The sequence below is a fragment of the Trachypithecus francoisi genome, unplaced genomic scaffold (assembly GCF_009764315.1).
Source record: "Trachypithecus francoisi isolate TF-2019V2 unplaced genomic scaffold, Tfra_2.0 Lachesis_group5, whole genome shotgun sequence".
In the NCBI taxonomy this organism is placed as follows: Eukaryota; Metazoa; Chordata; class Mammalia; order Primates; family Cercopithecidae; genus Trachypithecus; species Trachypithecus francoisi.
Genome location: NW_022681470.1, coordinates 122,461,396 through 122,605,574, shown reverse-complemented (window position 1 = coordinate 122,605,574; position 144,179 = coordinate 122,461,396). Strand labels below are relative to the sequence as shown.

The 144,179-nt window shown below is 37.8% G+C and overlaps 1 protein-coding gene across 1 annotated transcript; it reads right to left on the bottom strand.

Annotated features, from left to right (window-relative positions):
- Positions 1-22,929: 22,929 nt before the first annotated feature.
- On the bottom strand, positions 22,930-141,690 carry PLPPR5 (phospholipid phosphatase related 5). Its single transcript, XM_033198064.1, has 6 exons — positions 141,233-141,690; positions 92,690-92,822; positions 88,929-89,179; positions 55,354-55,530; positions 47,739-47,873; positions 22,930-25,763 (listed from the first exon to the last, which is right to left on the bottom strand). Exons 1-6 carry the CDS (start codon positions 141,467-141,469, stop codon positions 25,731-25,733), a joined length of 966 nt encoding a protein of 321 aa, XP_033053955.1. The 5' UTR covers positions 141,470-141,690; the 3' UTR covers positions 22,930-25,730.
- Positions 141,691-144,179: the final 2,489 nt, after the last annotated feature.

Here is a 144,179-nt window from a genome sequence, read left to right as displayed (position 1 = left end):
AGCAAGAGGCTCTGGGCCCAGCCCATGCAACCATTTTTTTCTCCTAGGCCTCCAGGCCTGTGATGGGAGGGGCTGCCATACAGACCTCTGACATGCATGGGGACATTTGCCCCATTGTCTTGTTGATTAACATTTGGTTCCTCTTTACTTATGCAAGTTTCTGCAGCCTGCTTAATTTCTCCTTAGAATTTTTTTTTTTTAATTTCCTATCAGATTGTCAGCCTGTAAATTTTCTGAACTTTTATGCTCTGTTTCTCTTTTAAAACTGAATGCTTTTAACAGCACCCAAGTCACATCTTGAATGTTTTGCTGCTTAGAAATTTCTTCTGCCAGATACCCTAAGTAATCTCCCTCAAGTTCAAAGTTCAACAAATCTGTAGGGCAGGGACAAAATTCTGCTAATCCCTTTGCTAAAACATAGCAAGAGTCACCTTTACTTCAGTTCCCGACAAGTTTCTCATCTCCATCTGAGACCACATCAGCCTGGATTTCATTGTCCATATCATTATCAACATTTTGGTCAAAGCCATTGAACAAATCTCTAGGAAGTTCCAATCTTTCCCACATTTTCCTGTCTTCTTCTGAGGCCTCCAAACTGTTCCAACCTCTGCCTGTTTGTCAGTTCCAAAGTCACTTCCATATTTTTAGATACCTTTACAGCAGTGCCCTACTCTACTCTATTAGTCTGTTTTCATGCTGCTGATAAAGACATACCTGAGACTGGGTAATTTATAAAGAAAAAAAGGTTTAATGGACTCATAGTTCCATGTGACTGGGGAGACCTCACAATCATGGTGGAAGGCAAAAGGCACATTTTACATGGCAGCAAACAGGACAGAATGAGAGCCAAGCAAAAGGGGAAGCCCTTGATAAAATCATCAGATCTTATGATACTTATTCACTACCATGAGAACAGTATGGAGAAAACTGCCCCATGATTTAATTATGTCCCACTGGGTCCCTCCCACAGCATGTAGGAATTATGGGACCTACAATTCAAGATGAGATTTGGGTGGGGACACAGCCAAACCATATAATATAATTTTTATCCTTAATTTTTTTATGCCATGAATCACATACATTGATTTGCATATATCAAACCATATATTTATAGTATTCAATATATTACATGAGATAGTCACTATTATAAAATAAGCTTTGTGTTAGATGATTTTGCTTAACCAGAGGCTAATGTTCTGAACTCATTTAGGGTAGGCTAGGCCAAGCTATAATGTTGGGTGGATTGAGTGTACTAAAGTGCATTTTTGATTTACAATATTTTTAACTTACTATGAGTTTATTGAGATGTAACCCCATCATAAATTGAGGAACATCTGCATATGTGTTCCAAATATTTTCTTGCAGGCTCTGGATTTCCTCTTCATTTTTTTAATGGTATATTTCAAAGAAGAAATTGAGGCCAAGGCAGGTAATTTGACTTGCTTAAAATTTCCCAGTTAGAAATATCAGATGTGGAATTTGAACTCAATTATTTTTGTTTTCCAAATCCTACCTCTTAGTCCTTATGCTTTATTACTAAAGAATCATGAAATTATTTATTTATGCTAAAATATTTTAATAAATGCCTCTTATTTTGTAGTTTCAGCACTTGAGCGGTGGTTCTATATAAACAAACAACACATGATCCCCATCTACTTTAAGATCCCAAGCAAATATAAGGAAAAATAAAAAATCTAAAAAGGTATGTTGAATGCTATCATAAAGGTAAATAGCACAGGTAAGGAAAACTATTACTATCTGGGATTGTTGAGGAACTGGTCAAATAGAATTGCCATTTGGTCAGTGTTCAAAAGATACAATGGGTATGAATAGCTGAAAAGAATAGTGTAAACATGGTAAAGCCAGAGAGGTGTGAAAGCAAGTGGTCTCTGCAGAATTGGGACTAAATATTAGGTTGCTTGAGAAAGTGGCAAAAAGCACCATTTTAAATATATATTTTGTTCTGATAATATCACATGCTTTGATGCATAGACATTAACCTACTATGAACATTATCTGATTATGATAGAAGCATAGATTTTAAATAGTTATTTGGGCATAAGTTTCAATGACTGGCAAAATGAGAATGAGACTTGTGGTCAGGAAGCAATTGAAAGCTTATTGTAATACAAGAAGAGAAATTAAACTGACAGGAATTGTTCAGGGGAAGAGGAAGGGCTGAATTTTAATGAATAATCAATAGTTCAGTTATGGAGTATGTATCATCCTCTTCAAGTACAATTAATTGGCCAAATTAAACATAGTTTATTAGATTACTAGCTAGCTATGAAAAACCCCGAAGGAAAAGAGTACCCAACACTCCACATATTAGGTAATTGGGAATCATTATTATTTTATAACATGGCTGGGCTATAACATTGGCTCAAATGCCAACAAGCTGAAAAGAAGGAAAGAAGGTCTGTAATAAGGAACAAACACAGAAAACCCATATATGTATATAAAATGAATGTATGACCCAGACAAAAGGCAAGGTCATTCTAATATTCTACAATATTGCCAATATACTGTCTTAGGCATTTACATGAGCTGGGCAAAACTGCTGTAATCACTATTAAACGAGGGTGCCGCATGATACGTTCCTTGCCCCACACAAGTCCACATTAGTCCAGTAGACTAATGTGTCCTAACACAGTCAGTCAAAGGTCTTAGAGAGCCAAAGGCTGCATATGTCCTGAGAAAAGTAACCAGAGTATCATTATTTTAGAATTGAAAAACAAATGATAGCATGTTGCATTGGATACACAGACCTAACTTGTGTATCCTCAAGTGGTTTATAAAAAATCAATCCAACTAAAGATTATAAATTTTCTCGTAAAATTCAGATTTCTGGATTCTCTTGAAATATTAGATGATCCAGTGGTGAAGGGTCTTAATTCTGGTATCACAACAACTGACATGAGCTACACATAGCAATCTTCACCCATCTGTCTGGGCACATACCCCTCATTCATACAATGAAAAACATATTTACAAAAAGACCAAGGTATCACTCATTCTTATCTTCCTGGTCTTCTAAGCATTTGCTTTCACGGTCTCTGATTTAAGGTGCAAGTGAAATCTCAAGTGCCAGAGTATTTCATAGCTGGATCCAATAGAGAAGAAACAATAGGACTCCTAAAGGATGAGTAAAGAAGTTGGAATTACTTATTTTGAAAGATATAATGAGAAGTTTTGAGAAATATCATCAGCATGAAGGCTGACACCTGGAAAAGAAGATCTCAATTGCATTAAATTAAGTAGGATTTCTGATGAGGTCCTACCTAAGGCAAAATTACCAAGTGGCCAAATTTTACTTAGTGTCTAAAAAACCACTTTTCCCTTTGCCCCTTTCTTTCTCTTCAACATTAAGTTATAGCCTCACATTTTCTGGTCTTTATGTAAAATGTGCATATATTTGTATATAATGTATATATTATACATATACATTTACAAAATATCTTCCAAAATATTCTCAGTAGCTAAGAAGAATGGGTTTCTATAATTATCTCTGGTTTTAATTATGGGGTACTGTCAAAGGCTTGGGTTTTAGATTCTTTTATTCTTTCAACAAATATGTATTTAGTTCCTAAGAATCTAGTCATGGTCAAGGTTCTTTATTTCTTGAAGCTTAAATTCTAGTAAGGGAATATATGTAATAAATAATAATGAGACAAGTAAATATTTCTGCATATTGATAAGAGTTATGAAGAATAAATGAGTTGTTGGGTTGGAGAGTGGCCAATGGCTATAAACAATGGCCACTTTCTGTGTAGCAAATTTCCCAATGGAGATACTGTAGTTGGTTTTAAAAATTACTTAAAACACAGTGCCACCCAGCCACTTAGCTAGGAAGTTGCTATTTGACTATTTCATATTCACTATATGTAAGGGTCATCCCAGCAGTTGTAAATCTGCCAAGCGTTGCTATACAAAGATTTCTAGGATTCAGCATATTTAATTACCTAATTGGAAGCACTCCTTGCATCTAATGGGCATTTTTTTCTTGATACTTTTTTCCCCACTTATCAAAGAAGCCAGCACTTTCTTAAATGTCTAAGGTTTGCTAAGGCCAAAAGGTTATTTTCGAAGCAATGAGTCTATAAATTGCTAAGTTTTGTGGTGGAGGAAATAGAAAAAGTATATTTTGGAAGGGAATGAAGTATGGTAATCACTCTAGGCAGGCTTAATTATGGAGAAACTAAAAGGTGGGCATGTGGGAGGAGACCTGAAACTTAATTTAGTCTCTTCCATAATTTTGTCTAAGTTCAGCTCTGTCAATATGCTTAGGATATCCTAACTTTGATGCGCTCTATCTCTAGGATTAATTTTTCCCTTCCAGAGAAGACATAATGTCATTAGAGTAAATCATGACTTCTCATATAATTGCTCATCTGCTGATAAGGAAGATAGGTCCACCTGATTCCAGTCATGAGCAGATCGTGCCTTCCCTATTCACCGAGTTGCTGAGCGAAGCCTGATTCTGAAGCTGCATTCAGGTGTTATCAGTGCCTTCTGTTCTTGTAATGTCTCAAGAAAGATTACAATAGAAATCAAGACAGATCACTAGACATAGCAGCAAAGAGAAAGAGAAAGCATTATTTTAGCTTGTGCACAAGGTAGTCAGCACCACAAAAGGAAAAGGGCAGCCTGCTCCCCAAGGGTAGTATGTGGATTTCTTTTATGTGGACTTTCTATAGGGAAGGATTTCATCAGGGCATGTATAGGAGGGTTTTTTCTAGCACTTGTGCAATGACTCTACATGTTTCTTCATACACCACTTGTAATATTACAATTTTAAATCTCCACCGCTGGGTGTGTGACTTTTAGTATTAAAATGAGGGGGAGGGGCAATTATAAGTTAAAGTTTAAGTCTACCTGCACCTGTGGAGCCGCAGGGAGGTCCTTCGCCCCTAAAGCAGGAACTTCTGGTTAGTAGCTTTTGGGGTTTTTTGTTGCTGATTGGCTGGAAGTTAGGTAAGCTACAGTTTGAGTAAAGCGTTTTTGATCTTTTTCTCTAAACTACATCAAAACAGGAAATGAGCCAGTCTGCCTGTCTGGCCGACTCAGTGAGAATGGATTCAGTCATAGATTAGCAATGTCTGCCATAAAAACAGAAATAAAAGCAAACCTATGAGGGCTTGGGACATAGAGTTGTGGCAAAATGAACTAAGAATGATTTATCAAAATGCTACCCTTTGGAGCTTCTTGACTTATAGATAAGCAGGAATAGTAGGCTAAGCATGTTCCCAGACCAGTTTCCCAGGATACTTGGTAGATCTTGGAATAGGCTTTTCATGTAGAAAAGCAAATAGGACTGAGAGGTGGCTGCCCTGGGATGGGAGGGGCCCTGTCCTCAAATTTATCTCACTCCAAACTTGTCAAAAGTCAAAAATCCATTCTTGAAAGAACAAGTTTTCAGGGTGTGTAGAGGGTTAATTAACTCATCCATTGTTTTCAGTGTAGGCAGATGGAAATCACACAAATAGAATCCTATTTAGGCTGTGCTAGAAACGAATTGCAGTCTGGCAGCACGTCCTGTACCTTTAAGAGACATGAGCCTTGTTTCCCTTTATTATTTTTAATTTTTCATCAACGATCTCAACATGTCTAGTTTTTGTTTTTTGTTTGTTTGGTTTTTTTTTTTGAGACAGAGTCTCGCTCTGTCGCCCAGGCTGGAGCTCCACCTTCTGGGTTCATGCCATTCTCCTGCCTCAGCCTCCCGAGTAGCTGGGACTATAGGCGCTCACCACCATGCCCAGCTAATTTTTTGTATTTTTAGTAGAGACAGGGTTTCACTGTGTTAGCCAGAATGGTCTCGATCTCCTGACCGTGTGATCCACCCATCTCGGCTTCCCAAAGTGCTGGGATTATAAGCGTGAGCCACCGGGCCCGGCCAACAATGTCTAGTTCTTAATATGTAAATGAATATTCATAGAGAGGCTGCCAGGTAGATGTTAGGCAATTTTATGAGTAACTGATAACAAACAATAGATGATGTTGAAGTCTAGATAGCAAAGAAAGTCTTCTGTGACATTCAGGCAGTTCAGCAAGAAGACGATGCAATGACTAAAAACAGTTTTTAAAAATTATAATATAATAAGCATTATTTTTAAGTAAACTCTATTTTAGAATAGGTTTACAAAAATTGGTTAATGTGTTATAAGAGAATTCCCATATACTCTAGTAAACCCATTTGGACATTTTACATTAACGTGGCACATGTTTCCTAGTTAATGAACTCAGCGATGCATTATTAACTAAAGTCCGTACTTTATTCTGATTTTCTTAGTTTTTATCTAATGTCCTTGTTGTGCTCCAGGATCCTATCTTGGATATTATATTATATTTACCTGTCTTATCTCATACTGTTCTTGGCCATGACAGTTTTCCAGGCTTTTGTTGTTTTTGATGATTTGGACCACTTTGAGGGGTACTAGCCAGGTATTTTGTAGAATGTCTCTTAATGGAGATGTGATTGATATTTCTCTCATGATTAGACTGGGTTTATGGTTTTGAGAATACTACAGCGGTAAAGTGCCATTCTCAGTGCATCACATGGAGGGTACATACTATAAACATGATTTATGGCTATTAATATTATTTTTGATCATCTGGTTGAGGTAGTATTTGTCATGTTTTTCCATTGTAAAGTTACTTTGTAAATCGAAAATAAAATGTTGAGCCCCTCTGACCATCTGTATGGACCCCTTCTCTTGGCCTAGGGCATTCCAAAGTTAGCCTGGAAATCTCACTCAGGCCATGATGGAAAGGGGGAGTTGGACATGCCTCATTATGCCCACCTCCCTTTTGGAATTCAGGCCCAGCTGACTGACATTAGCATCAACACAGACCTTAACACTGATAAGACAGACTCTTTAAGTCTGATAAGAAACATTTACAATCGATTCTCTGAAGCCTGCAACATGGAGTGTTCACCTGCATGTTAGAACCTTGGTCTCTACAACCCTTTATCTTAACCCAGACATTCCTTTCTACTGATTCCAAGTCTTTAGACAACTTAACTCTCAGCCAATTGCCAGTCAGAAAATCTTTGAATCTACCCATGATGTGGAAGCCCCCACTTCCAGTTGTCCCACCATTTTGGACCAAACCAATGTACATCTTACATGCATTGATTGATGTCTTATGTCTCCCTTAAATGTATAAAACCAAGTTGTAGCCTGATTACCTTAGGCACATGTTCTCAGGATTTCCTGAGAGCTGCGTTGTGGGCCATTGGTCATTCATATTTGGCTCAGACTAAATCTCTTCAAATACTTCACAGAGTTTTACCCTTTTTATCAACACTCTTCTTCATATCATCCTTTCTGTACAGGAGTCACTATATGTAGGACACACTTAAGGAGTGGGAGCTATATTTCACCTTTCTGAGACTGGAGTATCTACCTATTCACAGTTATGCTGTGTAGATGTGTCTATTCTTCCCTCATTTATTAATGTATTAATTCAATCATTTATTTACATCAGTATAAAGTCATTGTTTTTCTTTTAATATATGTTATATAATCCGTACAATATTGTATTATTTATTTTCTTGCTCAAATTGTTCCAATATTGGCCATTGGGATAACGTTTAGTTGAGCCCTATGTCACTTTAACATCCACCTATCACATGTCATGGGGTTCAGGACACATTACCCCAAAATATGACCTTGGCATTTGAGAAACAAGCAGAAGTTGGAGGATCACTCTCATCTTCCCGCCTTTCTTCTCTTCTGCATCAGATCATAAAAGCTTCCTCCAGAGGCATCTCTTTAAGCTTGGTCCTGAGGTCCAGAAACATCCTGTCCTTGAAGACACAGAGACACTAAGAAGAATCTGAAGTTAGGCCTTGCTAAATTCAGTCCGATTTATTACCATAAGATCATCCCTCCACCTTGTTTAACTATACTTCTGCACAGGTTTCCACTCTTTAAACCTAAGCATAAAAATACACAAATTTCCCTGTTTCTTTGGGTCTTCATTTCTGAAGGGTCGTTCTTGAGTCACTTACAAAAAGTTAACTTACATGATTTTCTCTTGTTAATCTGTCTTTTGTTATAGGTGCCCCAGCCATAAACCTTACAATAGGTGAGAAGATATGGCTTTTTCTTCCCTACGTGTGTGTGTGTGTATGTGTATGTGTGTATGTGTGTGTATGTGTGCCACTTTTTTACTGCTCCAGGCTCATCTTGTGTATTTTCTTTCCCAGTCTGAGAATTAACATTTCTTTAAGGAGTCCTACCTAAAAGGTATGTACTTTTATTGGAGAATGGTATTAAAACCAAGATAAAGGCACTGGGTGTGCTTATTGCTACTGATTTGCATTTCTCTGATGACCAGTGATGATGAGCATTTTCTCATGTGTCTGTTGGCCACATAAATGTCTTCTTTTGAAAAGTTCCTGTTCATATCCTTCGCCCACTTTTTGATGGGGTTGTTTGATTTTTTCTTATAAATTTGTTTAAGTTCTTTGTAGATTCTGGATATTAGCTCTTTGTCAGATGGGTGGATTGCAACAATTTTCTCCCATTCTGTAGGTTGCCTGTTCACTCTGATGGTAGTTTCTTTTGCTGTGCAGAAGCTCTTTAGTTTAATTAGATCCCATTTGTCTATTTTGGCTTTTGTTGCCATTGTTTTTGGTGTTTTAGTCATAAAGTCTTTGCCCATGCCTATGTCCTGAATGGTATTGCCTAGGTTTTCTTCTAGGGTTTTTAATGGTTTTAGGTCTAACATGTAAGTCTTTAGTCCATCTTGAATTAATTTTTGTATGAGGTGTAAGGAAGGGATTCAGTTTCAGCTTTCTACATATAGTCAGTTTTCCCAGCACCATTTATTAAATAGGGAATCCTTTCCCCACTTCTTGTTTTTGTCAGGTTTGCCAAAGATCAGATGGTTGTAGATGTATGGTGTTATTTCTGAGGCCTCTGTTCTGTTTCATTGGTCTATATCTCTGTTTTGGTAACAGTAGTATGCTGTTTTGGTTACTGTAGCCTTGTAGCATAGTTTGAAGTCAGGTAGCATGATGCCTCCAGCTTTGTTCTTTTCACATAGGATTGTCTTAGCAATGTGGGCTCTTTCTTGGTTCCATATGAACTTTAAAGTAGTTTTTTCCAATTCTGTGAAGAAAGTCATTGGTAGCTTGATGGGGATGACATTGAATCTATAAATTACCTTGGGCAGTATGGCCATTTTCACAATATTGATTCTTCCTGTCCATGAGCATAGAATGTTCTTACATTTGTTTGTGTCCTCTTTCATTTCGTTGAGCAGTCGTTTGTAGTTCTCCTTGAAGAGGTTCTTCACATCCCTTGTAAGTTGGATTCCTAGGTATTTTATTGTCTTTGTAACAATTATGAATGAGAGTTCACTCATGATTTGGCTCTCTGTTTGTCTGTTATTGGTGTATAAGAATGCATGTGATTTTTGCACATTGATTTTGTATCCTGAGACTTCGCTGAAGTTGCTTATCAGCTTAAGGAGATTTTGGGCTGAGATGATGGGGTTTTCTAAATGTACAAATCATGTCATCTGCAAACAGGGACAATTTGACTTCCTCTTTTCCTAATTGAATACCCTTTATTTCTTTCTCTTGCCTGATTGCCCTGGCCAGAACTTCCAACTCTATGTTGAATAGGAGTGGTGAGAGAGGGCATCCCTGTCTTGTGCTGGTTTTCAAAGGGAATGCTTCCAATTTTTGCCCATTCAGTATAATACTGGCTGTGGGTTGGTCATAAATAGCTCTTATCATTTTGAGATACATTCCATCAATACCTAGTTTATTATTGAGAGTTTTTAGCATGAAGGGCTGTTGAATTTTGTTGAAGGACTTTTCTGCATCTATTGAGATAATCATGTAGTTTTTGTCTTTGGTTATGTTTATGTGATGGATTATGTTTATTGATTGGCATATGTTGAACCAGCCTTGCATCCCAGGGATGAAGCCAACTTGATCTTGGTGGATAAGCTTTTTGATGTGCTACTGGATTTGGTTTGCCAGTATTTTATTGAGGATTTTCACATCGATGTTCATCAGGGATATTGGTCTAAAATTCTCTTTTATTGTTGTGTCTCTGCCAGGCTTTGGTATCAGGATGATGCTGGCCTTATAAAATGATTTAGCAAGGATTCCCTCTTTTCCTATTGATTGGAATAGTTTCAGAAAGAATGGTGCCAGCTCCTCTTTGTACCTCTGGTAGAATTTGGCTGTGAATCCGTCTGGTCCTGGACATTTTTTTTTTTTTTTTTTTTTTGGTAGGCTATTGATTATTGCCTCAATTTCAGAGCCTGATATTGGCCTTTTCAGAGATTCAACTTCTTCCTGGTTTAGTCTTGGGAGAGTGTAAGTGTCCAGGAAATTATCCATTTCTTCCAGATTTTCTAGTTTATTTGCATAGAGGTGTTTATGGTATTCTCTGATGGTAGCTTGTATTTCTGTGGGGTCGGTGGTGATATCCTCTTTATCATTTTTTATTGCGTCTATTTGATTCTTCTCTCTTTTCTTCTTTATTAGTCTTGCTAGCAGTCTATCAATTTTGTTGATCTTTCCAAAAAACCAACTCCTGGATTCATTGATTTTTTGGAGAGTTTTTGTGTCTCTATCTCCTTCAGTTCTGCTCTGATCTTAGTTATTTCTTGCCTTCTGCTAGCTTTTGAATGTGTTTGCTTTTGCTTCTCTAGTTCTTTTAATTGTGATGTTAGGGTGTCAACTTTAGATCTTTCCTGCTTTCTCTTATGGGCATTTAGTGCTACAAATTTCCCTCTACACACTGCTTTAAATATGTCCCAGAGATTCTGGTATTATGTGTCTTTGCTCTCATTGGTTTCAAAGAACATCTTTATGTCTGCCTTCATTTCATGATTTACCCATTAGTCATTCAGGAACAGGTTGGTCAGTTTCCATGTAATTGTGTGGTTTTGAGTGAGTTTCTTAATACTGAGTTCTAATTTGATTGCACTGTGGTCTGAGAAGACAGTTTGTTGTGATTTCTGTTCTTTTACATTTGCTAAGGAGTGCTTTACTTCCAACTATGTGGTCAGTTTTGGTATAAGTTCAATGTGGTGCTGAGAAGAATGTATATTCTGTTGATTTGGGGTGGAGAGTTCTGTAGATGTCTGTTAGGTCTGCTTGGTGCAGAGCTGAGTTCAAGCCTTGGATATCCTTAATAACCTTCTGTCTCGTTGATCTGTCTAACATTGACAGTGGGGTGTTAAAGTCTCCCATTATTATTGTGTGGGAGTCTAAGTCTCTTTTTAGGTCTCTCAGGACTTGCTTTATGAATCTGGGTGCTCTGGGCGCTCCTGTATTGGGTGCATATATATTTAGGATAGTTAGCTCCTCTTGTTGAATTGATCCTTTTACCATTTTGTAATGGCCTTCTTTGTCTCTTTTGATCTTTGTTGATTTAATGTATGTTTTATCAGAGACTAGGAACGCAACCCCTGCTTTTTTTTTTTTTTTTTTTTTGCCTTCGGTTTGCTTGGTAGATCTTCCTGTATCCCTTTATTTTGAGCCTATGTGTGTCTCTGCACGTGAGATGGGTCTCCTGAATACAACACATTGACGGGGCTTGCTTCTTTATCCAGTCTGCCATTCTGTGTCTTTTAATTGGGGCATTTAGCCCATTTACATTTAAGGTTCATACTGTTATGTGTGAATTTGAACCTGTCATTATGACGTTAGCTGGTTGTTTTGCCTGTTAGTTGATGTGGTTTCTTCCTAGCATAGATGGTCTTTACAATTTGGCATGTTTTTGCAGTGGCTGGTACCAATTGTTCCTTTCCAAGTTTAGTGCTTCCTTCAGGAGCTCTTGTGAGGCAGGCCTGGAATTGACAAAATCTCTGAGCATTGCTTACCTGTAAAGGATTTTATTTCTCCTTCACTTATGAAGCTTAGTTTGGCTGGATATGAAATTCTGGGTTGAAAATTCTTTTCAATAAGAATGTTGAATATTGGCCCCCACTCTCTTCTGGCTTTTAGAGTTTCTGCTGAGAGATCCACTGTTAGTCTCAGGGGCTTCCTTTTGTGGGTAATCCAACCTTTCTCTCTGGCTATCTTAGCATTTTTTCCTTCATTTCAACCTTGGTGAATCTGACAATTACGTGTCTTGGGGTTGCTCTTCTCGAGGAGTATCTTTGTACTGTTCTCTGTATTTCCTGAATTTGAATGTTGGCCTGCCTTGCTAGGTTGGGGAAGTTCTCCTGGATAATATCCTGAAGAGTGTTTTCCAACTTGGTTCCATTCTCCCCGTCACTTTCGGGTACACCAATCAAATGTAGATTTGGTCTTTTCACATAGTCCCATATTTCTTGGAGGTTTTATTTGTTTCTTTTACTCATTTTTCTCTAAACTTCTTTTCTTGCTTCATTTCATTAATTTGATCTTCACTCACAGATACCCTTTCTTCCACTTGATCGAATCAGCTACTGAAGCTTGTGCTTGTGTCATGTAGTTCTCATGCCATGGTTTTCAGCTCCATCAGGTCATTTAAGGTCTTCTCTATACTGTTTATTCTAGTTAGCCATTTGTCTAATCTTTTTTCAAGGTTTTTAGCTTCCTTGCAATGGGTTTGAACCTCCTCCTTTAGCTTGGAGGAGTTTGTTATTACCAACTTTCAGAAGCCTACTTCTGTGAACTCATCAGTCATTCTCCATCCTGCTTTGTTTCATTGCTGGCGAGGAGCTGTGATGCTTTGGAAGAGAAGGGGTGCTCTGGTTTTTAGAAATTTTAGGTTTTCCGCTCTGATTTCTCCCCATCTTTGTGCTTTTATCTACCTTTGGTCTTTGATGATGGTGAAATACAGATGGGGTTTTGGTGTGGATGTCCTTTTTGTTGATCTTGATGCTATTCCTTTCTGTTTGTTAGTTTTCCTTCTAACAGTCAGGTCCCTCAGCTGTAGTTCTGTTGCAATTGGCTGGAGGTCCACTCCAGACCCTGTTTGCCTGGGTATCACCAGCAGAGGCTGCAGAACAGCAAATATTGGACAACAGCAAATATTGTTGCCTGATCCTTCCTCTGGAAGCTTCATCTCAGAGGGACACCCGGCTGTATGAGGTGTTAGTCCCTACTGGGAGGTGCCTCCAAGTTAGACTGCATGGGGGTCAGACACCCACTTGAGGAGGCAGTCTGTCCATTCTCAAAGCTCAAACACCATCTGAGAGAACCATTGCTCTCTTCAGAGCTGTCAGGCAGGGACATTTCAGTCTGCAGAAGTTTCTGCTGCCTTTTGTTCAGCTATGCCCTGTCCCCGGCGGTGGAGTCTACAGAGACAGGTGGGCCTTGTTCAGCTGTGGTGGGTTCCACCCAGTTCAAGCTTCCAGACTGCTTTGTTTACCTACTCAAGACTCATCAATGACAGACGCCTCTCCCCCAGCCAGGCATGCTGCCTTGCAGTTCTATCTCGGACTAGCAATGAGCAAGGCTCTGTGAACGTGGGACCCACTGAGTCAGGCACAGTATATAATCTTCTGGTGTGCCCTTTGCTAAGACCATTGGAAAAGTGAAGTGTTTAGGTGGCAGTGTCCCAATTTTCCCAGTACAGTCTGTCACGGCTTCTCTTGGCTAGGAAAGGGAAATCCCCCGACCCCTTGTGCTTCCCTGGTGAGATGATGCCCTGCCCTCCTCGGCTTGCCCTCCGTGGGCTGCACTCACTTTCCGACCAGTCCCAATGAGATAAACCAGTTCCCTCAATTGGAAATGCAGAAATCACCCATCTTCTGCATCAATCACTCTGGGAGCAACAGACCAGAGCTGTTCCTATTCAGCCATCTTGGAACAGAACCCAATATAGTACATTTTAGCTTCTCAAAGTACTATAACTTTGTTTCTTATTTTACTCTCAGAACCATCCTGTGAGATAAGATAAATCTTATATACTTTCACTTTACAAATAAGGAAATTCAGGGACAGAATGTAAGCGGCTAGCACAAACCCATCCTTTTTAGCAGTGGAAATAAAGCAAAAAGCTAGATTTCTCTATTCTAGGTTTTTTTCACTGCCTAATCCAGGGTTTTGCAACCTTAGTACTACTGACATTTTAGGCCAGATCATTCTTTGTTGTGGGACTTGTCCTGCAGCTGTACCATACATTGTAGGATGTTTAGCAGCATCCCTGGCCTCTACCCAATGAATGCCAGGAGCAAACTTCCCCTCCCCAAGTTGTGACAGCAAAAATGTCTCAAGACATTTCCAAATGTCCCCTGGGGAACAAACTTGCTCTCTTTAGAGAACTACTAGCTTTAGTACATAATCCACTTTTAAGCAATGAAGGCAGAGATGCCTTGCCTCCAAATTTCAGGAATGTGGATATCAAATATCTAAAAAATTTTAATCTATGTTTTAAAATAATGTATTAGAAATGTGTTGATATGAGTTATCTTTGTGTCCCCACCCAAATCTCACCATGAATTGTAATGCCCAGGAGTTGAGGGAGGGTCTTGGTGGGAGGTGATTGGATCATGAGGACAGTTTCCACCATGCTCTTCTCGTGATAATGAGGGAGTTTTCAGGAGATCTGATGGCTTAAAAATGACAGTTTCTCCTGCTTTCTTTTGCTCCCATGGAAGATATGCCTTGCTTCCCCTTTGCCTTACACCAAGATTGCAAGCCCCCTGCGGCCTCCCCAGCCATGTGGAACTGTGAGTCAATTAAACCTATTTTCTTTATTAATTATCCAGTCTTGGGTATCATCTTTATAGCAGTGTGAAAATGGACTAATACATATGTTATAGCTTATTATATCATTCACTAAATTGCAGATGTATTTGTTTAAGAAATAGGGCACCATTTGCAACAGTAATTTAAAGTAGAAATCACAAAAGTGCTGATTTTATGATTATAAATTAGTATAGAGTAAAGTTCAGTCAGATTACAGGATATAGATACTAGGATTTTAGTCAAGGTCAAATCCGTTGAATGGGAAGTCACTGTTCTCTGTGGTCATTTTAATTATATTTTTAAATTAATTACATAAGCAGTACTGTAGAATTACTTAAGCATTTGACAAAGGTAAAGAAATGACTACAGTGTTTTTTTAAATGACAACACATTTGCACATTCCAGATTTCACTTTTCCATGTTCACTTTTAATCTCACACATTTACATTTATGATTTTTACATAACAGTAATTGTAGGGTATAATTTGTATCTTTTTAAACATAAAATTATATCATAAACATTTTCCTGTTGCTACAGAATGTGCGTAATTATCATTTAATGCCTACATAATATTCCATGTAATTGGTAAACCATAATTCATTTAAGTGTTCTCCTATTGCTGTGTATTTAGGTTGTTTTTGCTATCACAAATAACACTGTTACAATCATCTTTGTGATTATTAAATTATATTACTTTTGGAGACAGATTCACAGGAATGAAATTACTGAGTCAAGGTTATTCGCATTTTAGTGGCTCATGAAATGCAATGCCAAAATACTTTCCAAAGGGATTTATACTGCCAGCAGAAATATATATTTGCATCACAAATATTACATTCTTGCCAGAATTAGGCATTTTAATCTTTTCTGTGTTTTATAACTGAATTGTTACAAAATTTATTTTGAGTCTTTCATTTTCGATGCTGGAATACACACACACACACCCCAAAATTTAAAAATAATTTCCGTGAGTTTATATCAGGATATAAACAGTATAAACAATTCTCTGACAACATCTGGATTAACCTGGATAGAAGAGAATTTAGTTTACTATTGCTTCTGTTATCCTTACAATGTTCCTGGGAATTTGGTGAATTAGAAATAAAAAGCAATAATAAAAAAAAGGAAGAATTGGCCGGGCGCGGTGGCTCAAGCCTGTAATCCCAGCACTTTGGGAGGCCGAGACGGGCGGATCACGAGGTCAGGAGATCGAGACCATCCTGGCTAACACGGTGAAACCCCGTCTCTACTAAAAAAATACAAAAAATTAGCCGGGCGAGATGGCGGGCGCCTGTAGTCCCAGCTACTCGGGAGGCTGAGGCGAGAGAATGGCGTAAACTCGGGAGGCGGAGCTTGCAGTGAGCTGAGATCCGGCCACTGCACTCCAGCCTGGGCGACAGAGCGAGACTCCGTCTCAAAAAAAAAAAAAAAAAAAAAGGAAGAATTGAAAAATAGCAATGTTATTTTTCAAAATATACGTTGTTAAAGTGAACAGTGTTAGAGTTTTAATGGCTGGTGGCCCAGCTGCTACTTCTATATGTCTTTAGTATTTCAAGATTAGAACCAAGTACTCGGAATAAATATAAAGGCATCTGAAAAGGTATGGATCTGATCCCAGATGCTGTCACCATATGTCTTATGAAATTCCCATTTAAAAATATGAAGTCTATATCATTTGACTTGTCTCGTATAATATACAAGTTGTTCTCCTATAGCACAAAACACTGAATCATAAATAAAGCAAGCTAGTTAAGACTGCATGAAATTTTTATAGCATTGAAGTTTCACATTCAATCACTGCAATTTAGGATCCCAGAGGTTTAAATTTCGTTTGTAATAAAACTGTTTTAACATCAAACCATATGCTAGAATCATTCTCTAAGAGAGCAGATATTATTATTTGAGATCTGTTTGGACGCTCGAAGATTATTCTTCGTCATGACATCCATGAACCTCACATTTCACTTTTTTACTTTTAGTAGTGAGAAAAAAAAAATTCAACTTAAAGATATACTTATCCACAATCATAGATATACTTATCCATAATCATAGTAACACTTTTGGTGATCAGATGACTTTAATTTGAACCATAAATAAAGGGCCATCTCAAATCAGAAGTACAGGAAATAAGTCAGAGTAGCAGCAATGAAAACATCCCTCACAAAGCCCAGACATTTTACTTTATATGACAGAAGTAGAGTCCATTTCTGCCTAATTGACTTAATTTTACATACAATAACACCATGGTTATCTGTGTTACATTGGCATCCTTTAGTTCTTCTGCAGGGCATAACTATAAGAGATGAAATTTCAAGACAGTGGATAGCTGTTATGGATTGAATTGTGTTTCACCCCCCCAAATTCATATGTTGAAGTCCCAGTCCTTAATGTAACTGTGTTTGGAAATTGGGCCTTTAGGGAGACAATTAAGGTTCAATCAGGTCATAAGGATGGAGCCCAAATCCTATATAACTGGTGTCCTTATAAAAAGAGACACCATAGATCTCTCTCTCCATGTGTGTGTGGAGAAGGCAGTCATCTGCAGCCCACGGAGAGAGCCCTCACAAGACACCAATCCCACTGGCACCTTGATCTTGGACTTCCAGTCTCCAGAACTGTGGGAAAATAAATTTCTGTTGTTTAAGTCACTCAGTCTATGATAATCTTTTATAGCAGCCTGAGCTGACAAATGCAATAGCAGATTGGAAGTAGGTGAGCAAGTTTCTAAGATAGTTTTCAAGACAAGAAATAATGAGAATTAACAGCAGAGGGCAGATAAAGCCATTAAAAAAGGTGAACAGATAAAACAAAGCAAAACAAAAAAGCAACCAAATAAACAATCATAGTTTCTGAGATGCTTTAGACCGAGGGACCTAACTGCCCGATATAGCTCTTTATAACTTTCAAGAACTTTATTAGAGCACCAACAAATGATTCATGTTCAAAGGTTGTGGTGGGTTAAATTATGTGTGTATGTGTACCAAGCCAGAATGTGAGCAATATAATTTTAAAAGATGGTTAAAATATTAAATACAGGCCGGGCACGGTGGCTCACGCCTGTAATCTCAGCATTTTGGGAGGTCAAGGCGGGCAGATCACCAAAGGTCAGGAGTTCGAGACCAACCTGGCCCACATGACAAAACCTGTCTCTACTAAAAATACAAAAAGTTAGCCAGGCATGGTGGTGAATGCCTGTAATCCCAGCTACTCAGGGGGCTGAGACAGGAGAATCGCTTGAACCCAGGAGGCGGAGGTTGCAGTAAGGTGAGAATGTGCCACTGCACTCCAGCTTAGGCGACAGAGTGAGATTCCGTCTTTAAAAAAAAAAAAAGAAAGAAAAAGAAAAAAAATCAAATACAAATAACTTTGAAAAAACATCACTTTTCCTCATCCCCCTTCCTCTGAATAGCTGAAGTGATACTCTAATACAAATACTTTTCTATCCATTGATCAGAACAGTATTTTAAAATTTGGCCATAGGAAAACAAGTGACAAGAGAAATACATCTAATAATTAACTTAGGAGACTACAAAGTTCTTTGCTGTGTATACTTAATATAAAGTATAGACAATGTTTATTTTAAAAGGAAGGCATATATATGGGATTTTATTCATATATATAGGGTTTTATATATGTGTGTATAGGTGTGCATATATGTATTAAAAATAGGTATATATCTATATGTATTAAAACATATATGTATTAAATACATATATACACACACCCCTATATATATGTATAGACAGGACTGCCTTTGTATATTTACATATAGGGATATATATGTGGGTGTGTGGGTTTGTATATATATCCCTATATGTAAATACAGACAGGCAGTCCTTACTTTGTATGGCAGTGTGAGAACAAAAACAGACCATGCAAGCTGAAACCAAGAAAAGTGATCTTAATAAGCAATGGAAAAAAAATATAATTAATGTTACCTCTAAATGTTTACATTTTGTTTACATTTAACAAAATGCTTACATTTTGTTGAAGTATTTAAAACTCTCTTAATGACAGTTTTAAATATAGAGAAAAATAAAAAATAGCTGATATTTATTCCATACTCTGTTATCTAAAACAGAAATGTTGAGAATTAAATGTCTTATTTCTTTGTAAAAATTATATCGAGTAGTTTTATTATAGACTGAATGTTTGTGTTTCCCGTAAATTCAAATATTGATGCTCTAATCTCCAATGTGGTGGTATTTGGAGGCGGGGCCTTTGGGAGGTAATTAGGTTTAGATTAGGTCCTGAGTGTGGGGCCTTCATGATGGGATTAGTATCTTTACAAAAGAAAGAAGAAACCAGAGCTCACTCTCTCTCACCATGTGAGACAGGTAGAAGGCACAGGGAGAAGGCATCTGTCTGCAAGCCAGCAAGAGAGCCGTCCCCAGAACCTGGCCATTGTAGCTGGCACTCTGATTTCGGATTTCCTAGCCTCCAGAACTGTGAGAAATAAATGTCTGTTACAGTCAAGTGCCACATACTGATGATGTTTCAATCAGTGAGAGGCCACACCTATGACGCTGGTCCCATAAAATTATAATACCATATTTTTACCATGACTTTTCTATGTTTAGATATGTTAGATACACAAATACTTACCATCATGTTACAACTTCCTGGAGTATCCAGTCCAGTAACATGCTCTACAGGTTTATAGCCTAAGAACAATAGGTTATATATCTTAGAGTCTAGGTGTGTGGTGGGCTCTAACATCTAAATCTGTGTCAGGACACTCCATGATGTTCACACCACAAAAGAACCTAATGATGCCTTTCTCAGTACACGACCCTGTCCTTAAGTGATGCATGACTGTATTTAAGCCGCTCAGTCTATGGTAGTTTGTCACTGCATCCCAAGCTAAGACAAGTTTGAACAGTGTTCACCACCACCTTCTTGTCATATAACTTAGGATATGGGGCAAGCATCTTTTCCATGCCTACGCTAATTGCCATATCCTTTTCTAAGTTTGGATCCATTACTAATTACTTTTTTATCTTTTGTAGTTTCAGTGTTGTGAAATATCTCCAAGAATTCCTTTAATGTGAGGTTTTTTTTAGTCAGAATGATTTCCTTTACAATGTCTTCATATTTTTCAGTCACAACGTTTTCTCCCATTTATATCAATAAGCTCACTTTCACTGAGTTTCTCTGGTTGCATTTCTAGAGTCTCTCAGATGGTGGTGGTAGTTTCAGCATTTCCAAGGTTGGCTACGCTATGTCTTTTATAAGTCTATTTATATTCAATATTCAAATTTCACTTTCAGTATTGCCACCTTTTTGTCTTTGCTGTAGTTCCATTTTTGTTGACCAGATCCTGTTTAAATTATGCATTCTTTTGTAAGATGTCATGTGGATTTATTACTGGGAGACGAGGAGTCAGCACATACATGCTTTGCTGTCTGTGCATGAACAGAACAGCAAATATTCAGTGACAGATCACTGGAAGACTTTGAGGGAAGTGAGATGACTGGTCACTAATCATATGTGCATTTGTTATTTTTATAGTGATTTCTGGACTGAAGAACTGGCGGCAAAGTTTGTACATTTGATCGTTACTCTCAGTTATTATGCTGTAACTAAAATTTGAAAGCTGTTTTGGAGGGAGTAGTGTTATTTGACTAAATCATAGTAACTGAAATGTCTAAAAATCAGAATTATACAAAGCAAGCATATGCATATATATACACGCGCACACACATCACACGTACATATATAGAATCAATGTGTCGTTACCTGATCTTATATTTTAGTTACTTTCCTATTCTTTCTGCCTAGGTGGTTTTTCTCCTTTATTTTTATTTCTGCTTATAAAATTATGCTCTCTTCCTTCATTATTGCCTATTGAAGAAGATCTAGGAAATTTGTAGACAAAACTTCAGCAAGCTCCCTGTTGCTGTCAGGTGCTGGACAGACAGTTCTCTAGACAGCCATCACAAGGGCATTTTGGAATGTCCTTGGTGATTGGTGGCATGGCCAGTACTTTACAGTTACAACAAGCTTGCTTTCTATTGTCATTTGTGGGTTTCTCATGTTTATCAGAATAAATTGGTACTGGACAAGTTAGGAACTCAACTCTGGGGAGTACTGCTTGAACAAGTTTAGTAGCAGTAAAAGTGTATGATATATTGAATGCAAAAATGGCCCTTGTTCTCCACCCATCTCTGTGTTCACCTCTTTGTAATGTGACTTTGTAGCTCCTCCCTCACTTCTTAAATCTGGCTGGCCTTGGGACTTGCCTTGGCCAATTGACTGAGATGGCCAAGTGACAATGTACTACTGCCTTGCATGCCTCTACTCTCTCAGCCCATTCTGCCAAAGAGCCTACCTAGCCTGATGGAGTTTGAGAGACCACATAGAGAAAAATGAAGTTATTCCAAGGGAAGCCATCCTAGACCAGCATACAGCCAGATGACTCCCATATATGAGACAGCCCAGTGAAGATCAGCCAGAGCCTCCCAACACAATCATGGCTGCATGAAAACTTCAGCTCAGACTAGAAAAGGGACTCGGCTGAAGCATAGACTTATGAAGGATAGTAATGCTTATTATATAGAATTTTAGGGTTTTTAAAATTACCAATAGTTGAATAATACAATACTGTTTATGGAGGCACTGATTTTTGTTTTCTTAAATTAACCTAGCTGCTGTTGTAATCTATAAAAATGCCCTTTCTTTAGTCCTCAGCAGCAGATTAACTCCGAGCCAGTTCTCCTACTTGAACTTAAAAGAGATCTCTTACAGCTCCATCACAGAGCTGCTGAAGTGTACAGTCTGGAAGGGCAGAGGCCAGATCCTTTGATGCACTGTTTAGTCAGCACATTGCAAATTATCTGCTTCACGGGATCACTCAATAAATACACCAAATGAATGAAGGCTGAAAGTGCTTCTTCACAAGGAGCAATACGTCTAGAGATACCTGATTAATGCTCAAAACATCTCACCATTTCGAAAAGGGTTTCTTTTAAAAAAAAATTCAATTAAAATTTCATTTTTGCTCCTCCTAAGAAAAAGTAATTCTTTTTCTACAAGCAATAAGAGTTTCCATGCAAAAATGAGAACACATTTATAAATAAAATAATATGAAGGTAATCATACCAGAGGATGGCACCTGTCCATATCACTCGTCTAAAGAATGAGATCTGGCCGGGCGCGGTGGCTCAAGCCTGTAATCCCAGCACTTTGGGAGGCCGAGACGGGCGGATCACGAGGTGAGGAGATCGAGACCATCCTGGCTAACACGGTGAAACCCCGTCTCTACTAAAAATACAAAAACTAGCCGGGCGAGGTGGCGGGCGCCTATAGTCCCAGCTACTCAGGAGGCTGAGGCAGGAGAATGGCGTAAACCCGGGAGGCGGAGCTTGCAGTGAGCTGAGATCCGGCCACTGCACTCCAGTCCGGGCGACAAAGCGAGACTCCGCCTCAAAAAAAAAAAAAAAAAAAAAATGAGACCTTTGAGACACAGCTTTGAGTTTTCCTGTGAATACTAAAGGCAGTTGTGTCCACTCATCTATATTTTCTTATCTGAAGCTCCTTTGTGAGCAAGGCCACAGATTTGAAAGACAGGAATCTGAGTTTAGAATTTAGATGCTATGATCCATTCATGGCTCATAAGACTTGGGGTAAAGAGAGCAGACTTATTATTTTATACAATGTTGGCCATGTCCTGAGGATCTATTAGGCTAAGATCAGACTATAATCTAAAGTGGACAGGAAAGAGTAATTTGAATACTCTCGTTTTTCTTAAAAGAGATTCATTCACTTAAAGTCTGGAGGAAATTCCCTTAATTGATATTCTAAAAGAACTGTAATTTGGATTCATTAGAAAGCCCATGCCTGGCAAATTTTGAGATCAATATTTTCAAAGCATAAATAGAACCATTTGGTATATTTCCAGGGCAATTTTTTAGAGCATGCAATCAAAATGTAATAAATGGTGCCTTAGAGGCAGGAATATACTAATTTACATCCAATCTTAAATGCTTTGCTCAACATAGAAGCCTATACAGTGGATCATATACCCGCTCAGTGTCTCAAATAGTTTCTAGGGAGTTGTGATTTGGAAATAAGGATGTCGGTAAGATCCCACGATGGTCCACGAGATGCAGAGGATAATTGAGCTGTCCAAGGAACTGGTCTAATCTGATCCATTGTGATCCATTTCCAAACATTCTTCAGTCACTCTGAGAATTCTTTCAAACACATTAACAAGCATTCCTTATTCCTCTACCCACTATCAAGACCAATATATTACAAAGTCAAAAATCAGTTTTCAATTGAATTTTTAAATTTTTATTTGAAAAATACAATACACAGCAGAGAATTATTTCCTCCCCTACTGTTCTTTCACAAAGGAAACTGTATGGTAAATGTAACTGAGATATTTGGCTAGGATAGATCCTGAGAAAAGAGAGGCCCAGTTAGAAGTGGAAAATACAAAGTCTGTCAAAGAAGATTCACCTCTCTTTTAACATAAAAGAGCCTTTTAAGTTATCATAGGAATCAGATAAAACATGTGCAGAATTTCTGCCATGCAAACAGAGACTACTGAAATTTTCAAGTTGACCAAATTACACTGACCTGGGCCCCAAGTAAATAGAATAAAAAGGAGATGTCTTCATCAGAAAGATATGTGTTTGCCTGCTTTTACTAGCCTACATATGTACATATTTACATATTAATGTTTTCTGAAATACGATTTTCATTATTCTCAGCAATAGCATCATGAATAAGGGCTATTTTCTGGCTTTTGCCTTATTCACATGTATCTTGCCTTTTTCATCTGAATTTTCTTCATGACAGCATCACTCACTGTACAATCTTGAGCCCATGATGTGTAAATAGTAGAGATGACTTTACTCTGGTTCTGGGTTAAATCTGAGTTTTTGAAGAATTTATAACACTTGCATTCAGATCAGGTTTAGCAAGGTGCAAAGAAGCAACCTTGACATAGGAATATATAGCTAAGCCTTCCAACAGGAAAAACATTCCTGGTTGGCTCCTTGGAAGTCTGATGTACAATGAACAGAACTGATAAAACCCTGGAAGCCTTACTAGTAATCTAGCTTTCTAAGACATTATGATCATCCCCTTCACTTTCATTCTCAATAAGTGAATTCCCTATTATTGTTATTGCCTAAAAATTTTTTAAAGAGGATCAGGACATTCAAAGTTTCTTCATGTTCTAAATTTCCAACAGGACTGAATTGCTCTAGAGGTCTGAAATTAGTAGAAATTTGGATTTTCTTTTCTTTTATTTCTTTTCGGCTCTACTAGAAGTGTTTTAGCTTCCACCGTGACAGAAATGGGCAAATAAAATCTATTTGGGGAGTAATGGACAATCTTTGGTTATATTTATTTGCTGATGTCTGTTGAAATTACAGAGAAAATTAAAAGTTTGCTGTCTTTAGTACTGCAAAGTTTAGAAAGATTCATTTCAGTCAATTACTGCCAAAGTTACTTTACCATAGAAGCCAAAGTTACTTAGGGTAGTTTTAATTATTGCAAAGTTATTGTTGAGGAGTTTGCCTTCCTTATATTATGGTGATTTTAATCTGTAATTCCACATGCTCAATGTAAGTTATGTCCCTTGGGCCCTCTCCTGAGTGGGAGGCTGGGGCCTGAGGGTGAGGGTGGAAGGAGAGACGTTGAGTTTAGGCTTCTCTTTTACAAAGAGCCTCCCATCTAGACTCTTGATATTCATTATTTTAAAACTGGATTACAATTATTATATAGTTTTGTATTTCAAAACTGTTCATTCTTAAAACAAACATTTAAAATACAGCAGAGCTTTCATAATTGTATTCTGGCATTTATTTTTTGAACCATAGGTAGTTGCCCAGGATTCTACTGAGCTCTAAAAGGCCTCAACGTCCAAAATGAGATGACAGCTGTGCTACATTAGAAAGGAATATGAGTTCAGGGTCAGAAAACCTGAATTTAGGCTTCAACTATGTCTCTTACTAGTTTGTGATTTGGCATGTTATTTACCCTGTCATGGCTTCATTTTTCTTATCTGTAAAAATAAAGCCATACTCTTCATGTTTATACCAGGTTATTATGAGGATTACATAAAATAATTGGTGTAAATAAACTTTGTAAACTATAAAGTACTAAACAAATGCAAAGTAAAATACATTAACGATATTGCTAGCATTTATATAATTTAAATTATGTGTCAGGGTATAGTTCTTTCCCATTTAAATTATGTAGAATCTTTAGTAGTAAAAAAGCCTAAGAGCAGAGCCTTTGACCACTCCTGAGACACTGCTACCCATGGGAAATTACTCAATAATAAGGGACCAGTGCTGAATTTATGGATTTAAGCTATCCTAAATACTGCCCGCATTCAAAAACAAGTCTTGAATTAAGCCACAATTGTCAGGAGAAGAAGTCCAAATAAATAATTTTTAATTATGATACATTACTTATTACAGTAAAAATTGGCATTTTCCCCTTCAAAAGCAGAAGCACCAGTCTTAGAATGTATAGTATGAATGGTATTTTAAGTGAAATGTAACACAATATAATGTGGAGACATTATTTTACTATAGAACATACTTTCTAAAAGGAATTTCACACACTGAAATGTTAGAATGGAAATAATGTCATGCTGAATAATAAAATAAAAACCCCCATGACTTTCAAAGTCCACTTCAAATTAAACATGGCATACTGCTGAAATTAAAAAAAAAACAACTAGCCCAAAATAGAAGGTTTTCATATATGTAGAGGTTTCTCTTAACATAATTGCAGTGATTCTGTGAGAAACTAAAGTGAATGTTTTATTGAAGGATTTTGTTCATTTGGTCATCACATTTTTGTTGAACACCTACTTTGTGCTAGGCTTTGTTGTAAGTGCTGGGGACACAGAAAAAAGAAAGAAAATCCTGCCCTCGAGGAGCTCACAGTCTAGTGGGGGAAACAGATAGGTGGACATTGATTTTAAAATTATAAAAAATATTAAACAACTTTATAAACTTCCTTTGCAATCAAACAAACTTTGGGTGTTATGAGTGGATGGTAAAAAGGGATGATGTCCAATGCAGTGAAAAACCATCTGCTTCAATATCATGTGACTTCTGCGAAGGCAGTGATGTGGTTCTGCAAAAAGAAAAAGGAATGACAAAGTGAGAGGCTTGGGAACATTAGCTTTGTAAAACATGTAGTACCTTTACAAATAATCATTAGCTTATATGCTGAATGTTGAAGTTGCCAAAACATGCAGCATTATTAAACTAAGTTTTATGTATTAGTACATAATTTTCGCTGCTAATTACATATTTTATTCAATAATCTTAATTATCCAAATAGATTAAAATGTTATACCTGCTTTATTCAAAATTAACTCTGAAATTTGAAAAGATAAAAATGGCAATGCCAGACACGTTAATATTCTGTTCAGTGTTAATGGAATTTTAATGCTGCATGTTGGAGTTTCAGATTAATTGCTCCCTAAGAGACAGATGGTGTAGAATGAGGTGGTGAAATGCTCAGACTAAAATGGCATTTGCTAGTTGACAAAAATCTACTTAAACACTTCATTTTTGATGCATGAATCCTGACTCCAGACTGTAGTCTCTGTTGTTTACCTCTACCATAGAATTCTTTACAGAGCCTTTTTTTTTTTGCAAAGCAACAGAATTATGTACAAAGAAACTTTGTGGAATGGCTATTATTTAAATAGATTCAGGCATGAAACAGGCCATGTCATGCCTGCTGAAGTATTGCAATGAAAATTACATAATTAATCATGCTACATATGGGCTTATGTCAAGATCTAACGTGACTGACAGCCCCAACAAATAACATCAACATTACAAAAGGGTTCTACCATCATACTACCCATTTTAAATGTGTTTTGTGTAGTTTTTGTATGGCTTTTGCATTGGCTTTTTTATAATAAATGATATCTTAAACAGAATTTCATATGATGAATGTATGCCATAAAATTTTCTCAACATACATGTAGCTTTTTTCAAGTTTAAGTATTTTAATTCATCAAAACATATTTAAAATGTGTGTAAAGAAATTAAAATTCATTTTCATCGAATTTAGGCATATTAAACCACACAAAAGGAATCTCACTGATTACAACTTAGGGCATTATCTTCTAGGCTTGACCCACTTAATACTAGAGAAAAACAAAATTAGTAAGAATCAGGAGTGAGCAGAGCATGCTGAGATTTTCACTAACCCCTGATAACACTTTAGAAACTTTAATTTCCCATTTAAAAATGCATGATGAAAATGCCTGAAAATTCAGTAGCTCATCTCTAAGTTTTCTTTTGCTTTCCTTACAAAAGCTCAGGCATGACTTTAGGGTAAAGATGACTTGTCAGAGTTGTATAATGCACTATGAGTCAATTAAAATAATAAGAACTGTGGAAATCATACATCACAGTTTTACTTCCAGTGGCCCCACGGGTACTTGAAACCAGTGACTGAGAAAATGCAATTTGATATAGAGTGTTTCAGCACAATACCGTCATGAACATCACACTTCTTAATAGGATCTAGAACAACATAATTTCTGGAAAGATGTTAGGATAGAAATTAAAGATTAATCAGTCAGTGACAACTGGTGGGTAGAAAAAGGGTCAGTAAGGGGCAGTAGAGAGAAAAGAAATGAGGTAAGAAAGAACATGGGTGGTGTCCCAAAGGCCACTGGCCTTGGCTTCAGTGTTCCCATTGTTGACCTAGATAATGAAGGGAGGGTTCACAAGGCTCATTAAGTTTGCTGAAGATGATCTTAAGGGGACAACCACCAATCTGGAAGGCAGAATTAAATACACATTAAAGGACTTTAATAAAAAGAGAAATAATCAGAAGCAAATCACTGATGATCAGTGCACAGCTTGACAGAATAGAGGAAAAACCAAGTGCACAGTGCAAGCTGGAGAGTATGACAAAGAAAACTGTAATAACTGTATGGTGACCATATAATTTATCATCTAAATATAGACATGTGGAAGGGGGAAAAGGGTGCTAATACTACACAAGGACAACAGGCTTAAATGAGGATTGTCCCAAATAGTAATATAAAGTCACCCTATACTGTGGTTTAATGTGTCCACTAAAATGCATATGTTGGAAACTTAATCTCTAAGGTAACAGTGTTGATAGGTGGGGCCTAATGGGAGGTGATTAGACCTCTAGGGTTCTGCCCTCATGAATGAATTAATGCCCTTATCATAGGTCAGGGTTTGTTATAAAAAAGCAAGTTTAGTCCCCTTCTCTCTTGTTCCCTCTTTTTGTGCTTCCACTATGTTATGATGCAGCGAGAAGGTGTGAGCACCTTGACCTAGGACTTCCCAGCCTCCAGAATCCTGAGCTGACACATTTCAGCTCCTCATAAATTACCTAGTTTGTGGTATTCTGTTATAGCAGCACAAAACAGACTAAGAAACCTTCATAATGAAGCATGGAATATATAACTGTAGGTGAGCTACTGAGATCTAGAAAATACTGGAATTCAGTTTTAGCATTTAAAATCACATGCTTCAGTGATCACTAGATCTCCCTTTAACTGCCCATAAATTTTAAGCCATATTAGTCTTTTCCTATGCCAAAATATTACCAAGTTAAACTACAAGGACAACAGTTAATTTCTAGACTGACTATATTTTTAGATCCCAGGATTCTAGGGAAAATTCTTGCCCCCTCCCCCAAATTAGCAGCCTTTCCACTTCACATCACTTAAGTTTTCACTTCTGAGATGACTTCATTTTTTCCTATTTGACTGGGATTAGAAGTATCCTGCTTGGGGCTCATTATTTTAAGGTAGTTGTGGTTAGCAGACAGATAAACAGATGAAAATAAAACACTGAAGTGACTGTGCCTAGGGAAGAGAAAATTAAGGAGAAATTTAATCATAGTAAATGACAGGAGTGTACAGACATATTAGAGAGCTTCTGTTCATTCACTTTACTGTTTAAGAGCAAATTAACCTATGTCATAAATGAAAGAGATGGATTATTTATCTCAGTAGTTTTTTTTTTTTTAAAGTTTAATTCTCTTCTGGCACAGGGGTGATTTTCCCTGAAGGAATCTAAAGAAGGGCCAAGATAATTACTTGAGGTCCTTTTATAAGAATCTATTATATGATGCTACATTATACAACTTACATTACCAAGGTGTATGTACATGCATAATTTGAAATATACAGATGGCCTAATTCCTGTGCAGGAAGTTATTGTCTATTCACTTCCCAGCAGCATTTTTCCCAGTAACATGGAAAACCAGAATTATGTTTACTATTTTCAGATTGTTGTCTTGAGAAATGGACTGCCTATGAGGCAAAGTAGTTGACCAAGTGTTTTTCTTTTTCAATATGGCTAAATTCTTAATATGCAACACTAAACCTTATTAGATGATAGTGCAAAAAAGTGGTAGGCAAACCAAAAAACTCATGCTTAAAAGTTCTATTCAGAATCACGAGATGAAAGTGGTCATAAAATTTACTGTCACAATTCCTGGTACCTTCTGCAATTACATTAACAGAGGCTTACCATGGAGATGACAAAGCTTGGCCCCAAATAGCTGAAGATTAGAATATGCTACATGAAGCATCCATTAGAAAGTGTTCACTCAGGTGCACAGCAAACCAGTGAGCAAAATACTGAGTCTGATCCTTGAGTGCAGGGGTCACAAGGGAAAGCAAACACTTTGTTTCTGGGAAGTTGTACCGGATACTTAAATTTAATAAATTTGAAAGTCTCTATAGCATGTCCATTTTTAAAAGCTTTAAGTTCTGCATGAAAATCTCTGTTTTACTATTTATTCTATACCTCCACATAGAAAATACAGTCTGTAATTTTAAAAAATGTTACTTAAGACAAAACTGTCATGATTAATGACATGAAACTTTGGTGATGACTTGCCATCTGGCAAGATCTGTCACTCAACAATCTACAAATCAGGGGAAAAATGTGGGAAAATGCAAAAAGAGCACTCCAGGGAAGTGTTTGGAATTACAGCTATAGGAATACAAGCAAAATGCCATTGTTAATGGCTTCTTAGTTAAGAAATGCTAAATTCATATTAATGATGGAAAAATAACATGTATTTGAAAGATTAATAATTATAGCAACAACAGCAGCAACCAAAAGCTCTAGTTCCTATATTGCTTTTGGTTGTAAGGAAAACCTGCACAGAAGGACACATTTTTCTGCATTTGTCCTAGCTTTGCAACCCAACTCCAACACCAGTGCGCTCCAGCGCACATACGTTTATTGCCTTAATTGAAGGTGTTCACAGTGGCTTATTCCCATTATCCAGCTGAAGAGCCTGGCAAGACAGTCTTTAAAAGACCTTTCCTGTGAATTTTCTTCTTCACCATTCTCAAAAGGTTGATTTCGGCACACCTATAAAATGTGTTTTACATATTACTTAAATGTTTATTTAAACATTGACTTAATTTATTCAAAGTACTAGTTTATTTAAAGTTCTATGTTGTTACATTGTTAGGCCAAATGCTGAGATTAAATATTATTCCAGTTTCATTCTTTCAAGATGATTGATGATAAAAAGCTTTTGTGTTTGAATAGAAGAGGTTATCAACGATCAGCATAGGTTTTTAACCTAAACATAAAATGGGATCTGTGCATCTGTCTTTCATGCAATGATTTATGTCTTTGACTCTGTTGCTGAGGAAACTGTGTGGTACAGTGGTCTTTGCAGTCAAGTCATCTGAATGTCAAGTGTTTAAATGTAGTCTCCATCACAACTGAAATTTTAGCAAGCAATTTAACCTTTCACAGACCCAGCTTTCTCATCTGTAAAACAGAGATAAGAATACATACTTTTTGAATGGATTTTTATTAAGATTAAATGGGATTATATACACAAGGGTCCCTGTCCCTACTCAAACATATTCATCATTTATTTATAGTTACTAATAAAAGTCGCAAGCTAAAAAGGAAAGTTAAAAAAAGAAAAAGTAAAATAAATAAAGAATTTTTAATTGGTTAGGATTTTACAAATAAAGCTCACTATCTGAATATAAAATACACTATTCTACCGATCTGCAATGCTCATATCCAAACAAACTTTAAAACCCAAAAAATGGCCGGGCGCGGTGGCTCACGCCTGTAATCCCAGCACTTTGGAAGGCCGAGGAGGGCGGATCACGAGGTCAGGAGATCGAGACCACGGTGAAACCCCGTCTCTACTAAAAATACAAAAAAATTAGCCGGGCACGGTGGCGGGCGCCTGTGGTCCCAGCTACTGGGGAGGCTGAGGCAGGAGAATGGCAGGAACCCGGGAGGCAGAGCTTGCAGTGAGCCGAGATCGCGCCACTGCACTCCAGCCCGGGCGACAGAGCAAGACTCCGTCTCAAAAAAAAAAAAAAAAAAAAAAAAACCCAAAAAATGTTTCTTTTAAGATTGGTGCAAACTAATTTGGTGGCAAAACCTGATCTGTTGTGAGGCAATTTACACACTGTTTTTCTGCAGAAATTCTCATCTGTGATTACAATTGTTGCTCCAGACACTGCTTGTGTAACCGAATATGCATATTCCTAAAATACAAAGTATTTTGAATTCTGTAAAGACATCTGACACTAAGGATACTGGAGAAGGAATCATGGTCCAATAAATTAATCAACAATTCTGACATAGCCTACATTGCATCAGGAAAAGATAGGTGGATGTCATGATCTCGAATATTGTCCCTATTTATTTTGCGATTTGCTTCTTTAACTCATTCATTTGCTTCACTCACTGTGCCTTTTAAAGAGGGGAAAGTGAGCAGAAGAGAGGAAAAAAGCAGAGTATATGGAGTATGTGTTGGAAGGTTCTACTTTGTCACATTGTTTTCCTTCTGCTAGCTTGTGAAGTTGGTGAGTATTTTTGTAAAGAGAAACAATGTTAAAACCATTTAAGAAGACATTGGTTAAATTCAGATTTGAAGCTGTGAAACTGATTCTAAAATTTATGTTCAGCAATTTTTTGTTGTTTTAAGAAGCTGGAGACATAAAAGCTATCATGGGACAGAACCAAAGTTTTCTTGGGAAAGGTGACTTTTTGGGGGGATTATTAACCTTTCTGTACAGTGGTTCTGTTTCAGTTCAGAGTTTTATATTGGTTCAGAGTTTTGTTTCCATTAAGAAGTTTCTTTTTTTTTTTTTTTTACTATTCAGAGAAAAGAGCTAACAGCTACCTTCTGAAAGAATCTCTAGGCAGCTTTCTCTGATAATTAAATCAGAGGCAGGCCCAGTTTTTATGAGAGCATTAGCTACAGATCTTATGAAGTATTTCCGAGTCCTGAGAAGCCAAAGAAGCTTAAGGCTTTTCACACCAAATCTTTAGAGGCACTGATTCTCTGCTGTGGCTTCATGCTGGAATCATCAGAATCTTTAAGAAAATACTGATGCAACCCCAGAGACCAGGATTTAATTGGTATGAGGCATGGCCTGGTTACCGGAATTTTTAAAGGCTCTCTGGATGATTGTAATATACAGCCAATATTGAGAACCACTGTGTGAGAGGTTCTGTAGGCCCAGCTGTATCCAGATCAAGTGCTGGCTCTAAATCCAGATCACCTGATATGCCTGATGTAGTACAACTCCTGGGGCCCAATCCCAGGCCTTCTGGATCAGAATGTCTTGGTGTGAAACCCAGATATCTTCTCTTTTTGCAAATGCCACAAGCAATGGATTGTCTTTTATGCCCGTCTGAGTACCACGGCCTAAAGTTAAAGAAAAGTGATTAATGAAGTAAGCGTTAACCGGGATGTAAAATCAATTCCTTCTTTAAGATGCTATCCTTTCAGTGGCAAAAGAGTATTGCTTAAAAAAATCAGTGAACTTGAATAATTCCAAAAAGTACATCTTTGAATGCAAGGCTTTTGACATTAACTGCACATTATATGTCATGCTTAAAGCTGCACAATGCATAAAGGTGTTAAGAAGACCTTCAGCAAATACCTGTTTGTTTCAATCTTCTTTTTTTTGAGACGGCATCTTGCTCTGTCACCCAGGCTGTAATGTGATGGCAAGATCTCGGATCACTGCAAACTCTGCCTCCTGGGTTCAAGCGATTCTCCTGCCTCAGCTTCCCAAGTAGCTGGGATTACAGGTGCACACCACCACACCCAGCTAATTGTTTGTTTGACTTTAACTCAATGTTTCCCAAATGTATTGACATGAAATTTCATGGAAGTCTATTAATACTAATGTGTTCATGGTATTTGTCTTCTAAGTTTGTTAATCTCCTCAACTATAATAACCTTCCTCTCTACCACACTTCTATCCCATATCCATAGCCATACTCTCAATCAGTAATCATGTTTGAAATGTAAAATCCCAACTTACCTCCTGTCTTACCTCCCTCACACAACAAGGTTTCTTTGTCCATGAGGAAACTTCCTGACTACTAATTTATGCATCTGGTCCAGTCTATCATGCTCCTTATGAATTCTGCTTCTTTTTCACTCCTTCTGGACCCCATCGTTGATCATATGATCAATCTTTAACAGCATCCTCAAGTTTCTTGCCCTGGTGCCCTTATCTTGCCTGCTAAACAAAACCGTTGTATGAACTGGATTATCCACCTGGAACATTCTTCTCTCTCGCCCTCACTTGGCTCATGGTCCTGCAGCTCTCTCCTAAGATGATGTTTCAAGCATTGCTGCATTGCTTCAAGCATTGCTAAAGGTCTCCCTTTAAGTGTTCCTCTGGTATAGTCATCATCATCTTCTGTATATGATTACGAAATTCTCTCTGTCCCCACGAGACATACCATAGTGCTCCGTATTTGATATTTGTTACATTTCATATATTACAAATCTGATTCTAATGATAAGGTAACTCAACAGTAAACTGTATCCATGCCTTGTTTCATATACTAATACTTTAACCTATAAAATTGGCTTCTTCTTAGTTATTTCATTTTCCTTTAACTTTTTAAAATGCTTTACATTTACTAAATAAGCATCCTAACGGTACTTGACAGAGGAGAAACGGAGGATGTGGATAATGGACCAAGTGCATGATAAATTCTTGTAGAACCAGGAGTTAATTAAAACTCCTCATTTAAAAACTTGCTTATTTTCACAAAAAGGCACCAGTTGATAAAAATCTGAATGAGCTACATCAAGATTCATTTCAGAACCATTCAAAATCATAAGGGCCATTAGAAATGACACAGATAACTTGAAAAATGTTTTATAAAGGTAAATATATGCTTACCATACAACCTGGCATTCTCACTGCTAGGTATTTATCTAAAAGAAATAAAATATATGTATTCACAAAAAACTGTATGTGAATGTTTATATCAGCTTTACTCATAATTGCCAAAAATGGAAATAACCCAATCTTCAATTGGTAAATGGATAAACAAACTGTGGTGCATCCACACAACAGGATACTACTCAGCAATTAAATGGGAAAAACACAGACTACAGATGCATGTAACAAATAAGTCAGACTCAAAAACTCAAAATGCAAGAGTCCACTTATATAATATCCTGAGAATGGCAAAACACGAGGAACCAAAACAGATCAGTGGTTTCTCAAAGTTGGAGACTGAAGGAGGGATGACTAGAAAGGGGAAGGCAGAAACATTTGGGAGTCACAGAAACGTTATCTAACTTGATTATGGTGATAATTTCATGAAAGCAGGCATTTGTCAAAACTCATAAAACTATATGCCAAGAAAGGATGTTACAGGATGCAAATTATGCTTTAATAAATCCCAATTTAAAAAATTAGGACCACCAGCCATAACATGAAGTCTAAAGGCCAAGACATGTCTAAAATTTGGTTTGTCAGTTATTGAATTATTGTTTTAACATCTGGTTGTTTCAATACTAAAGAAAAATACAGGCCGGGCGCGGTGGCTCAAGCCTGTAATCCCAGCACTTTGGGAGGCCGAGACGGGTGGATCACGAGGTCAGGAGATCGAGACCATCCTGGTCTACACGGTGAAACCCCGTCTCTACTAAAAAATACAAAAACCTAGCCGGGCGAGGTGGCGGGCGCCTGTAGTCCCAGCTACTTGGGAGGCTGAGGCAGGAGAATGGCGTAAACCCGGGAGGCGGAGCTTGCAGTGAGCCGAGATCGCGCCACTGCACTCCAGCCTGGGCGACAGAGCGAGACTCCGTCTCAAAAAAAAAAAAAAAGAAAAATACAAAATAAGTTTATTGAAAAATATTCGAAAATATAAATTGAAACAAGAACTTTATTATTTTTGGTCTATATGATTGTAAAGATTATGAAGAACAATATTCTCCATTGTTGTGAGAACATACGGATATGAGTTCAACCAAAAGCCTTGAAAGTGTTCATACCCTGTTTCAGCATTTCTATGTCTATGACTTTATCTTAAATTATTAATTGAGCTTAGAAAAATATATATTTAAGGAACATTTACTTTAGTATTACTTGTAATTGTGGGAAATTGGAAGTGGAAGCAATTATCTATGTCTAACAAATGTAATGGTTTATATATGGATTATAACTTTAAAAAAAATAATGTTATTATGCAGCACAGTGATTATGATTTGGAGCTCTGAAGTGACAAATATGGAACATATTTCTGTGAAAATGGAAAGTAAGGATTCATATTCTTGTTTCAGAACACAGACCAGTTGTGTGACCTTGGGTGTATTACTTAACCTATGTCCCTTTCTCTGTAAAATGGAAATAAGACACACTCAAATGACTTCACATATTTTATATGTGAAGTTCTCTGCATAATTCCAAGCACATATTAAGCTATAATTGAAGATTAGCTTTTAATATTATTCCTGATATGACTGTTATATTTATTGATCTGAAATTATATGTCTATGATGCATTGTTACGTGAATAAAAGCAATAAAATATACAGGGAAATTCTGTATTCAACACAAACCCACACACACGTTCATTGGGTCTTGAAGGTTATTTTAAGAAAATGTTTCCTCTGATTATTGTGATAACCCTATAGATACTTCCTATTCATTTTTTGTTTGTCTTATTCAGATTTTCAGATCATAAATATATACAAATTATTTACTAATTACTTCTTTAATCAAAACTATGAAAAATAAACTTCTTGTTTCATAAAACTGTGAATTGAGTCATTGCCTATTTACCTAGTTTTAGTCAAATACAATTTTATATTTTTTGAACAAAATGTTTTCACAGAACTGTGATTCTCTGATTGATTTTGAAGGCCTTCCATAGTGTCTCCAGGATGGTCCCCAATAAGGAAACAGACCTGTAAAAAGAGGGAGATGAACGACTGGGATCAGGTTCCCATCCATGTGTAACTAATTATGTGTGCATTGGAAATGATTTTTAAATCTGTCATTGATTATGCTCTCCTTAATTAATGACTGAATGAATCATATAAAGATACAGTCATCAATTCTATATTTATTCACATAAATCAGATGAGAAAGTTTCTAGTCTATATTCCAAAGTAATTTAATAAGAGATGCTTTTATAAAAGGCCTGTTAGATAACTGAGGGGAAAAGCTGTCTTTTATTCTTCATGTAGTATGTAATAATTCATAAATAGTATGGAAAAATAGATACTGAGTATACTGGAGTATAAATAGGAAAATGACATATGGTAAAATAATAACAGAATATGCTAGTATTTTAATTTTTAAGCTTCTACTTTCAATTTCCTTTTTTTAAACAAAATTAAATTTTACAAATGAGAACACATTATAGCATGTAAATATTGATTTACTTCAAATATTTTTCATAAATGCTCAAAGCTTAAAGAAAAATGCCTACATATGAATATATTTAGTTCCACTAACTATTCCAATATCTAATCACTAATAAGATTGTTTTGACAAGGTCCTATATATAACATTTATATTACAGTTCAGCAGCTCTGTAAAACAAAGATTTGCATTATAGAAAATCAACTGAATCTTAAATAGATTGCCAGAGTTACTCACGCACAGCATTCTGAAACCTCAAAGGAATTTATCACAGGAAACACAGTAATGTATAATCATATTTGTCTTGGCAAGAAACCACAGGATTGTTTTGCTATTGCTATGACACTAATATATGCAACATTTTATACTACAATATTTCCTGCATATGTGCAACGTATAAAATAGACAATCCGTATAAACTTTTAAATCCATGAAGTCTTTGTATGGGAGTATCCTAGTGTGAAATTAAAAAAAAAAATCTCATTAAAGAAACTATTGTTGCGGGAGGGAACTAACTTGTGTGAAGCACCTATGTGCCAAGAAGTTTATCTGTGATGTGTTAATTCCAACAATTATCCTACAGGGAAACCAACATTGCATCAATTCTTCAGATACGGAGAGGAGTGATTTGTCTAACTCCACTTCAATATTATGCAGCTGCACCAGGCTTCAAACCTAGCTCCAAAATCCAAGCTCTCTGTCCGCCCATCACTCTGACTAAATTCCACTTCACGTTTCACCATGACCACTGTAATCTTATAAAATCTGCAAAAGAGTCAATCAATGTAAAGTTCAATTCCTTGGGTCACTGGGAGCTCTTTCAGAACATTCCTATTGATGTAATTTTTTTTGCAGTTGCCATGGGAATTAAACATGGCAATTTTCATCTGTAATAATATATACTCATTATAATATTTCTAAATTTTTGGAGCTATTATCACTTCTTATCACTGTCATTCAGCTGATGTTTCTGTTAAGAGGGGTGAGCTTTTACATGATGAGCTTCACTGGGTAGTGTAGGTTGGTGAAAAGCCCCTTATCCTAGGTATAAAACTGAATCTTGTAAACTATTTCTATCACGACTTTCCCTTTCTTTTTGGCAAGAGACAATTCCCTTTGGTTCAATTGATTAAGAGCACATCAACCTAAGAAAAAATAGTGGCTGGGTTTAGATGGAAAAAATCATTTCCTCAAAAAGCATTTTCAAATTAGCCAGGAGTGGTTATTGTGGCCTGTCGTACCTGCCTTAATAAAACTATACGGATATTAATTTCCCTTAGATCTACTAGAAATATCACATTTTCTATCAAATCCGATTCATCCTTGTATTTATTTATTTATTTATTTATTATTTTTATTTTTTATTTTTTTTTGAGGCGGAGTCTCGCTCTGTTGCCCGGACTGGAGTGCAGTGGCCAGATCTCAGCTCACTGCAAGCTCCGCCTCCCGGGTTTACGCCATTCTCCTGCCTCAGCCTCCCGAGTAGCTGGGACTACAGGCGCCCGCCACCTCGCCCGGCTAGTTTTTTTGTATTTTTAGTAGAGACGGGGTTTCACCGTATTAGCCAGGATGGTCTCGATCTCCTGACCTCGTGATCCGCCCGTCTCGGCCTCCCAAAGTGCTGGGATTACAGGCTTGAGCCACCGCGCCCGGCCCTTGTATTTATTTTTAAGTACTTTTGTTCCTTTACCAGATAAAGCCTTTTTTTCTAGATTTTCTATATGGCATCAGTTAAAATGCATAATTCATACATTATCTCCCTGTGCTGACCTCTGCCAGTCTCATAGACTCAGCATTGGTCCTTGGAGTGAGAATAAGCACAGGCAGGAGAGAGAGGACTACAGAGCTCAGTGCTTTGCTGCTGGGGTGACTGCAGTCTGTCCTATGAGGATTGTCTGGAAGGAATGCCAGTGCACACCTTACCTGTTAATTATAAAGGACAGGAAGCTGTGAAGAAAGAACAGGGAAAGGCCATAGATGAAGGATCAGCATACACAATGGGTAGGGGAGAGGGATGGTTTTCTTAGTGACACTCTGGCTGGGAGCCCTTTTCTATTGTAAATCATGAGGTGAGATAAGTCCTCTAAATCAGCACCTTACAGCAGACTTTGCCAAATGACATCTGGTCAGTCACAATGGCATAACATGGCTTGGTTTTACTGAGATCTAGTAAGCATCATCTGCAGCATTCAACTGGATTCTTACGATAGCCTTTCAGATTCTTTTGTTGTTTCATATTGCTCTCTTATTCTCCTCTCTGAACAAGCCCTTTCCTTCCTTAAAGTCCTTTTTGGAAGGTACCCAATTGCTTACAGCATAAAAATCAACTTCTTAATGTTGTATAAAACATCCTTCATAACCGTCATCCAAGGTCACACAGAACACTTTTCCATGTATTTATTTCCTAATTGTATTTGCTCTCTATGATTTGCCTATTCATGAACTTTACCAATCAGGATGTTTTCTATATTATAGACATCAACTTTTTGACATGTGTGTTGTTTATATTTTATATTTTGTAATTGGCCTTTTGTAAATCATTTTAAACTACTCTTGGTAACTTATTTTTTAAAATGCTTGAACATTTTTTCTAGTTACCAATGCCAAGAATGAAGCACTGATAATGAGTCCCACCTTTATGAAATCTGGAGAATTTTATATTTTTACATTTTTGCTGGTATTATCTAGAATTTGTCTCATTTTGTCATCTTAGATAATTTTCTTTTCTTATATATATTCTACTTAAATTTTATAGTTTTGTACAGTTTCTGTTAATTTACTAATTAGTTTTAATTTTACTAATTAGTTTTATATTGAATTGGTTTCTATTCTTTCTGCCAATTCATTCATATCCTAATTTGATCTCTAGTTACTGGTGTATTACTCAGTTAATTGCTAAACATTTTCTGTACCTTTTTGTGAGTAGTTTAATTCCTGAATTCTTGCATAGCTGATATTTATGGTTGTTTTAATACTTAAATGACCTTTTGGGTAGAAATAGGATTACATCATGAACTAATTCCTTGAAAATTCTGAAGACATTACTACATCTAGAAAAGATAGAGTAGGATAGATGTTGCATCTAATGTTATGCAGACACAAGTCTGGGACCAGCATGCTGTCAGCCTTGGATAGGTCAACAACTCCTTCTGTCTTTGTGGTTGTATTAGTTTTCAATAGGTAATGCTATACCTATTGGTAATGCTATATACCTAGTACATACACAGTGTGTGGCTATATATAGTGTGTGTATATATATTATATATATTATTATATTATATATACACACACACTAGGTATATATTACCTAGTGTGTGCATACATATATTGTATATATATACTGTATATATAAAAACATATATATATAGTATAACAACCCCAAAGGCTCAGTGACTTCCAACAATAATACTTATTTCATCCTCATACTACATGTTGTTGGTCAGGTTCTTAATATGCTCTAGGCCACAGGTTGGGGGCAGGCTGGCTTCTCCCATCTTTCCATTTTACAGCCCAGGCTGAGGCAGCAGTACTTGTCTGGAAAATGATCTTTTCCTGCAAGAAGGCAGGGGCAAGAATACTGGCAGAAACTCATGATAGCTCTACATGTTTCTGATTAATAAAGTTTATATCAGGTCCATTCACATGTTATTGACCAAGTCCAAAGTAACTGGAGTAGGAAGAACACTCTGCCTAAGGAAGGAAATAGCTAATAACTGGGAACAATACTACTACCTATCACAGAACTTATAGGGTTCTTTCTTGAGTACTGAAAATCAAAAATTTCACTGAGAAACATCTAATCCCAATACATATTTCAGTAGTTATTTTTTATCTGTTTAACCCTTCCAGCTTAAAGATTCAAGTATTTATTTGGAAGAAAAGTTCCTTTAAAGTGTATTTCTAAATATTGCTATTGCCCCACTTGTCATCTTCTTCAGATGCAATGATTCACATGTTAGGTTTCTGTGGTATGTCCTCCACATCTATGATCTTTTCTCAGATATCAATTTAATTCTCACTTTTTAAATTATAAAATAATATAACCAACAACTTTTCCCAGCGTGAACTTTGTTCTTTGTGGTTTCTAGTATAGTTTTTTTTTTTATTATTATACTTTAAGTTCTAGTCTAGTATAGTTTTAATCCCACCATGGCATTATTTGTTTTCTTATATTACATTCCTGATTGTGTCAGCTATCTTTCATCTGACATTCATTTCACAAGTTTCCTTTAATTTCCTTGACTGTGGGAAGAAGATGGTATCTACAATAAATTTAACTATATTTATTGTTATATATATATAGATATATATACTTTTTTTTTTTTTTTTAATGAAGTCTCACTCTGTTGCCCAGGCTGGAGTGCAGTGCCATGATCTTGGTTCGCTGTAACCTCCGCCTCCCGGTTTCAAGCAATTCTCCTGCCTCAGCTTCCCAAGTAGCTGGGACTACAGGCACGTGCCACCAGGCTCAGATAATTTTTGTATTTTTAGTAGAGGCGAGGTCTCACCATGTTGGCCAGGCTGGTCTCAAACTCCTGACCTCAGGTGATCCACCCGCCTCGGCCTCCCAAAGTGCTGGGATTACAGGTGTGAGCCACGGCGCCCAGCCAAATTTCTCGTAATCTTTTTGTTTGTTTGTTCGTTTCTTAAAAAAACAAATTGTCCAAATGCACAATTTGGCAGAGAAAAATAAACCAAATACTTTCAGAAAGGTCGTGCGAGCCCTAAGGAAGTACAGTGTTTTAAATTACCCTGGGGGAGTTTTTCTGAGGACCTTTTGTCTATCTGAACATATCAGCAGTCAATCCAATAAGGAAGCACTGGAACCTCCTCAGAGAGCAGGTTTGTTTGTTTGTTCGTTTCTTAAAAACAAACAAACAAAACCCCCCCCAAAAAACCCCATGCTCTATTAAAATATCTCTTTCTCTCTCTGCTGTGTCATTTGAAAGGATTTAAGTTATTGTCCTGATTATTCATGCTTGAAATAGGACAGATTTAGCTCAGTTCATTTTCCTAAAATGAGTGGGAAAGGATTCATCAGTTATCTCTTAATGATAATCATGAATTGCTAGGGAATCCTCCACTTAGATCATGAGCAGAAAAGCTGGAGGATGTAGTTTTATATCATCAGTCTGAGAGGATTGTGAGAAGCAGCTAAGATCATGAGCATTTTCAGGAAGGTCACTTTGTTTCTACACAATTTCATTCATTATGTTTGTTGAAACCAGGAAGACTATCGATCAGTTCAGTCGAACTTCTATTCCAGGAGTATATGCAATCCTTGCAGGTAGGTTTTGGTTCTGAACAAAGGGAAATCTTCATCCAGGTGTGGGGTACCCATCCAGTTCACAAAAGCGTTCCTTCATCTGGCATGAACCCCTAATAGTGAGAAGCCTAATCTGAGGACAGCTTCTTGTCTCAGAGCTTTCTTTGGGCATTTGCTTACCTGCTAACTCTGTCTCAATACGGTGTTGATCCAAGGTGTTGAGATGTTCTCCAAATGAAACGAACTCCTTACTCTGTTAGAGATTGTTCCTCGCTCTCACTCCCAGTGTTTGGAATTTTGGGATATTATTGGGGCTGCATAGAATTTTAGCTACTCGTACGGCACTGTATTTCTTAAAGAGCAAAGGAAAAATGGCATTGTCCTTTGTGGGATTTCCTAAAACTGGGTTTATTTGTACCATATCTAGTCAAAATGCCAAAAGAATTTTACTTATCTAGTTTTCACTCTTGGTGATACAGTTATTAAGATATTAATTCCTAGGAAGGAAGGAAGGAAGGAAGGGAGGGTCAGAAATGTGGATAAGGTCATGGTCCACTAATCTCAGTTGCCTCCTTCAGTTTAAGCATTGCTCTGACTGGTGTCTGTTTCTCTCTTTCTTTCCTTCCTTCCTTCCTTCCTTCCTTCCTTCCTTCCTTCCTTCCTTCCTTCCTTCTTCTTCTTTCTTTCTTTTTGTCTCTCTCTCTCTCATCCACATGTTCCTTTCTATACTACTAAAGATAAATAGATAGTATTTCACATAATTGATTTTATTATATGTACATTTAATATACATATAAAGTCTTTTTAAAAAACTTTCCAATATGTATTGGAAAACTTTCCATGTCTTGATTTACCTCATCCATTTTAGCTGTTAAATAATAATTATTATTATAGTTATTATTATTAAGGGTTTCACTGGTACCAGACACTGTTTAAGTGCTTTACCATTAACTTATTGAACTCATATAATGATCAATTTATGAAAGAGAAAACTGAATCACCAAGCATTTAAGTGAGTTGCCTAAGGTCAAAATTATCCAAAATTCTCAGCTAGTTTGCCTCCAGAACCCAAAAGCAAAAGCACTACACTACAATGTACTGGATCCCATTGATTTAATAATTCACTACTCATATATATTTAAGCTTTTCATGATTTAATGTGACAAAGAGTGATAGAAAAGTTACTAGTAACCTGAATATTTAGTGGATATTAGGATACAATGGACCAGTTTCCACAGATGATTAATTACTTTCACAAACCAAATGTAATGAAAGTTCAGATATACTTGGCTTTCAGAAAAATCAGGACTTTTCCTCATAAACTATGGTAATTAGCTATATGAAAAACTCCCTATAATTAAGGAATAAATTGCTGGCATAAAAATAAAGAATGCTTGTATGCTATAATTACATTGCAGCTTATAGTTTGTCAAACATGTACTTTGAACATAAAAGGTTATATAAGTACATAACTTCTAAACGAAACCCTTTGCCTTCTCCATACAAAAGTGATGACCAGAAAATGACAGCTTGGCATAATAATGCTAAAACTCTTGGTCATGCTTGCAGACCAAACTTTCACTCTGGGCTCCCTTACTTTTTTCAGAGGGCCAGCTTTAAGGTCTAATGCCACTCTCCAACTATCAATTATTAAGATCAAAGTACTGGGAAGAATTTTGCATTTACTTATTTACCAATATGAGCCATGATTAATGCAATAAGGTGAGTACTCGCTTAGTGACATTCACAGGTTCTTGGAAACCAAGTTTAAGTAGAATGAAGTATAATGAAACCAATTTGACCATAGGCTAATTGCTATAAGCAGAAATTAAGTTTCTATGGCATATTTTTGGTCACAAAGACATCACCAAACTTCTAAATAAAGACCAAAATGGTTCTAATATAAAACACTGGAATAAATGTGATTATACATACATACATTTAAGAAAGATTAATAGAAACAAGCATGATAATTATCTGCCCAATTATTTTGGTTCAGGGTAGCATGTGGCCACAACCTAGCATAGCAGCTCAGGGCAAAGGCAGTAACCAGCCCTGGACAGGATGCCATCCCACAGCAGGTGCACTAACACACACACATCACATTCACCCACACTGGGACCATTTAAGCATGCCACTTCACCTAATAGGTAGTCTTTGAGAGGTGGGAGGAAAATAGGGTAGAAAAGCCATGCAGACATGGGGAGAATGTGCAAACTCCAGACAGCAGCCCTAGCTAGAGAGTGTGTGTGTGTGTGTGTTTTTGTTTGTTTTTTCTCATCGGTGTTAGAAAGAAATGATATTGAATGAAATGATGTAATTCGAAGACCTGCTGTGTATTTATCCCAAATACTCCTTATCACACACAAAAAGAGAAAGCTATTGTAGGCTTCCCTTAAGTGGTAGCCTTCCTCCCTTTCTGCCTGATGAGCACAAATACATGTCCTCTCAGCAGCACAGTTCCAAAGGCATGCCTGAGATGTGTTCTCAGCATCTGGCCTTGTGATCATCCCATGCTCTTTTTGAGTGCAGGGGGCAGAACTTGCACTGTGCAGACAGCATTCTGCCTGGGAACAGGAATACAAAGATGAGAGAGTAAAGCTGGAACTCAGCAGGGTGTGGTGCCAATGTACTATAGTGAGTAAGGGGAGAACCGAATCAGATTCAAACCATTTTTATTTCCTAGCTACCGGAGTGAAAACAGAGCGCATAAATTTGTTATAAACCAAAAAATTAATGAAAGAAACATGCCACTTAACCTAATATGTACATGAATACATATATTAACAAATACTCATCTCTAACAATTTATACATGAATAGAATATTTTTGCTTTTACTATCAAATATTTCAAAGCTCCCTATAAATAAAAATGAACTAGCATAACATTGACAAGAACCTTTTAAATAATTTAATAGATATAATGATGTAATGATATATATGAATATTTGGCAATGCTAGAAAGCTACCAAAGAACACTCATGCGAATAAATGTTAAAAGGCAGAAGGCAGTGATTATTACTGAAGTTAATTTCAGACCTATACAAAATGAAAAGGTTGTAATAGTTACCCTGACCATATTATTCAAAATATGTCTAAGGTCTCTTCCTATATTTCACAACCCTTATTTTTTAGAGATGGGGTCAGAGATGGGGTCTCCCATCTGTTGCCCAGGCTGGACTACAGTGGTGTGATCATAGCTCACTGCAGCCTTGAACTCCTGGGCTCAAGCAATTATCCTATCTCAGTCTCCTGAGTCTCTAGGACTACAGGCACATGCTACCACACCTGGCTAATTTTCATTTTTCATTTTTTTTTTTTGTAGAAATGGAGTCTCGCTATTGTTACAGCCCAGGGTGGTCTCGAATTTCTGACCTTAAGGGATCCTTCCCCCTTAGCCTCCCAAAGCACCGGCATTACAAGCATGTACCATTGTCCCTGGGCTAAATTTTACTGTTTTTAATCTTTATTTAGTAAATTAAACAAGATCTAATTTTGTTCAGATTATTCAGCTTTCAAACACATTTTCTTACATAGGTATGTGTCTCAAAATGTTACATTGTATAATTTTTCTCAGCTGCTTATCAATGATCTGGACTTTTGTAAATTACTTAACCAGTTGGAAGTTCAGTTTTCTTAACTGTAAAATGGGAATATGCATTGTAATAGGATATCAGCTAAGTCACTATAGAAAAGAAATTAGAGCAATTCAGTGGCTGAGAGGAGAAAGTAGTTCATTTCTTTCTCAGAACCATCTAGGCTGGGTGCTAGCAGGATAGATTGGTCATCTTACAAAGGGATTTCCGAGGTTGCTCCAGTCATTATCTTTTTCATTTGGTGAGAAAGGGTAGAGAATGTCCGGGGCAAGAGTCTTCAAAGAGATAAATCAGAGGTTGAACTTATTCCTTCTGCTCACATTCCATTTGTCTAAACTTGGTCTCATGGTTACACCTAACTGCAAGGGAAGCTGGGAAACATAGATTGTAGCTGGGCAGTCATGAATATAGCTAAAATTAGGGGATTCAATTATTAAAAGGAAGAAGGGGAGAAGGAATAGTGAGTATTAGCAGTTCTTACCATTATAATGAGGATCATGTTTAAAAATTGCTGTGAGTACTGAAATTGTATCTGTAGAGCATAGAAGTATTTTGTGGGATTTATATAAACCATCAGCACAGGGCTTGACACATACTGATGATCATTAAATGGTAGTCATTATTAGTGTTAGTATATTATTATTATTAAATACTTCTATCCTTACCTGAATGCTTGAAATCTCTCCAAAGTATCATGGGCAAGTAATTATTTAGCTATTCTGGAATTCCTATAGTAAAAGGAAATTTTATCTCTCTTAAGGCAGCCATTTCATTTTCAGAGTTTCTTCCTCTTTCTAGCCATTATTTATCTTCCTACACTCACTTTTCTTTGCTTTGTCCTAACTGTGATCTCAGACACCATCCAGAACGAATCTCACCCCTCTGTCATACAAGAGTCCTTCAGATTCTTATGGGAAGCTATTGCTTCTTTCATGAGGTTTCTTCAAGCACTTTTTTTTGTTCCTCTAACAGTCCCTCATAATCCATGCTGAGTACATCCCAAAGAAATTCATTCACTCATTTAACAAATATTTATTGAGTATCAACTATTTTATCAATGCCCACTTTAAAACTGTGTTGTCAAGATCAGTACACAATATTCAAAGTTGGTCTGACCAGAGCCTAACAGTGCACACCATCAACCCCCTCATTCAGGGTATCATTTTCCCCAAGCGGGCCTTAAGCCAATTTAACTCTTTTGGCAGTCTTATCACGCTGTTGACACATGTTGACGTGGTGCCTATTACACCCCAAGCCTTTTTCATTTGTGCAATTAACCTAGATGTACCCTACTTTACACATGAAGTTTTTAAAAAATCCGAATACAAAATGTTTCCTTTATTTCTAATTAATTATGAATTGCATCTCATTGCAGTCACTGAATAATTTTTATTCTTTCATTGAATATGTTAATTATCTTTCACAGATACACACAATCTGAACACCTGATTAGTGTGTAACTGACTCTTCAGCTAAGATACTGACCAAATGTGGAAGTGAATAGGACTGAAGAGAAGCCACTAGTATACCTCAGAGCAATCATTTAACTAGTTACAAATGCACATAAGTGCACCAACATTTAGGAAAGATTATCCTATGTGGTTCTTCCAAAAGTCTCAAGAAAAGTTTTTGTCAAATACCTAGTTTCTGTGCTCACTGCCATGCCCAATGAGGCCTTGGCCGACCAGGCCAAGTGCTACTCTCTGGCTGCATTCAGCCCAATGGAGTCTCAGAATCTCCCTCATTAGAAGAGCATGACTGGTATTTTCCTGATGTCAGACCTTTGTGCACTGAGATTCAACAAATCTTTATTGAACTGTGAATGTGTGTCAGGCATTGTGCTGAGCACTTTCTCATATAAATGGAACATGGAAGACATGGAATATATTTTGTAAAAAATGCAATATATCCTCAAGTAAAACTTTTTTATTTTTCCTATGTGTGAGACCAGTACACAATGTTCCTTATTTAGAAACTACGGCAAAGTACTAAATGGATTTCACATACAGGTACTCCTCACCTTTTAGCATGAGGAAGACAAACAGATATTTTTTTTTTTGATATGGAGTCTCACTCTGTTGCCTAAGCTGGACTGTAGTGGCATGATCTTGGCTCATTGCAACCTTTGCTTCCCAGGTTCAACTGATTCTGGTGCCTCAGCCTCCCAAGTAGCTGGGACTACAGGTGCATGCCACCGCGCCCAGCTAATTTTTGTATTTTTTTGGTAGAGACGAGGTTTCTCCATGTTGGCCAGGCTGGTCTTGAACTCCTGGTCTCAAGTGATCTGTCCGCCTTGGCCTCCCAAAGAGCTGGGATTGATTACAGGCCAGGTGTGAGCCACTGTGACCAGCCTACAAACAGATTTTTTAAATGTGATATATATTTTTCTATTATTATCTCTTTAGTGGCTAAATTCTTGCTAAATATCACATTACACTCTGAGGCTAAGTAAATCAACATAAACTGTGTGGACATGCTCCAGATATACATACAGGAATCATGATTCATTTGCTCTAGATATTATAATTTCGAATTTAAATTGTGAATCACCTGTACAGATGTTACCTTTTCCAAAGGACTTTCTACTCGAGGAATGCTGATTGTTGGCATCTGTGCCAGATTATCCATGTGTAGATGCTCATTTTCTGCTTGTCTTCCTTTGAAATTATTTACCACGCACACAACCTAAAATTTCAGAAAACAATTACAGTTAAAGCAAACTGTGCTCACTGTGACTTTCACCCTTTTGAGGAGCTTAATAAATCTAAACATGTAAGAAAGTATTAAAATTACTTAAATGTTACATGTATATGAATTTATACCCAGATTTATTGTATACATTTATTGTAAAGTTTATTGTATAAATTTTAACAGCTGCTCCAATGCAGATATGTTTAAGAAAACTCACAGTTAATATGTAGCTCACTCAATTATGACAATTTTACTATTCCAAAATTTTCATTAAAGTATAGTCAATGCTCAAATCGATCATAACACCATAACCTTATAAAAATTCATAGCAAGCTATCCTTTTCCTAATATGGTGAACCTACAACTTAATTTAAATGCTAATTATTTTTCATTGCTTCAGTATCATTATATTCATAATAAACCTTTTACAATTGGCACTCTCTAATTTAGCAGCATTCCTTAATTAACCTAGTTTGTCATCTATTATTGTGTCCCATATATACTTGGCATACCAACAGTAGCTTAATGGGGCTACCACTGAAATAGAAAACCCTCTACATAAAGAAAATTGACCCTTGTTTCAATGGACTATATCTCACAGGTGACAGAATTTGAACTAAACCAGAGGTTCTCATACTTAATGTGCATAAAAATACATTTTTGGCATTGTTAGAAATGCATACTCTGAAGCCCTCCCCTAAAGATTCTGATTTAGTAAATGAAGAATGGGGCGTAGGAGTTGGCACTTCCAAAATACATTCAAGAAGCTTCTAATGCAGGTGAATCATATTTAAGAGATAATGAATTAAACATACCTGGAAAATTATTTGCTACTGTTTGCTTATGCAAGAACAAGGTATTCTTGGGAAAGGTATTCTTGAGTTTTATTTTCTGTGCTTCATATTCTATTACAAATCAAAATATAGGACTTACTTGCAGCTATAACCTAACATTCATTTTGTAAAGTACTTAATATATAATTATACATTTACAGTTCATATTTTCACAAATGTTACACTGAAAAGTCTTTTCTTTAGTAGAATTCATTACTGAATATCTTCAGAGGCCAATTAGATCTTGGTTGCTTTCCAGTTTTTAAATAAAATTTACAAATCCATAAAATAATAACATGTACTGAGACTTTATGTCAGAAAAATACTTCTTTGCAAATTGTTAGACTTCTTATCCTTCCACTTCCCAGAAGAACTACAGATTAGAAACATAGATCAAAGCCTGATAATTTGATACCTCAACTTTGCAGTTGCCACTTTAAAGATCTTTAAAGTAAGGGACAGTAAAGGCTTAGAGATGGGTACTTGATAAAACTACTACCTCATGATGTTACCAGCTTCATGACCTCAAAAAAGTCGAACAGATACTGATTGCTCTAGAGATAAGGTAAGCAAATTTTTCGTGTAAAAGGAAGATAGTAAATATTTTTGGCTTTGCAGCCTTACAACCTTTGCCACAACTGTTCAACTCTGCCTTTTTGGTGCAAACATAGCCATTGACAGTTCATAAACAAATAGGAGTGTCAATATTCAAAAATAACTTTGTTTACAAAGATAGGCAGCAGATCAAATTTGGTCTGTGGGCTGCAGTTGGCTGACTGACCACTGCTCTAAAATACAAAGGATACAGTCAAGAATTTTAGCCAACAATAACAACAATGAAACAAATAAGCAGTTTCACACCCATTCCATGAAATACATACACATATACACACATTTCCCTTTTCACTGGTATTAGAAATTATTGGAAAATTGGGAAGATGAATAACATTGCTAATAATTATTTTGAAGTAAAATTTGTTAAAAATGAAATAACTGTACATAGATATATGGCTCTCATGTGATAAAAGTTTATCTAGAGACAATATGGGCTTCTGGAATGATAATTATTTTACATTATGTAGGTCTTGGAAACTCTTTGAAACGATGTATTGGTTATCTCTTTGCCTTAATTAAGGATCAAGGTAATTCCACTGAAGCAGCTAAGAATTTGCATATGAAATACTTAAGTGACTAACCCATAGCAGATACTTATCAAATTGTATCTACTAGCATCATGATTATTCTTCTTATTCTTAGTATTTTAATTATCGGGAAATAAATTACCTAATCCTCTGTAGAGTTAGACTCCAATATTTAATAAGTCTTGTCTGCTAACATTTACAAGTATGGAACAGATGTCCTGTTTGTAAAAATGGTAAGAAAAAGTGAGGGACCTGGTTTTTGATCTTGAGCATGCCTGAGTCTATACATTCTCAGACAGTTCTCTGGGTCTCAGTTTTATCAGTTTGAAAGTGAAAAGGTTGCAATAGATCACTAAATTAACTTCATTTCTTTGTCTGGCAAAGGTATGACAACTCAACAACTACTCAAAACTAAACTCAAGATCTGCCCCCTCCAGCACCCACTCCAAACTTGATCTTTTCTCTGGACACTTTCAAGGAAAGGCAACATGCCACCCACCCCTCAACACCCACCTCCACCCCAATGCAGCTGCACAAGGCTAAAAACTTGAATTAATCCTTTACACCTCTTACACATGACCAATTACTGAATCTGCTCAATGTTACTTTCTAAATATCTTGATATCTAAGTATCTTGATTTCTTTTTTTTTTTTTCAAATGTTTGCAACTTTATTTTGCTGTTCATAATCCATGGCCAGGAATAACTGTAGTATCTACAGTTTGGTGGGCATTGACGTAAAGACTCCTGAACAGATTCGGTGGAGAGATGCCAATATGAGTCTGAATTACAAGGTTCAAATAAGATAGCATATGCTAGCCTGTATCTCCAGTTATTTGGCATGAAATATGTACTCATCAAATATTAGTTACCTTCTACATTGATGAAACGTCTGCCCCAGGTCTCTCACTTATAACTTTACAAGTTGTGTTAATCCACGTATTTCTTATATTTTCTTCATTTTATCTCCTCCACCAACTCCAAAAACTAAGCAACTACCACCTGTTGCCTGGATACGTACACAGCTTTATAAACTCTCTCTCTAAATCTCATCTTGGCCCCTCTATTTCCACCATAATGTGAGAATGATCTTTCCAAATGCAAACTGGATTGTGTTACCCCCTTAATGCCATTCATGGCTTGGCTTTCCACATTTCTTAATGTGTAAACTCTGGCCCAGGCCCACTTTTGCAGCCTTCCTTCTCTGTTTTCAAAACACTTTCTGTTAGCTTTCACTTCCTGCTGTTTGGATACTCCTCACCTTCACTGTCTTTGGATGCCGTATCTAACTCAGCTGTGATATCTCATCTCAGCTTCACTTCCTCATGGATGCCTTCCTTGAACTCCTAGCTAAGACGGTTTATTTTGTTTTTGTTTGTTTGCTTTTTGCTCACATGGAGCTGTGATTCTTTTTATCAGAGCACTTAGTATGAAATTAAACATCATTTAAAGTAATACTTTGATTGATGTGTCTCTTCCAAGTTCCACAAATGCAGAGATGTTCTTTTTTGCTCACCGCTGTGTTCCCACTGTCACAGTGAAGGATCAGATTAATGAATGAGCAAGCATCTAGGACAGAAATTATCAAATTTTCTGATGTGCTTATACAATTTAACGTTACTCTGCTTTCAGACGTTCTGTTTTTACATGAGTGACTTCCACATGTATAATTCTTGTAATTCTATTCTCTCCTACCAAGATGATATGAGTAAATCATCACTATATATATTTTTTCTTTTTCCTGTCGTGATGATTACTTAATCTGATCCATTCTTGTTCATTTTCACTCTTTGTGGTAAATGAAACATCATTATTGTATGGGGTTAAGTGCATGGGCTTTGGGGTCAAACTGGTCTGGATCATAATCCTGGATCTCTCAGTTACTAGCTTTGTGAACATGGGCAAGTTACTTCATATAATCAGGCTTCAGTTTTTTTTAAACCTGCAAAATGAAGACAATAAAAACATTTCACTGAGCCGTTCTGAGGGTTAATTGCAATAATGTAGTAAAGAGCACAATAGCTATTATTGTTACTGTTATATATAATAACATGACAAGCTATTGTTGTGGCTCAATAAACTTGAGCTATTCTGCCTGACACTGTCATATGTATCATAATCAATCTGCAAATATTGTTCAACTAGTATTTGTTTTGTATCTTGCTAAGTATGGTGATTCTGCTGTCTAACCTGAAACAAAATGCCCATGAGATGAGTAATATAATTAACACAGCATTAATTCCTTATTAAATTATAAGAGGACAGACTCAAAGAGTGGTAGAAATTCAGAAAAAAAATGGAAAAATCAGCCAATCAGGGAAACTTCCTGGGGAAACTGGATCTTGTCTCAGACAAATCTCAAGTGTCTAAAGGGTTTGAATATAGTCACCAAACATGAAGACTGTGGTATTCGATGTCTTGTCTGCACTAGGCTGCACTTCTTACATGTGGGATTTCACTTAATCCTTAAAAGAATTCTAGGAAGTAAATAAAACATTCTTTATTCATTCTTTCATGTATTAATTCATTCATCATACATTTATTCAGTACCTCCTCTGTACCAGACCTTGTTCTAGTTACTGGGACTATGCGGTGAACAAAACAAGAAAACTTCACAAGGAGCTTACATTCTAGTGGGATTGATAGGAATGCAAAACCAAAAAGTTCCATATGGTACATTGCACACTAATTTATTACACATTAATTAATATTACATAGTAAAGGCTGAAACATCCTATGTAGAAAAGTAAAGTAGGGAATGAGGAAAGGAATCCTCAAGGAGAAGTAGTCATTTTAAACATGGTTCAGGGAAGGCCTCACTATTTTAGTAAGAAGTAATAATGTCTACAATTCAAAAGTTATGGTCAGAGAGCAAAGATATAAGACATGGAAGAAATATTTTGACAGTGGAAATGAATCTGGCCTAAATGAATCACTGGTGTGTGGAATGAAACAGGAGAAGGAGCCAAAGGCAAATGTTAGGCACGGAGTCTGGGTGACTGGCTATTCTGGGTTCCTTTAACCAAGACAGAGATCTGGAGTAGATTAGCATTAATTTTATTTTGGAATCACTTTAGAATTCTGCACACACTGCAAGATAATTAGAAACACCCTAGGATATTACAACATATTACAGGCCAGAGCTGGAGTTACTGCTCAAAATAAATGTCTTGAGTTTCCCAAATGAGAAAATTGGGAATCATCAAAGAAGGCTCCCTGTGCCTCGTCCATATCACCTTCCATGTTCCACCAGGCTCCAAACCATTCCACCTCCTAAATATTCTGGAGGACACGATGGATATCCTCCCTATTTGTGCCACTGAGGACCAATCTGCACCATCCTGTTTCCCTGGTTCTGCATAACCCATCTCTTCTATCCTCAACTTTGTCTTATCGTCCTGCAAATATATTTTCAAAACACAAACCTCACATAGGGCAAAAGGGACTGAGAGGAAGCCAACTATAGTTTATGGAACTTTTTCCAGTCATTCATGTAGTCATTCGCTGAACTCGTACTACTTTGTTTAACCTTTATAGAGCCTTATAATGATCCTTTAGGGAGGCTGTTATTTAGCCACATTTAAATATACCTATAGGCATTCACATTCATAAATGGTTGTGAATGAATGCATAAATGCATTTTTAGTCATTATATAGGCATTATTTATATATAATCTTTTCATGAAGTCATTTTCCTGGGAAAACGGGAATGTTCAAAGGGCTATCATGGAATGTTCTCAACATGTGCAATTGGAGGGTCTTGAGCTCAAGGGGGATCCAGAGCTCAGCTCAACATTCACCAGACAGGGAAGCGACTTGGAAGGCACCAGCATTCTGGTGTTGGCCTTGTAAGGTAAGGTGTTCACTGGAAGTATAGGGAAGGTGGCAATAGCCACAGATAAACAAGAAGGCTGATGAAATGCCAGTGAATATGTTATGGACCCGCAGAGCTGAAATACAGTTGCATCTGACACTACTGCTTTGAAATTTTGACTACGTGTATGCTCTTGGCTTTGCCTATAATATTTTTGTAAGGATTTATGTAAAGTTTGTTGTTGGTTTTGCTTTCTGAATGTTAACCAGTTTCAACTGTGTGAGTGAATGCAAAAAAAAAAAAAAGGTTTTGGTTCAAGCCAGGGCTCCAGTTTTCATGAGGCTATAGGATACCTCCAGGAATGAGAGAAGGTTGAGTCTAAGTCTCCCAAGGACCTTGGGAATCACAGAGAATGGTATCAAAAAGAAGCACAGGATGCAGTACAGAGATGAGGTCATGGTGACTACTTTACCACAGGAGATTCTAGAGGAAATAACTTATTTAAAATGCCCAGTACATAAATTATGTTTCAGCATTTGGTAGCTGGAAAGATTCACTGAAGTGTTTGCTTACTGAGGCTAACAAAGTAAAGTCACATGTAAGGGCAATTTAAATGTAATCAAAATGGACATAAAGTATTTTTTAAATTATAATGTGTCAATGCAAAAATATGTTTTGATTCATAGTCTACATATTGTTTCACTTGTGTAAAATGTGGTATACTCATAATGACTAGTGCACATGAGTACAGAGGGAAGTTCGCGCTGTTTATCACATACTTATAAAATGTCATATACTCATGACTTATACTGCACTTTAATAGTATAATCTAATAGTATAATCAGATTTTATGGTATAAACATCAGTAAGTATTTGGTACTGATAGTAAGTCAGAAAAATACTTAGAAATGCATATAAACCCTTGACTATTGTCTCTCGTTAAATAAATAATGATGAATTCTAAAGTCAGACTAAAATACATTTTCTAACAACCAAAACCTATGGAGATATTCCTAGAAGATTTTATAATAAGAGCATAAATGGAATGCTTACTTCATAATAAGTCACTGTGTATGCTGTTTACTATGTGATGAAATATCATTTGACATGGTATGGTCTTGGAAACTATTCATGAGTTTTCAGTTACTGACGTAAAACGCCTCATCTCACAGGTGAGGTTGACCTGTTAGAAAGCACTGGGACATGGAGGCTCAGGGAGAGTACAGCAGGGAAGCACTAGGGGACTTTGGGATGCTCTCGATACCACAGGATGCCAACTTCCCTGAGGAATTTTAAAAAAATATCCAAACCAGTCCTGAAACTCGCCTATAACATTTTTAAAGATTTATATAAAGTTTGTTATAAATTCTTAAAAATTATTATAGGCATTTTTACCCCAGTCTTAAAAACTATTTGGGAGGGACAGTGTGTTTTTTGGCCAGTTCTATTTTATACGAAAATATATTGTTCAACTTTAAGTGCAGGATTTGTATTTTTTTCATCCCCAAACCTGACTTGTGGCAGAACAAATGGTGGGGCGGGGAGGAAGAAATGAATGACTTAAATGAATGACTTGTTTGATATACTACATTTAGACAAACCCAGTGATTCACACTTGTATTTTCTCATAGGTGATTATGCAAGTTAATTAAAAGCCCAATGATATATACAGAAATTTGTACTTACCAGAAATACTGCTATAGATATTCCAACCAGAAAGCCTGCTATAACATCTGACCAATGATTTCGATATTCTGCTACTCTGTTGAGTCCAGTAAGAAATGCCAAACACATTAAGCCCAAGCATAGAACTGGCTTAGCAAGTCTGGTTCCCTTGGCTTTGATTGTGTTGGTAATGTACATCTGAAATGTTAAATAAAAAACATGACTTTTCATGAAGGCATTTCCTTTATTAGCATAGAATATCATGTGTATATACAAACATATATTTATAGACATACATATGGCTGTATGGTTCAAATCATTAACTGGAGTTTATGAAGTTTTTCAAATAAGTTTCTTAAAAGCAGAATTCAAGAGTAGCAATTGTTTCATTTTACTTACCTTATATGGCAATCTGTTACAAACAGCCAATTCTTAATATAAGATTACTAATCATCTAGAAACCCCAAGCACAGATAGTCCAATTGTCTTTTTTTCTTTTTATTCTTACTATATCCATTCTTGTTTTATCTGAACTTTCATTTTAGATCAACCTCAACAATATTGTTAGAAGGGGGAAAACTCACGAAGTGTTTAAGTGTTTTTAATGTTTCCATTTGTGTATGCCATATTTAGAGGATGCATACTTCATAAAAATCAGGATTGTGAATATAGCTAGAAAAAATAAAGTGGAATAGACTTCTACCAAACAGATGTTACTTTGAAGAAAGAATTTAAGATTCAATGTAATGCCAAGGTTGCTTTCATGTTGTTAAATGAAGTTGTGAAATTACTTTAACTACATTTTATCAGCTAGGATTAGGACAATAAAATACTTAAGTACAATAAGGGAAATGTGTCAACTAAAAACAAAACAATGAATAGATACCTACATTTCTGGCATCTGGACATACGCTAATGAACATATGGTGTCAACTGACTTCAGGGAATGAAATGTCATAAGCCACCATGCTCAAGAATTATTTGATCCTTCCCCCATCTAACTTATTCTATAGCTCAGCTGCTCTTAATTTTATGCATTACTTTATAAGCAAATTTGTTGACTGTATTCAATTATTATTTCAAGTCATTAGTAGAGCAATTGTAAAAGAGATAATTTTGATAATGTAATCAGGTTTTATGGTATAAACATCAGGAAGTATCTGGTACTGATAATATACTCAGAAAAATTTTTAGAAATGCATATATACCCTTAACTATTGTCCCTGGTTAAATAAACAATACATCTGCTTAAGAGAGTAAACTAAAATCAGAATTTAAGTTTTAAGTTCATACTAGCCATTTTAGAACACTATGAAATCCAGTAATTATCTTCTCTATTTTTTTTTTTTTCTGGGCAAAGTTTGCAGCCCTTGTAGCTGCCAAAAGGGGCTGTTTAAATATGTAAGCAGTCCAAGTGATACAAGGCATCTCTCTAGCCAAGTTCTAGCCTTTTACAGTCCATCCCAGGTCTCAATAGTCTGGGGTGGGGGGAGCTGAACTGTCTCCATCTTGGCCTGTGACCTTCAGAGCTGGGTCTGTGTGTCTAAGCCTGTGCTTGGAAAAGCTTGATAATTTCAGTTATGGAGGATAAGTATACATGAGAGGGGAACAGGAAGAGATGAGAAAGAGAAAATGATGCTTTTGCCAATCTGAGAGAATGTGTTAAAGAGTTCTGCCCACATGAATAACAAGGCCAGGCTATCACACCACTTCAGGTTTCTAGTGATGCAGCTAATTGAGTAACTCCTTGTATGAGTAGTGCATATGAATACAGCGGGATATTTGGGCTTCTTGTGAGGTTTTCTTTTTTTTTTTTTTTTTTTTTGAGACGGAGTCTCGCGCTGTCACCCAGGCTGGAGTGCTGTGGCCGGATCTCAGCTCACTGCAAGCTCCGCCTCCCGGGTTCACGCCATTCTCCTGCCTCAGCCTCCCGAGTAGCTGGGACTACAGGCGCCGCCACCTCGCCCGGCTAGTTTTTTGTAGTTTTTAGTAGAGACGGGGTTTCACCGTGTTAGTCAGGATGGTCTCGATCTCCTGACCTCGTGATCCGCCCGTCTCGGCCTCCCAAAGTGCTAGGATTACAGGCTTGAGCCACCACGCCCGGCCGTGAGGTTTTCTTTAACACAGCTATAAAGCTGGTTAATTGTTTCTTACTTTTACATTTCTTTACATCTGTTAATACTCAATATATTCTGTCCTCATTAAGACAAAATAAATGTGGGATGATAACTGAATCATATTAATACTGCTAGTATCAATTATAGCTACCATTTCATGAGTGATTGCTCTTCAAGGCAATGTTCTAAGCATTTTATTAACAGATTACTTATCTCATTCAATCTTCAAAACAATCATCTAAGTTAGGTATCATCATTACCTCCATTTTATAGGTTAAAAACTGAATCAAGATAAAGCTTATTATGAAGACTGCACAGTTTGATGATTGCGGTGGCACTGTTGAGAAAAGACAGGTGTAAATGGAAAGTAAAGGGAAGGCACTTGGGTATCTCCTAATCTTCCTTTCTACTTCATTGACTTCTTGCCTGGAGGAAATGGCCAATGAGCATAAGCTGAGTATCAGTGAATGCAGGCCAGTCAGGAACTAAAGACAGGAGAAAGGAGGCCACCACAGAATCATAGAACTAAGGCTACCTCTATGCTCTGCTATTAGGGAGAAGTGGGAAATAGTGTAAATGTGGTCCTTGTGCAAATACCCTACAGAATCTATTTGGCTTCAGAAAACACTTGCCTTTCCCTTGCCCCCAAAGACCATCTCAGATACAGCCCAGCCCTTACTGGGCCAAGTTGTATGAGCCTATAGTAAAATGTGGGCTTGGGCTACATCCCTGTGAAGTTTCTCTTGAATGTCAAGTTGATCGTTAAATTGCCCTAATGACTCAAACAAGGTTTAAAAGGAGCCCACAGACAGTCTAGCCACAATGCAAACTCATGAAAAAGCTTCTATTTTAGGAATAGCCTGGTATTTGGCCTTTCCCTCCATCAGAGTGGAGAGTGGACAGTGGCTGAATTTCAAGGATTAGGTGAATTTCAAGGGTTATAGATTTAATTTTAAAGTAGATCATAGCAGTGCTTTATAATGTACAAATTTTTCTGTAGCATAATCAGTTGGCATGGATGTTACAAAAGAAAAATTAAGAGAGCTTTCACTTGTACTCAGCAACTCTTTAGTACTTTATGAACATAAGTGCCTTTTAAACCAGTCTAATTGTGTTAACCTTACAGAAAGTCTATTATTCTTAATTTGCAGAAAAGGAAATTATGGCATAATAATCTATTAAGCATGTTGGATACAGAACAGGAATTGATTATTTATGCTCTCTTGGTTTTTAATTCACTTATGAAACCATCTAGGTTGACCAGATGTCAAATGTGGCTAAAATAAAATGCAAATAGCAGGGTGTGTGATTTGAGCAGGATGGTATTCACTCAGTCCTCTAGGGTCAGTAGATGCTCACTACCTCACAGGCCAACCCATTTAATCATTATTAGCAGAGCTTATTCATCCATTCCACAAATATCCATTAGCACTAAGATGCAGAAAGCCAAAGCTGATCATTTGCTCCCTATTAAGAGCCTCGTGTATATTCTTCTATACTTTTTCTCTTTGCTTATACAAATATATACAATAATTAACACACATATAAAAAGGTTTTGCTTACTTGTTTGCTTTTACTAAAATATAATCATAATGTCCTATTAGTCTATAATATGCATTGACTCACTTGTTATAATATATATCTATTTTTTGTGTAAATTGAGAAAACACTGAACTATTATTAATAACAAAACAATACTATTATAAAAATAAATGAAAATAAACGCGCACACACATATTTATTAAGCACCTACTATGTACCAGAGACTGTGCTAGGTTTCTTCAAAGAGGAGACATCTATGGTTAGATTCTGAAGAACGAGCATGAGAGTTCCAGGTAAAAGTGAAGTGGTGGGGGAACCGTATCCTAGACAACATATGCAATCCTCCTCTGTGTTCTCAAAGCACCTTGTTCCTCATCTGAGAACACTGGCCACAATGTATGGTTATAATTTATTTTCACTGGTTCCTTCACTAGAGTGAGGACATAGAAGCCAAGTCTAGGCTATTCATTGTGGTCTAGCTTTTGGAGAACCTTTTTCCTTCTCTTGTTTTCATGCTTCTTTCACCTTTCTTATGCTATTTAGCCCTAAAGACATCCACTAATTGTTTATTTGCAGATGATTATATGTATTCTTTTATTATTTGTCTCTTCTTTTCTACAGATGAAACAGCCTCAATTCCCCTCAGTATGGGAATAACTCAGTGGCCAGATCCCTCAGCACTCAGCACACTCTAGTGCTTTTGACATCTGTTAGTACTTCTCTCAAAGAGTACAGCCCAAAATTAAGGAAACTGGTGCCCACTATCAACTGACCAGCCCAAAGTGCAGCTGAGACTTTTCTAGATTGCACCCTATAGTCTTACTCATTGACCCATATCTCATAGTCAGGTCAGGATTGGATTATCTTTAAACCGATTTCCAGATTTTGATGACTTTGACTGATGCAACCTAACAGGGCACTGGGTTTCATTAGTGAGTGTGTGTGTGTGTGTGTGTGTGTGTGAGAGAGAGAGAGAGAGTGTTTTAATAACTTCATAGCATTATTGGTCAAACTGTGTTTGTGGTCCACTGAATCTTCCATGACTTCTTCACATGAACTGATGCCTTATCAAGTTCCCCTTACCCTGGGCTCCTGAAGTTGTTCAAAAAATCAAATTTATTATTGTTTTCAAAACAATGTTTTACCCTGTCAACACCATTTTGAACTTTTATGCTGGCATCTATCATAGTATATTAGTTATCTTTCTCCCAGATTCTAGTTAGCTCCAGACAGATCACCAATAACAAGACAGCATCAAGGACAGAGCCTCATGGCACTTCGCCTGAGATCTGTTTACAAACTGCTACTGACATTTTTCATATAAAATTTTTATTTAAAAAATGAGGCATTCATTTACTAAGCCAACCTTGTAGTGTCCTGAAAGTTTTATTTATGTACCCAGACTTGATATTCTTGTTTCATTGATAAATTTGCCAAACAGCAATGTAAAGCTGTCTGATGGGGTATGTAACAAAATTGTGATGCAATGGTGGAAAGACCATGGACTTTGCCAGACAGACCTGTGTTCACTTAGTTCAGACTTTTCAGGACTGTGATGGGGGTCAGGAGCGGTAATGGTGGTGCAATAAGCAGTGGGATATTGAAGTCATAAATTTTCTGTACAGTGCTATAATCTAGATTGCATAAAACATGCAATAACTCTAGTTTCCATAACTGATCTAAACTTCATCATAAGCACCCATCTTCCACTGAATAGAAATGGGATGGGAGAAATTCTGAATGAATGCTTAGTTGTTCTGTTTCTCACTATTCTCTCTTCTGGAAAAATGACAGTGGGGTCTAGTTGGAGGTCTGCAATACCTCAAGGTCAAGGTGGGGAGGCAACCCACCAGCCTTCACTGGCCTCCACTGCCAGGTGTGTATCCCACTGCTTCACTGGTGCCCTACTGACAACCACTGTTAATGTCCTTGTGGCCCCACACTGACCTGGTCCATTTAGGCTCACAGGAAATAAAGATCCTTTTCATCTCCTGTACATCTTCCTTGTAGTCCCAGGTGGGCTGCCTACCCTCCCAAGCTCTGCTGCAGGGTCCCTGGGCTCCCACTGTCTTCTCTGCAGACTTACCTGCTGCAGGTATATTAAGAGAAATTGTTTTCCCAGTTTCAAGCCAGAAATGAAGTACAAGCTCTTCTACTTTCTGTTATCTCCACAACCTCTCTGGAGTTTCTGTTATCCAGTGATCAACTGCCTTCTTTGGGTTTCTAATGTATGGGTGCTCACCTAAGTGGGCAGATCAAGCCCTTCCCTCTCATCCAATCCTCCACTTCCTAGGACAGAAAGTACTCCCTTCCCTTCCCTTTATAAGTTGTGTTTTCTCTATAAAATACTCAGATAACAAAATATGATAATAATACTTACATTATATATATTTTATTACACTCAAAATATTCAGATATTCAAATTTTGCTTTTGATATGTAAAGCTTTGATATTTAGAAATTCCTGTTCTCTCTTGACAAAGCTAGCCTCATTTAATTACTGAAGCTAAACACTTCTTTTTCCTCTTATCTTGAAGTCTTTCCTTGAGGCACTGAACCAATATGGTAGCCAATAGCTACTGTGGCCATTAGCACTTGAAATGTGATGAGGCCAACTATAGTACCAAATTTTCAATTCTATTTGATTTTAATGAAAAGGATTTCAAAACTGGTACTCAATTAGAGTGTTAGAAAATGTTAATATATGTTTGAAACAAATTGGGCTTCACATCTACTTTTTACACTGTAAATTTTATATCTAAATACAGAATAAGGATTTCAGATGAAAATGTAGCGTCTGAACTGAGATGTATTTTGCAAGTGTCAATACACTGGATTTAGAAAATTTTGAAAAAGAAAAATGCAAACTATCTTATTACTAACATATTGATACATGTTGAAATAACATATTGATACATGTTGAAATAAAATATTAATACATGTTGAAACAATTGATAACAGTTTGGATATACTGGGTTAAACAAAATATTAAATATTAATATCACTTTTTTACTTTAAAAATGTGACTATTAGACATTTTAAAATCATATGTATATGGTTCACTTTCTATTTCTATTGGACAATGCTGACCTAAACATTGGTCATAAGAGCATCATAATTTAAAGGGTATGCAAAATGATCAGTGAATATTCCAAAAAAGATTTTACCCATTTCAGCAATTATTGCTACTTTATTATTTTTATTTATTTTATTGCTTTGAGTTGGGTACTGATCCTAAAACCATTTTCCAGGCTACCTGAGCTTCATTAGACAACATTTATCCACATATTTTTATTTATTTTTAAATATTTGTTAATATATTACCATTTCAAATGGCACATAGTGCAATAAAATGATACTATCATGGAATTATTTAGAGTTTTCTAAGTTAAACTATCATATACAGCCTATTTTTTCAGATTCTAATTATCATAATGGCTACTTTTAAAAAAACTTTACTTCATCAAAGTTAACCGGTTGTTTTGTATTTTATTGATACCTTTAGAGACTTGGGAGATTTCCGTATTTAGTCAGTGTAAGCTAGGAGGAAAAGTTCAGCTTTAGGAATTTAATAGTCAGGGTTAAAAGTTCAATCTACTACCAGTTAGCTCTGTGACCTTACACAAATTACTGAACTTCTCTGACTCTTAGTTATATCACTCGTAAAATGAAAATAACTATACTAATCTGTAGGATTTAGAATGGTAGTCACAAAAGAAGTGTAAGTTTCATTGCCATCACATGGCATCATGAAAATTTTTGTTTGCTTTGTGATGAGAATAACTAAAAGGATTAAAACAATATATTTGGATTAAAACTATGTACGTGTTAGGAGAAATAATGTATTCTAACTTATGGGCATGGGGATAAAGCTCCTTATTGTATTCGAAAATCAAGAGTAAACATCCACTTTCTTTACAATATCCTTAATGGGTACCTAACAAAAGATTACATCATCATGAACACAGAATTTATCCTGTAGCTGATGTCCTTGAATGAAAAACACTGAGTCACAAATGTGATGTAAGTAACAACAACCTCAGTGTTCAGGACCAGCTGGTACATGAAGTTAAGATCTGAATATGCTCAGTAACTCTGCTGCCCACAGCACAAAGGCCGATTGATGGTTTGGTTATGAATAACAGCTCCTTCATCACGGACCCATTTACCTAATCCCTAAAATGCAGCCATGGCTGATTTTACATGGAGACTATTTATCTCCAGTATGACTGCCCCCTGACCCAATAAATATACTGCACATGTGGCATTTCATCCATCAGCTAGAAGAACAAATACACTTTTGCTTGACATTATCATCTATGAAATCAAGGACCATACATATTCACCACTTAACACTTGTTTTCCATACACTAGATAGAAAGTGAGATGATATTTACATAAAGATAGCTTGTGATCTTATTTCTGGGTTTTATACAAGCACAAAAAATATATAATAAAAAAGCTGTGTAGCATCTGAAGAATTACCTGCAAGCAAAAGATATTTGATGGCTATCATTCTATCTCATCATCTCCAAGATTTAAAATTCCCTGACAAGCAAGTAAGGAACTAAAATCAACATGTTAAAGACTAATCTGGAAATTTTAAATACTAAAAAAAATTATGCACAAGACTGTTGAGTGAATTGGAGGGTTAGATTTGGTATACCTTAAACAAAAATGAAGTAGAACCTGAAAAATTTAAAACACGTAAATAAAAAAATTAAGTTTACTGTCAGGGACAAGAAATTAGTAGTATAACAATAAAAGCATATTTCAGGTATCTCTGAGTGGTCCTCAAAGATGTCTGAATTTGTACTTAAATCTTTAGGACTCAAAATATTTCTCAGGATTTCTTCAGATAAGGAAAGAAACTATAATTAATGTTAATGTGATTATCTATATGTCTGACCTTTGTATGATCTATACTATGTATATAATATACATATATAGAACCAGAAAATGTTAAATATTAAGTGACAATTGGATTCTAGATCATGAGATACTGTCGAGATACTGTCTTAAATTATATAATAACAGAAAAAGAATCATCATACCTTAGAAAGATAAATATAATATTGCAGCACATATGGGTTTGTGATCAGCAACAAAATACTGTAATCAACTCCACACTAATTTCAATAAATATCATTAATATTAATGACAGTGTGACATTTCAAAGGATGTCTTAAAATTAAGAGTGTGCTTATAGCATATTTCTGACCTCATTCCTAACCCTCATCGGTGAGTAAGTAAAGGGCAGGGGAGAAGCTTTCCTAGTTGGGCCCTCAGGAAGTGCTCTTCTTTCCCCTCTCAAGGCTTGCAATTTTCCTCCCCAACTCCTTCAATTTTCATTCAACCAAAAGCTTCCTACATCCATTCCCACTGAGTCCCCACCCAGCTTCCAACTCTCACTTTACTCCCTTTCAAGAAGGAGGAAGGTGATGTGGGTGAACCTCTGTAACCTCTCTTCTCCCACACCTACAAGGTTCTACCATTCACAACAAAAACTGCGTTTAAGGCACGTTAAGTTATCAAAGGTGTCAAAACACATCTCTCTGCTTAGTGCCTGCTTGCACCTCAAATCACATCCTCAGCCTTAGTCCCAGCTATTGGAGGAGCAGAATGACTCTTTCTCACTTTGCTACCAGTATTCTGTTCATAATTATTATAAAAAGAGTTATTTTTACATAAAAATATTTATCTTTTTCTCCCATGCTAGCTTATATGGGATAGAAATATCCTTTTCTCTTTGTAACCTCAGTGCCTGGTATGGTTCTTGGCTCACTCTCAGTAACAGCTAATCATAATAAAAGTTAAAATTTCATGAATGCTTACTATGTGTCAAGAATTGTGCTCAGTGCTTTACATGCACTCAATCAGGTAATCTAAACAATTCCATGACATTGGTACTCAACAACAGAGGTAACTAAGACACAGAAAGGTTAAGTAACTTATCCATGGACTTAAGGCTAGAAGGTGATGAAGCCGGGATTCATACTCAAGCAGTTCAGTTACAGAGCCCATGCTCTAACAAAGATGCTATTAATATATGCCGTACAGGAGTCAAGGATCCTCTCTCCCTCAGCCTTGGAGAGGAAGGTGGGGCTGAAGTAGTCCTCAAGCAGAGGTAAGACTACTTACCTTCAACAGCATGCCTGAAGCGGGAGCTGAAAATGACTCAGTGTGTCAGTCTGAAGGCTGTGCGGGTGGAGGCAGGGGTGAGTATAGAGGGGAGTAGCAGGAATTAGGCCAGAGAGGTTAACGGGGGCCAGGTTCAAAAACCTTTGTGTGCCAAGTGAAGGAGTTGGGATTTATATTAAAAGGAAAATGGGAGTACATAAAGGGGACATGAGAACGTGACAGGAGTACCTTTGAATTTTAAAGTATCACTTCGGAAGAAGCGGTTCCCAGTGCTGGATCATCACATCCTGAACTAGAGTCATGGCTGCAGTCATGAACAGACTGGAATATTTAGGATGTTAAACTGGCCAGAATTCTTGGTTAATTGGATGCGTGCTTATGTGCATCCATGAGTTTGAACTGCGTGAGGTCATGGGTGGAAGGTGAAAGTGCAGTGAGGGAGGAATAAAACATAACAAGTCTCAGGCCTCAGTGGCCAAGAGAAGTTTCTAGGCAGGAAATCTATAGTTTCACTTGGAAGTACAATTTTATCCAGACATACAACAAGAATCAAGATGTTCCACCTGCTTTCTCATGGAAACACTGTACCTCATGGTAGTCCTATAGCACGATTAATAATATATTTTAAGTACATTATGGGTTAAACAGGGTTTTGAAGGCTGAGTTAGATACCTAAACTCTGTGTATGACATGATTTCCATCAGGTCACAGTTTTAAACAACTGAGTTAAAACACCAACTAGGCCTCCATGGAGACAGGGGATATGTTTGTTTTGCCCCTTACTCAATACTCAGCCCTGGCACAGGGTCAATCAATGGATGAATAAATGAACATACTGCTTTGGAAAGCTGGGCTTGTGTATATCACACTGCTTATATCTAATTAGAACAAAAATATATACAAAATGTACAGCAACTCTCGCAATGAATAATTTATGTGACCTTTCAGCCTTATGCATTACTTTAGCTATTTTTTAGGTGTGTAGTAGTTGCTGTATTTTGGAAATGACCTCTAAGAAACTGTATATTTTCCAGGAATCTATTGATTTTTCTAAAAAACTAATGTACTTAACAGGCTGTGGTAAAAGAATCTCTACTTTCCCTCCAGCCTGCAGTAAGCATGCACATTAGTTGCCTATAATGAGTGGATAATGGCCCAGATAGCATCAGAGGATCTGAGTTCCAGTCTTGATCCTTCAGTACATTAGGGCTATGATGTTAGGTGGGTGATGACTTATCCTCACTGAGTCTCCTCACTGGTCAAATCTGGAAAGCAGCAAGGTCTGCTTTACTACAGCTCCACACTCCTTTATCAGAGCCCTCAAGTAGAGAAGTATTTCAGAATTCAGAACATTTTAAGATTTTGGGTAATATGATCTATGTACTGCCCATTGATACCTCCAATGTGGTCAGGGCTGCACCCTACAATAAAACACATTCACATTTCTACCTCAAAACAGATGGCTACTCACAGGAAGCAGAATAAGTAAAGAACTCCAATAAATTCAGGTCAGATAAAGTTTTTCATCCAGGGACAAACAAAATTTTGTCTTTCCTTGCATAGAGAGGGCTTCTTAAAAAAAAGATTTCAGAATTAAGAATAAAGTTTCAGAATGAAACTGAGCTGTTCTGAGGACCAGATGAGACAATGACACTAAAGAACAAAGTGCAGAGATGAAAAGCCGAGCTTTGCATAACCAAAGCTGGTGTTGTAACTACTTGGCAAGCTCCAGTTATGGTGGCAGGAAGGCATTTACAGCTAGCTCTGAAACCTGAGAAAGTGCTGAAGACACACTGACCATTCGAATAGCTGGAGAATGTTGGTTGATTTGGGAAGGCCTTTCCTGGTAAAGGGGCAGCCAGGGTTGGGGTTGTCTCTGATACATGTAGTGAGGTGAGGAAAAGCACCAAGGGGCAGGGAGTCAGGCACAATTTGGGCAACATGAGCAGATACGTATCTGCTTAAAGCTGGAGAATCATGGTGGGAAAACTAGCTTGGCCTTGAAAGCTGTGTGGAGGAATTTGTTACTTGTGCAAAAGGAGAGGGGGTAGTGTCCTAGGTGCTTGAGGGGCTAAAGGAAGATGTTTCTGGCAGGTGGGCACCAGGGAGGAAGACAGAACACAGGGATCCTAGGCTCTGATTGGCAGCATCAAGAGACACAGAAGTTGGAACCAGAAGGCAGAGAAGTTTAACCATGCTTCTGGGATAAATGTCCATGGGAATGTGGGACACAGGAGAAATTATTTCACAGGCCTGTTCTCCCAACTCTTGCTTTTCTGGGACCTGGAGCTTGGGTGGCAACAGGACACAGTGAGGGAGCAGAGCAGGCGTGTGCTTGCTGATAGGTAAGAGCCAATGGATGCAAGCTTGTCATCCCTGGGCAAAACACAGAAGGAAGAGTGCATGCACACTGTATGTTTCATGGCAGATAAGAAAAGATTTCCTAGAATATCACTGAACATATAGTATACAGAAAAAGATATTAATTAAAAGTTTAAAAACAGCTTGAAGTTTCATGAGAAGGAAAAAGTGTGCAGAATACATTCATTCATTCATTCATTGCTACTCTCATTCATCCAGTTTCAATTACTATTTATGGTGTCTTTCTTATGTCCTGGATAATGAGTTTGGGCTAGCAATATAGAGATAGGGAAGTCTGTTGCTGCTGACCTCAAGGAGCACTTTATCCAAGAGAAAGCAGAGACACATAAAAGACTAATTAATAAGCATAACTGAGGTGTATGTTGAGGAGCACAAATCACAGAAATAATTCACAGGAAATAGAAGTCAGGGTGATCAACAGTTTCTTCTAAGTCTCGAGTATAAAAAGACTCTTACCCTCAAGCAAAATGGAAACAACAACCAACCCGGACATGAGGGCAGCATTAGGCAAAACTTTCTGTAGGGGCCCTTTTTATGAGAGAGTTGAAAATGAGGGGGCAGGAGAAGAAGAGTGAGGGGAAAGGAATTCCAGGCAGAGAAGAACAGGAGACACTATGTGTAAAGAAAGGGTTACAAATTCACTTAAGGTAAAGTCAGGTAATATAAAGGAGCCAAGTGTCCCAGTAAAGGCAAAGCCAACAGCAAAGGCACAGTGATATAAAGCCAATGGCTCCAGCCTTGTGTTGAAGACACAATGAATGAGGACTGAGACTAACAGATAAGGACATGTGTCTTCTAGAGGGGAGAGCAGTGCTCAGATCCAAACAGTTATTGCCATTACTGACCATAAGTCCAGGGCCACCATATCACTCATATTTCAAGAATAAGATGTAAAGTTCTGATATGATATTTATCAACTTTAAAAGCTTGGCAAGTCATAAAATATTTTTTTAAATGTGCTAGACTATTGTGAATAGTGCAAAGACTTGGATACAACCCAAATGTCCATCAATAACAGATGATAAAGAAAATGTGGCACATATATACTACAGAATACTATACAGCCATAAAAAGAATGAGTTCATATAATCTGCAGGGTCATGGATGAAGCTGGAAACCATCATTCTCAGCAAACTATCATAAGAACAGAAAACCAAACACCACATGTTCTCACTCCTAAGTGGGAGTTGAACAATGAGAACACATGGACATAGGGAGGGGAACATCACACACTGGTCGCGGGGTTGGGGGGGTAGGGGAGGATAACATTAGGAGAAATACGTAATGTAGGTGATAGGTTGATGGGTGCAGCAAACCAACATGGCACGTGTATACCTAGGTAACAAACCTGTACATTCTGCACATGTACCCCAGAACTTAAAGTATAATAAATAAAATGTGCTAGACAAATACTAACAGATTTTCCAGTTGGACTAGGAATGCACCGTTAGTTCACTTCCCTAAAGCAGTGAGCAAGAGCACAGAAAGCTCACCAGACAGCAAGGAGTTAAGTAAATTCCTACTGCACTCAGAAAAAAGTTCCAGCTTCCAAGCACTAGGAAAAAGGTCTTTTCTGACATGGCCTTTCATTGCTTTTCCGCCTCATCCTATCCCTCCCTTTCCAGAATCTATGTTCTAGCCATGTTAAACTACTTATGATTTGCTCCAATTTGCTCTGTTATCTCCTCTCTCAGACTCCTTGTAGTGGGTGGAATAGGGGCCCCCAAAAAGACACATCCAAGTCTTAATCCTGGGAACCTGTGAATATTCCCTTAGTTGGAAAATCATCTTTGCAGATCTCATTAGTTAAAGATCTTAAGATGAGATCATTCTGGATTTAGGGTGGGCCCTAAAGCCAACAGGAAGTATCTTTAAAAGAAGAAGAGAAGACAAAGACAGAAGAGAGGGTGGGATGCATGTAAAAGGCCATATGAATGATATGAATGTGACCTTATGGAGGCGGAGACTGGAGTGATGCTATCACAAGCCAAGGAACACTCACAGCCACCAGAAGCTGGAAGATGCAACAAAGTTCTCCCCTAGAGCCTTCAGAGGGAGCAGAGTCCTGCCAAACCCTTGCTTTCAGATTGCTGGCCTCCAGAACCATGTCAGAATAAATTTATATTGTTATAAGCCACCAATTTCGTGGTAATTTGTAGCCCTAGAAAATGAATGCAGTCCTCAACTACCCACCATCCTTGCCTGTCACTTCCTCAGATATCACTTCTGCTTCCTAAAAGCCTTCTGGCTGCCCCATTACCCTGTGCCCATGCATGAGAGCACTTATTATACATGTAATTGGTGGTGCTGGGTTGTTTTTGGCCTCCTACTCCCGTCTGCATCTGGGTGTTAAGCACCCTCAGAGTATGGGCTGCATGTCTTTGCCTTTTAAGTTCCTAGACCCGCTGTGTGCTCAGTAATTGTTTGTTAAATTGGCTAACAAGTGAATCAATTTTCATTTTCAATGTTTTGTAATTTAACTAACTTATAATTGTTTGGTTTTATGACCTATATTTCTTCTCTAATACGTAGTCTAGAAGTTACAAATTGATGTAAAAATATAGTGAAATCGGTCGGGCGCGGTGGCTCACGCCTGTAATCCCAGCACTTTAGGAGGCTGAGGCGGGCAGATTACGAGGTCAGGAGATCGAGACCATCCTGGCTAACACAGTGAAACCCCGTCTCTACTAAAAATACAAAAAATTAGCCGAGTGTGGTGGCGGGCGCCTGTAGTTCCAGCCACTTGGGAGGCTGAGGCAGGAGAATGGCGTGAACCCAGGAGGCGGAGCTTGCAGTGAGCCGAGATTGCGCCACTGCACTCCAGCCTGGGCGACAGAGCGAGACTCCGTCTCAAAAAAAAATATATATATATATATGTATATATATAGTGAAATCAAGATTCATATATTTTGAGTTCTTTTAGAAATCTCTTATTAGACACTAAGATAACTGGTGACAGTGAAAATGACTAATCAATAATAATAACATTCTAGATCTGTTAATGTAAAGGAAAAGATAAAGGTCACTACAGAAGAAAAATCCTGGGAATTGTCTGTGACCACCAGGTCAGTCAAGAGCATGATGTGTCTGATCAAACAATGAAGCAAGCACACTACAAACAAAAACTAATGCCATATTTGGTTCATTATCACTGGATCATTTTTGCGGCGTTTGTACAAACATTAGGTCTGTGACATCTCTCCTCTGTGAAGTACTTTATGGCTCATAGAATTAAAACAAATTAAAGCTGAAGGAAGTTTACAGAAAATCCAGGTGCTTCTAAACCACATTCATGAATTCTTAGGTAATTCACAGAGGGGCTTCTGGAGCCTTTATTGAGTTGGGGGTGGATTACATGATTGCATGTTATAGGACTGGGTATATAATTTGTAGGGTCTAGTGCAAAATGAAAATGAATGACAGACCTGTTTTTCAAAAATCATTACAAATTACAAAGTAGTGACAGCAGAGCATTAAACCAAGCATGCAGCCCTCCTGAACACAGGCCCTGTGTGAGCTGGTAGATGCTGGAGACAGGACCTGAATCAGGTCACACATCCATGAAACCAGGCCAGCACATCATAATCTCCATTTCAGAAAGTTGCGTAGGCAATTTATATAAAGAATGAATGAATTTCAACCAGCAAGAGTAGAGGCTATTAGGGAATTTTTATTAGCAATCCAGGCAAGCCATAATGAGGGCCTGAACTAAGTCTGTACAAGTGGGAGGGGAGAGCTGTTTTATCATCCTAGGTAATATGACTGTTCACCTTTACTATTTAATTGTCTTCATTTTAAGTATATTTGTAATAACCCCCAATTTATGATATCAACACCACAGAGCTTCATGTAATAGAAAGTACCCAATAAGAAAACTTTATGGGATAAGGAAAATCAATTACAAGAACAAGTCAAACGTCCCTGTGATTCTATGTTGAAAATAGCCCCACTGAATTAGTGGGTGTCACTGTAAGTAATTTAAACTTCATAGCAAGGAATATGAGAACACAGGGGCCATTAAGAATAGTTAAATATAAGAAATATGCTTGCTTTATGTGCAGTGGTTCCTTTCGTGTTCCTTATCTGGCAGGTGCACTCTGATTACTTGCTCACTCTTTACTGAGAAGTCAGCAGTACCAGAACACTGTATTATGCCATGGCCATGTAGGTAGCAAAAGACCATGCTGGAAATCAAAATCCCACTCTCTTCCAAAAAAACTACAGAGACATTCACCACCCGGAACGAAGTGCCCAGGGTAAGGGACCTGGAATTCTGCATGGATAGTCACCTCAACGTGCACGTGAGTTTACTGGCTGCAAGGGGGAGGCAACGGAATGAAGCAGTTCCAAGAATAAACATGGGGGATGTTCTGGATTCAGATCCTGTCTCCAGCATATACCAGCTGTGTGACTCTGGGCAAATATACCAGCTGTGTGACTCTGAGCAAATATACCAGCTGTGTGACTCTGGGCAAGTTATTGAATTTCTCTGAGCCTCAGTTTTCTCATCTTTAATTTGAGAATTATAATAGTACCTATGGAATTTGACTATAAGGATTAAATGAGATAATCTATGTAAAGCACTTAGCACAGTACTGGCATAAATAATAGAAAGAAATCATTTATTATTCACACAAATACAGTGAACCCTTCTGTGAAAAAAATGAGTTAAAAGGTCTTAAGTTTGAGGGCTTTTTAGAGTGTGTAAGGAGCATTCTGAAGTGGGTTACTGAAGGGTTCTGTGCTGTACAAGATGCTGAGGACATGGCTATGAGCAGCCACAGACTCAGCTAGAGACAAGGAGTCCTCCAGCCAGCATCTCCAAATTCAACCCAGTTGTCTCCATGTCTACAGGCATGTTGGGAGTACTCAGAATTATTTATGGGTGTGCAACAAAATTTCCTGATCCTCAGGATGTGCATGGATCCACTTCAGGCAGTATCTCCAACTATGGGATTGCTTAAAAGTTTGCCCAGTTGAGACTGGAGAGGTGAACAGGCTTAGTAGGAGGATGTGTGGGGTCTTATATAAATGCCAAGGTGCATCAGACAATCTCTCTTGGCTTTAACAGAATTGTCAGAGATAATGCAAATGGGTACTTTATTTAAGGAACTAGACCTATTTATTCAGAACAATCGATCCAGTGCTTTGTGTAGGCACAACCTCTAAGTCTTGGGTATTTTTTCTGCATCAGAATACATTGAGACAATAGATTTATTAGAGGACAAGGGCAAGTCATCTATTAGAAAGTCTTACTTCCAAATAATGAGCACTGAATATATGGCTGTTGTTGTTTGAACCAATCAACATATTTTTCTAAGTCTGGGTTATATTTACACGCCACCTGGCATTGTGATCGCTATAGGGAAACAGTCTGTAGCCTCAGAGATGTTACAGTCTACATGAGGTAGGAATACACACATGATAACTGGACAAGGGTAATCTCTAACCTTTTTAAGTGCCACATCTACCAAGACCTGCAGAGATCAGAACATGGGCAGTGGCAAACTAAGGGTGGGGCGTAGCAGCAGTCTGCCCAGGTGCAGGCAGTGAGGGGATGCAACAGTAAAACCTACTAAATGTCTATCTGCTTTTTACTGTTGCCATGCTCTAGCAGTTCTAAGCAGTGTCAGTGATAACACACTCCTGCCCTCTAAATCTCCTGTTGGTTGTGGCCCACTGTATTCTCCAAAGATGGCTGTAACAGTCTCTAACCCCTTGCATTCTTACATCTTCCCTATTAAGTAGTGGAGTCAAATTTCCCTCCCTCTGACTCTGAGCAGCCTTAGCAATCTTCTTGTAATCAAGAAAACACAGTAGATGTGGCACCAGGAGCTCATAAGATTGAGCTCATAAGATGCATTTCTGCCCGGTTCACTGGAACACTGGTGCTTGGAGTCTTGTAGGAAGTTGCACTCCCTGGAGCTGCCACACTGTGTGGAAGCCAAGGCATGTGAGAAGACTACAGGTAGGCTGTTGTGTTCTTCACCTCCTGCTAGCCCAGGTGCAGTAGGGTGAATGAACAATCCTTCAGATAATTGCAGGTCCTGGCTATCAAGTCACCTTTGAAGTCAGCCTTTGAGTCTTCCCAGTTAAGGTTGGAAACACCATGGAGAAGAGAAAAGATAGCCACACGTTGCCTTTTTCAAATATCTGACCTACAGAGTCTGTGAGCATAGTAAAATGGTTGTTTTATGCTAAGTTTGGGGTGGCTTGTAATGGAGCAATAGTAAACAGAACATTGATATAAGTTGAAATAACTGTTGTAGTTATTGTTGAGTATTAATAATATGTATGTAAGCTTCAAATAAGCACACTTTTGTTACATAATCTCTAATAAATACTGTATTACACATGGAAATTAATTCAAGGAATGCCCAGCTATATACATTTGCCCCTAGCAGATATGTGGACTCAGCTACTAACAATCATCTAGAGAGTAAGCTCATAGAGGTTGGGAATCATTTGTGACTTTTGCTACATTTAGTGTCTCCAGTCCCTGTGGTGGTGCATTTAAACTGTAGATTTGAAAAAAAGAAAAAGGAAAAAAAGACATGATAGCATAGTAATTATAAAAATGAAGAAGGAGAACTTGAGCTATTTCAGTTCTTCCAATCTATGTGACCACCTGGATTTTTTTTTTCATGTCTAAAACTTAAAACAGTAAACTAGTGTGAATGCAAAGTATAGTATTTTTGCTGGGTGTGTTGGCTCATACCTATAATCCCAGATACTTGGAAGGCTGAAGTGGGAGGACTGCCTGAGCCCAGGAGTTCAGGGCTGCAGTGAGGAATATACAAATAATGAAGCAGCCTGAGAAACAGGGCAAGATTTTCTCAAAAAAAAAAAAAAAAAAAAAAAAGAAGAAGTATAGTATTTTTACTGGGTAAGTGCAAATTTTAGTCTATACATAAAATAGCATACTGAATATTTATAGCTTTAAAATTAAAATACATTTATATATTTATATAAATGTAAATATATATTTAAATTACTTATTATTTATTCAAAGTAACATATATCATTCTATCACAAAGACACATACACATGTATGTTCACTGCACCACTACTCACAATAGCAAAGACACAGAATCAACTATGGCCTCATAAAAGAAGATGAAGTTCTGCCTGGTACACTGGAACACTGGTGCTTGAAGTCTAAAGTCCCATCAATGATAGACTGGATAAAGAATACGTAGCACATATATACAATGGAATACTATGCAGCTGTAAAAATGAATGAGATCGTGTCCTCTAAAGGAACATGGATGTATCTGGCAGTCATTATCCTTAGCAAACTCATGCAGGAACAGAAAACCAAAACCAAATACCACATGTTCTCACGTACAAGTGGGAACTAAGTGATGAGAACACATAGAAAGGAACAGCACACACTGGGGCCTATGGATGAGTGCAGGGTGAGAGGAGAGAGAAGATCAGGAAAAATAACTAATGGGTCCTAGGCTTAACACTTGGGTGATGAAATAATCTGGACAACAAACCCCTATGGCACATGTTTACCTAGATAGCAAACCTGCACATGTACCCCTGAAATTAAAATAAAAGTTAAAAAAATTAAATATACCTTAAAATGTTTAAATTTAACAATGCACATATAGTATATTTTAAAAATATATTTACCTATTCTTATCTTAGACTAAAAAATAAATCAATAAAATAATGATTATTATCACATAATTATTACTGAAAATAATTTTTCCATATAGACGAAGAGATGCTAAAAGTGATTTGCTTTTGTGTCAAATATGCTAGGTGCACCACTGAAGATGCGCAGATTAATTTTAAATAAAAAGATGAGAAAAAACTTTAAAAAGGGGATCAGCCTTAATCTAGGTTGCAAAGGTAAAAAGAAGTTTTTTTTGTTGTTGTTGTTTTTTTTTTTCCCCACTACTTAGCATCTAACCCCCTTCTTGTGATTGGGAAATTCTCCACACGTATTGTCTACTGTGTGGGAAGCATATATTGTATCCCACTACCAAAGCTAAACAAAAATCTGAGTGTGGCCTTCCTCAAAGCCTTGGCAGGCCGGCCACTGGCACATGATCTACACTTAACCAGATGCTCTGCAAATGATGCAAAGAAGCGGGTGAAGTGAAACATCCCTGCCACTGGCAGCCGCAGTGGTGGCAGCGCACGTGGAGGCATGGAGAAGCGGTGGTGTCAGCGATACCAGGGTCCTGCAGTCACAGCCGTGTATCCTCAGCACACCCTTCCTGTTGTCTGGTCTTGGCTGTAGTTTTGGCTGCTTAGGTTCTCTCGGTTCCTGCTCATTCCCTGGGTCTCATTTTCAAGCCTGTCCTTTCACCTCATTTTATTTAAACCAACTTGACTCATTTTCTATTATTTATTGTAGAGAACGCTGATGGATACACAAAAAGGTGAACACAGTTTTGATGGGTGGAGGCACTGGAAATGTAGGTTGAGAGAAGAGCACAAAGAGTCTAGTGTAAATGAGTGGACTAGAGTGATCAAAAGTAGTCTAATATGGACTGGGTTCGCATGAAGTGACAGAGGGCGTTATGTAGGTAAGGGAGGAGGTTCAGGTTGGGCACCATGACAAAATGCCATAGGCTGAGTGGCATAAATGACAAAACTTCATTTTCTCACAGATCTAGAGGCTGGAAGTCCCAGATGAGGGTGCTGGCATACTTGAGTACTGGCGTGGGCTCTTTCTGGCTTGCAGATGCTGCCCTGTTGCTGTGTCCTCACATGGTGGAGAGAGCCAGGAAGCAAGCTCTCTGCTGTCTCCTCTTATAAGGACACAATCCCATCATGGGATTATGATCTCATCTAACCCTAATCAGTTCCCAGAGGCTTCATCTCCAAATACTATCACTTAGGGGTTAGGGCTTCAACATATGAATCAAGGAAGGACAAAATTTAGTCCATATCTGGAGGGAAGACAGCTTTTTAGCCAGGTCTAAGAGGGCCTTGTATAGCACACGTAGGAGTGTAACGCTTGAAAGGGCTTTCACTGGAAGGACAGGTTATGAGAGATTTTATGCAAAGGGAGAAGTGCTGGTAACTCATGCTTTAGGGATGTTACTCCAGTGGCAAAGTGCAGAATGGACAGGGATGAGAAAAGAATTATGTTAGGAAACTTATTGGAGATGATCCTGCAATAGTCAAGGCAAACAACACAAAGAAGCTAAATTCAACCAGTAGAGTAACATATATGATGATCTGGATTTGAGAGATATTTCAAATATTTCAAATATTTCAAACCAACAGAATTAATCAGACATCTGGATGTGGGGATGTGGAAGAGGGAGGAGTTGAGAACGACTCAGAGATTTCAGGCTTGGGTAACTGGAGGGTAGGAATGCCAATAATCAAATCAGAAGACACAAAAGCAGGAGATGGTTGGGAGCAGTGGTAAGATTGTGGTTTTGGTTTTTGAAATTCTGCAAGGAAGTGCGGAGACACTCCAGAGATATGTTCAAATTAGGCATAAAGTCTGGAGCTGAAGAGAGAGGTTAAGGTCAATGAAGGAGTTGTGGGGTTCACTTGAAAGGCACGGAGGTGGGAATAGATGAGATCACTGTTGGAAGGGATAACAGAGGTAAGAAAAGATCTAGAACAGAAACTCGCTAACTGCTGGTAACAGTTTTCTGACATTGCAATAAAGCACTTAATGAGAAGAAAAGCAAATTTGAAGAATATAATGTTTCCAACATATTAAAAAGAGAAAAGCTGAAATACAGGGATTAATTAAGAGTATCCATGCTATTGAGAAGGCCAGCAAGACAAGGATCTGAAGAGGCTCTTGATAAGATCTGGGGGATGAGGTCTGAGGAGTGGTTTCAGGAGAGTGAGTGTGCATGTGTGTGTGTGCGTGCATGCGTGTGTGTGTTGTGAAGGTGGAAGGGGCAAACCCCATGTAACTGGTTTATAAGGTGAGAAAGTGTAAAATAGTCTTTCCAGAAATTTCTTTCAAAGATGGGATGGTAGTTGAATTAATGGAATATTTTCGTGTGGTTGTGGGTTTTGTTTTTTTGATAGTGGAATTTTTAGCCTGTCCAAGGAGAACATATTTCCCTAAGATGTACAGAAGTTAATAGCATAAGTCTCTGTAATAGAAAGATGCCTGATCTTTATTTGACAGAACAAATAAAGCAGTAGATACACTGTACATAAAGTACTTAGCATAGTAAGAACACAATAATTATTTTTATACCCCAAATTGCTGTATTATTATAGAGAGATTTCTACTTGTTCTTTGGAGGCTTTTATTCTCTTTTCAAGAATTTCTTTAAACGGCATAAACAAACAAACAGCTCAAAGCAGACGGCTTATAAGGAAAAGGCAACCTTTATTGTAATGCAACAGAAGGGGTACCAAGAAATCTCCTCGATTTAAATGCATCCTCAATTTAGAAGGAATTTGATAACTGCAATTACAGCGAGAGAGAGAGAGAGAGAGAGAGAGAGAAAGTCTCACTCTGTTGCCTAGGCTGGAGTGCAGTGGCGCAATCTTGGCTCAATGCAACCTCCGCCTCCTGGGTTCAAGTAATTCTCCAGCCTCAGCCTCCTGAGTAGCTAGAATTACAGACATGCACCACCATGGCTGGCTAATTTTTTTTTTGTATTTTTAGTAGAGATGGAGTTTCACCCTCAAGTGATCTGCCCGCCTCAGTCTCCCAAAGCTCTGGGTTTACAGGCATGAGCCACTGCACCCGGCCTACAGTGCTATACATTTTTTTCCTATATGTTAAGGCACTTAAAATGTAAATATAGACACAGGGAGGTTCAGAGACGGTACTATATCATGCTGTTAATCTCTGGCTGTGCATTAGCTTGTTAGATCCTCTCTGCATTAGGACTAGGTGAAAGCAGTGTGTCAGCCACAGAGGTAAGTTTCTCTCATCTCTATTTCAAGAAATATTGTGTCATTCTGCTGTAAGGAGACCAGTGAGCTGAGGTTCCACCTCTAGTGTATTGGATGGTAAAAACTTCCTGCTGATCTGGCTCCTACAAGCATGGAGAAAGTGATAGCTCTATCTGAATGAGGGTGAACTGCCTGAATTGTCTTGGCAAATGGGTAGAAGAAGGAATTAAAAGGCTCCAGGAAGTGGGCATTGCTGGAATGTACACATCACGTGAGAACTGAAGGCCCACCAGATGATTATTAGCCTTGAGGGGTGGACACGTCATTCACTGAGGCGTCAGAGTGTACTGGTGAGAGGGACACCAGCATCACTCAGAAGTTCAGTGATGCCTTTCCTCTGCAGGTCAGGGCTAATGGTAGGGGAGGATGTCACAAAGCTGGGTGCCTTAGTATCAATGGGGATTACAGGGTCCCTGAAGAAGGAGAAGCCAGATGCTGGGCCTAACCACCAAAAGCCAGTGGATTCCAACTGTCACAACAATGCACAAAGTCAGAGTGACAGCCAAAGGGACTTAATACACAGAAAGTTACAGAGGTGGTTTATAGAACATAGAATCCAGTACAGGCAAAATAGACAGGGAGCCACGAGATTACCTAATATATATCATCCCAAGAAAATGGGAATGTATGATCTGAGGGTGGATGCCCCAGGGAAAATCTTCAACCCTTTGCACCGTTACCAACACTGAATGACTTCATTGCCTAAAGAGGCATCAGGTCCCCAGAGGGAAGGACGCTGAAACACTACAGGAGGTATACATTGTAATGACATCCCCAGTCCTTCTTCAGAAAGACCCACAGCCATTTACTCAGGTTGCCATACACTGGAGAAAAAACAATATCCAGATATTTTGAGGATGACTGGACACAGGGTCTGTGTGGACAATGATACCTGGAGACCTGAATTAGTGTCACCACGGCCCCCTATTAGAGTAGGGACATATGAGCCTAGGTAATAAATGAGTCCAGGCCAAAGTCTGGCTGAGAGTGGATCTCTTAAGTCTGTGAGCATATCCAGGGGTCAGTTTCTCAGTCCATGAGTGCATAAATGGGGATGCACAATACATGACAAGAGGAGTAACTACTTATTAGGGGAATTCAATTGAAGTCTTCTGAAACTCCAAGATAATAATTAAAAACTACTACTGCATTATTGAAGGGAGGATGGTGAAAATTTAATGTCACCTCTTAAGATCTCAACAATGCAGGAGTGCTGGTTTTTCTATTTCCACGTAATTCGCAAGACTATTCAGATCCTGAAGGATAAGTGTAGACCACTGAATCTTCCACCAACTAATATTGGCCATTGATTTGTTTAATGGGTTCTTTCCAATTCCATTCAAAAAAGAGGATGAGGAACAGTTCACATTCACCTGGTACAGGCAATTCCTTACATCATAGTTGATGTCAGTGCTATATTAACCCTCCCACTCTCTGCCATAACTTAGACTAAAGAGATAGAGATAGTTTGGATGTCCCACAGTTTAGATGTCATTGATCATTTATATACAAGACATCATGCTGGCAAGATAAACAAGAGGCGGCTAGTACACTGTAGGCCCTGGTAAGACACACGCATTCCAGATTTGGGGAGATAAATCCTACAATATTCAGGGCCTAATGACATCAGTAAAGATTTTAGGGATCCAGTGGTCAGCGGCATGCCAGACATTCCCTCCAAAGTAACTGATGATTACTGCATCTTATACCCCCACCACAAGGAAGGAAGCACAGTACTTTGTAGATCACTTTGGGTTTTGGGAAAAATACACCCCATACCAGTAAGTATTGCTCTGCCCCATATACTAAGTGCTATTGTCTGAATATGTGTATCTCCCTCACAAACTTATATGTTGAGATCCTAACTTGCAAACTGATGGTATTAAGAGGTGGTGTGCTTAGGTTTTGAGGGCAGAGTCCAGAAAGCTAGCTCATACTTTCCACCATGTGAGGGCACAATGAGTAGAGACCATGTATGAACCAGAAAGCAGGCCCTTGCCAGACACTAAATGACCAGAGCCTTGATCTTCTACTGTCTAGTCTCCAAAGCTGTGAGAAATGAATTTCTTTTGTTTATATGTTGTACCCAGTTTATGATATTTTGTTAGAGCTATCTGAATGGACTAAGATACTGGGTGGCATACAAAGCTGCCAACTTTGAATAGAACCTGAAGCAAGAAAGGGCTCTGCAGCAGCAGGTACAGGCTGTGGGGAAAGCAGCTCTGGTACTTGGGCCATGTGATCCAGCAGATGTTCTAGGGATTGATGTGTCAGTGGTGGGAAAACATATAGTCTGGAGCTTATGGCAGGTTCCAGTGGGGGAATCGCAATGTATGCCCCAGGGGTCCAGGAGTAAGGTCGTGTCACCTGCAACAGATAATTGTGTTGTTTGAAAAACACACTCGAGCATGTTGCTGGGCCTGACATCAAATGACCATGGATTCGGAGTTGCTCATTATAAGTTGTTGTTGTTGTTCTGTTCCACCTTGTCAAAGTGATATTACCTACCATGGAGTTCTACCCAGCTATAAGCACTGCCAGTGTTGGTTTTGTTGCTATTCAGTCAATTGTTGCAAATGGAAAAGAAGTTAAAAATACTTAGAAGTTGTCACTTTAAGAAGCAAACTTATTTAACACCTTAAATGATTTGCAGAGCAGAACATATAAAAATTATAAATATGCATTCACTTAAAATTAAAGAACAACTAAAATCCAATAATCAAGACTATTTATATGACTTTTAGTGCTTGAGCTACCTGGTCATCTGGAAAATAAGACATGAGACAGGAATTTCTGGAGCACACACGTTTTCAACTATCTTCCTAATTCATATTATTAAAATCAACTAACAAGTTTCCTTCACCTACTGTGCATGAGGCACTGCACTCTGAGGGTAACTCAAAATTAGGCTGCCTTCTCTTCAATGGGGGTACATTCCAGGAGGTAGTATGATGTAAAAGACCAAATATCAACTCTGGAGCCACAGTGGCCTGGGTCACATTTCTGGTTGTAAAACATACTAGCTGAATAACCCTGGACAAGTTAACTAGCTTCTCGTAGTCTCAATTTTGTTACCTGTAAAATAAAGACAGTCGTACTTTCATTTCAGCCACTCTAAACAATTAGCCATATAAAGAGGTAATGTAAAGTAACTAGTACAATAGTAGGCCGATAGTCACTTTTCAATAAATGGTAATGGGTTTGAAGTAAAACAGCAGAACAATTGGCCCATAAACTTGGCCACATTTAGCCATAGTGTAAGTAAGCTGGTGATGGTTTAGAAACTCTGAGGTGTACACTACAGTACTGGTTCTAGGTCTAGATCTGACTTGCTTATTCCTATGCTTTAGGAGAAAGTGCTTAGAGATTCCCTAGCAGCTCCAATCTGTACTCACCCTGCCATGGCTCAGGCTTGGCAGCTCACAGAGTCCTAGCTTACTCCATCCCTCAGAAACTATGACTTTCATTTCATTTTATCTGGTCCTGGTCGCATCAGTATAAGGGCTCCCAGTCTTAAGGAAACCAGCTAAATCCAAATCCAAATCCAAATCCTGACATTCTGTCTAGGGATTTTGATTTTACACCCGAGATTCTGTGCTGATCTTCTTAAAAGCTTTCCTTTGCCTTTAGTTTCTTTCAATTTTAATTCCCTCTTTACTCTCTACCAGACCATTTTTAAGCTCCTGAAGGAGTTTATATCAGTATGTAGAGACTTTATGCATTCTAGGTATTCAATATATATTTATGGAATTGAATCAAACACAATCATTCTGAAGCACTGCTTCTGTAATGTCATTTCTTAGTTCCACATTGCTTATTAATTCAAGTCATAAAGCCTCAGATTGGTTTACCAAGTCTTCCTGATTTATTCACTCTTGCTAATCCTTAAATCCCGCAGTTCCAAATATACGCCCCTGTGCTGATGTTCCCCCTTACCTGTTTCTGATTGTTTCAGTGTTTCTTGTTTCTTGCCTTTACTCCTGCTATTGCCTTTCCCTGGGACACTTCTTCTCCCCCTATCCAAATAATGTCCATCTTCAAGACTCACCCGAAGTACCACTCACCTCTGAAGCACTTCCCAGGATGCTTGCCAGCAGGACCTCATCCCTCCTGGACATTGGGTGGGACTCGTCATTACCAGATACTCTAACAATCATATTCCATAGAGAACTTTATTATACCCACTCCTCAGGGCAGACTAATCCAGCATTACAGTAAGCATAGTACCTAGGGCTCATGACACTTTGAAGCACCCGTGAAAATATCGTAACTTTTTTTAGAAGCAGAAGGTAAATGTGAATTTTTAGGTTAAAGCAAATGTTTACTGTATAGCATTTATATATTATTTTTATAGAAATACACTTGTAAAATATCCTTTTTAATTTTATTTATTGTGGAAGGGGCCCATGAAGGCAAAAGTACCTAGGGTCCACGGAAGTCATAAATCAGCCCTATCTTATACTGTCCTATAATAGAAAGTCCTCTTTTCTTAATTAGAATGTTCAAGATGCTATCAACAGTACCCAAGCTGACATTTGCTAACATCTAAGAAACCCCAGACACATAAATATAATTCTGTGGCATATTTCTCAATATTTCAAAGAGCCTAATCAAATAGTATATTTACCCATAATAAGCCCACTTGCATTAACTAAAATGTCAATGTTCTTTGCTTTTGGCTGGGAGTATACTAAGTCATTTGGCAACACTGGTGATCTCGTGCTGGTTAGTGGTTGTTGAAGACATGGGAATTTCTATGATGTGACTGAAGAACCAGAAAACCATTATAAAGCCACACGTCACTCACAGAATACCCAAATATAAGTGTCTTTTACAGAAGCCAAGCAAAATTAAGGTAAGGATGCAGAGTATCCCTGGGTCTTTAGTCATTTACTTAACTGTTTATCATCATCTAAGCCATTTTAATAGTTTTATGTGTGTAATTGCAAAACAGCATTATTGTATTTTATGATTATGAGCAATTATGTAATACCTGGGCCTAAGATAGAATGGGAAAGTATGTTAAAGATTTTAAAACATGCAACTCATGGAGGAGTGTGGGGAAAGGGAGACAGGGTTAATACTGAAAGGGGTCCATGGCAGTGAAAATAGTGGAACCCAGTAGATACTTCACGAATGTCTTTTGTACTGTTCCCAACTACATCAATAACACTTAGCTGAAGGCTAATAGGTGAAACATCAATCAACTAATAATAGTGGTCATGGCACCAGTAGTCATAGCAATAGTATAGCAGTCACATTATGAGTGCATGCTCAGTAAATATTTTTGATGTATTACATAGTAAATACTTCATCAAATTTGCTTGTTTGAAATTTAGAGCATAGGGACCTTATACATTTCAGCATTACATTATTCCAGGGAGCTTTAGAGGAATGGCTTTCTGGTTGCAGCCAGATCTCTTTTGCCAGTGAAAAGAAGCACATGATGGCAGCCCGGAGCTTTTCATTTGGCTCACCCTATTGTTTCTCCTCCAAACACAATCACTGACCAGTCTCATGAAATCACCTGCTACAAGTAAACTGACATGCACTCCCTGAATTCTTATACTTCCGAGTGAGGGCTTGCTCATGCTCTTGTACAGAATTAAGTAATAAGTCTCAAAAGAAGAGGGGGGCAAATAGACACTAGTGGGTTGTGTTTATTTAACCCTTGTTTCAGCAGTCTGTGAGCAGTGGTTGTTGTGCATGGGACTTTGTGAGCTTATTATAAAAGATGACTGTGTGGGAAGTGAGAGTGGGATAATGCCAACGACTGGCCACCAATGGGGAGGGGGAGAGAGGGAATGATATTTTAGAATTTCCACCAGTATTCTGGGAAAAGACTGGGATAAATTGTTTAATGCCACAAATTCTTCCCATCCCAGTATACTCTCCTTATTACAATATGACTTTGCTGCACCTCCCATCTCTAGGTGGAATCTATTTCTCTACTCCCAACAATCTGGGCTGGCCCTGTGATTTATCTGGACAATAAGATACAGTGACAGAGATGTGTAACAAGCTTAGGAACCTAAGTCTCAAGGTACCCTGCAGCTTGGGTCATTACCCTATTGGAAGGCAGCTCTGAGATGCCATCAGGGAAGATGACCCCTTGTGAGAAAGACCTCTTAAGAAGGAGAGAGGCCCAGCTATTTGTGCTGTCTTGGCTGAGCCCAAACCCCAGATCTCTGAATTAGCTGAATGTGTTCCATGAGAGAAGCAAGGATTGACTAGCAGGAAAACCGCAAGTCAACCCTACATATCCTGACAATAACAGATTGTTGTTGTTTTAAGGTCTAGGGTGGTTTATATGCAGCAACACATAGCAGAAACAGAGGCCAATACATATAACTGACCCTTTTTTCTTGACATTTTCAAAAATCTAAGGTCAGAATTGGAAGCGACCCAAGGAGGTCACTTCATGTCTGCCTATTTCAAAAATTTATGAGGTTAACTGGAAATTCACCAAACATAATTTTTCATTCTCAACCTTGATGTTCATTTTCTTTTAATTGAAAAAAAAAAAAGCTGTAACCATTTATATGAAAAGAAATACCACAAAGGTAAATTTAAACATTCTAATGTCACTGAACACTGAATTGTAAATTTGATGACTGAGGGTTAAATAACTCTCACAATTTTTTTTTTTCCTGAAGAACCAACAGTACTTACAAAAACAGGAATAGAGCTTATTATTATTATTATTATTCCTGAAAGTTCTCAGTAAAGCAAAATAAACCTCCATGATCAACTTAGCCCCAAAACCTTAATTAAAGTCAGATGTTAAGGGAGAGTTCAAATTCCTTAGTTTTATTTCCTAATCCACATAAAGAGGCATCAGAAGCATATTTCTCAGTTATTATTTACGTACTCCATAACAGGGCTCATTGATTTTTATTTATGCATTTATGTATGTTTATAACACCAACACCAAATTAAATAAATATGCCTTTAACTAAATACAGCCATAAGGCCATTTCCACAGAGGACACTGAATATATGGCTGTTTTCTACTTTTACTACCCATCAACATTCTGGCAAGCATTTCATGAGACTGTATTAGTTTGAAACACCCCAACATTCCTACTATCAAGTTTTCCCAAGGTGCCTCTACTGAAAGTGGGAAAACATATATTTGTATGTAAGTTCAAATATAATGGCAAAACCTGCCTATAAGGCTGACATGTGCAGCAGGAGTTATATTCAGAGTTGCCATAGCAGCCACCCACACTTACACACACACGAAGGGGTGGTGGGGTAAGAGAGAGAAACAGCAGAGAACAGAATCTATTGTTAAAAAGACAGAAGTACCCATCAATGTAATTACAAGCAGGAATCCTAGTTTGTAGTCTGAACCAGATGTAGAAGATTTCCCAGTGCTGGAATGTCTATTAAGGGATTTTGCTCTAAATGATCTACCATCTGCACCCTTGGCCTTACAGTTTACTGGATGCTGGTATTATGCAGGAAAGAATTCAGCTGCAGATACACACACTAGAGCTAAAATAATCTAATGTTTCCTTCTCTGGAACATTCAGAAACATTGTCACCAGAAAAATTTGTGGTTCTATGGATCTGAGAAAGTTACTTTACTTTTTGAGTCTCTTCATTTATAAAATAAGTAAAATAATATCACATACTTTAAGAAAATGTTACGAGAATTCAATAAAGTATCACAAATAATCAATTATTAAATAAATAATAATTATGATAAATAACTTTAAAAATACAAAGGAATTAGTAAAGTATTAACTAAGTTAGTAAAAGTGAAGCAATTGGTGCCTGACACACGGTAAATGTTCAACAAATGTCTGCTATAATAATTATTTTCATTAATATTGCCCAATTTTTATTACAGAACAGTATGATTTATAATTCAGAAGTTTATAAAACAAATGCATGCTGGCCGCAAGTAGATTGTAGCAAGACAAGATGTTAAGATTTTTCTAGTGTATAAACAATAATACTTTCTCCTGTAGCAATGCCTTTGAAACACTATTTTGCCAGAGTTAAAAGGCCAAGTATATTATTATAGCAGCACAATCAACACCACTGGCAAACATTGGTTACACAGCAAAATCTAACATGTACTGTGTTTTAAATTTTTATTTATTTATTTAGTTATTTAGAGACAGAGTCTTCCTTTGTTACCCAGGCTGAAATGTAGTTGAGTGATCATAGCTCACTGTAACCTCAAGCTCCTGGACTCAAGAGATTCTCCCGTCTTGGCCTCTCATGTAGCTGGGACTACAGGCATGCAGCACCACACCTGGCTGAGGTTTTGCTTTTTTTTTTTTTTTTTTTTCCTCTCTCTCTTTTTTTATAAAGATGGGGTCTCCTAGGTTGCCTAGGCTGGTCTCAAACTCCAAAGTTATCTTTCTGCCTTTTGGTCTCCCACAGTGCTAGTATTACAGGTATGAGCCACCATGTCCCATCTGAATCTAATATCTATTAGTATTAAAATATTTGTATAAGAATATTTGGGGTCAGAGAGTATTCTAGAATTTGTCTCCCATCATTGACTTGGCCATGTATTTATCACAGATATATTTGCAATTCACACCCAGATACAAACATAAACATCAAATTTAGATGTGATGGCAATGAGTGAAAAGTATTTTGTGACTTCTGATTCACTCAAGTTTCAATCTCTGTTTTAAGGCTGAGTGCTTCATATTCTAGTAGAGGTGAAACATATAGTCAGGCAATTTCTTTAATAGGAAAGAATATGCATGGGTTACCATACTTCATATCAGGCCCAGAGGTACCTTAGAATGTGCAAGAAAAAGCAAGGCTAATGGGCTAAAGGAAACAGGGGAAATTAGAATAACAGAATTTGGGGGCACAGTGGGATGGCAAGGAGAGAGTTGTAACGGACAAACTTTAGAAAAGTTAGGAAGCAGTGGAAGAGAAAATAAATAGGATAGGATTAAGGAAAGAATCCTTGACTCCATAAAAAGTTTCTGGATGGGAGTTTTAAAATGTCCAGGCAGTGAGGGATAGAATTAACTTGGCTTAAAAACTTTAAAAATGTTAAAATGTATAATCTATGGTTCTAAAGTTATCCTGTCATTCTAAATGTTATGCATAACATTACATTTCTCTTCCTAAATTGTCCTTCTATTTAGTAATCTTTATTTGAATCTCAAGTAGAGATGTCACAAGGTAGTCCATATATTCTCTCTGCCTTTAGAAATAACAAGATTGTATGGAAAACATTTCCATTATCAAATAGCTCTCTGAGGGAAGAAAAATAATTCCAAGTTTTTCCAAATCATTAGAAATAATCAAATTTGGTTTCACATTGGTCCTGAGACTTTACAGATCTCTAGTTAATGAGCTGAAATCGGAAGGAAGTAGATTTAGCACCGCTGGGAAGGAGAACCCCAGAAGACATTTAAATTCTCTGGTCTGGCTGGGTGCAGCAGCTCACGCCTGTAATCCCAGTACTTTGGGAGGCCAAGGTGGGCGGCTCACTTGAGGTCTAAAGTTTGAGACCATCCTGGCTAACACGGTGAAACCCCATCTCTACTAAAAATACAAAAATTAGCCGGGCGAGGTGGCGGGTGCCTTTAGTCCCAGCTACTCGGGAGGCTGAGGCAGGAGAATGGTGTGAACCCGGGAGGCGGAGCTTGCAGTGAGCGGAGATGGCACCACTGCACTCCAGCTTGGGCAACACAGCAAGACTCTGGCAAAAAAATATAAAAAATTAAAAAAAAAAATCTGACCTTATAAGGGTTTGTGGAAAAGCCTATAGGGAACACCTTCGGAGTCCACCTCCTGAGCTGCAAGGCACATCCTTGTAAGGAGGGAGAGGTTGATGGTACCATTGCTGGGGACAAGAGCTGCCTGCCAAGGCTGCCCTTCTTTCTCCTTCTGTACATGGGTAATGCACTCACTCACTTCTAACTAAAGGTCCTAGGATAGCTGCACGGGGGCCTGGCTCTTGCCACAAAGATGATGGCCAATACTTAAGATTAAAGGAAAAAATAGAATTTCTAAGGACTCTTTGGTTAGTTCTATGAGAAAACATGAAATGTTAATTGAGATATGATGATGATACAGTTGTCAGTAACAATAGTGCTTTCTAGAAAAAAAAAAAAGGACCCCTTTCACCCCTAGCAGGGACTATGAGAGCTTGGATAGGCAGCTAAGAGGCCTAGGTAGTTCTCTTAATCATGCTATTACAAGTTCATGGGGAATGCTACAGAACAAATTTGTTTCCACTAAGTCCTATTTAATATAAAGACAAACATATTCTCAAATAGAAATGCTAATGGCTACATTTTTTAATACAATCAACTACCCGCACATAATCTCATGAGAGACAACTGTCTTAATTTTGTTCAGAATACCAACAGCTATTATTAAAAATAGATTAAATGGCCTACAGAAAGATATGAATGTGCTTTAAGTGACTTTCATTATGGCAGGGAAAAAGAATTTCTACACTGGAAAAATTAACAGTAATACAGACTAAGACAACAAATTTATAATCCTTACTTACGGTCAGATACATAGCTGCATAGACACTGAGAGCTGCTTCTTTGGATGGAAAGGTTTTTCGCGCTCTCATGATGAGATCTGGGTTGCCAGTACAGGCCTCTTCCCCACTGATGAACTGTGTATACTGTTGACATCCAAGTGCTGTATAATTGGGCTTACACAGGGCAAGGAAATGTGGGGCCAGATTTCCTGTGACTACTTGTCCAGCATTTACAAAGATATCTGTAGCAAACAGTCCAAATGTATAAATTCCTGGGGAAGAAAACAAATAATTTTAACTTCTTGCTTTGTGTGTGTGTGTGCGTGCGTGTGTGTGAATTTCAGTTTATAATAAACGAAAATGGAAATATCTTAAAAACTATAAATGTTCCATACGTATACATAGTTCCTTTCATTTCATTCCTCTCCAGTTCTTTCCTTGGCTTTCTGGAGTGGTGAAAGTGGTAACTGCGCTACTACTACATGGTTTTTGTGCATGACAGGTTTATAAGACATAAGATAAGAACGTGTATTCTCAGACTCCGGGTAATGCAATTGTTTCCTGGAGTCGTGTGTTCCTCTACTAATGTCAGCAATTTTATTTTTTCCCCTATTTTTGAATTTTTTTTTAATCGCACTAACATAAAGCAAAGCAGTTGTCTCTCTTTGATTACGCTCTTACTCCCATCCAGACTGATGTTAACGCTGCTGGAGGTGCTAATTAGCAGTAAATCCAGCGCCATCGGTTTTCATTTAAATACGGAAAATCTTAAGTAAAGCAGAATGCTTTCAGAGCAATCTCTACATTGCCTTCAGAAACACATTTTGTTAAATAAAGTCATAGAGCAGCTAGCAATTTATTTCTACCTTATCTTTTATGGATTGATTTTCAACTGATCCAATGTGGGCTACTTAGTAAACAAGGCAATCAAAATTATAGGCTTTTAATTATTTTTACAGTTTTAAAATTTATTTACTTTGGTTACCTGAAGGTATAGAACTAAGTGTGTAGATATTTTTTCCTCCTTTGCTAAGGAACTTCCCAATTTACTTGAATACCAAAAACATTTTCTAAATTCAAAGTCATTGGTCATTATTGTTAAAACTTATTTTTCTATTATACAGGCAAAACAATTTTTGGCATTAATTTTTTTTTTTTTTTTTTTTTTTTTGAGGCGGAGTCTCGCTCTGTCGCCCGGGCTGGAGTGCAGTGGCCGGATCTCAGCTCACTGCAAGCTCCACCTCCCGGGTTTACGCCATTCTCCTGCCTCAGCCTCCCGAGTAGCTGGGACTACAGGCGCCCGCCACCTCGCCCGGCTAGTTTTTGTATTTTTAGTAGAGACGGGGTTTCACCGTGTTAGGCAGGATGGTCTCGATTTCCTGACCTCGTGATCCGCCCGTCTCGGCCTCCCAAAGTGCTGGGATTACAGGCTTGAACCACCGCGCCCGGCCGGCATTAATTTAAATTAAACTTACAGCTACAGTCTTTAAGGATGTGGTACCAATGAAAAGAAATTCATCCTTTTATAATTTTGGGAATAAAATCCAACAGGACCTTTTAAAACTATCCCAAATGAATACTTCTAAAAGTATTGATTTATTAAAATGTCATATACTTATGTTACAATAATTAGATGTTTTTCTTTTTAGTCATGTATTTCTGGATTGTTTGTTTCCCAAGTCTTTTCATCATTGTTAGCTGTTGTATAGTATATCACCATAAAAGTTGTACTAGATCAAATAATTTTCCAGTATTAGATGGATAGCTGTTCTTTTACATTTTTAAAATATTATATAAGATTACAAAAGGTTTACATACAAAAACCCCCACACAGCAAAACTCTATGTATATACAAATGGAAATGAAACAAAGGTATTAGTTCTCTCTTCACCTAAAAATTCTAAAAGAAAACAGTAAGAAGCCCTTTTTTAACATCTCACCAGCATTCCTCTATGAATCATACAAAGTAAAGGTTATCAAAATCAGAAATTTGAGAGAGGCAGAGAAATTAAAGAGAACCGAGCTCAATAAAACTTCTCCTTCCAAAATCTCATGGCCAAGCATGGGAACCTAAATACAAGTCTTCTTCATTCGTACGCATTTGAAATCTAGGCTGTTTGGTGCAATGGGTTTTCCTGTTGGTAACAGAAATATTTGATAAGAATGTGGAAATGTCTCTTGACACTCTAAAGTTCCCAAATGTGTTTTCGAATTAAAATGTCAGTGCACCAGGCCCAAGGCTAATACTGTAGTTGACTACAAAGATAATTATTAAAGTGAGATCCTTTGAGTGTATCTACTCCACTGACCTAAAGAATAAAGTCACTGCACAGAATGATGTGCTATTATACAGTGATGCTTCGCTTACATGTTTCCACTTTATTATAGCTAGAAACATCCAAATCATAAGGGAACAAGAAACAAATGAGGCTTTTGTATTTTATAAAATCATATAATAAGAAGCATGCAGAGACTTAAAAGCATACTGTAAGCCAAATATTCTTTAGAAATATGTGTGCAAATGCAGAAAAATATTTTACTTAAATAGGTACAATGTAATTTGCTTAACAGTATTTAGGAAAGCATCGATTTCTTTAAATACTTTTAATTCTGAGCATATTGTTGTATATTGCTTTTTTTTAAATTAAATGACTTATACAAAAAGAAATTAGTCAAGAACACAGTATTGATACACGTGAAAAAAATAACTTCTAGGGTTTCATATAAAAGTTGTCCCTTCAACAGGATAAATGAGGGCTTTGGAGATACAAAACTTGATGTCAGTAAAAGTAACAGTCTCGGATATGAAGGCCTTTCGTCTTCAGAGAGATCCAAAAGCCTGATGACATTTGGCTAGTCTTTAATGGGCTTATAGACAGATTAGGTGATCTATGCATAATATCTTCAAAGTCTTCATCTTGATCCCTTCAATATGAGAACTATGTTGAAGAGTTACATTATCTTTAGTGCATCTCTTAATACTAGTAAAAAATTATCTTAAATGGCATTTAGTAGATACAGATATACTTATTTTTATCTGACAAATCCAGGAAACAATTATTTATATTACATTGTATTGGGTCAGTTAAAAAAAAGTGTCTAGACTAAGTTCTCACTGAATTAAAATGATTTTCAATAATTCATACATGCATATATTTATTATTGCTAGTATTTCAGATTAAAAGTTAAATTATTAGTGAATCTTGTCCTCTACTAAAATCCTCAATACATTTTTGTTTATATAAAAATCAACCTAGAAGGAGCACATGGAGTGCTACGTTTCTTCTATTTGCCAAGTTATTTTTCTATCCTTCGTGATGTTCAACGACCCACCTGGATTATCACCACCCTCCCACTAAGTACGGTCCAAAGATTTTCATAAACACAGTAATCATGTAACTTTTGGTTCTTAAAGAATATTAAACATCCAAAGGTGGTGTTCTTTTTGCCTTAAAGGAACGTGGAAATGACACCCTAAAGTGGGATCTTGCTATATTACAGAGAAAGTAGTATGTAATGTTTACTTTAAAAATTTTTTATTTCAGTAGATTTTAGGGGAACAGGTGGTGTTTGGTTACATGAGTAAGTTCTTTAGTGGTGATGTCTAGGATTTTGATACAACCATCACCCAAGCAGTGTGTAATGTTTACTTTTAAAAGCAAATTAAAACATTTCAAAGAAAAAAAAAATTTGCAAACAGTTAAAATGTGAGTCATTTTAAGGGTTAGCTTATACACAGACACTGTTTCAGAAATATTACAAATAATTTAATGAACACATACCAAGAAATCGGACAGTTCGGCGCACCAGCGGGTTTATATAGCAACAGTCTCCAGTTAAAATAGTTTTTTCCTGGTTTTCAAAATCCCTTGTGGCTAGTTGTAGGCAAAAGACAGCAGTTTCTCCAACTATTATCTTGAAAGAAAATAAAAGATTAAGGAATATTAGAATTTAACCAGTATAAATGTAAAATATTTTCATTTTAAAAAGGTAAAATGGAGCTCTTTTGAATGGTAATAATCTCAATGTAAAACGGAGCCATAATCGATTTCCTAGATCCTTTGATTACAGCCTTGTCCCTGTGTATGTAAACCACATTTTTCTCATATTGAAAAATTATGAACAAAAATAGACAACATTTTTTGTTTTCTAAAAGTCTTAATTAAAAAAATAAAACATACAAAAGATATGTAAGGAAGTACTCATTTATTTTTGGTGTGTAATTAAGCTCCATGTTTTATTTTTTTAAGTTACTATCTTATTTAAATTTGACTCTGCTACAGAATTCACAACAGATTCTCCACGCAAATATTTTTTAAAGCGTCAGATATACACATACTAATTTAAAATCATATTAATACTTTTATAAATGAGAAAAAATAAATCTGCACACGTTTGACCTTGAGAGCCTCCTGTTCTGACACATTACTAGGACTTGTCATAATTAATATACTACTTATACTTTAGTATAAATGTTATTTTGATCTTCATTAAAACCATATGAAACTACGAACAGCATCCTACCCTTTTTACAAGTAAAGAAACACCAAGACTTAGAACACAAGTGAGTTGCCCAAGTGCTGGCAACGGGAACAAAGTTCTGTTACAGATGCTTTGCTCTACTCTGCTGACTTATTAAAGGACCTGGCTATCTTACATTGGTATTTGTACCACTGGTTGTGATTTTTATACATGGTCCTCAAAATCACCTAGTAAGGTATTACAGCAAGTATTATTATTCCATTTTACAAAAGAGGAAATGGAGATTTAGGGAGTTTAAATAATGTGTTCCTTTTAAGGCCAGTCAGAAGCCAAGCAGAAATTTCTGACATTTAATACTGTGAACAACAGCACGACAAATAAGATTAAGAGAAAAAGAAACTGGAGCTAACAGTGTGTCTACTAATTTGTCATTGTGAAGTTTGCTTTTATTATGTCTTGTCAAGCTTAATTAACATGTTATACAGGGAGTCCCTGACATTCCCTGGGGAAACGCTTTTGGGGTCTCTATGAAAAGTAGTATCTATGATTACAAGATATTCAAAATAGAAAGAGTGAGGCAGAGAAGGAGGTTACAGGAGATTAGGTGTTTGACCTACTTTTACCCCAGTGTGAACAGAAGATTATGAGACATCTCTTCATTTTCATCCTTCTTTCTACCCCCTTTTCCTCTTTTCTTACTATACTTCTTTTTCCCAGTAGCCCAGGGTTCAATGTTAAATCAGAAGACGTTGAGTGGAACTAAATTAAGAGAGACTAGTCTTGCCTATTTGGTGAGACTGGATTGAGCTGGAAGAGAGAAGAACTTCCAACTTCCTCCTTAATTTTAACTCTGGCATTGGTGAAGTAGAGTGGATGTGTGATGAAACAGTTCATCCAGCCAAAGGATGCATAAGAATTATTTTTCATGAGTATCTGAAGAATCTGACAAGTAGATGAACTGTGTGTTTGATACCTTATCTCTCTTTCTGAATAACTTTTTTCTCATGTCCTACCTCCTCTTCATTGCACCTTGAAAGAAATTACCATGATGATGTTTTCTGGGTTTTCAGATTCAACTTCTTCTGGGTCTGTTTTACCACAGAATGTTCCAAACTCTAACAAAGCATCATCCACTCCACTTCATGAGCTGACCGGCTGTGCACATGATGGCTGTGCTCTCAGCCTCCTATTCTCCACTGCAGCTTCCACTGGGTCTCCATCCCCAGGCAGGCCCCACTCCATGGTACACTGAACCGCAACTCAGGCTAACATGCTAAACTCCCTAGGATGTAGTAGATACCCAATCATTCTTATTTAATGCATAAAGGCATCACATTTTCAAGAAACTCTCAGCTTCAATAGATCAGAATGTCCTAGTCTGCTATTAACCTTTTGCCTGACTTCTAATAACCAACTTCGGGCTTGCTCCTGTGATGAAGGATCTATCCTGTACCTAGTTCCTAAAACCGGAGCCTGTATATGAAGTCCTTGACTTGATAATTCTTTTTAGTTACCAGGGTCTTAACAGACCAAGAACTGCCTTGTTGGGGCCACCTTTCCCGGGGCTCTCTTCCCAGTGGCTTTCTAATGCTGACCTCTTGCTTGCCTGCATCTCAGCACATTTCACATTGCTGAATTTCCGATTTGTGTCCTGGGCATTTCTGTCAGAACAGTTTCTCAGTCACTGTCAGTTGGCTGCTACTATAAGAAACACACTTGAACTATGTTAACCAAAATAGTAAGTTTATTCTAGAGTTAGTTTCCTCAGAATTGAAGGGCAGGGAGCTTGGGGATTAGGCCCATGAATGGAAAGTCCTCAGGAGTCGAGGCAACAACTGTCGCCATTTCATTCTCCCTCTTTCCCTGGAGTCACACTGTCTCTCATCTCAGTTTCTCTGTGTATGCCTTTCTGCCAGCTCGTGTTCCTGATTCTGAGCATACATGATTTCCCCAATTGTCTTCAAGAAGCTTATCTTGAATTTGTCAACTCAGTTCAAGGAAACAGTTCAACTGGTAAGATTTTCCAAACCTCAATTCCAAATTCCCAGGAGGTTTAGGTTGAGATAAGGCATCTCCCCCAGTCCAATGAGCCAAGGTTAAGAAGGTATGTCATGTACATGAAAATGTCACTGTGGGTAGAGAAGGTAGTTCTCAAACACAGAGTTGTTGTACTCAGATGCCGATGTCAAACGCCTGTCCATCACATCTTGCTGGACTCCCTCCAGCCAATTCTTGGTCTAGACTAGCTCTTTCCAGCATGTTCTCTGGATACTGTATTCTGTCCACCTACTTGGACTTCATCTCCAAGGACCTACTTGGACTTCTGCTTTCCTCCAAGGGTATGTCTAATTCACATGCCCTAGTTCTCTTTCCCCCAGAGCTCACTGTGATATCCATGGAACCGTTCATCAAAACCATATTCTCTCTTAACTTCCCCCACCCAACTTCCTGAGTTAAAACTCCAATTATTTACTGTTCTCAGATAATAATAATAATTATTATTATTATTATTTTAGATGAAGTCTCACTCTGTCACCCAGGGTGGAGTGCAGTGGCGCAATCTTGGCTCACTGCAACCTCCTCCTTCCAGGTTCAAGCAATTCTCCTGTCTCAGCCTCAGGTGGGACTATAGGCACATGCCACCACACCAGGTTAATTTTTGTATTTTTAATAGAGATTGCATTTCACCATGTTGGCCAGGCTAGTCTCAAATTCCTGACCTCAGGTGATCCATATGCATCAGCCTCCCGACGTGCTGGGATTACAGGAGTGAGCCACTGTGCCCAGCCTGCTCTCAGATAAATTCAAATAATGAAAATAAAATAATTCTAATTATGATTAATGTATTTATGTAAATGCCTTCTGAGTTAAGGGCACGGTGCTAGACACTAAGGTTTGAAGAAAGGTTTATAATCTAATGGGGTAGACACAAGCAGATTGATTAATAATGGTACAAAGTTGCACAGGCTGAGCTTTATTTGACTGGTTTGGCCAATACATGCTAGGAGAACGTTTAGGAAGAAGTGTCACTGCGTCACTGAGGGAATTTGTGGTGGCAATGAAACATGTCACTCAAATCTCCCACTGCAGAGATGTTTACAGACAGATGGCCCTGGCTGCTGCTCCTCTGGATCCAGTACTGTATCCATGCTGAGGCCACACTTCTACAGGCTCCTCCTAGCTAATGACTAAGCATGGTGGGGGTACTAAGGTGAGCTTAATCTTCTGAAACATGGGATACCTCCAACTGGCAATTTTGGTTTAAAGATTCTCCATGAGCCTGACCAAATCCTTCTTAGAGTCATGCTTCCTATACAATCCACTACCCCAGTGAGACTACCTAACCTAGTCTGAAGTGTTTCCCACCCAGTCTTCCTTCTTTCTCCCTCTCATGCACGGAGGGGAGCAGACCTCCATCACAGTCTGAAGGCTCTCTTTGCTGTCTCTGGCTTATCCCTCAACTTCTGCTTTTCACAGATTTTTTTTTCTAACAACTCTTGTACTTCTAATCTCACTTGATAATTGCTTCTAGGAGAATATAAACATACACAGCATCAAAGATAGACAGGGTGTGATCCTTACTACACTTAGAGCTTGTTATTAGATAAATGTAGAGAATTCAAAAACAACTCCAACTAGAAAGTATTTGGAGAGAAGGAGGTAACCTTTCTCCTATTAGCTCTCAGCTTGACCTCAACAGAGGCTAAAGTAGATTGAGTTTGCCTTGAAGGCAGAGGCACAGCAGGTAGCATTTGGTAAATGTTAACCACTGTCATAACTGTTGAAAAAATTATTGGCAACAAGAGCATCATTAACAATATATATGTAATTGTATGCAGTTTATATTTCTATTAATAATTGATATTCATATCTATTCTTTCTTCCTAAGCTTAACACACTACTAGACACGAAGTAGGGAATTTTCATTTTCTACTGTCCTATATATCCGCCCTTATGACTAATTTAATACCAGGTCATATTGACTCTAATGCATATATTTCTCTTTTTCCTCTTGAATTAATCAGAGACTCTGGTCAGTGAGTTACAGACCTAAGTTTTATATTATCTGGTATTTTATTTTGTCTCTCTTTTCCTGACAGAAGCTCTCCTTAGCAGGACTTCATTCCTCCTAAGACTTTACCAACCTCTGCTCCACTAAGGAATCCCAGATCTTCATATTTCCCCTAAACCCCAGATGCAGGTCTCCATCCACCTATTAAACAGCAACATCTCAACATGCTTATATCTACCTATTGGAAGGCCATACAGCCTTTACACCCAAAATAAAATCCATGTGTTCCTCCTAATCGTCCATGTCACCATCTCAATTAATCCATTCAATTTCTACTTGGACTCAAGCTAAAACTCTCATACATTTACGTATCATGCTGATACCTCCAGTTCCCTCATTTGTCTCTTTTCATCAGTTGCTCTTATTTATATTATTTTTAATTGACACAAAATTATATACATTTATGGTGTGCAACATAATGTTGTGAAATACGTATACATCATGTAATGGTTAAATCAAGCTTATTTAACATATGCATTACCTCACATAATTAGCATTTTTGTGGTGAAAACACTTAGAATCTACTCTGTTAACAATTTTTAAGTTTACAGCACATTCTTATTAACTATAGTCACTATGATGTACAAGAGATCTTATTTCTTCTAACTGAATCTCCATCAATTGCTAAATCCTGTTGATTATATATCTTAACTCTATTTCAAATAAAACCACTTTTATCACTACCTCCATTTTAAAATCCAGTCCCTCTTCACTTTTTTCCTGCATTAAAGGATACGCAGAACTTGCATTTGTGCTTCCATTTTCTCTGCTCTTCAAACTGTTACTGTCAGATTGGTCTATTGAAAGCAAATTTTGTATAATCCAAATTTTCCTTTCTTTTTCTGGAAACAGGGTCTCCCTCTGTCACCCAGGCTGGAGTGCAGTGGTGCAATTACGGCTCACTGCAACCTTGAATTTCTAGACTCAAGCCATTCTCCCAACTCAGCTTCCTGGGTAGCTAAGACTATTAGAGGTGTGTGCCACTACGCCCAATTAACTTCTTTTATTTTTTATTTTTAGTTTATGTAGAGATGAGGTCTTGCTATGTTGCTGGTCTTGAACTCCTGGCCTGAAGTGACCCTCCCAAAGCACTGGGATTACAGGCATGAGCCACCACACCCAGCCCCACATTTTCTATTTAGAATTTTCAGTGTGTCCTCATAGCTTGTGGATTAACTAAAATTTCATAAGAGATCATTTATTGCTGAGCCTAAACCTATCTTTTACAGTTTCCGCAATTCCTACATAGTCTTCAGACACTCTGTGCTCTAGTCACAGCTAAGCATTTTCATTCTCCAACATATCCAGTATTTCCATACATCCAGGTTTCTATGCTTGGTCCATGGCTTAGTATATCTTGGTAGGCAGTGCATGGTTCTGTGCTATTCTATTGCAACTTTATTTTATTCCTGGTGCAGTTCATCCTTCCTTTCTCTGTGTTCCAATGGGACGTTGTACATTTATTATGATAATTTCCGTATGCTTTTATAAGTATCAGTAACATCTGTGTCTTCCACTCAGTTGAGAGCTTTTCTGAGGTATGGATTGCATAACATTTATCTTTAAACTTCTACTATTATAGCACAGTGACTGACAATAAATGTGAATACTGTATGAATGAATAAAATGCAGTTCAATCTTCCCATCTCATAGATAAGGGAAACTACAGAGAGAGAGAGAGAGAGAGGTTGAACATGCCTGAGTCACATGGTAACCGGCACAGCCAGAGTCTGAATCCAAGTTCAGAGTTTTAGTTTGACCATAGCCTCTGGCTGGGAACTTGTGAGCCTCTCCTCCAGCTTTTTCAAGTTAAGATAGGTCAGTCTCTGCTGCCCACTTACAGGTCACACACTGGAGTCCTACCACATTTCTAGCATCTTTACAGTTTCAAAAGGTAGGAGATGGGGCATAAAGCACCTCAGAAGGACTTCTGGACTCCTCTGGTGTCCAGGTATAAGAGAGTTGAGTATAGAAAAAAATATTTTCCTGATCCTATTAACGTACAAGCCAGTCTTCCAACAAACACCAAAAACATTTACATCGTCCTTTCTAACCCCGTTGTAATTTTTTGAGACACTCTTTTCACTGAAATGTCTTCATGTCTTCTCTGCATATCCTTGGCTCTTAGGTGCCACTGAGGATCTGGTGTTTTGGTCGTTTTCTCACCTTTATTAAGAAGGGATTCTTAATTCTGGAATCACGGGCTACCATTTTCACTAGATTCCCAAAGCAGCCCTGGGGCAAAGAGCATAAATGGTTTGCTTTCCTCACTGGGAGTGGGAAATATGAGGTTTCAAGGTCACAGAAGCCAGAGATAGAGATGCTAAAAACTTTGTCATGTCATAATTTTCTTTGATAAAACTTCCTTTCTTCTGTGAACTAACCAATGAAAGCTGTTTCTAGACAGAGTTGAGAGGATGGACGGTATTAACTGAGATCGACTGAGAAGCAGCATGGTCCCTCCTCCCTCCCACAGGCACCAACTGTCTATAGAGCAGGAGAAAGAAGCAGAACCTTGGGGAAGACACCTGTGGTCCCGGTGGGAAGGATCAACTGGCCTCCCATGGATCAGCCTTTCACGGAGGTGATCCTCCCCCACCTCAGCAAAAACTCTCCACTGCCTGGGACATGAAAGAAAAAGGAGCAGAAAAAGGACTCTGCTGGTAGACAGAGGGCAGGCGGGCACAGTAAGTGCAGAGCTGTCAACCCTCACCCTGTTTCTCTTACATCTGCCTTCCAACTCCCCTCATCTGGGCCCACTAAACTCAACCATCCCTCCTCCTCCTCTGCCAAGAGAAGCAAAGCACCTGCCTGTTCCCAGTTGTACAAGAAGCCCTCAAACAACTTCCAGGGAAGATGAGTAACTGTTTGTAGTCCTTATCAATCTGACATGGAATGTGATGAGATGCCCACCAAGGGCTCAGAAACTAATATTGAAGAGCTTTCACTGCTTTATTTAGTTATTTTGGAAGCAGGCTCTTGTTCTGTTGCCCAGGCTGGAGTGCCATGGTGCAATCATGCCTCACTGCAGCCTCGACCTCCTGGACTCAAATAATCCCCCCGCCTCAGCCTTCCAAGTAGATGAGACTACAGGCATGTGCCACCATGCCCAGCTAATTTTTGATTTTTTTTTTTTTTTTCCTTTGGTAGAGATAGGATTTCATTACATTGCCCAGGCTGGTCTTGAATTCTTGGGCTTATGCGATCCGCCCACCTCAGCCTCCCAAAGTGCTGGAATTACAGGCATGAACCAGCGCACCTGGCCTCACTACTTTATGCATTCAGAGCTGGGTCTGAGCAATCTGTGGTGTTTCTTAGTCAATTTTTAAATACATATATATTTTGGTAGAGATAGGATTTCACTACGTTGCCCAAGCTGGTCTTGAATTCTTGGGCTTAATGTGATCCGCCCACCTCAGCCTCCCAAAGTGCTGGGATTACAGGCATGAACCAGCGCACCTGGCCTCACTACTTTATGCATTCAGAGCTGGGTCTGAGCAATCTGTGGTGTTTCTTAGTCAATTTTTATATATATATATTTTTTGGTAGAGATAGGATTTCATTACGTTGCCCAGGCTGGTCTTGAATTCTTGGGCTTAATGTGATCCGCCCACCTCAGCCTCCCAAAGTGCTGGGATTACAGGCATGAACCAGTGCACCTGGCCTCACTACTTTATGCATTCAGAGCTGGGTCTGAGCAATCTGTGGTGTTTCTTAGTCACAGTCCCATCCTTATTGTAATCTGACAGTCCACCTCATTGGGAGGAAGAGTTCTGCTCCTGTACCCCAACCTGATAGAAGCCCTGCACCTCACTGACAGACCATCTCAAACTTGAGTATTACATTCCTTATTGCACTCCATCTCCTTGCTGGACATTACATTATGCTTTATTGATCTCAGTGTTGAACATTATGAAGCTCCTCAAATCTTGCCCTGCCCAACAAGCTGGATCTACACACTGTCTGTCCCTTCCTAATGACTCAACTAAGTCTCCATACTGTCTTTGAGGACAGGTCTGGTATCCAGCCTTGTATTTTTTCTTTTTTTCTTTTTTATCAATTACCTTCTTTGGTAATGAGTAAAAAGTCCCATTCTGCTGATGAATAGCAACCTACAAGAATGCAAGTGTGAATCATAAATGTCTCCAGGATGCACACATCACTTTGTTCTCATACCTTAACCTTTGTTATGCATAGGCCAACTTTGTTATCTACAGTCCTTGATGACAAAATACTGACGTTTTACTAGGAAGGGAAAAATTGCTGTAGATTTTCATCAAATGTCAAACTCCAAAGAGCTCTATGTTTTCATTTATAAGTACACAATTAGAAATTCCTCTCCCCTCTAACTGGTGGTGACTCAAAGATATTCACGCATCCATTTGAAATTGGTACAAGAAAGCCATTTCAGATGTAATGCAGCAAAACAGAAGTTATGTAATCAGTGTGATAGTATTTGGCATGCGTTTCACATCCTTCAGAGAGGTGTGAAATGATATCCAAAAAGCAAAATTAATCCACAGAAGTACACTTATGGGACACACCTAAACTTTAAACTCTGAAGGTGGGAATCCAGTGAAGTGGGGTTTTATTTGTTACAGAAGCTGGAACTTGCTAATTTCCCTGTTTTTAAAAAGAGACAGAACAAGTCTCAGTCTCAGGGTCTTTTGCAGAAAACAATGTCTGGCTAGAATTTTTAAAACAATGTAGACTTTCTGTATTCATTTCACGGTTCCCTTCTGCTTATCAAGTGATACTGGTTTTCCATTTGTAGTAATAATAGAATGTGTTCTTTTATAATAATTTGTTAGTAAAGTGAACTGATTTTAAGAAAAAATTAATGCTAGCTGAGTTGGTATGCAGCTATGATGTCAGGCATGAAGGTGATGTCCTGAGAGGAAAATTTGGGAAACATTTAGCATATAATAAAAGCTCATTTACACTGTTGATGTACATAGGGCCTAGGTTTTAGGCATTGTTCTAAGTGCTTTCCAAATACTGGCTAATTTAATCTTCAAAGCAATCTGATGAGGTAGGTGCTATTATTGAAATCCAGTTACAGAAAAAGAAAATAAAGAATAAAGTAACCTATATATGTTACTAGCCATGGTTATAATTGTGGGGATGTGGCAACCAGGAAACTCTAATACTCTGGGAAGAGGGCAGTTTAAGGGAAGTGGAGGGACAAAGGCTGCTTAGATGGAAGGATATGGAGTCAAGAATTGGATTTGATCCTTTGAATTGTGGATTTGATCCGTTGAGTTAAGATTCACAGTCTTTAGGAGATCCCTGTAAAATGTAGATACCAGAGGATAAGCAACATGAAGCTACCATCCCAACCACTGGGTGGGATGAGCTTATTAACTCACTTTTCAATTGGGAAAGATATGTGTCTATTTTGAGAGCTCTACAGACAGTAGCTCTCACATGTGGTCCCTGAACCAACAGTATCGGCAATCTGGGAGCTTGACAGAAATGCCCCACCCCTACTGACTCAAGAACTCAGGGGTGGGGTCTGGCCATGTGTGTTTCAACAAGCCCTCTAAGCTCTGTAAGATATTTCAAGGGGTCTAAAGCTCCTTTTTATTACGTTGTAAATTTGTCAAGAATACGTTAAAAGAGATTTTTAGATACTGATTCAAACAAGTAATTATTATGTACTAGTACTGTGCAAAGAGCTATTCTAGGTATTGCAATAAAAGGGTGGGATTATAGAAAGAGAGGTTAAATAAATCCTAAAGTAAAAATGAATCCAACACTCTCACTTTCTAGCTATTTTAAGTGAGATGTGAAGAAATGAACCGTCCTAAGAAGGATGGCTCACTTAATCAATGCTCAGCACCCAGGAAGGCCACTCCCATCCTGTCTGTGAGTCTACTGCATGGCCCTGCATGGCCCACTGTGTTTAAAACGGGGAGGTCATCAAATAAACTCGTAACTTCGCTTGCACTTACTTATGCATGTGCCACATGTAAAAATACTAGTAGAAAAATGAAGAAGGGATGAGATTAGGGGTAAGTGATGATTGAGAACTGAGTGTACACCTCACCAAAACTTGCACAAAAAGAGACTCAGTGCTCCTTTTTGAAACAATCTGGCAGAAAGGTATCTAATCTTTCTCAGCCTCATGTAAGTGGCGTAATCAATATTAACCCTCCAGGGCCTGAGAACTTGAGAGTATTAGATGGAAATGTACTGCCTGGAATCTCTGTCTCAAGCACTGAAAAATGACAAATGTTTGTCCCTCCAAGGCAGTACAGTGAGTCTGAACTCAAGAGCCAGAATGCATGGGGGTGAGTGTTGGCTTTACCTCTTATTAGCTGAATGACCTTAATTAAGTCATATAACTTCCCTTCACTTCAATGTTATCATATACAAAATGGAAACAACAGAAATAATGCCATCAAGGGGCTGTTGTGAGGTTATTGTTATAACATTCATAGTAAAGGGGCTGGCACAGAATAAGCACTATGTAAATTTTAGTCATTATTAGGTAGCCCTGAGGGCTCTTTCCAAGTCGTATCTGTGATGGATTAGTGTTTGTTTTAAGGGAGTAAAGGAGTCTGGGATGCCCAGAATAGGGTAATAGAGTTGTTTGATAATTTGGGATAAAGTAAAAGTCCTGACACTAATCTTTCACTGCACATGTAGATGCAGGATCAGTGGGAAGATAGAGAAAAAGGAGATTCAGTCTGCTGAACAAGAACATCAAGATTCACACACTACGAGCATTCTTTTTAAACGACAAGAAGCTGGTGAAAACCCTAGCTAAAGCAAATGCTGCTGATTAAACTTTACATGATGTTTATGCTTTGCCCAACCACTCACATAAATGTAGCAAACATAAGCTCTAAGAAAAATGAATGATAAGAGTACTGTAATATAAACTCACGTTATATACTTACAGTTTGCTTTTAATTTTAACATATAAAGTCAATGTCTCCATGTTCACAGATCTACTGTTGGCCAGTACTGTTATAATGTACCTATCATTCCTCAAAAGAGCAAGCTTATAATTAATAAAAAATTAGTATGTAGGTTATTAGTAAGCTTTCCAGTTTTTCTAAAATACCCATTAGAATTATTTTCCCCTCTTATCAACAATAAAAAAGCAACATGATAAAATTTAAATACTCTCTTGGACTTTGAGATGATGGACATTTTAGAAATAAACCTTTGAAGCACAAGCAAAATTTAACTGTTCCCTAGGTCAATGTTTCTCAAATAATATTTATGTAGCAGGATGTTAAGTGATATTTTCTAGCCAAAAAAAATTCTGGTGAAAAAACATCAGCTAAAACCTTACTTGTTCATCAAGATTCATAAATTATATTACTAGGCATTATATGCCTGTTTCAAAATATTTCATGTACGCCATAAATATATAAATCTACTATGTACCCACAAAAGTGAAAAAAATAAATTTAAAAATAACGTAAAAAGATTCATAATTTCCAGCAGCCGCATGATGGCATTATTTTATTGTGTTCAGCATATAGAAAAGGACACAATGGCACAGAAAGATTATATGACTTATGTAAGGTCATTCAGCTAATAAGGTACAAAGCCAGACCCAATCCCATGTAGTCTAGTTTTGGAGTTCAACTTGACATTATAATATTTTATTATTTTGCTTTATGTTAGGAAGAAAAGTCTAGCAGCTTAAGCTTCCTCATATGACATTCTGAATTTATGAGTATACTTTCCTCCCAACCACTTTTCCTGTATGAATCAAAAGCATGACAATCTGTTAAAGAAAATTGTTAACTTTATTGTCCAGTGTTTTCCAAACTTATTTGAGCTTAGAAATATATATTCTACGGACAATCCTAAATATCTGGTAGAACTTGGGGCCCAGAAACACTATAGGGAATAAGCAAAAGCAAAAGTCTTCTTCTTTTCTAGAGGACAGAAGCTTAGACTGAGGAAAGACAGTGTAGTGTAGCTACGATATGATAGAGAAAAGAATCAGAGGTCTTCAGAAGGCAAAAGTAAGGCTGAGAAATGCCGTCTTTAGAAAGTAACAAACTCATTCACCACTTCCCTGATTATTAGAAAAAGAAGAGCAAGAACTTTAAAACGAACGAGAACAAATATTACTTCACACAATGGGATAGAAAAAATATGATTCTAAAAGTCAACCCAGGTAGGAAACTAAAAAGACATTTAAGTAGAGTTTTCAGATTTATGTGCAGCAGAAGTGGCTAGGGGAGGATATAAGGATTTACCCGATCTATCGGATCTGTGGCTTAGAAGAATAACATTCTTTTTCTTATAGTATGGAAGACCTATACTTTTCCTCACTAGATTTCCTTGGAGTGTCTCTGACAACTGTATCTGGGGAGAATTATCCCAGACCTGAATCAGTGGGGTGGCTCTTTGCCAATGTCTGGTAGCAGACAGTAAATCCTACCTCTTTTTCTTTTTCTCTTTCTTTCTCTCTTCCTCTCTTTCTTCTTTCTTTCTTTCTTCCTCTTCTTTCTTTCTTTCTTTCTTTCTTTCCCTCTCTCTCTCTCTTTCTCTTTTCTTTTTTTTGCTAGTTCAGAAAAATCTATGTTGCTATGTGGTTGAGATGTCCTCAGTTCCAAAATACATGTTTCTGTTGTACAATGGGACTGCATTATTAGTGGTCACCTGTAAGCGCCTTCCTGCTGCATTCAGAGAATATATATTCAATTGACTAAACTGTGATACTCTGAGTTACACTCTCCTTTTCATGAAAATAGGCTTTTGAGGTGACAGCTCTGCCTAGGAAAGCAGAAACAGTATTCCTTGCAATTTCAAATTCATCATACAGATCATTCCCTTGAGGCCATCTTCTTCTGGTTTTCTTGGCTTTCATCTCTCCCATCTTTAAACAGACTGCCAGAACAAATGTCTTTTAAGGCCACTTATTTTTTGCTGAAAAAAGGACTAGACATTTGAAGGACTTTATTTTTAAAACGCTTTTCACAGGAAGAGTAAATGTTGATTACATAGGAAATCCTTCTATTTTACCAAGCCATTAAAAATGTTTGATGAGAATACACAAAGAAAAGCATGATTGAAACCCAAAAATAAATGAATGAGTCTTGGAACATAAACTCATTTTGCAGTCTGGTCTCATTTGTGCTTGGGATAAATGCAGCTTTGCAGCTTACTGTTCACGTGTACCAGGAAAAGGTGCGATTATAATTTAAATGTGAAACCCTAACAGCTTGGAATGGGCTGAATTTATTAAGCAAGCCAATTTAAGGGTTTCCAATACACAATGGGAAATATATTTAGAAAACAGATTATTATTCCAAATGTCTTTAATTTCAGTTTATAATATATATGTATAAATGTTTTTATTATACAAATTCATAAATATATTCCCTTTCCCTGTCATTTTAAAAAGCGACAAATAACATTTACCCTAGACCAAGTACTGTTTTTTTTTTTTTTTGAGACAGAGTCTTGCTCTGTCGCCCAGGCTGGAGTGCAGTGGCCGGATCTCAGCTCACTGCAAGCTCCCCCTCCCGGGTTTATGCCATTCTCCCGCCTCAGCCTCCCGAGTAGCTGGGACTACAGGCGCCCGCCACCTTGCCCGGCTAGTTTTTTGTATTTTTTAGTAGAGACGAGGTTTCACCGTGTTCGCCAGGATGGTCTCGATCTCCTGACCTCGTGATCCGCCCGTCTCGGCCTCCCAAAGTGCTGGGATTACAGGCTTGAGCCACCGCGCCCGGCCTGACCAAGTACTGTTATAAACATCTTACATACATTAATTTGACTCGGTCCTCACAACTACCTTATGAGGTCGATATTATCACCTCATTTTACAGGTAAGGAAACTGAGGCACAAAGAGGTTAAGTAATTTTCCCAGGGTCTCACAGCTATTAAATGACAGACCTGACAGTCTGACTTCAATTTTAATATTATATTCATCATAAGAGATTCTTGTAGGAATGGAGTCAAAGCACTTTATGAGATACATATTAACCTACTTTATCACTCAATGTCAAACTTGACATTATAATATTTTATTATTTTGTTTTATTTTAGGAAGAAAAGTTAAAACTTTTTATCTGAACTTCTGCACTTACAATTTCTTCCAGTAAGCGTTTCTGCATAAGGCATAAAAATGCTTGACAAACCAATAAGATGCTCTAATAAACAGTGACATTTATTCAAATGAGGAGTAGAGAACAAAGTCTGTATTGGTGGGCATTGTGATGAGGCCTGGAATGTTCATTTCTGCAGTGTTTTCCCAGACTACTACATCGTATTTTTAGAAGCAGCCTGCTACTCCAAAATGTCTTTTGAAATATTGGTGATGGGGCAGTTTGGTGAGACGTGAAGAAAATAACATGATTTCAGATAATATTAACAGGAAGTTCATTTATGAAAAATAAACTTCGAGAAGAGTTATACATTCATATTACTTCTCAAAGCAATAATGATTATATATTTATTTGTAGATGTTGCATAGCATAGCAGAAGCCCATAGAAGTGGTGTGTAAGTCTTCCTATTGATTCTAAATGTTAAGGAAAAAAAAGTATGACTACACTATCTCTTTCACATATAACTTACTCAGTTTTTATCCGATTTCCCCTCCCTTCAAGATTCAGATTAGCATTTCCATTTTTTTTTTAACTCTGAGATAGGAATCCTTGACTTTTATACTTGTGAGGCAATCTGTCTTATCTAGCCCCTTCATCCTTCAGAATATTTGTCCAAATGTCCAAAAATCATGCACAATCTTAGATTCTGCTTTTCCACTGAGTCCTATTGTGGGCTGCTAAAATATTGAGAGTCATCGCATCCCAGCAGTTAGCATGAGTGTTGCTGAGAACATAAAATGCCAGCTGCAAGCCCCCTAGCACCAAGGTCTACAACTCTGAGCGGCAATGCCCAGAGAAATTTTTATAAGCAGATTCTCTCTGTTCTGTTCTTTCCATTTCATTCAAAAACAGAATCAGTCTTTCTGACCCCTTCATTCTGATGAATATTTTCATGTTAAGAGTTCTCATGTTGACCCAGAGCAGGCAAGGCCCCCTCATGGTCTCCCCAATGGGACCATCTGTGTTTCTGACTGGTGACAACACTTCAGAGGCTTGAATGAGCCCCCATTTGCAGAATACAATACTAACTTCTGTGCTACATTCTCCACCTGCCACCTCTGACTTAACCATGGAGGATCATGAGTGGGGTTGGGCCTGAACTAACCCTCAATGGGAAGAAAGAATTCCTAAAGGATGTGAGAGACAAGGATCCTCATTTAGCAGCCTCTCTTCCCTAGTTCCCCTTGGTACTATAAGACATTTCAAAATCACAACTTTTGACCAATTATTTGTCACATTTCACAGCTGGCAGATATTTGAGAATTCTGTAATCCAATACCAAAAGGTGAATTTGCAATATATATTTGAAATCCTATGAACAAATACTTAGACATTGCCTCAAAAAGCAACAGAAAACAATTCTACTTAATGAGCAATTCTGAGCACAGTTTGCCGGCCAGCAGTTTTAGATGGCTATTAAAATCTCAATCAAGTTTTATTTCAAAATCTTAATTATAATCTCCCCATATGAACTTAAGGAAAATAGTATTAAAGTGAACCTGTTATGTGCAGTACTGATACTGTTTATAGCCTATTTAACATCAGTTTTTATAATTTATGATACCATTAGAATATTGAGGTAAATCAAAATTCTTTACATTCTGAAGTCAAACTAAAGCCCTATTTAATAATTATTGTTTAAACTTAAACTTATAAGTAGCAATGCTGTTGGCCTAATCAATGTTAATTATCTTTCCTTCTCAAATAGCCTTAGTTTTGTTCAGTTACCAACCTGCTTGAATGGCTATGATCTTCAGGGGAGTCAGGGCCATACTTTGCCTCAAGGGATGAATGATTTGTCGGGTCCTGATGGCCCTGATCTGGGACTAGTGTAGGCCTGGGCATGGCATGAGATTCTGCCCAATGAAGCATGAGGAGACTTCTGGTAGGGACAGATGCTTCTGAAATAGGGGTTTATTTCTTTTAAAGGGACTCACAGAATACTTTTTTTTTTAAATGCTAGACATCCTTATATTTGGATGTGATGTTTAGAAAAAGGGTGGTCATTGTGCAATCATGAGAGGAGTCAGCCAAGAGTAGAACAGACACATACTGTAGCAGAGTGGACAGAGAAGAGACAGCTGGATCTTTGCCTGTTGTTCAGATATTGAATTAGTCATTTCTGAGCCATCCTAACTTGACACTGCTTGTTATGTGACAGAAAAAAAATTTCCTAATTGTTTAAATATCTAAGCCACAGCTTCCTGTCATGTGCAGATGAAAGCAATTTAATCGTTACAAAGACCCTGAACCTGTGAAGTACCATAGAAGATAAAATTTGAAATATACAAATAACTATCTATAAATACAAATAACTGCAATACCATGTTGGTAAATGTAAGGATTGACAGTAGGAAGAGAATACCTTAAGTTAGGGACAGTAGGTTAAGGAGAGAGGAAGAAAGTCTTATGAAAGTTGATGTTTTCATATGGCACATGGCTTGAAAGGACAGGGTTATGTTGATCACAAGCAAAGTTAAACAGAGTGGAGACTGGGGAATAAGACTCAGAGAAGCAACACGCGGAAGAGCTTTACAGGTAGGGTGATCATATAATTTATCATTCAAACTACTATACTTTTAAGTGTAAAATGGGAGGCTTAATAATAATGATACCAAGACAAAAGAAATAAACCGGGACTGACCCAGGCAAACCAGGACATAGGGTTGATGCAGTTATAGTGCAAAGAAGAATATAAATGAAGTCTCAGAGGAGGGGGAGTATAGAATATCCTTGAATAACAGCAAGTGGGTCCACGTGGCTGGCATGCAGACTAGATACAGGGGCCTAATGGGACATTATCCTGGGACCATGATGTAAATGGTTTGGGATCCAAGTGAGGTGCTGGTACTTAATTTTGTTCACAGTGGGAGGCCATACAATTTCTGGGCAGGGGAGGGGTGAGGTCAGACCTGTGTTGCAGGAAAATCAACCTGGAAAAAGGCAGGGGAGACTGGAGAGAGGAGGTAGAAAGCCCAGAAAGTGGCTGGTGTAGTAAATCCTTTCCGGGTAGCGAACCATGTTTAAATCAGTGGGAAAGCAAAAGGGCACATGCAAATAATGAGGAGAAAAGAGCAAAGGGAAAGGAAGGCTCCAAAGTCCATTTTTAGATCACTTACACTTGGGGAGTGGGCAATAAAGAGAAGCAAACAAGAAGGAAACAAAGCACACTGGGCAGAAGTGTCAGCAAGTCGGAAGAAAATTATCATGCCATGGAAACCAGAGGGGACAGACTTTCAAGACGGGGGTCCTTGATCAGCCACATTCAGTGTCACAAAGAAGTGAAAGAAGTAAATATTTAAGCGAGCAGATTGTCATTGGTGACCTCTGAGAAAAAGCTTGACAGTAATGAAAGCACAAAACTTTTTCACATTGCCTTTGCCTTTCAGAAAAAATGTATTAGTTAACTCAATGGAAGGATTCTCCACACACACAGCAAATCTGACATTAGATGACTTGGCAGTGGGTTTGACTTAAACGATGAAATCAATTAGATGAGGAGTAGAAAATGGAAGAAACTCTGAAACGGATTACAGGTGCTTCATCCTATTTCATTCTTAGGTCTGTCCCACCATCTTCACTCTCTTCACAAAGTCGCAGGTGCTTAAATGTATTTCTTTTCCCTTGCTCTCTAAACTGCCTCTGATCTCTGAAAACTCCGATCTGAGGCAGGAGAGAGTTACAGAGCTACAGCCCAAGCTGTGATTCAGTATCAAGTGTCCTCTGCTAATTCATGTTGTACATTCTGACCTATATCTGGTAACAAGATGTATGCATTATTTCTGAAATGCAATTTCTACTTTGTACCTGAATTCCATTAGCAGATCCCTATTCCTGCGCTTTCGCTTTGATCATTTACTTCGCACCTCAGTTGCTCTAAGGCTGGGACTGTCTGGGACTGTGATTCCTGTCTGTCTTACAGGCAGTGGAGTTTTGCTGGTTAACCCTATATGGTGGCTAAGGCACTGTTCTCTTACTTAGCAACAGGTTTTCTCAACACCCACCTGCTCCTAGATTCCTGGGAACTATGTTCTGCCCACCTACTAGGACAAGCCACTACTCCCCACAAGACCTCCCTGATGCAGTCTCTTTTCTAACTATTCTGTTCAGAGATCACGTTCTGTTGCAGGACCAGATGCCCAGAGAATCACTAGGAGAGTCTACCCTTCTATGCCTTGACTGTATCCATGCCTCAAATATTTCCACACCCTAGTTCTTGCTGACTTAATTCATCTCATTGGTTTATAGAGTAGGACTCTGCCTCACCCTGTCCTGATGCATAATAGGTTTTTGTGTCCAATCCCATCTTTGCATAAAGTATTCAGGCAAGTGGTAACACTTGTAAATTGGAACCAGAGGAAAACAGATTTTGCATTGTTCTCTTCCATCGACAAAAATCACCGCATGTGATTCATGTCCTTGGAGATGTACAGGAAGCAGGGAGAAGCACTGATCCATGCATACAGATGAACTGAAGCCTTTTAAGGTTTCAGTGGAATATTTGTTGCCAATATTTGCAGTATGAATAAAGTTGTCAACAGAAGTACAAATATAGCCTGCATGTTATTTGGAGATAGCACAGCACTCACTTCTTTCAATATCTATCCAACCTGATCTGATGCCTCTGAGCTTCCCCTGATAGGAGTACTTACCGGGAAAAAGGGTCAGTTGGAACCCATACACATGAACATAATTTGTACCTTTAAGAAAAGTCAAGGAAGAGAGGGACACTTCTTGATGTCCAACAAATCAGGATATCTGCACCCAAGCTCTACCAAACCAACAAGGAACAAATATGTCCTGTTGAGGGTAGTGGTGAACAACATATGTCAATATTCATAATCTTCTAATACAATTTTCCCACTAATGTGAGATCGTTGAGGACTTCCTTTTCATTATTGGATCCCATGCCTAGCAAGTTGCCTGGCATGTAATATATATACACTAAGAGTTTATTAATTAATACATATGTTAAATGCACTGTGATAGAGTCAGGGCAGTTGTGGCTCCACGGAATACAGAGGCCCTGCAATCTGTAAGGCACGTGCTGAAAATGGGATCATCCTACTAAACAGAAAAAAATAAAAAAGCTAAATGACGCCATGAATAACCTTTCTCAAACAACTTTTTTTTTTTTTTAAACATATAAAACGAGCTAACAAAAGGAAGAGGGGTTGGGGAAAGAATCCACACATAGTAATGAATCTTTTCCTCCCACAGTGAGATACATGAAAGGGAACTCTGTAAAGTGCCCTGACTCAAGTTTAAGCTTCAAAAATGTTCTAATATTTTCACATCCTTCTCTATGTCCTAACGTTGATGAAAAAGTGTTTTTATGAAAAAGTGATGTAAAAATGATATTTGACTCAGCACTTTGGGAGGCTGAGATGGGCGGATCATGAGGTCAGGAGATCGAGACCATCCTGGCTAACACGGTGAAACCCCGTCTCTACTAAAAAATACGAAAAACTAGCCGGGCGAGGTGGCGGGCGCCTGTAGTCCCAGCTACTCAGGAGGCTGAGGCAGGAGAATGGCGTAAACCCGGGAGACAGAGCTTGCAGTGAGCCGAGATCGCGCCACTGCACTCCAGCCTGGGTGACAGAGTGAGACTCTGTCTCAAAAAAAAAAAAAAAAGATATTTGAAACAGGTACAGTAAACCAAGTATTTGAGAAAATGGCTTTAAAAATCTATTCAGATATATCTTCTAAAGTACAGATCAAAATAGTGCATAGCAATTCAATGGTATTTCCTAAACAGAAAAAGTAGACTAGGAAACCAAGTTTCTTTAATTAGCAAGAAACAAAAAAATCTAGTTCTGCCCTGTTTGATGAAACCACCACTTGCCTTGAACACTTGGCGACTGAGCACCAGAAAGGTGGCTAGTCCAGATTGAGGTGTGCTGTAAGTGAAAAATTCAGACTGGATTTCGAAGACATAGTACAAAAATGATAACTTATTAATAACAATAAAAATGACTTATTAATACACATGTATATTGATTATGTGTTAGAATATTTTGCATATATAGAGTAAAATAAATTATTAAAATTAATTTCACCTGTTTCTTTTTTTAAATGTGGCTACTAGAAAATTTAAAATACGGTTCACATTATATTTCTATTGAACATCATGTGTCTAGATTCTCTTCTCATGTCCCCTGGCCCATCACAGCAGCAGATAATTGCTCCACAATAATAATTGCTCAATAGGTCCCAGGTTTAAAAGGAGCCAGAGTGGAGGAGAGAGCTGCATAGGTATCATGGATATAGATTTTTTGAGGCCTCTTTTGGCACGCACATCTGATTGATTTTTTAATAGAAATATAAATATGAGCAGAACTTTTAGATACATTTCATCTTGTTTCTTTATTCCAGTGACTTGGTCGTTAAAAGATAAAATTCCCTATGATGGAGACTCCACCAGGCAACTGGGCATACATTTGTGGATGGATTAAATAAATACATGTGAAACTCTAGTGTATTTGATGGGCATTTTAATCAATTGTCCTAGTATTTTTCATGTTCCTGAGTTAGATCCAGCTTAAACATGTCAATCACATCTGAGGTCTAACCTGTAACAATCCATGATCCATTATTCCCACATATTCTATGATAACTAAAACAAATAATCACAATGGAATCAACTCAAAAAATTTGTTCCTTATTTTTTTCTCCCATCTTCCTGCCCCAAAGCAATGTTCTCATTCGCTCTATGAATGTATGCTAATACATCTAGAATTTCTAACCTGTTTTTCTTATTATGACTATTTGCTTATCATCTAGGATGCTAGGATGCTTAGATAATAAGCAAAAAAGACCATCATGTCTTTATTGACATAAGTTATTTGAATGCAGCAAGTTCAATACATTCTTCTTTGTGAATCACATCCCCTTAGCTGGTTCCTCATGCTGATATTTGAATATGCCTTCTTCTTGGCATGTTTTTACTCAGGTTAATTTCTCTATACGTGGTGAACCGATCTCTAACATTTTCTTGGAAGAAAGGTTTATCTTCTGGTAGAGACCTAGCCTCTGACCCAGAGAAGGCTCTTAAGGAGCATTCACATCATATATATAGTATACATATACTATAGTAAATGAGGCTTTAGAAAAGTACCTTCTCAATCAGTCTTAAAAACCAGTAACCAACATCTATTGTTTCCTGACTTCTTAATGATTGCCATTCTAACTGGTGTGAGATGGTATCTCATTGTGATTTTGATTTGCATTTCTCTGATGGCGAGTGATGACGAGCATTTTTTCATGTGTCTGTTGGCTGTATGGATGTCTTCTTTCGAGAAATGTCTGTTCATATCCTTTCCCCACTTTTTGATGGGGTTGTTTGTTGTTGGAGAGGATGTGGAGAAATAGGAACACTTTTACACTGTTGGTGGGATTGTAAACTAGTTCAACCATTATGGAAAACAGTATGGCGATTCCTCAAGGATCTAGAACTAGATGTACCATATGACCCAGCCATCCCACTACTGGGTATATACCCAAAGGATTATAAATTACTCTACTACAAAGACACATGCACACGGATGTTTATTGCGGCACTATTCACAATAGCAAAGACTTGGAATCAACCCAAATGTCCATCTGTGACAGACTGGATTAAGAAAATGTGGCACATATACACCATGGAATACTATGCAGCCATCAAAAAGGATGAGTTTGCGTCCTTTGTAGGGACATGGATGCAGCTGGAAACCATCATTCTTAGCAAACTATCACAAGAAGAGAAAACCAAACACCGCATGTTCTCACTCATAGGTGGGAACTGAACAATGAGATCACTTGGACTCGGGAAGGGGAACATCACACACTGGGGCCTATCAGGGGGAGGGGGGAGGAGGGAGGGATTGCATTGGGGAGTTATACATGATATAAACGTTATGCACATGTACCCTAGAACTTAAAGTATAATAAAAAATAAAAAATAAAAAAATAAAATAAAATAAAATAAAATAAAATTAAAAAAACCCAGTAACCAAAGAAAAAAAAAATAATGGCATGGTAGAATATCAAGAATGCTAACTTTTTCAAAATGTCTATGCATAATCAAATCAAACTACCTCTGGTGCTATAGCTATGAAATAAGACCATGAATGTGACTTTAGATATAAGTTGTAAAATCTTTTGCTTGCTCCAAATTTTGTCTGTCAAATGCAAGAGGAGAAAAATAGAAATGATTTTTAATTCCTCTGGCATCGACACTGATTACATTCGACAATGAATTCCTGACTGTATCTTTGTATCACTAGACCTCTTCCCAGTTCCTTACATAGAGAAGAAAATCAACTAACGATTGCTAAAGAAGGAATGAAGGAAGAAAGGGAGGGAGGGATGCTACATTTTCAATTGTGTATTTCAATTGTTCAAATAGTGCTACATTTTCAATTGGTAGCTCAGCCTTTGATTTTCACACAGAATTTCCATCCCAGCTTCAATCTTCATCTTCTCCATTAATGATGGTTCGATGTTGCATTGGAATTTGTTTCTGCTACATTGCTCTCTTCACTTGTTCATAATTCTCTTTCTCTTTCTACAAATTCCTCAATACTATAAAATGGACTAAGTAGAAGCTCCTTGTCTTCAGAATTCCCCATGGACCCCTGTAACACGTCTCTTGCCGTTACTGGAGAGTGATGGAAAAAGAATGAATCTTGAAGCTAGGCAAACCTGGTTTCAAATTACTTAACTTTATGCAGATTACATGATGGTTTTTAAATCTGTTTCTTCTTTTGCAAAAGGGTAATGATAATACAAAATGGCAGATCTGTTGTGAAGATTAAATCAGCTCTCCTTACCAAAAAAAATTAAGATGTTCAAAAGCACTAGCTTCTATACGATGAACACATACCATAAGGAAACTAAGAATCAATGAGGTCAAACAATTCATTACACATTACAAGAATTAGTAGGAGAGCCAAGATTCAAACACGGGCATGTCTGATTCTAAATTATCCTCAATGAATATTAGTTATCTTTCCTTCCCAACTAAATCCAAATACACCTGACAGGATGACATGAAAACATTCTGTCATTGAATTGCTAAAACGCATGTTCTCACAGAAGCCTTCTCTATATCCTAAGTTCGAATTGATTATTTTCTTCACTGGACTACCCCAGCATTTCACCTCTACTCATTTATACATGAAACGGTGACTGAGTACCTCCCAGGTCCCAGGCATTCTTCTAGGTACTGGAATGAATTTTTGAAAGTTTAGCGTCTCATTTAGGTTATTTCTTTATGATTTTAATGTTGACTGTAAACTTCCTGAGGTCAGAAGAGCCCTTCTAATTTATCCTCAGAGCAGTTTTCTTGTTCTTTACTCACTGCAAAGTACTTAACAAAGGTTTAAAAATGCTAGGGTTATGTTCTAATTTAAGTTTTGCTACTGTTTTGGTTGCATGACTGTGAGCAAGTGTAATTTTTAAGCCTCAGTTTTATCATCTCTAAATGACTGTAATATCCATGCCATTTGATTATTGTGAGCTATTCTCTAAGTGATAGAGCCTATACAAATGTAAGGGGCCATGTTGTTGCTATTATAGGCATCACATTATTTAATATACGAATGCTAGGATGAATGTTCTGCACATGGCTTCTGTATTAGCAAATGTAAGGTCAGATTGTTTGGTTCCATATCAAGGCTTTCATAATTATATTACTTCACATCTGTTGCTCAGACTCTCCTCAGAGTCAATTTCTGGTCCCAGGTTGCAGATTTCTGTCTCCTACAGTGGATTTCTGGCCTTTGACTGCTGGTAATCTTATGCGCTCTGCACCCCAGATCGTGTGCCTGGGACCTCATCTCACCATGTTCTATACTTTGCCCTCTCTTGACTTTGAAGCTGATCAGCCTGCCTCATCTTACTAAGGTGTCTTTTCTCAAATTCACCACATCTTTGCTTCCTCCAAACTGCTATGATCTGCCTTAACTCTCAGCATCCTGGCTCCAGGCTGCCCTCGTTTCTATAACTCTGGCTCAGCACTGCTCTATCATGTCCAAGTGACCCCCCCATTAGAGCTATCGGCCTGATGCCTGCCTGCCTGCCTGCCCATAATCCAAGCAGCCATCCTTATCTTGGTCTTCCTGGTACTAAATGCACCACTGGTTTCCGTGGCAGTTTCTACAACCAAAGCCCCCTCAGGCATCAAGGATACTCTAGGCCCTTTTTCTCTTGAAAGAAGCAACAAAATCTTGTGGTCTGTCTCAATCTTCAGTTTCCTTCTTCCTATGTCCAGGTTTTCTGGCTTGACCTGCCTATATATTGCCAAAGCTTTTACTACTTTTGTTCTTCATAGTGTGTTCTCGCCATGCCATTAACACGACTGCTTTTACCTGCTTCCTTTGCGAACTTTTATGTGTTTTCTCTTTCAAAGTCCTTTAAGATCTCTCTCACAAGTGAAAGAAGCCAAGACTGTAGTATACTCACATAAAACTTACGCAAATCCAATTAATCCAATCAAAGCTTATTTGTGTAAAAGCCTGTCTTATGTGCTCTTTGAAGTCATTTCCCATAAATGAAAATCTTAATTAGATGACTAAATTTAGAAGGATAATGCATCTTGCAAGAAAACCAAACACATTTAATCCTTAATAGTATAAACTGGAAAAACCTGAGTTTTACCTGCCAGGAATAGTACTGTTTGACTTCACATTAATTACAATCAGTGTTTTTCTGAAAGAACCGCAGTATCATATTCTCAAAGTTATAGAGCAATATATAGGTGCTTGTGTTACACTTTAATTTCCAATTTATAATGAGAAGATTGAAGACATGTATTATACAGGTGAACACACCTGTTATGCAATTTAGAAAATGCAAGTTAAGATGACTTAATTATAGAAACAAAACATAGCAAGAGAAATAAAAATAAACTTACCAAGTTAAATTTTAATTCTACATTTTCAACACAAACTTTCATAATCGCACGAATATTTATCTTTTAGCACGTCCACGATGCAAATAATGGTTTAACGTCATGTAGTATGTTTGTGACAAAAGTTAACTTCTTAGTAACCATCTAATTAAAAATGTATTTCACAGTATTAATTTTTATTTCAAAGTGAGAAAAACCTAAGAATTCTGCAAGACACTTAGCAGCTGAGACCCATGTGCTAAATATTGCCCTAGATTCCTTAAAACTCTAAACCAATATTATATTTTTTTCTCTTTAGTTTACTAAACTAAAATTGGTCACAGAAATAGAATTACTTGTATGACAGAGGTAGATTTACAAGCCCCATTTTGCAGATAAAGAAAGTGAGGGTAAGATGTTAGATTGTGTATTATAGGTTTACCTCTTCAAGCTGGTAAAGGAATCTTGACTTCAACTTCTCAATATCATTGTAACACATTTTCGACTAAACAACTTTATATTCTGAACCTAACTACCTCTGTGCTATACACCTTCCCAGTCTAGGCATTGTTGTGGTTCCTTCAACCTACCAAGCTTTCTTCAGCCTAAACAACTTTGCATGCTGTTTGCTGGGAACACTCGTCCTTTACTTCCCTGACTAGCAACATCACCTCCTCTCAGAAACCTTCTCTTTCATGATTACCTCTTTCATTTTTCTTTCACTCCACTCCACCTCATTCCACTTTCAGTTACACATACCTCCATCAGGATTAGTTAAAATATACAAATACAGGGATCCTTTCTTCTATCTCTGACTATCTAGAACCCATTACACACACAAAGACTTCTCCAAGAAAGACTTGGTAAATGTTTTTAATAACTATATGAAGGAATGAATTACTGCTTACTGACTTAAGCATGCTTAAGCCATTGTGCTTTAACATGATTGCTAATAGGCCATTTCATTTTCAACCCATATGATAAGGTGAGAAGCTAATTTGCACTTGTTTGATATTTCACAAATTGGGAAATCCTGAATTTCAATGAACGGTATCTATAAACAATAAAATCCTAATTTTATTTTATCTGTTCTGCCTGAAGTTAATTGAAGTTGTAAGTGATTGCCTGCCCAAGCAGCACCAAATTGTCCTTTACTTACTAATGTCGTTCTCTAAAGTACCACTAATTTTTACCACAATCCCAACAAAGAGACTTTTCTCAAAAATAGTTCCATGTATTGAGTCAAATGTTTCAACTCTTACTCTGTGATTACTGATGAAAACGTACAGAGTATGATTCAGAGATCCTGAGTGACAATAAAATCATGACTCATCTCATTTAGAAACTCTGCCAGCCATCTGAATGCACAATGAGAACAACATCCAAAAAAGTGTTCTAATTTTATCATATATACACATTATAAGATGTAAATTGTACTGGTGTTGTTAGGTAAAATTTATAGGATGCCAACGGTTTGGACTCACCTCCTGCACCAGGCTCAGTGAACCAAACCAAAATGGAGTCACTCATACTAACATTCCATGTCATCAAACAGAAACTAAGTTGTTTATCTGACCTTCCAAGAAATCAGAAGTGTGAGAGACAATAGCCAATTCCTCAAACAAGCCAGTTTTAACTGGCAGGTTAGGGAAGTCCCTTCTGCTTTAACCTTTACACAGAAAGTAGCTTTGAAACAACCAATCTGCTTTTTGTTTTCTATTTCTGCTTTCCTCGGCCCTTTTCTTTCCATAAAACCAGCCTCCTCTGCCCAGCTCATTGGAACACTCATTCTATTTTACAGAATAAGGTCTTGCCAGATTCCAGAATCACAAGTAAAAGCCAATTAAGATCTTTAAATTAAATGTGTTGTAATTTTGTCTTTTGATGGTTCTTGAAACCAAAGAGACTTGAATATCACTGCTAACAACTCCAGAGATCTCTTGAGGAAAGAGGAGAGGCAGTGCTGACCCTTTTGAGGTCCCCTGTCTTCCTCATGGAGCTCCAAGGGTTGTAAGTTCCTCTTAGGTAGGACTCTGATCTTTTGTATCAACCCACTGCTTTTATGGGTTTTTGAAGCCAGACTTAATTTGTGCTGTGAGAAGACATTTGACCTTGGGGTAGGTACCAAGGGTTAGTTTGGGGTGGCTGAGGAGTCACTGGTAAAAGCTGCAGTTTTAAAGCTAACTGACAGCTACCGCAGTAAGTGCTTATTACTGCAGGGGGCATAAACTCCAGTTTTTGAAATTCACATGTAATTTGAATTCTATTCTCTTAATTTCTTTTTCTTGTCCACTTAGGTAAGGGAGGTTTCAGGTGCCTGAATGAGTCAGACAGAAACTGGAATATCACTGTCTAAGTTGCTCGAGTGTATCTCAAAGCCAAAGCTACAACTTGACTGGTGGGCTCAGTTCAGGCACTTAAGAGCTATTAAAGCAGCGTGGCAACAGAAAATAAGACTATTGATGTCAGGATAAGCTGGACATGGAACAAGGCAGTGTCCACCAGCATCAAGAGGGTGTCCATGCAATAAGATACCCTGTCAAAGCATTACATGACCCAACTCTGTAGTCTTTCCCTCCTAGGATCTTATCTTTATTCTAAGAGAACCAAGATTCAATGTAAAAATGGGATCCTTAATTTCTAAAGAACTGACTACACCCCATGCCTACCTTTTACACGTATAAGTATTAGTCCCTGGAAGCTTCAAATGCTTACAAAAATGGTGAAATCTTATTAAAGGTAATTTAGAATTAATGTGGCAATTATGTAGAATGTTCCAGATGAACAACACTGAACTTTAAAGAGTGCATCTAAAATTGAGGGCTCTCAAATTAAGCCCACTCAGGAACACCTATCAGAAGCTTCTAAAAAGATTTCAAAACATTTTATTGACTCTTTAAAAATATTCTTTTGCAAAGGTGAATAAAAATCTTAAGTGACTAATTGATAAGAAAATTTGAATCTACTAACCTTTCCCTTAGTTACTATCCTATCCCAAAGGTGAAAAGAAATCTAAGATGTTTATAAAAGTTAGAACCTCAGGTAGAACAGGTTTGCTTCTTTTTCAGAGGTATCCATGCTGAGTCCAGGCAAAGAAAATACTTTCTCTGCTCTGTTTGTTAATAGGTTCCGCCCTGAAGTTGGTAATCTAGTAAGGAAACAAGCTAAGTTGAGAAAAAGCTACCTAGCTAACTAAATTTGTCTCCAAAAAGATATCTTTCTTGTACTGAGCTGGCTATGTAAAAGCTCTTCATAAAAATTTGTATCTACAAGAAAAACTACTCAAAATTCGTACAACAGAAGAGCTCATTGGTCTCAACAAGCCTGACCTTTGACCATTTTGTCTTAACCTGGCTTCCTACCTACACCTTTTCCTGTTTGGGATGAAGGAGCTCTTAGAACAATGGATGACAGCTATCTAGGTTTGGTGAAGTCTCCTCTCCTTTAATAAAAGATAATGGTCCCTGATTGCTGGAACTTCCTAGGGAGAGGACTGATAATAACTGAGTTCCTCTGGGATGATCTGTCTTTAGGCAGATAAGGGGAATTCAGAAAGCTCCTCCTTGCTTTATACTGTTTTTCAGGTACCCTCAAACTAATCAACAGAGTTACGGGCTGCATAAAAACATTTTGGTCATTGATTGACTACATGGATGACTCTGGTTTCAAAACCTTTTCAGTGGAGCTGAAAAATTCCTTAGTGATATTATACCATCAAAACATTGTAGCACAACTACTTTATTTTTTAAAATAAATTTAGTGTAGGCTAAATGTACAATGTTTATGAAGTCTACAATAGTATACAGTAATGTCCTAGGCCTTCACATTCACTCACCACTCACTCTCTGAATCACCAGAGCAGTTTCCAGTCCTGCAAACCCCTTTCATGATAATTGCCCTATACAGGTGCACCGTTTTTTAATCTATCATACCATATTTGTACCACACTTTCTCTGTTTAAATATGTTTATATACACGAATACCACTGTGTTACAACTGTCACAGTTTTGAGTATAGTAACAAGCTGTACATATTTGTACATAACCTAGGAACAATAGATTATTCCATATAGCCTCAGTGTATATACATTATGCCATTTAGGTTTGTGTAAGTACACTTCATGATGTTTGCACAATGACGAAATCACCTAAGAATACATTTGTCAGAAAGTATCCCCGCTGTTATGAGACATCTGACTATATACAACGCAACATATTTTGAGGTGGCATTTCCTCAATTCCTTCAATGGCTAGTTTCGTTTAAGGAACAATTGAAGTATAATTGTTAAGAATGAGTAAATTTGGAGAATGTAAATGGGATACAAGTTTACAAATGCACTTGTCACTGTTTCAAAAATATTTTTTCAGTAACTTGAAATCTTAAAGTCACATTATATTAAATTAAGTAATGGATATTTATGAAATGTCTGAGTCATTTCTAAGTTAGCTAAAATACTGAAACATTAATTGCTGAACATATGTTTAAAGTATATATACTTTGGCATCTTATTTTTATACAGTATGGAGAAGCTAAATATATTTAGGTCTGTTAGTAAACATGAAAAAATTGTTCTAGAGGAAACATATTTTTAAAAATTATAAAATGTACCAACATTCATAAAACGTTAGTATAAGACACGGAGTTCAAAATTGTTTAATTCCTAGGTTTTCACTAAAACATAAGGTTACTAGGAATTTAAAATTCTAATTAACATGTGGTAATTAAAAGTAGGAAGAATAAGGGGAACTCCTCTGGATGTGAGAAAAGTAAGGCTTTTTTTATAAACGAAGTTATAAAGTATGAGGATATATTTTTGTTAAGGGAATAAGAGAATAATCTTTGTTCCAAAGTAGAGTGGTTATTCCAAAATGAGAAAATAGGAAAAGTATAGGACAAAAACTGAATGGATAAGAAAATTGTAGAATATTTGTGGAAGATGAATCCTGTGAAAAGAATTTTATGCGTGATAAAGCTGGCTAAAATTAGAAGGTAACTCTTTATGTTTTTCTAAATAGGGAGCATTATGCATCAAAAGTACACTGATGCAAAATGCAAATTTGATCCTCTGTTACAATGACAAGTTTTTCTTGGAGTGTTGATCTGCTCTTAATAGAAATTACTGAATTTTTTTTTTTAACCTTTTAGGTAACTGGCCTAGGAAACAGGGATTCTCTGTTATCAGAACGATTCCCTGTGCTTCAAATTTTCTTTATTAGTTGTTTGATTACTTAAGAAAATTGAGTCTTCTCCATATTGAAAGAGCTACAGTTTTCTGACAACTATATAGCCTCCTGTATTTCCCTCTTAAAGTCTTTCAGTTATCACTCTGGATAAATAAATGACTATTACTTTACAGTGATATGTAATATTGTTTTGATCAAGTGTTTTAAGTACTTTGATATTGACAAACTTCCCAAAATCAAATGCTAAATTAAGTCTTCCTGATCTCAAGTTAACTTTGGGATTTTCCACTTAAGCCCTGGAAAAACCTCTAAGGATGTGTCTCTTACGTAGTATAAGAGAGGTATTAAAATAATTAGGCTTAGTTGATATGTTAAATTATATGGGAAGCACTTTCAAATATTAAATGATTTTTCTTTAAGTGATATTTATGGGTATGTTACTAATGAGTGTCCTAAAATATTGTATGAAATTACCAAAAATCTGATCTGTTATTAGTCATAGTTTTGGTTTTTATTTTAAAACATGGTATACAACAGGAATACCATATTTCCCTGTGAGTTGTACTATTATCATGATGAACTCAAAACAGATCTTTAACTATGGTCATTTTAAGTCCTTTTGTCCACAGTTAATTGCTTTATTCTAATGCTTTTCTGAAAGCCTTTTGCAAGCAACTGTAATTCCAATGTGTTATGCATTCAAATAAATTCATGGAAAGGACTCTGACAAATACTGTTTTGTGATCACTTTAGATCATACCATGGACTGGGTAAGAATTTCTATCACCCTAATAAAGAAACCAGTGGGTTCATGAAACTGTTAGCCAAAGGCAAGCAGAATAAAAATTAATTATACGAGATGAAATAAATTGATAAAGAGTTATGCACTTTACAGTTTTTTTTTTTTTAAACATTGCTTATTCTTTTGATTTGTTTTTCTAGGTTCAAGAAATTTTTTTTCTCTTAAGCTACCCAAAATTTATAGCAATCTGGTATAGTACACTTTCATGAACAAAAATTGAAACATTTACTTTTTCTCCATAACTGATCCTTTCAGAATTTGGAAACTATTATGGGCATTCTTATTTTTATGGAAATACAGTTATTTGCACAAGTTCAGTACGAATATGTCCTGCTTATAACAGTATAGAGTCAGAAATATTGGTTATATTACCAAAACTTTGACTGGGATATAGTATATAAGAAAATACCTAGAATCAATCTATATGTACTGCAGGCAAAGTCTAAAGTCCACTTTGATTTGGCTTCCCAGCCTTGAGAGGTTTTAAAAAGTCAAATCTGAAATTCTTTGTCCAAAGTTGCAACAAAGCAAACTTACAAAGAGCCTATGTGGTCAATTACTATTCTTGTTTCATTTGTGTAAGTAATCAGGCCAAGTTTAATGAGATTAGACCTACGTTGCAAACAAATTGGTCTTACTCTGATTATCTTTATTATAAATGGGATAACTGCAGAGAAAAATCTTATGTTTATGAAGAAAAATTATACTATACCTGTTATTAGGTTATAGCCCTATTCATTGTTTTCAAGATTTATTATCAACTTGTAGGTTAGACTATATATCTAATTTCCTCCAATATCGGGCTACAACTCTCTAAGAACAAGATCTGCTTTGTTCCTGAAGCCCTATAAGCTAAAACTGGACAACTCAATTTAAATTTCAAGGAATAAGTCTCATGCCTGATATGTGGGCCATACTGAGAGCTCACCAAACACCCAATACCATAACCAGAAACACTGACACTATAAATTAGGAGAAAAAGTTGATGACTTCATACCATGTACTACTTTTCTCAAGATGTCTGAACATATCATAATGAGATTCTTGCTTCTCTTAAGTTTTCCTTGCTTATGCCTATATTTTCTCCTTGGCAGGATCACACTACAGTTGTAATTTCACAATCAGTGCCTTCTGTGGGTAATTTGATGAAATACTGGATCTGACATGCCAAACTCAGATCCTTATATGAACTAAGGAATCCTTTAGTCCACCCAATACCTAACTTTAGCAATATTCCTAACACAACTACTGTTCAAGTTGTACCAGTGGTCCCTTTTATGGAGTAAGACTTCTAGATCTGTTTGTCCTCACTTCTCTTTAATTTAACAGAGTCATGGGTTGGTCAGATTACCTACTAACTGAACAGGGAAGAGTCTGTGCAGTTGCTGACACTTCTCACTGCACATGAATAAACACATGAAGCACTGTAGGAACTCAGTTGCAAAAGTTAATAAACAGCTTATTTAGTTAAAATGGGCAGAATTATCACATGCTCATTCTTTGATTTGTTCAATTTTAGTTGGTTTGGTTCATGCGGACCCTGGCTAAGAAACATATTCCAAACTCTTGGAATTATTCTCCTGATAATCATAATAGTACTCTCCTTGGTATGCTGTATTATTTGAAGTGTTAAATGTTTGCATTCAATTATTCATGGAATGTCAAATGGTCTCTTTGACTGGAATAGAAAAACTTCAAAGAAATGCTTAATCATGAGGACACTGTAACCCACAAATGGTGTGTTAAGACCCGAAACCCAGAATAATAGTAGCAGAGTTGTGGTAATGCTCTAATATACCTAAAGAAAGAGTGTGATCAAAAGAGGAGAACTGTTAAATAAAATGTACAGAACACGGGCTTGGACTGAGCTCCTGCACTAGGCCTAAGGAAGCAAACTAAGTGTAATCATCCATGCTAAAGTTCCATGTCACCAAACCAATCTAAGTTATTTATCTGACCTTCCAAGAAATCCAGAGAATAAGAGACAATAGCCAAAACTCCAAACCAAGCCAGTTCTGGCTGGCATGATAAGGAAGTCCACTCTGTTTTAACCTGTATAAGAGAAGTGACTGTGAAATAACCAATCTGCTTTTTGTTTTCTGTTTCTTCTTTCCCCAGTCCTTTTATGTCTATATAACCAGACTCCTCTGCTCAGCTCATTGGAACTCACTCTGTTTTATAGAATGAAGTGTTACCCAATTCAAGAATGACAAATAAAAGCCAATTAAGATATTAAACTAAAATTGTTGTAATTTTTTGACAGTGGTTTGATTTATAAAGGTGAAAGGAAGATGATCTTAAGTCATCTGATTAATTTCAGAAAAAAAATTGTTAAAAAGTGTACAAAGTATATAAAATATCACCCTTGAAAAAGAAAGAGCAGGCCAGGCATGGTAGCTCATACCAGCACTTTGGGAGGCCAAGGTGGGTGGATCACCTGAGATCAGGAGTTTGAGACCAGCCTGGCCAACATAGTGAAACCCCATCTCTACTAAAAATACAAAAATTAGCCAGGCATGGTGGTGCACGCCTGTAATCCCAGCTTCTCAGGAGGCTGAGGCAAGAGAATCGCTCGAACCCAGGAGGCGGAGGTTACAGTGAGCTGAGATCACGCCACTGTGCTTCGCCCTGGCTGACAGAGTGAGGAGGTTCGTCTCAAAACAAAAAAAAACAAAAAAAGTGAAAGCACATACAGTGCTATATAAATGCTTAAGTAGTGACAATTTAAAGTTATGAATATATGTGCTATGTACAATTAAAGATATGGGAATGTGAAATAGTAATTACACAGGCAAAATACGACAATGTTAAAGATTTTTAAAACAAAATGATGAGTATGTGAAATGTTCTCCATTTGAAGTAAGTGAGATTTATTTTGGACTGTCTTATACAGCTTTGATTAAATGAAAAATGGAATGAATATACATGAGGAAGATATTAGAAATCAATGATGATTAGGAAATAAAGTAAAACTAAAGACAAGTTTTGGAAAAATAATTTGGACTTTATAACCTAGGCCTCTATGGATGGGCAGTGCACCTAAATATATTTTCTCATAAAAATTATATTTTATTCAAGTGCCCAGGAAATTAATAATAGTCTTAAAGAAACAAGAGTATCTAAAATAATTTTAATTTCTATTAATCTTATTTTTTTAAATACACAACTATTAGGGTTACTTATATCTACAATTTTAAAGGCATTGTGGTAGTCAGGATGTGGTGAGCAAGAAGCAAAAATATGCAAGACAAATATCCTAGTCTATGGGAACGTATAATCTTTTGACAGCCAAAATGTGTGTGTATGTAAGTAACTATAATGCACAACCATGTAGTATACTACATCATATATACTACATACAATTGAAAGCATTTTAATAATCATCTGATTCCAAGACAGTAAACCCAATTAGATGAGGTTGCCTGGTGTGTTCTCTTAAGGTTTAGAAGCCCAGCTTAGTCTCAGCAGGAGAGAAAATGCCACGATCTCTTAGCAACATTTATTGTTTTCATGAAGCAGGACAGTGTCACAATACCATGTTTTGCCTACTTGGAAAAAATAAAAAAGATGAATCTACTCTAAGGATGAGACAAATTAACCACAAGGTATCTTTATACCCACCCCAAGTCTAATGCATTGGGGAAAAAAAATAGCATGCAAAATAGGTACACTTTCTGCTCTACTTGCAAGACTGAAAGTACACTTAAAATACAACATTCAGTAGCGGTGACAATAGTTAAGAACATAAGACATCTTGTGTACAGTCAGATATGGGCAGCCAGAATAGTAGAAGGGACTCAGGTCCATGTTATATGAAGTTAAAGATTCTCAGTTCAAGAAAAGAAGAGTCAGAGAACTGAAAAGTAACTTCAAACACTATGAGACCACCTAAGTTGTTCCAAATAACTTCAAAAGGTTGAGTGAGGTCAGTGAGGAGATTCAGAGAGACAGACTTTATTTCATTGGAAGGTAGAGCATCCCAACAGTCAGACTTGATTTTTGCATAGAAACAGCTGCCTGGGGAAGCAATGAGTCAGTATCCCGTCCCAGTTGGAGTTCAAACCTTTGCTAACTAGATAGCTAATGATACAGAGGCTGAAGAAAAAAAGGACTAGACTTTCTCAAGGGGTTAAAGCTAGTAAGCAGCAGAGCATGGAGGAACATTTACGCGCCTGCCTGTTAGGCCAATGAGTCACTGTTCATTTCATTTGTCTTGCTTTCTCTCCAGCAATCCATCACATACCCACAGGTACCCTTTCATCTTATGCAAAGTATATAAGATAAGGGAAAAATACAGGAGTTTATAGAAAAGATGGATTACTGTTGAGTAGAAGCATTAAGGAAAGATTATGAAAGTGATAGTATTGGAGCTATCTAAATTAAATGATGGAAAGTGTTTAAATAAATCCAAATTAAGAACAGAGAAAATAACATCAAGTACAGTAGCTCACAGAACTGCTTTATCAAGTCACTGCTGCTTGCCAGGAAATGGTACCAGGCTGGACCAGTCCTGCTATTATGTTTGCTATTATTTTGAAAGTACTCCTAGGAACAGATTGTGTCCCTTCAGAAATAAATATGAGTTCAAAATATAAATATATTATGTGTATGCTTTTCTCTTAAATTTATACCACTGAATAACTCTTCTGCCTTTAAGTAGTTGTCAAACTAATGACTATGTCTCAGGTGCAATAGATATTCTATATGTTACTTATGCTGTTATATTATGTGTGAAAATCACAGTGTAAGAATTCAAAATCTGTGCATCAAAAATGGGTAGATTTTGGTTATAACCACTTGTAGCAAGTTTCAAATGTAGTGTTACTTTTTGTCTGAAAAGATTTGATGTTAGAAACAAAAAAGCATCATCATCAAGCCAAATGATGTGGGTGTTAAATGTTCTTTTTCCCTGTCTTTTGCTACCTCTTCACTATCACAGTATTTGACTATAAATACAGTGTTCAGTAAAATCTTTTGGGACAACAGTATAGTCACTCGGAAAAAACTCTCATAGTAATCACATACTCTTCATCTATCTTCCAATTAATACTGCCATAAAGAAAGATTCATTGCAGATGGCCTTAACATCTCTAGGAAGTGGCAAAAAATAAATAACATAGTACTAGTGAGAAGGGCCATCCCTTTATTAAAAGCACATATGGAACCATTGTGTCGAGGTATGTCACTTCCTTTATGTGGGGTCACAGGTTAGTAGCTTAATCTTTCTGTGCCTCAGTGTCCTCATTTGTAAGCTGAAATAAACATAGGGTCTCATAATGCTGATGTAAGGGCTATGTTAGTTAATATGTATAAAGTAGTTGAAACAATGTCTGCTACACACTAAATGCTCTATATATGTTAGCTACTTGTGTATTTGTGTTAGCTCATTAGTTGCATAACCTTGGGCAAGTCACTTAGTCTCTCGAGGCATTAATTTGAAAATTATGAGATAAAACTATATAATCTCTAAGCCCTTCTTCATCACTAAAAAGTTCCAGTTATAAAGAAACATGTTCTCTTTCACATTGGATTCATGAATCTTTTCAAAAAATGGGATGACAGAAAGAGCCTGATAGTGTGCCTTGAAAAAAGTGTCTACTGAATTCTCATATCTGTATTCTAGATTTAGCCCAGGAAAAATAAAAAGAGAACCCCAAGTAATCATGTTATAAGGAGCCAGAGAGAAGAGGAAATAAAGATCTCTCTGTGAAAGACCTAAAAGATTGTCACATAGCTTTGACTAAGTCTCTTCATTTTAGTGACTGAGCAAACTCAACACTGCGAAGACACAAGTGAACGCAGAGGACATTGTCACCAACCCAAAAATACTGTCTAGTATTTTTTTAATTGGAAATTTTAGGAGTTCATTTTAAATTACAAGATGAATCCCCAGGTGCATTATTTCCATCCAGGACTGCTCAATTTTGGTGTGTGTGAGAACATAGTGTACTGCTTTGAGGAGATCTCCGGAAATACAAGACGTTTCTGAGTGTAAAAGGTAATTCTATGAACCCCAGTGTGAGAAAATGCTAAATATGAAATGGATATTAAAAAGTACAGTTTCTGCTGGTACTATCAAAAGCACCCTTTAAAAAAGGGATCACTGCACTAGAACACAATTTACTCAGCACAGAGGTTCTGGTTATATCAACACAAATTCGATTTTCCTTAGAGAGGAAATGCCACATGTTATTTTAGTGTTATGCAGATATGTCAGGGGTACATTTGTACATAACTGCTCTATAATTTCATAAGTATTTTATTTCCAGATATTTCTTTCAAAGATTTGAAGAAGGAGTGGTGGGGACTGGGCTTTATCCTAGTTTTAGGATTTGGCACAAGTCAATTAACCTCTTCAAGCCTTAATCTCAAGGTATGGTGCACATGGAAGGTGTTCACCAAATATTTGTCCAGAGAAAGGAAAGATGAGAGAGGGAGGGAGAAAGGAAAGAAGGGGGAAATGAAGGGAGAGAAGGAAAAAGAAATGGAAGGAGGGAGGGGAGAGGGGAGAAAGAATGGAAATAGAAAACGTTCCCTCCTTTACTCTCCTCTTTTTGTACTTTCATTCTTTCTACACTATTTCAATTCCAAGTGTTTTAGATATTTCCATACCATGCCAAACACAAAACAGGCCATCAACAAATTAATGAAAACTTGAAGAATTCAATAGACCAGCAAATGTAATTGTGGCAATATGGCAAATAAAATTCAATCACTTCCACAATTATTAAGTTACCCATTAGCTAACAAATTTTGTATGTCTATTCTAGAAATAATGAGGACAAAGAAGACCTAGTTCCTAAGTTATGAGGTTTGTAATTTACTTTAAAACACTTCACCATAATCTGTATGATATGTACTTATCAGTTTGTTTAAATTCTGATTTAAGGAGTAGTCAGCTAAAATGCTACCAAAATGCCAAGTCCTACATAGTCACCAGCATTTTATCAGAAAGGCCCCACTCCAAAGTCTTTTTGCTATCTGCATGTTAATTAACAACTAATTTAATTAGCATTGTGGATGTAAAAAAGAATTTTTCATTGATGAAAGTAATGACTGAATTCACATGATGAATGCTAAAGATGAACTCAGTGGTATAATCAAAGATTTTCAAAAGAAGATATACTTGCAGCCAACAAGAATATGAAAAAAAGCTCAACATCACTAATCATTAGAGAAATCCACATGAAAATCACAATGAGACACCATCTCACATCAGTCAGAATGGCTATTACTAAAAAGTCAAAAAACAACAGATGCGGGCAAGGTTGCAGAAAAAAGGGAATGCTTATATTCTGCTAGTTAGAATGTAAATTAGTTTAACCATTGTGGAAAGCATTTTGGTGATTTCTCCAAGAACTTAAAACAGAATTGTCATTTGACCCAGCAATCCCATTGTTCGATATATACCCAAAAGAATATAAATCACTCTAGCATAAAGACATACGCACATGTATGTTCATCGCAGCACTATTCACAATAGCAAAGACATGGAATCAACTCAGCTCCAACATTGAGTATATATGGACACAAAAAAGGAAACAGTACACACTGGGGCCTACTTAAAGGTGGAGGATGGGAGGAGGGTCACGATCAAAAAACTACCTATAGGATACTATGCTTATTACCCGGGTGATGAAACCATCTGTACACCAAACCACTGTGACATGCAATTTACTTATAACAAACCTGCCTATGTACTTCCTGAACCTAGAATAAAAGTTTAAAAAGAGACTTTCAAGCTATGTGGGTTAACTAAAATAGTTTGGAGTACTTCCTACTTTTGAATGAAAAGGGTATAGGACTCTAGTAAGGCCTACACCCTCTCCCCAAATGGCTTATTCTTAATGGATTTAGAGTCTAGTCCTTGGTTTAAAAGGGTTTCTGCTTGGAGCATGTCAACTTGGGGACCTAGAATCCCACTGTGGCTGTGCCCACTTTCATACAGGATTTCATGAACTAAAAACTTCTCAAGGACAGAGAGTTGGGAATCAATTGAACTTAGAGAACTTAGAGAACAGAATATGTAAACTGTTTGCTTAATAAATTGTTATTAAATAACTGTATGCACAGCAGAATTTGTTCTGACACTTGAATTTAATTCATTATAACATCATCACCACGAACTTCAGTTGGTGCCTGGACACCTTATCTAGTAAAAATAACCTAAAACCTGGGCATGACAAAATTGGTTTAAATCAGATAACACTACGTGACTTTGAGATGCTCAACTCTAGTTATAGAAATGTAAACAAAATACAATATAAATTATAATATAAAGTTATTTGAGTTTCACAACTTGTATAAATGATGAAAGGATCATAGAAGAGAATGCAGTTATTCAACTTAGAGACTCCAAGAGACCTACATAAAGGCATTGATGCTAGCTTGGAAGAATATATCAGAATATTCCAGGAAGTTGTTTCTGTTTTTGTAGGGGGTGGGGGAAGCATAACAGAGGTGAGAAGAAAGGGACATAAAAATGAATTCATACAAGAAATTACAAATGTATTATACACACACGTACACTACCCCCACCCACACATACACACACATGCTTTAACTCATACATGTTGTATCAGTGAGAAAAGCCCACAATAAATTATCTATAGAGTTTTAAATGTACCTGGCCTGGAGAGTAAAGCTCTAGAATCCCGCTTTTGCCACCAAAAAAAAAAAAAAAAAAAAAAAAATGGTGATTTTACTGACAGTGATTCTCAAACTACATCTGTCATAATAAGACTAAAAAAGTAACCAGCCTGCTGAGTGAAAACTGGTATTCTCATAAAAAGTTTAAACAGTACTGAATATAGAACTCCACTTCACATATGTTAAAATATCTTTCATAATAATGATACTCCTTATGATTTTCCAAAGTCTGTTATAAGGGTGCTGCTAACTATAGGTTAAGATCCTAACTCTGACCTCAGAACTTACCTTCTCAACTGTATAAATGGGAAGGATAAGCTGGGAAAATTTTGTTCTACTGGCTATTCTACTGGTCTTAAGAATCAATAAAGTTTTATCTTTAAACATAGATTTTTTTCTTCTTTTTATGTTTGGTTGTAACTAAACTTACATATTAACAAGTATGTGGATACTGTAAGGAACATATTGGTGTATACTCAATATGTTTTAACTCTCCCTTGCCTGCTAGGAATGCCATCATTTAAGCTATAAATCAAATCAGGGGGCAACTGCAGCCAACAAAGCATCAGACCTGAAGTAATAGGTTCAGATCCTAGATATGTGATTTACCAACTGGAGCAAATTGCTAAAGCTCCCTGGATATGTTCCTATATATGCTATCTGAAAGGATTAAAGAGTAAATGGTTTACCTCATTCATTCAACAAAAATGATTAAGTACACATAGTGTCATTTGCTCTGCATTATCAATAAAAATTATTAGCATTTATGTTAAATAACTAGCTATCACTTATTGAGCACTTAGTGCATGCAAATATTTAACTCTTTTTTTTTTTTTTTTTTGAGACGGAGTCTCGCTCTGTCGCCCAGGCTGGAGTGCAGTGGCCGGATCTCAGCTCACTGCAAGCTCCGCCTCCCGGGTTCACGCCATTCTCCTGCCTCAGCCTCCCGAGTAGCTGGGACTACAGGCGCCCACCACCTCGCCCGGCTAGTTTTTTTTTTTTTTTTTGTATTTTTTAGTAGAGACGGGGTTTCACCGTGTTAGTCAGGATGGTCTCGATCTCCTGACCTCGTGATCCGCCCGTCTCGGGCAAATATTTAACTCTTATCAGGTATCAGGTTAAGTATTACCTCAGTCTTACAGATTTAAAAAACTGAGACTTGGATATGTAATTTTAAGTATTTTTGTCTGAACTTCCGAAGGGCAGAGATATGCCTTACTTACTTTAGAAGCCCAGGCAATAGCACTATACCTATTACATAGTAGATACATTGTCTTCTTTCAAAACTTTTTGTAAATAACGTGTTTGCAACACAGTACCAATTTAAAAATTCATATGATACATGACATACTTAATATATGGTATCAGCTATGCTCACTAGAAACATCATTTATTTCAAATTACAAAATGAACGAGATGATTCTTTCTAATCATGTTGACAATACTCAGAGCTTATGGAAATATTTTGAAAATAGCATTGCATTAATAATTAGGAGACCATTTTACATTTTTTTTTAAATCTTTGCTATTCTTTCTACGGAAAAATCAGAAGAGAAATGTACAAATCTTACTCATTTTTCCACACCACAGACTTAGGCTGGCAAAGTAGTGCTACAAGCAGTGCTAACCATCTCCAATGACCAGGTAGCCACACAACCCGTGTAACCTGCTCACGTTATATTTTCCTTATATGTATGAAGTGATTTACTGTCTCCATAGTGTTTTCTCAACCATTTCATTCTCACAACAGCACTGAAAAGTAGGAAGAAATAAGTCAATATTTTTCAGGTAAGGAACTGGCAAGAGAAGCCACATGGACAATGAACAATGAAAGACAGAGGGAGAGACAGGAACAGGAAAGAGAGAGAAGGGTGGGAGAGGTGAAGGGAGAAAAAAACACTACTGGTGTTATGGGTCTTTGCTTTTCCCTCAGCATCACCATCTCCTTAGCAGTATGCAAAGGAGAGAAAATAAATGGAAAAAGAGACAAAGAGGAATGAAGAGAGAAAGGGAAAAAGAAAGGGAGGGAAACAGGAAAGAAGGGAGAAAATAAATGAGCATGAGTGAAAGTATCTAAGTGAAGCAAAATCCTAAGAGACACAAGAAGAAGTTTAAACAGACCCACATATCCCCAAAGAGTAGTTCTTAACTTTTAGGGGATTTTGGATATATCCGATAATCTACTAAAAGCAGAGGCTCTTACTAATAAAACTGTATATGTATATACATACATGCAATATTTTACACATAATTTCCTTGCATTCACTGCACCCCCAAATCTGGTGCCAGGTCTCATTTTAAGAAACATGCCTTAGTAACAGAAGTACCTTATGAACATATGAAATCATGGTTTGCAGATCTAGAACCAGAGGGTGGTTCCACATAAATGTGGTGCTTGTAGCACTGTAGTAGAGTGTGCTACTGAGATGAGATGCATGCCTTCAAATCAAAACAATAGAAATATCTTTGACTCCCTTCTGCTGCCACCTACTCCTCTACAACATTTCCAAGCTTAATAGGAAACAAACAATGTCCTACACCACCCATTGAAATGATCATCTACAATAGAACACGAAGCTTTCCATCAAAGCAGGAAAATTAAAATCGAGGATAAAAGGTTTGAGAAAATTTTGATTCCTGGTATTGAATCACTATGAGTGAAAATCTTTAAAGACTAATTAACATGTTAGGATAAAAGTACGTAACAAAAAATGAAATGCACAGCCTTTGGTGATTATGCCATTGCCATCATGAGACTCCAGATGGGTCATCTAACCTCTTTACTTCCAAATCTCCTTCATAAATTTGTTGTGAAAATTGATTATATTAATGAATTTAAATAATTAGAGTCTGACATACAGTAATCTCACTAAACTTCCCATTTCTCATTTATCAAATAAATATATTTAATGTTAGTCCCCTAGATGTTTAAGGAAAGTACTATCCTGGGGAGGATTAAATGAAGTCACGCATTAAATGCACCTAACACAGCGGCTGGTGTGTAAGAAATGCAGGACGAATTTTAGCTAATATTAGCCCACTTGGACAAACAGAGGAGTCACCAAAGATAGGAATCATTAATTTCATTCTAAGAACTGAATTTTGATTAATTTTTGCTTTTCTTCCTATTCAGACTCCCAATTTGTGAAGGTCAGCAGACTAAACTAGGTGGTTTCTATCTACATTTAATTTCTTAATGGCCCTGGAATCTACTGACAAACTAAAGTATTTTGCCAGGTGCTTTAAAGAGGTTTCCTGATTAATCAACACAGGCTTGGAAAACCTAATAGGAGCTAACACATACAGCTGGGCACTGCTCTGATACTTACACATGTTAACCCATTTCATACTCAGTAATCCTGTGAGGCTACTACTCATATTTACCCCAATTTTACCATCGAGAAAACGGAGGCATAGAGAGGCTAATTGGCTCAAATTCTCACAGCTGGAAAGTAGCAGCTCTGGCCTTCAAACCCAAGCAGGCTCCAGAGTCTGTGATCTTAACCTCTACAGGTACTGAGTCTCCGAGAGGTGGGTGTTTTTATGTCCAGTTTATGAATGAGAACATTTTGACTGAGGTTACATGGCTAGTAAGTGGGAGAAACCAGGATAAGAATCTAGATACATCTGAAACCCATGTCTGTGCTTTGTCTCCTACACCACACCACAAGAGTGTTCCAGGAATGGGGATGGGCAGTGAGCCCAAGGCCAGGTTTGGGGGAGAAGAGGTCTATGGGAAAGCTCTAGGCACGTTGATCCAATGGGGAGCTCTGGGTATGAGATGACTTTCTATCATCTGTATTCACCACATACAATGATGCCAGCACCCTGGGGATAGCAGCAGTAGCTACATTTCTCAAATCTGAGTCTCCAGGTCCAGAGGGAGCTTCCTGGGGTTGCAGATATAAATAATCTGAGATGCACCTTAACATTCAAACCTGCCGTGCTCAGTGTCAGGGGCTCCCTTGGTTGGTGCTGGTTTTCTTTATCTTTATTCTAGCTTTGTGAAGATGGTGATCTAGCTTCATCTCCTTTAAATCATCTATGTTGCTCAGAGATCTAAGGAACAATAGCTGCTAGTGGCCACCGTATCCAAATTTGGGGAGCAGAAACCACAGCCATCACCAGTTCTTTTAATCAATGAACACCAAGGATCACTAACTAAACTTGTATCTGTACAAGCAGTGTCCAGTGCTTTGGCAAATGCTATAGAGAACCAACTGAAAAGTACCTATTTTCAAAGAGTTTGTAAACTATACCATCTGAGTAAATAAGCCCAAATTACAGGTGTTTTCTGAAAATGCAATTGCAGTAACATTAGACAATGCAAAATAAACTTGGAGATGAAGGGTTTGAAATTATGTATTTTGGTAACATTAGAGTCCTATACACTACTACCTAAAAAAAGTCCTAAAACACCACCCATCATACTTTATCTCTGCTAAATTCCTACCAAATTGAGAAAATCTCTCAGCCTGGCATGGCATTTCAGGCCTTATCAGTGTGACCCCAGCCTTCATCTTCAGATGCATACGCCATTTTCCCCACACACCACTCTTAGAAACAAACCAACCAACTGCTGTTTCAAGAGTACAGTCTCCATTTGTTGCCTCCACGGGGTTGTTCACGGAGCTGTTCACGGAGTGATGTCCTAACTCAAATTCTATTTCAGCCTCTCCTTCAAGACACACCTTAAATGCCACCATCTTCACCATAAAGCCTTTCCTCTTGTCTCCAAACAAAAGTGATTTATCTCATCCTCTTCTGAACCACTAGAGGTCTTTGTGGTGTATGTAGATGCATGTATATGCATATAGACATACATATGTATAACTTCTGTCGTAATTATTTATATTATGAGCTGTGGTATGGTTATTTAATTTCACAAATTAGGCTGTAAACGCCTTAGGATCAGTTACTATGGTTAACTTCTGAAGTTGTCTTTATAACCTCTACTCAGCCAGATGTAATACTTGGAACACAGGAATTCAATAAATTTTTACTGATTTTTTAATAATAATAATGTTAATTATGTAGTGAACTCCTATAGAGTATCAACTATGGGCCAAAGATGACATTTACATATTATAACTAATTTGATATTCAAAACCTTGTCACTAAGGGAATTGAAGCTTAAGGAGCTTAAATACATTGTTCAAGGTTACACAGCAAGTAGAGTTCCCAACTCTTAACAATGCAGCAGAGTGTACTTTGGGTTTGAATCCAAATTTACTGGACTCTGAACCTGGGCCCCAAGTCAGCATTACATAAAAGTGATAAAGTTCAAAATATATATTGTTTTTAATTTGTACATAAATGAATTTAGCAAGTATGAAACAAATCTGTAGATTGTGGTAGTGAGGAGAACGACTTTTCAAAATTACCCTCAAGAACTAGAAATGAGTTTGAAAGTTAAAAATATATATATATACATGATATAGATATATAGATCATATATATATCTAGATATATATATGAACCTTTATTACTACGGGACAAAAAATGTAAAAGAGACTTTTTGAGGCATTTATTTAGAAGAATGATTCACGAGCAAATTGAATTTTCATCCTGTAATAGAAAAACCACACTTGAGAGTATGATAGAGTAGGGGGAGAATTCTGGGTGTAACATTCTTAGCCTTGGTCCTTGGAGAAGATACTTAATCTTTCTAAGCCTTCATGTTCCCCAATATTAGGTAAGAATAATAATTATTGCTTTCGGAGATAATGCAAATATCAGAAGGATATAAGGTATGTAGAAAGTTTATTAGAGTATACAGAAGAAAGTAACAACACATGATGGGTACTGTTAATATTATTATTATTATTATTAGTTTGATGCCCAAGTGAGCATGCTAACCCAGTGTTCTTAGGAGGAGTGGAGAGGCAGAGCTGCCCTTACTGCTCCCAGATCCTCACATAGTGACAGAGTGCACTATTCCTAGAAGCAGAAGGGAAAATAAACGCCAGCAGCACAGCTATCCTCCAAAACCCGCCACTTCCTTCTCTTCTAAACTGATTCCCAAATCCATTCTCCTGTACCTAAAATAACTAAAAGCCAAAACATCGAAATCAAGTTGGATTCTGACTTCAGAAAAATCTATCCACTTTTATTCTCAATGCCTGCCTGACTAGCCAGCTTCCACCTTCTTTCAGAGAACAAGCTCTTTGGAAGCAATGGAAGTCGCATGACATTCAGACATCAGTCCTATAGGCATACAAATGCCATAGCCACCTTTATTTTTGTTTTCAGATATTCCTAATTCATTATCTGAACCTCATTTTCTTCAAATATTAATTGGAGATAATATCTCCTGAAAGAGCTGCTCTGAGAAATATACATGACTATGACTATTTGGTACCCAAAATAGAGTAGGCACTAAATAGTGACTAATTCATTCCTTTTCTCCGTCCTACATTCCCCCAAGTGGAGAATCATCCAAATCTTTGGGCTGGTGTGTTCTTGTCTCTAACTAGCACCTGCCATCATGATTGGATGGTTAGGACTGAAAAGTGCTATCTGATTTAAATAAGACATAGAATGATAATTAAAGGAAGAGTTACAGACATCATTGATTATAGTTATGACCAAACTAATGAACTGAAAGTGATAATCTTTTCCTTTTTTCTTTAAAACAATCCTTGAAAAATATCTGAGCTATTTAGTCTCCTGGAAAAAAAAAATGTATAGGGGAAACCCTGATCTCCAGAAAGCAAAAAGGACCCCAAAATTTCTCTGCCAGCTTGTCAAATGGAGAAAAGAGAACACAAACATGAAGGCTGGATTCGGGGCTTCGACAAATTTTAGCAACTTATATATATAGTAAAACATTATCTGGGGCAAGGTCTAACACATTTCAAACTATTATGCTAGAGGCAATTTGAAGTCAACTATCACAGAACATGTGATAAAGTTACTTTAAGGTTATCAAGAAATTCCTTGATTTGTTCATTGAATTCTATTTTATGTGTTAGGAACTTTTCACTATTTTGCAAATAAGTAAGTCATTGCTCCTAAAATAAATTTAAAAAATGATGAATATCCAAACGTAATGGATTCAACAGACACTCTTAACATTCAGTTTAGACATTTAGCTACCGAAAATAAAACTTCATTTTTCCTTTCTCCTTCATTTTCTTATTTCCTGGTTGTTACCTGCTGAGGGAGAGAGAGAGAGTGCGCATCACAGGAAGGGAACCTCCAATACTTTGTCAATTTTAAAGAAACCATAAAATATTAGGTTTTCTAAAGAAATACTAACAATTCTCCTAAGAATAAATATGTAGAATATTCACATATGTAAATTATAATAAAATTAATATTATGTGTAACTTATCCCAATAATTTCACATGTATATAAGTGAAGTGTGGGTATATATATATATATACGTGCGCGTATCTGTATAGCCATTCCTTCTCTCTCTCACACACATAGACTCAATAAATCCAAAAGGCATGTTTTGTGAGGTTCTAAGAGAAAAGGACTTAAACTGCCCAGGGAGCGGAGCAGCCTTTAAATAAATCTGAAGTGCTCTTGTAATTGAGGCACAGCTCCTGCTTTTCAGCAAGGCACTGGTGCTGAGGCCTCTTCATTTAGAAATTCTCAAATTCTTTTTTCAGATATTTGTTCCCTGGTCAGCTTAGTCCCATTGGCACCTTCATCTGAAAAGGAAGGAGGTGGTGAAATAGAAATACGTGCCCCGACTCGGGAAGCGGGAATCCCTTCCACACCCCAGCAACTGATCCCCTCTCTCCTCGCCGGCCCGCCAGCAGCTGCTCTTCTTCCAGGCGCAATAGGAGAGGAGGCAGTGAGTGAGGCAAGGCCACAGAGTGAATGGAATCAAGGTTCACCCCCAAAGCTCACCTCCTTTGCAACCCCGGTCCCCACCCCTCACCACCTACGGCCCCTCTTCCCTTCCATCCTCCGCCCCGTTACCCAAAGCTGAAGCCACCGCGGGGGGTGCGGTTGTGCGGGGGTGGCGTGTGGGAAGATCTGGGGGCTCCCTTCGCACCCACCCCTCACGCGCCCTAGAATGTCCTCTGGGGAAGGGGCTGCCCATAACTTGGAGGAAGTTAGAAGGCAAAACCTACCGCGCCCCAACCCTCCGCGGGGCCTCAACCCCGAAGGCGAGGGGCGAGAGAAGGGAGTAGGCGGCGAGAGCAAGCACCCCGGGGCTTACCACGAGCACGGGGACCCCGGCCGCCAGCGAGTAGAGGAGCACGGGGGGCACGGCGCTGCTGTCCTCCGGGCCCGGGTAGGGCTTGCGGTAGGCGCTGTCGTGGCAGAAGAAGCCCTGCACGTTCACGGTGAACGTGTCCGTATACTCGAAGTAGTACGCCAGCATCACCGTCCCTGCCATGATCACCATCTGGAAATAGAGCATGCTGCTGGTGAGCGCCGCGGGCAGCAGGGGCATGCACGCCTCCCGGGCCGGGCCGAGCCGAGCCGAGCCGAGCGGGCGGCCGACGCGGTGGGCCCCCTCCCCGGTCCGCCGAGGCAGCCACCGGGGGCGCGGCGGCGGGGGCGGCGGGAGGACTAGGCGCGGCGGGCGGGATGGAGCCGCTGGAGGAAGAGGCGGAGGCAGGTCCGGGCTTCGAGGCGCCGGCAGGCTGCAGAGGAGGCGGCTACCCCCGGACGAGCCCCCTCTCCCCTGCCCGCCCCCTGCCCGCCGCAAGCGCCGCCCGCCCCGGCGCGGGGTCGCGAGGGAGGGCGGGGAGTCCCGGGCGACGGGCAGCGGCCGCTGCGCCCCTGCACGAGACCATTCGAGAAGCGGCGGCGCTGGGTCAAGCCCCCTGGCCAGCCCGGAGGAGGCGGCGTGGGCGGACCGGGCGGCAGCCGGCGGGACAGCTGCACCTGTACCCCTCAGAGGGCGGACGCTGTGGGGCTGGAGAAGCTGCTCGCGGGGGTAAAATCAAAAAGGGGGGAGGGGAGGCAGTAGAGATGGAGCTTCCAGAAACTCTTCCGAGGCACCAGCTGAGCGGTTTAAGAAACCCGCACAACGCCTGGGAAAATGATGCGTGGACGCGTCTTCCGAGCGCAAAGCCCACCAAGGCGCAAAGTGCCTATGCGGCGCCTCGAGTTTCAACCGGTGCGTCCAGCCTGCATTCCTCGAATTCCCTGACCCAGCCCGGGGCTGGAGCCTGGCGGTGGTTTCTAGGTGCTGTTAGAAAAATCTCAGGATTTTAGATTCGGGGTTTCTTTGCTTCCTCTGCAGCCTCCCAGGGCTTTGTATGTATATATATCTATGTATAAATAATAATAGAAATCATAGCCCAGTAGCTCCCGAAGCGTCATCTCTTGTACAGCGGCCCCTTCCCGGATCCATGCATTCTCTTGCTCATCTTTTCAGTCTGTCTTTATTAGCTGCTTGTGAGAGGAGGCATTGCAGATTCCAGGCACTGAGCGGTCCCAGCCACCAGGGTAGGAGAAAGGACTATTTGCCTCATCTCGTTATTTATTCCCTGAATTCCAGGGAACTGCAGGGATTCCTCAGGGGTCAGGGTAAAGGAGAGGGAGACCAATGCTGGCTCACAGCACATGCATACAAAAATTCATACGTCCATGGGTGTCCACGCCTATGCGTGGGTATGTAACTAACTATGGAACTGCATATATGCAAGGAGGCCGTTCTGTCATGCCATGTGGGTCCCTGCTGCAAGCTTAGTCAGCAGACTCTTAAGGGGTCTTTCTTTGAACCTCAGGCTGACACCCCTCTAGTCCAGTGAGCGGGTGAGGAAGCATGAATACAAGCAAGAGGAGGAAAATATTTTTAGAACCCTGCCCTGCTCATTAAAACCTGGAATCACCTTCGCAGGGTTCTAGAATGTGGTTCATTGTAATAGGCTGTAGCTTGATGAATTTTAGAGGTGGGCCTTTGTCATCAGGAAAAACAAAACAAAACACTGTTGGCTCAAAAATCTGTTGAAATCTGGCAAATGATTGGTAGTTTTGGGATGGGATAGTAATGGCAGTGTGAGTTTCTTTGCATACCTCACCCTCCGCATTGTTACAAACATAATTCCACAACTAATTACTTAGACCTACAGGATAGACAACACTAAGCAATGTATATAACAAGCAATTTTGGGCAGTGGGAGTAAGCTGTTCTAAAATGGACATGAGCAGCTTATATTATGAAAAGATAACTACTACAAAGATACACGTTTTAAGGCTTCATTAAGAAAATCATTCTAAGACTGTAAGGGTATTTAAACTGCTACTCTGGTTCTAAATAGGAATCCCCCCAAACTATCTCATTCACTGAGGAATGCTCCTGAATGCCCCTGAAGTCTTGTTTATAGACATTTTTCCAATTTTTGGAAGAATGATGTTAATTGTTAAGGGTAACTCATTTCCTCAGTCTAATGAAAGTGTGCACTATTTTCACAATTAAGACTCATTGTAATGTGCTGTTAATGCATATGCAGTGCCCAGCACAGTACATGCAACACAGCAGAGTCCTTGTCTGACCTGTTCACTACTGTGTGCCCAGCATGAGCACTGCACTGTATTGCTCATTATGGTTATTTAAGAAAAATTTGTCAAGTAAATCAATCAACTGGCTCCTCTAAGAACAATGGGAAACTGTTTTCACATAGAAAATTTGTCAAGGGTTAAGGAGTCAGAATCTGGATAAACACAGCCCACATACTTACATGGTCACATGTAAGTGTAAGGTGTAGGTTGAAGTAGAAGGTGTAGGTTCACCATAAGAGCAGTGACTCTGGTATTGTCTCAGTGCAAATGCTAGCTCTGCCACTTACCACTTCTGGAAGCCTGGGCATGATGCTTCAACTCTTTCTGCCTTAGTTTCATCACCAGTAAAACTGAGATAATACTAGTACCTAATTTACAAGGTGGCTATAAGGATTAAATGATGCTAAGCTTATTATGTCTGGCACATTTAGTAAAATTTAATTTCTAGGCATAAATGTATCTAACCTACCTCAAGTAACTCAGGGCATTTCAACAGCCATCACCAGTCACTTTCTTCTCATTTTATTGCTTACAAAATGATTCTGGTTGAACCCATATTTTTGTAAGTGTGCAAATATTTTTTATAGATTTGTGCACATTCTGTCTTCTCCTTCAAGTGCTATCCATCTCAGGAATAAGATATTATATTC

What these genes read in the sequence shown, in the direction of transcription:
- PLPPR5 (XM_033198064.1), bottom strand. Translation starts at nt 141,469, where the DNA reads ATGCCCCTGCTGCCCGCGGCGCTCACCAGCAGCATGCTCTATTTCCAG. An exon ending in CCGGGGTCCCCGTGCTCGTG is followed by an intron (nt 92,823 to 141,232) that starts GTAAGCCCCGGG and finishes TTTTCTTTCAAG; the next exon opens with ATAATAGTTGGAGAAACTGC. An exon ending in ATGCAGCTATGTATCTGACC is followed by an intron (nt 55,531 to 88,928) that starts GTAAGTAAGGAT and finishes TTAACATTTCAG; the next exon opens with ATGTACATTACCAACACAAT.